At 48.4% G+C, this 144,179-nt stretch overlaps 1 protein-coding gene across 3 annotated transcripts; it reads left to right on the top strand.

Annotated features, from left to right (window-relative positions):
- Positions 1 to 37,473: 37,473 nt before the first annotated feature.
- LRRN2 (leucine rich repeat neuronal 2) lies at positions 37,474 to 126,015 on the top strand. Of its 3 annotated transcripts, none has more exons than XR_007513854.1 (2): positions 37,474 to 37,768; positions 94,238 to 94,270. XR_007513854.1 is itself a non-coding variant. In XM_049858260.1 (2 exons), the coding sequence occupies exon 2, from the start codon at positions 123,310 to 123,312 to the stop codon at positions 125,446 to 125,448; it is 2,139 nt and encodes a 712-aa protein (XP_049714217.1). In that variant the 5' UTR covers positions 37,474 to 37,768; positions 123,078 to 123,309; the 3' UTR covers positions 125,449 to 126,015. The 3 variants fall into 3 exon arrangements, 2 of the variants coding, with proteins under 2 accessions (XP_049714217.1, XP_049714218.1); XM_049858260.1 differs by lacking the exon at positions 94,238 to 94,270 and adding an exon at positions 123,078 to 126,015; XM_049858261.1 differs by lacking the exons at positions 37,474 to 37,768; positions 94,238 to 94,270 and adding exons at positions 120,033 to 120,081; positions 123,078 to 126,015.
- Positions 126,016 to 144,179: the final 18,164 nt, after the last annotated feature.

Genomic DNA, 144,179 nt, shown 5'->3' with positions numbered 1-144,179 from the left:
GCTCTGCTCCTGGCTCTGCTTTCTTGGTGGTATGTGAACTATTCCACAGCATTTTCAAGGCTGTCACCGTTTAGAAGCAGATTGCCAGGCCTGTCTTCCAAGACACCTCTGGGCGGGTCTGAACAGTTCTACCCTGCACACATGGGGTCGCCATGAGTCAGAATTGGCTCGGCAGCAACTGACAACAACTTGATAATTAACTGAAATATTCTAAGTGTCTGGTGGATGAGCACATGGGCAAAATGCTCATTTGAAGACACCTTCCCCACCTCCCTTCACAGTGCAGGTCTTCCAGCCCCTGTGTTGCTTCCAGTTGGGCTCTAGGGCACAAAGGTGACTTTTAGGTTGAGAGGGCCATTAACCCTGGGGGAGGGAAAGAGAGTGGCTGCCCTGTGGCTGGGGCATGGCGCTGCAGAGGTGGGGTGATAGAAGCTGGAGGAGCTGCAAGGCCTTCTAGCTCCACGCTGAAGAAATAAATGTGGCCTATAAATCAGGCAGGAGTGTTAGGAAACATATCCTTAGACCAGGCTCTCATCCTTTCTCTCCTCCAGCTCCAAGTTTCACTTTCTACCTTCAAGAAAGTATGGCATTGTATGGGTCACCTTGAGCGCAGTATTTGTGCATATGTAGATATCGCTCACAAACGTGGTTCCCTTATCATCAGTAACAGGTCATTTGTGTCAGACCTCCCACCACCTGGGTTAGGAGCCCCTTGATGGCAGGGACCAAATGTTTATTGTTTTTATTATCACTTTGAATTCCTGCCAGTTGGAATATAGTGGGTGATCAGGAAATGTTTCATGAGTGACTGACCCTTTCTGACACTTCTTTCTTCCTCAGTGCTGAGAGGTTGTCTTATATGCAGGGCGATCTTTCAAACCAGACATCTTAACTTAGGTCTATGGCCGCCATGACTCAGCAAAAGATTAAGGTGCTTTGGGAATGTAATCCTCCATTCGTGACATCTGGGCAATGTTAGGATGTTGGAACCATCCTACATTTCCAAGAAGAGAATAAATTGCAAGGGGCATCTTTAAAGAGGACAGGTTCTTCTTATCCTCACCCCTCACTGGGGCTCCGACATTAGAACCTAATTGCCATGGTTAGAGAAGGATGAGTCAAGAACTGTTATTCTTTAAAGGGAGTGTGTGTATGTGTGCGTGTGTGCGTGTGCATGGGTGTGCGTGCGTGTGCATGCATGTACATGCATGAAGGGCTGTAGTGGCACAGTGGATAAGAGCTATGGCTGCTAACGAAGAGATTGACAGTTTGGATCCACCAGCCGCTCCTGGGAAATCCTACCCTATAGGGTCACTGTGAGTTGGAATTAACTGGACAGCAATGGGTTTGTGTGTGTGTGTTCATTTAAGTTGTGGTTATGGAAGATATTTTGTGTTTTTTATTTTGTTGTTGAGAATATACACAGCAGAACATACGCCAATTCAACAGTTTCTACATGTTTAATTCATTGACATTGATTACATTCTTCAAGTTATGCAAATATTCTCACCCTCTTTTTCTGAATTGTTCCTCTCCTATTAACATAAACTCCTCGCTGCCCCCTAAGTTTCCTACCTAATCTTTCAAGTTACTGTTGTCAATTTGATCCGTTATGGAAGAAGCACTGGCTGAAGCTAGGAGTCAGTGCTTAGCTGGTATCCATGGTAACCCATCAGCTTCCTTTGCTTCCCCCCTCCCCCTCCCCTGGTAAGGGGCTACTCCTTTTCTAAATAGGAAGGCCAAGCCGGGGACAGGGGACATTGTTCACACTGGCCTCTCCTGCTCCCGGACTCTGCCTTCAAGGAGGCGCTGCTGTGAACCCAGTGTGTCTGTCAGCATGCTCCAGGCTCAGAGCTGGCGGACACAGGCTCCCCTCCCCGAGATCACCTCCTAGGCTCCTGTTTGCCCCCGCCCCACCCTTACAGCCAGGCTGGTGCTGTAGGCACAGCTGTGCCCAGGACTTAATTACACACTGGGGATTCTGTGCTCTCCAAGGCCAGGTATTAGTTTTTAAAATAGAAGGATGATGGGGGTTGGAAGGAAGACGGGCTGGGGAGAGGCGAAGAGAGGATCGCAGACAGACAGAGTCAGAAGAAGAGGACAGTGACTTTCTGACCTTTTCTGCTTCGAGTAGAAACAGCCCCCAGAGATTACAGGTGGAGGAACATGAGGGAAAACCAGGATTCGGGCTCAGAACTCAGAACAAATGTAGGCTGAGCCCCAAATTTCCCATTTGATGGAGAAAAACAAAGTTGCTGTAGAGTCGATTCCAACTCGTGGCAACCCCACGTGTGCAGGGTAGAACAGTGCTCTACAGGGTTTTCAGGGCTGTGACCTCTCGAGAGCGGATCACCAGGCCTTTCTTCCAAGGCACCTCTGGTTGGGTTCAAACCACCAACCTTGCAGTTAGTAGTCAAGCTCTTAACCATTTACGCCACCCAGGGGCTCCTTGAGGAATACACCAGGCCAAACTCATCGACATGGAGTCGATTCTGACTCCTGGCGACCTCATGTGTTACAGAAAGAACTGCTCCATAGGATTTTCTTGGCTATAATCTGTATGGAAGCAGATCTCCAGGCCTTTCTTTGGCGGAGCCCCTGCGTGGTTCAAACCACCAAACTTTAGGTTAGCAGTCAATCACAAACCGCTGGCACCACCCAGCCTCCTAGTTGAAGCATGCTGTTACTGTTGTTGCTTAGTGCCATCGAGTCAATTTCAACTCATAGTGACCCCACATGACAGAGTAAAACTGCCCCACAGGGTTTTCTAGGCTGTAATCTTTATGGGAGCAGATTGACAAGTGTTTCTCCCATGAGGTTGCTGAGTGGGTTTGAATCACCCCATATAGTCTCCCTTTTTCTCCAGTGTTCTATCAGGTTCCCACTCATTTATCGTAATGTTTCCCAGTACAGCCTTCTACCTTCTCAGAGTGGGAGGGCATGTCCAGAGAACCATGGACTTGACGTTCTGATTAGACTAGCCTATGTCTGAGTTGGAATCCACTTGATGGCAACTAACAACAACATTGATGGCCTACCACGTACCAGGCACTGCTCGAGTCCCATCACATGTATTAGCTCATTTCATCCCCACAAGAAAGCCATCCATGTAGGTGCCATTAAGAGTCTCCATTTTACAGACAGGGAAACCGAAGCACAGACAGGTTAAGTAAATTGCCCAAGTCACACAGCAAGCAAGTGGTAGAGCCAGGATTCAAAGACGCCAGGGTTTGGTAACCTCTAGCCTAATGAGGCTGGAAGAGAACTTAGCATCTCGTCCAGCCATATCGCTTTACACACAAGGAACCTGAAGCCCAGAGCTAGGAAGTGACTTGCCCAAGGTCATATGGGTTGTGATCGGCAGATATTTATTACACAGGTAATAAAGTCGCAGCACTTCATGCTTTTCCAGAAAAGGTCAACTGGGGCAAAGTTCTTGCCTCCCCATCTCAAGGTCCGTAGCCCTTGCTCCTTTCCTTTGGAGGCACCCCTTCCTAGATGCCAGCTCTCAGCCCCGTCTTGGTACCACCTCACTGGGTGAAGGGGAGGCAGCTCTGCCCAGCAGTCCTGGGAAGAGTGACACCCTCGCCCACCACCCTGTCATCTCTCCCTCGCTCAACCCTGTCAGAAGCCTCCCAGCTCCCAGCTGTCTGTCAGCAGCTGCTCAGGGATATAAATAACCAGCCGTTGGCAGAGGCGCCCTGGCAGCGAGGGGTGGGGGAAGGAGGAGACAGGGTGGGGGTGGTGAGAGGCAGGGAAGAAACTCGAGGGTCTTTCTCTGGGCTCAGATACTCTGAGCCACTCCCCAGAGGAGCTAGTTGAGGCTTTAGGGGGAAAGGGAATGTGAGCTTAGCAGGAAGTAGCTGAACAGAGGGATGGAAGGACAGCAGGCCCAGCTCTGTTGGATGCTGAGGCCTTCCATTCTCTGGGCGCCTGGTGCAGACTGTGGCGACTCTGGTTCTCCCCTCTATCACCTGCTTACTTAGGGGACTCTTCTCCCCTCAATGTTTGTGGGGTGTAAGAGTGCTAATGCTGTAAAAAGGAGTCAATACTGAGGAGGAGAGGGCCCCGAGGCCTGATGTAAGCACAGAATAGGGGCAGAAATAGAAGGTACAAGGCAGGTTTGGGCAAAACTGGAAGGATAACCAAATAATTTAAAATTCAACTAACATTTATCAAGCCTCCACCATATGCTGGGTGCTCTATACGTCATTTCATTGTCTCTATCATCCCAAGGGTGGGCACTATCTCCATTTTACAGATAAGGATGCTGAGGAATGATAAGGAGAATGGAGAAGAGGTGGGACTGGAAGAAATGTTAGAGAGCATCAGGTTCAGTCCCCACGTTTTGCTGAGGGGCCCCAAAGAAGTTAGTGACATGCCCAGAGACAAATAGCCGGGGACGGGCAGCGCAGTCAGGCTCGCTCTTCCTCAGGGTGTGCCCTGCCAGCTGTGGTTGACAACTGCTAGGTGGATACTGCAAGTCACCTTGGAGCAGGTTTCTCAGGAAAGTCACACGAGTGGCCCCTCTGTAGGTCAAGTCAGGCAAAGGGACTCTGCATGGGTCCCCTAGAGCTGCTGTAACAAAGTACCACAGCTGGGTGGCTTGTAAGATGGGGAATTTATTGTCTCACTGGTCTGGAGTCTGTTAGTACGAATTCAGGGTGTAGGCAGGGCCATGCTTCCCCCGAAGGCTCCAGGGGAAGATCCTTTTCATCACTCCATGGTCACACGGCTGTTTTCACTCTGTCTCCGTGTCTCCTCTCCTGTTATAAGGGCACCACTCAGACTGGATTAGGACCCACCCTACTCTAGTAGGACCTCATGATGACTTTACTAATAGCATCTTCAAGGTCAAGTTCACAGGTACAAGGATTAGGACTTCAGCATATCCTTTTGGGGGACAAAATTCCATCCATGACAGATTCCCTAGTGCAAACACTGTTGTTGTTGTTGTTATGAGTGGCTGAGTTGGAATCGACTCAGTGACCCACGTCCCGTTAAACACTATTTTTGTGGCTTGATAGTCTGCCCTTCGAATAGCTCTTGGCCTAGAGCAGTGGTTCTCACACTTTAGGATGCCTTAGAATCAACTAGAGAGCTCGTTAACGCACAGATTGCTGGGGCCACCCCGAGAGTTTCTGGGTGATCTGGGATGGAGCCTGAAAATTGGCATTGCTAACAATTCCCAGGTGATGCTGATGCTGCTGGCCAAGGACCCCACTTGGAGAGCTATCTGTGGAGATGACTCAAATGTGGCTGGGGAAGGAACAGCCAAGTTTGCAGAGGGTCCTAAGAGCATCTTGAAAGGAAAAGGACCAAGATGCTGATGTCCTGTTTACTTGGGTTCAGTAAGTCCTGATGGACCGAGATGTTGATGGCCTCAGATACGTTGCTGGTGAAAACGGACCCAGAGGGAAAAGCCACCCTGAGGAAGGAGGGGTCTATACCGGGCTACTCCAGGTGTGGTCCATGGGCCAGCACCACCAGCATCACCTGGGAGCTTGTTATAAATGCAAATTCTCAGGCCCCACCCCAGGCCTACTGAGTCAGAAATTCTGCAGGTGTAGCCTATGAATCTGCCTTTTAGCAAGCCCTCCAGTTGATTCTAGTTCACAATAAGTTTTGGGAAGCACTGGTCTGGACCGGACAACTGGCCTTAATGCTGGCATGTGGATCATCTTGGTGGCAGAGAGAGCAGCTGGTTCTGGCCCAGAGTGTGGCTGTGGCTCGAAGCTCTCCCAGGCTCAGCTACTTAGCTGAATGACCTTTGGGAACAGCAGCTGAGCGAGTGAGTATAAATTCATCTGCAGTACCTCAGAATCCCAAGGGTGGAAAATCCTTGGGTCCATGTGGTAATGTGATCAGCACAGGCATCAGGGCAGCCCTGGAATCCCCCACTGGCCTGTGTGAGACCAGGTTGAACCGTCATTTCATGAGGCAGTGACGGAAGTCGGGGCTGGTCAGGCCCTCCAATCATCTATTCACTGACCCCTTCACATTACCCAAGACCTAGGAATTTTCTACCAACAAGGGCAAGAGTTGGGGAAGGCTAGATAGTGCCGGGATACCATACGGACCATTCTTATCAGGGCCACAATAGAATCGGAGAAAAACGTGGAACAGAACTCAAATTATTAAAAATCTGGACTTACTGGACTGGTTGAGACTGGTGACTCTCCGAGACTATTGCCTTGAGATACTCTTTAGCCCCTGAGGTCACCTTTTAGCAAAATAACACACTGGCACACAAAATAAAGAATATCACCTGTGAGAACTGTGCTCCTTTAAAAAATCACCTTTAAAAAATATGAGACCAAACGGTCAGCAATTACTTTAAAACAAGGATGAAAAGGTAAGGGGGTGTAGGGAAACTAGATTAATGTAAATGGAACAACCAGAACAGAAATAAGGAGACTGTTCACACAGGGTGAAAAATGTAACCAATGACGCTGTACAATTCGTATAGAAATTGTTGAATGGGAACCTAAACTGCTGTTTAGGTTTCACTGAAAACACAATAAAATATGATTAAAAAAAAAATGTTAGGGAGGAAGACGGGTGTCAAGAGACACTGGACTTCCTGCTAAATTGGGCAGACGCTTGCTGCATTAGTTTCCTAGAGCTGCTGGAGAGCAAAGCACCAAAAGCTGGGTGGCTTATAAAAGAAATTTAAAAAATAAGGAACTTACTGTCTTGCAGTTCTGGAGGCTGGGAGTCTGCAATCAGGATGTTGACCATGTTGATTTCTTCTGAGGGCTGGGAGGGAGAATCTGTTCCATGCCTCTCTCCCAGCTTCTAGTGCTGACTGACAATCCTTGATGTTTCTTGGCTTGTAGCTGCGTTGGCCTTGGCCATCACATGGCTGTCTTCCCTCTGTCTCTGTGTCTTTTCTCCTCTTTTATAAGGACACCACTCATATTGGATTAGGACCCGTCCACCAGTGTGGCTCCATGTTAACTTAACCAATAGCATCTTCAAAGGCCCTGTATTCAAACAAGATCATATTCACAGGGACAGGGGTTAGGACTTCAACAAAGCTTTTGAAGGATGCAACTCAATCCATAATAGTTGCTTAAAGGATTAATTTAGAAGTTAAAAAAGACCCTTGACCTTATTTGTACCCTAACTGTTGAAGCCCATCACACTGGGTATCTTTTGATATATTTCATATTTTGTTTATTCCTCTAACAGAGAGAGTTGGTTGCTGGTACTTGCGACTGAGCGTCCCGACTAATGGTAGCCCGAGGAGGAGGGCTAAGGAAGGAGGTCATTTTGAGCATGGAGCATGGCCCAGCATCTTTTACCCTGCCCTGAAATAGACTGTGGATTCCAAACAGCTGAAGATGATTCCACCAAGACCTGCTGGGAGGGAGGATCCAGGAGAGGAGTGAAAGAGAAGATGCCCCTGAGTGCTTACGGGTGACTCCAGTCTCATCCCTCCCTGCCACCAGGTCCCTGAGCTCACAGGCTGGTCCCTACCTGATGCCTCTGCTGAGGCTGCCCCGTCAGTCTGAAATACCTCTCCCCGCCCTACCCTGATGACGAACACCTATGCATCTTCATGGCCTAGGGTCGGGGACCTTCTCTCTTTAGGTGGCATTACCATTTCTTCCCATGCCCTGCCCTGGGCCATGTATGTCCTTCTGTCTTAGCACATACATATTCTTCTGCTAGTCCGTAAATTCTCCAAAGGCAAAGGCCGTCTAGGCTTTCTTATTATACTCAGCACCTCGCACGCACGGTGAATAAGACAGACACGCCCAGGTGGAACTTACAATCAGGTGGAATTTTTATAAAGTTATCCAAAGAAGGAAATGAACCCTGGGTGATCAGCTTTAAATGTCTGCTGTTTTACCAAAACTATGCAGACCCTAGCGACCAGGCTGCTTAAGGGCCACACTCCTACCCTGGATGGGGCTCCAACTGGACGAGGGAAACCCAGCTCCCACCCAGGGAGCTCCAGTCTGAAAGGGGTGACACATCCCTTGCCTTCAGGGAGTTTCCAGAGTAATGGGTAAATACACTACTCAGGACACTGTTTCCTGCCATTTACTCATTTTTTTTTTTTTATGCAACGGGAAAGACAGCCCCTGAAAGCCCCAGCCTAAATGGTCATCCAGTTCACAGTTCAGAGGCAGAGCTCCACAGTCGTTAAGCACTCAGCTGCTAACCAGAAGGTCAGCAATTCAAACCCACTAGCCACTCCACGGGAGAAAAGACTGAAGGTCTGCTCCCATAAAGATTTCAGCCTAGGAAACCCAAGGGCGGGGGGGTTCTACTCTGTCCTATAAGGGTTGCTGTGAGTTGGAATAGACTCGATGGCACACAGCAACAACACTGCTGTGGGCATGTAAGAAGAGTGAAGGTAGGGAGGGCCAGTCAGTCCTACTAATCTACCCAGAATGGGTTTGCTATAGGAAGAGTTCCTTGTACGGGGCGGAGGGGATGGCCAGTTGCGCCGGACAGTCAAAATCACTGGCGGCAGAGGCTGGACACAGAAATCCAGCCCAGAATGTCAACATGGGAGCATGCACGACAGAACCAGTGCAGATCAATACTCCAGAATGCTCCTCAATGCTGAGAGGGATCCTGATGTTTGAGGTCAGGCAGAGTTAAACAGGGGAAGCCTGTAGGGAAGATGAATCTTGACTGGAAATTGGAAGAAAGCCAGCAACGGGTCTTTGGGCAAGAGGAGGCTGAGGGGTCCTTCCAGATGCCTGGGACCAGAGGTGGGCATGATGGGGGAATACTCTGAAGACCCACCCACTGCTATCAAGTCAATTCCGACTCATAGCAACCCCGTAGGATTTCCAAGGCTGTAATTTTTTTTTTTTTTTGGCCCAGACCCTGATTTTGACTTTTTTTTTTTTGTAATTTAAATGAAGGTTTACAGAGCTAACTAGCTTGTCATTAAACGATTAATACACATATCGTCTGTGACATTGGTTGCCAGCCCCACGGCATGTCAACAGTCTCCCCTTCTCCACCTTAAGCTCCCTGTTACCAGCTTTCCTGTCCCCTTCTGCCTTCTCGTCCTTGCCCCTGGGCTGCGGTGCCCCTTCAGGCTTGTTTTGTTTTATGGTCTTGTCTAATCTTTGGCTGAAGGGTAAACCTCAGGAATGACTTCATTACTGAGCTATAAGGATGTCCATGGGCCATACTCTCGGGGTTTCTCCAGTCTCTGTCAGACCAGTAGGTCTGGTCCTTTTTTGTGTGTGTATCAGTTATAATTTTGTTCCACATTTTTCTCCAACTCCGTCCGGGACCCTCTATCATGATCCTGTCAGAGCAGTCCTGGTGGTAACCAAGCACCGGTTTTGCTGGACTCAGTCCGGTGGGGGCTGTGGTACTTGTGGTCCATTAGTCCTTTAGACCAAGGCTGTAATCTTTATGGAAGCAGACTGCCACATCTTTCTCCAGTGGAGCCGCTGGGGGTTTCAAACCACTGACCTTTAGCAGTCCGGCACATTAACTACTCTGCCACCAGGACTCCTTTACTCCGAGGAAAAAACTCCGAGGAAAGGGAGGGCAATTCTCAGAGGACACTGGGGACCTGAGGCCCTACCATTCCCACAAACCTAGCCCGGGGTCCCTCACTCCCCTGCTTCCAGGTGCAACATAGGACACTCCTCCACCAGCTCTGGGGAACCTGCAGTCTTATGAGTGGAGAGAAATACACACGGCTTTACCCATGGGAGGAAACCCTGGTGGCATAGCGGTTAAGTGCTAGGGCTGCTAACTCAAAAGTCGCCAGTTCAAATCCGCCAGGCGCTCCTTGGAAACTCTATGGTGCAGTTCTACTCTGTCCTGTAGGGTCACTATGAGTCGGACTCCGCGGCAAGGGTTTGGTTTTTTTCTTGGTTTTACTCATGGGGGCGGGGCGGGGAGGGGAGGTAGGGGAGGAGCCTTGAAGTACCAGGATATTAGGAAGAATGAGGGGGGAGGGGGGCTGAGAGAGAGCCAGAGAAAGGTTTTTAGCCTGTGAAAGGGGCAGAGCTTGGGGTGGGAGAGAGAACACCAGCAGGCCTCGCGGTTGTCATGGCAACGCAGACAAATCCAACTGTGCCCGTAAACACCCCTGCACTCCAGTTCTTTCTGAAACCAAAGCCCAGGATAGAAAGGACTAGGACAGCAGAGCCTGTTAGCACAGCCCGGGTGTGAGGATCTCCCCAAAGAGCCTTCCCCCATCATGGGTGGGCGCTGCACTGGCGTCCAGGACCCCCTGCCAGGGGCAAGAATGGGGGTTCTTTTCAGAGGTCACCTTTCCTCTTGGAGCAGAGGAAAGCGGCGCATGCAGAGTGCCTTTGTCGACAGAAAGGGATATAGTGGGTTTGCACGAGGTTTGTACACCGGGCTGGTTGGGCAGAGGTAAGATGGTGAGCAGGGGAAAGGCCTCCGACCAGGTGGGCAGAAGGTGGCACAGCGCGGCTCACACGTATCCCGCAAGCCCCGGGGGCTCATCGCCTCCATGGGACCCTGTGGGGTGACAGCCCTACTTCATTCTCCCTGGGATGGATCCCAGGAAAGCAGATTGGGAGGGCTGGCTGCCTGGGAAGGAATCTGTGCCAATCGCCCGGTAGCCGCGTCTCCCCCCTCCCCTCTCGTGTCTCCCTCCCTTTTCATTTTCCCGCTCCCATTGCCTCTGCTTATCTTCTTTCAGCTCTCGCTTTCCTTTCTACTCGCGTCTCCTCTCCCACCCACCAGCCCACCACGTCCCTCTTTCCTCTTCCTCGTCCCCTCTCGCTTTAGTCTCTCTCTTGTTCCCTTGGTCGCTCGCTTCTCTCCCCCACCTGCCTTCTCTCCATTTAAATCGATACGGAAGCCAGAGGAGTAGGTGGAAAAACACCGCGCTGGGGACAGTAGGGAGGAAGGAACACTTTGGCATGAGGCCTTTTTTCCTCCTGCCACCGTAAAGCCAGAGCAGAGATTCTGAGTCATTTTACAGGTCACCTACACACCCCCAGCACTCATAGACTGCGCCCCAATCCAACGCCAACCCCTCGGGGCAACAGGACAGAGGAAGTCAGGGGAGAAGAGAGGGACCCATCCCAACCCCCTCTTGAGTACCACCCTGCAGCTAATTGTGATCCCAGACCCACAAAGAGACTTGAATTTGTGTGTTTCATCTTGCGTCAAGCCCCAGGGACAGCCTAGGTATTCTGTCATTTGTCCTTATATTTGTCCTTTGAACAAAGCCAAAACGGAGTCATCAGCCCCCCCCCCCCCCGCCCCGCACCCCGGACCGAAAGCCCCTGTGTACAGAATCCTGTACTGATTAACATGGGAAGGGGGAGGAGGCCGGAGTCTCAGCTTTTGAGATGCTCCGGGGTTGCTGGAAGCCCTGCTCCAGGCCTGTGTGGTGGATCCGCCCCAGGCTGGGGCTCAGTGAAGGACACTGTTGGCCTGAACTTCTGGCGCTGGACAGGTTGGTGGGAAGACTTTCTTCAGAACTGAGAGTCAAATCCAGTAATGAGGGAGGGCAGTTCACTCCCATTCTGCCAAAATAGGAATCCTTCTTAAGTAGTAAATCCACTCAGAGGGCTGGAAGCTGTTCCTAGCAGCCCATAAACATATTTCCCGAAGCTCACTGACCCTTCTCTTGGGGGGCAACTACCCACCAAGAAGGCTCATCTCTCTGGGAACAGCTATGTGAGGCATGAGCTAGCCCAAAAGTGTCCCCAAGATGTCATCCTGCCCCCCAAAGGGCATCTGCTGGCCCAGGTGACCCCCCCCAATGGATTTTCGTCCAGAGTCACCTTAAAGTCTTCTAGGTGTCAGAGTGTGGGCTGAGGGTGGTGAGGAATGAGGCTGCTACCCCAAAAGCCTCTACTCCTGGTCCAAGGGCCCACATTGTAGAAAATTTGGATCCCTGGGTTCCCTGGGCTTTCAGGGGAATGGTCAACCAGCAATCAATAGCATCTTGTTGCACACATGTATGTGTGCATCGGTGTGTGTGTGTGTGCGTGCGCACGCATGCATGTGCCTTTGTGTGTACACACACATACCCTCATGGCTTGCAACAGATTAAGGGGCTCTTTGTTTATGTGTGTGTGCATATCTGTGGGTGTTTTTATCAATGTGGAGAGGTGTAGCTGTGTGTACATTTTGCGTATCTCTGTTTGGGGAATCTATGTGGGTACAGATGGATCTGGACGACTGTATTGGTGTGTGTGTATAAAATGACTGAAACAGGGAGAGGCAGAGGGAGTTGGGCCAGAAAACACAGGCGGTAAGAGCATATACTCGGTAAGGTCTTACGGAGTACTGAGCTTCCTTCTGGTGTTCACCAAGGTCTATACCTGCTAACCATAATGACTCTTATTGTTACAAAATTCTAGACACTGTAGAGCACTTGGACTTTTCAGAGCTGTTTCTCCCCTGTTATCTCGTTTGATCCTCACAACAATTTCATAGGAGATGGCAGGAATCACCTTCCTGATTTTAAAGATAAACATTCCGAACTCAGAGAGGTTAAGTGACTTGTCTGAGGTCACACAGCTCATTAAATCTGATCAGCTACTCCCCAAATGTACTCGTGTTTCCAGTGGGTCAGAAAGGCCTTCTTTATCACAGAGAGATGGTCCGTGCAGCTTACTGGTCTGATACACACCAGGTCTAACATTGAACTAATACAGCCCTGGAACTGCCACCTCCAAGACCTCATGGGCTCAGACTAGGGCAAGATATGTGGACTGCTGCCCTGTAGGGTAGACGGGTAAGTAAAAAGCTAAAACACCTAGAAAAAGCAGCTCCCATAAGACTTGTAAGTGCACCTTGATGTCCAATGTATTTGTGCACACGTGGATACGTGCACACACACTGCCCATGGCCTGGGTGCTCTCCCTGGGTGCCCTAGGTGTTCTCATTCTGCCTACGCAATGTCCTCATGGCCAGGCCTGATCCCAGAGCAGAACCCCAGATTGAGAAGAGGAACCAGCCCCATTCCTGCTCTCCAAGCTCCCCCTGTGGGGGCAGGATGCACACACAAAATGACATGACAGTCACAGAAAACAGAAACAAATGCAAAGCAATATCCGAGCTGGAGGCGCTTTACACAGCTGCCCCAGGGGGTGGATGAAATGAGCAGAGAAGCTGAACCGGGCGTGCTGAGTCAAAGCAGCTGTGTTCTGGATTCAGGAACTGAACTCCAAGGCTGAGCTCTAAACCAATCGCCGTGGAGTCAATTCCGACTCATAGGACAGAGTAGAACTGCCCCATAGGGTGCCCAAGGAGCAGCTGGTAGATTTGAACTGCTGACCTTTTGGTTCGCAGCTGAACTCTTAACCACTGTGTCCCAAGAGCCCCAGGCTGAGCTCTAGGTGGTGCATATGGCCTGAGACTCTCTGCATGGAGTCTGGCACTGAGCACTATCCGGTGGATGCCTTTACCCCACAGGCTCTGACCCAGATCCTGAGGGGTCTGAAGCAGGAAAGTAAAGGGGCAGGAGACCAGACAGATTATCCCTGCCAAGGGGTAGGGAGCAGGTGCTTCCACATAGGGCTTGGGCCAGCCACCTCCTGTGGCCAAAGAAGCCAGCCAGTGGCTGCCAGAGGCTAGGGCTGCCCTGGCAATGTCTTGAAGGCACACCCAGACCCCATCCAGACCCCACCTCAGTCCTGTAGAGCTCCTTCTCCATTATGGTAAGCCTCCTCCTGAGCAGGCTGGGGGAGAGGGCCTTGTATGCAGGAGATGGAGGCCAGGGCCCAGGGAATGTGTTTGGGTCACACTGAACTCCTGCAACCTGGCTCCCCCGCCTGGCTCTTATACCTCGTTCTCCCCACTGGCCTCATTCGAGGTCTTCTGGAGGTTGATTTAAATCAAGCTCTAAAAAAAGTCCCTACCTTGTATCCCTTAGTTTATTTTCCCCAGGCTCCAGTTTCCTGCTTGTAATTTGAACCGCACTGAAAAGATATAACCATCTCTCTATTTGAAGAGCCTCTGAGGATCCAAGAGTGGCTCGCTGGCCCTTCTGTGATCTGGGGAAGCACTGGGGGCCCAGACCCAGCTCTCCCACCCTGCCTCTGCATCTGCAGGTCGGGAAGGGGCCTGGGGGTGCTGGGAGGGAAAGGGGTGCTGACTCGCCTGGGGAGCTCACCAGGGGACCGAGAGGTGAGTTCCTCTGCTCCCTGCACCACAGGGCATCTGCAGCTTACTGCCGGGCACCTAATTTATAAGCTGTTTTTACTGTTGTTGTCAAAGAGCCACAAACCAAAGACATAAAGTAGCTGGAAGAACAGTGTCTCCCCTCTGCCTGGGCCCCCCCAGCCTGTGTGCTGTGTCGGGGCTTCGGCCTAAGGAGCTGGGGAGCCCAGTCCTCTGGGACAGACCCTCCAAAGTGACACCCTCCAGGCCACACGAGGTGGGGGGGCACATTCACGGAGGGTGGTGGGGAAGCCAAAGGGGACTCCCTGCATCGGAACAAAGCCCCCCAGGCCCGCCCCGGAGAAACGAGGGCATGCCCCTGTAACCAAACCTATTGCCATAGAGTCGATTCCGACTCATAGCGACACTGTAGCACAGAGTAGCTCAGGCCTCACTGCCTCTAGGCTTTTTACATGACTACCTCACCAGCTTCTCCCCGGAGCTGAAGAGAGAAGGGACAAGGAGATGTTTGGCAGAGGGACCAAAAAAAGAGCCCCTTGCTGGCAGGTAGATTCCAGCTCATAGCGACCCTATAGGACAGAGTAGAACTGCCCCAAAGAGTTTCCAAGGAGCTCCTGGTGGATTTGAACTGCTGATCTTTTGGTTAGCAGCCATAGCTCTTAACCACTGTGCTATCAGGGTTTCCACTATGCCACCAGGGTTGGCAGAGGGAAGGCATTAGTAACTAGCCACCCTGGGGCTCCATCCTGCCCAGGGGCAGCCTGCCCAGAGCCCCCATGATCCTCTCCAGTGTTAGCACCTGACAGCGTCCGCTTACCACTCGACTGTGTAGTGCTATTCCCTCGGGGTTGGGTGTGTGTGTCATGTCTTCCACAAAATGATACCTCAGGCTGTTTTGGTGCCCCCTTCTCATCACTTCTGGGCTGGGCCCATAGTGGGCAGGTGGTCAATAAATTCATGAGGCATTGAAGTGAGGGATTCTGGGAAGGGAAGGGGGCAAAGGCACAGGAGGGAGGCAGAGGCAGGTGTGAGGATGCCGAGTGTGAGGGAGCCACCTAGCGAGGAGCTGGTCACCACTCTGGGTCCTCCCACTGATGTCTATGGACACCGGGGAAGGGAGGTGGCCATTGCTGACACTTCCGCACTTCTACTTCCATGGTGTGGGTTTTGAACACATCAAGAGTTTGGTCAGGCGTTGAGGCCCCAACAGTCTCCTCTGAGGCAGAAACGTCAAGGCACAAGCCTCTCATTAATCACGGGAGAGGAGCACAGGACAGCCTCTCCTAGGACGCCCAAGAACACGTCACAGTGCTGAGTACTGAGGGCTGTGTTGCCTGTGTGGAGAAGAGGAGATAGCTTTTTCCAGCTGGGAGAGCTGGGTGTGTCATGGTTACTCAGTTACTGAATCCTGTTTGCTCTGCCTCAGCACAGGTAGCCAGCTCCCGCCACAGCTCCGCATCAAGGTTGACCTCTCTCCACAGCCACCCCAACAGCAAGCTCACCAGACCCATTGGAAATCCCTCTCCTTAGGACTGAGCAACTCTCCGCTTTCCATTTACCTCAGACACGGACAGGTGACAGAGCCCTTCCTCCTTCTCCCTCTGGCCCAGGCCCAGGCCTCCCTCTGCTGACAGCTGCTACTCGGCCCCACCCATCGCCGTCCATCACAGTCCTTCGCTCTTAACCAGCACCTCCCCACCATCTCCTAACAACACACCACAGTACCAGTTAATCTAATAGCCATTCAACAACCATTTAGGGGATCTGCAATATGTAATTAGTCTCTGGGTCATGTAAATAGTTAATGAGCTCCGCTGCTGACTTAAAGGTTGGAAGTTCGAGTCCACACAGAGGTGCCTCAGAAGAAAGACCTGGAGACATATTTCTGAAAAATCAGTGATTGAAAACCCTATGGAGCACAGTTCTGTGACACATGTGGGATCTCCATGAGTCAGAGTCGACCTCAGGGCAACTTTTTTTTTTTTAATGCTATATAAGGAGAATCAGAGAGCTGGAGAAGCAGCTTTGACCCTTGACCGAAATTCAGTCTGTGCCCTTTAGGAGCTCACAGTCAGATGGAAAACCACGGCATGAGAGCCAGAAGGAATACCAAAGACCACCTATCCAAACCACTTCATTGAGGAAACCGGGACAGGGTTAGCGGCTTGCTCAACATCACAGAGCAAGTCAGTAGCAGGGCAAGAGCTAGGCCTTTGCACTTTTTCCAGAATTATGTAGCAATATGCATGGATTTGGCATCAGACAGACCTGGGCTTGACTTTGTGAGGCTGCCGTTTTCTAGCTGCGTAACCTTTGGCAAGTTACCCAACATGTGTGAGGCTTAGTTTGTTCACACTTAAAAAACGGGGACCAATGTCTTGCTCCTAAGGATCAGAGTGAGATGTGTTTACCCAGCAGTAGAAGGAATTCCATAGATGGTAGCACATAGGAGCGAAGGTGTTAGTAGGAAAAGGAAGAACAATAGTAGCTAGCATACTAGTATGTGTCATGGACTCTGCATGTGCTTTCTCACATCAGCCTGGGAAGCAGGCACTTTTAGTTTTTAGTACATTGAGAAAAATGAGACTCAGAGAAAGTGAGTAACTTGTCCAAGGTCACCCAGTAGTAGGTGGCAAGAAGCAGCACCTGCACTGTGTGTCCCACCTGCCTGTGGCCATCCTGGCCCACTCTGCCTAGATGCGGTTCCTCTGACTCCATGACAAACATCCATGGAGTCTCTTGGGATACAGAGCAGACTAAGCGGAGGCCTTTGCCTTCTTTGGGAAGTGTTATGGATTGAATTGGATCCCCCCAAAATATGTGCTAGAACCCTGGGTGGTACAAGTGATTATTGCACTCTGCAGTTAACAGAAAGATCGAAGGTTCAAGTCCAGCCAGAGGCTCCTCGGAAGAAAGGCCTGGTAATTTACCTCTGAAAAATCAGCCACTGAAAACTCTATGGAGCACAGTTCGACTCAGACACACACGGGGTCACCATGAGACGGAATGGACTTGACTGCAACTTTTTTTTTTTTTTTTTTTTAATACCTGTGGATGTGATCCCATTTGGGAATGGGGTTTTCTTTGCTATGTTAATGGGGCCATGTCAACAGGGTGTGTCCTAAACCTAATTACCTCTTAGTTGTAAAAACAGCAGATTAGACACAAAATCAAGTACAAACTGTGAAGATCACCAAGGAACCAAGGAGTGCTGGGCCTACAGAAGCTGAAAGAACTGACAGAGAGAGCCTTCCCCTACAGCCAGTGCCCTGAATTTGGATATCCGGCTTCCTGAACTGTGAGAAAATACATTTCTATTCTTTAAAGCCACCCACGGTGGTGTTTCTGTGACAGCAGCATGGACACTAAGTCGGGGTAAGGACATAAATAGACAACTGACAGTCCAAGTCAACACCCAGCAAGTCCCAGGAGGCATCACTGGAGTTGGGGGTGGTAATCGGGGAAGGCTTCACAAAGGAGGCAGGGACTCCAGGTGGACTTTGAAGAATGGGAATGTTCGAGAAAAATGGCAAGGTAGGAGTAGACATTCCAGAAGGCAGAAATGGAATAAGCGAAGGCCCAGCAGCAGAATTAGTCTTAATATGGAGAGAGGATATTGAGTCTTGTATTCACATATCTGTTTATCCACCTCATTCATCTCTTTACTCATTCGTCCTTCCATTCAATAAACATCTGTGGAGCACCTACCACTTAGCAGCAACTGTGCTAAGCCCTGGGGGTAGAGAGAAGAACAAGCCGTCGACACTGTTCTCAAATAACTCCAGTTCATTGGCAAGACCGAAAGTGCGATGTGAAAATACGAAGGTATGTTTAAGGTATAGGGTGCTAGGGGACCCAGGGGAGGAATGCTTTATTCTCTCTTGGGAGGTCAGGCAAGGTCTTCTGGAGAAAGTGGTGTCTCAGCTGAAACATAAGAGACACAAATACGGAATGATTTAAAAACATCCATACTCATCCTCATCATCAACATTGTCAAAATAACTTACATTTACTGAACACTCACTAACGCCAGGGCCTGGATTAGGCACTTTACATGTATTCTCTTTTAATACTCATAACGGCCTAGGGGTTAGATGCTATTCATTACCCCATTTAGAGGCGAAGAAGCAGAAGCTACGAGTGTTTACCAGACTTCTCCAGAGTTACATGGCCAGGGGTGGCAGAGTCAGAATTCAACCCAGCTCTGACTGCAGAAACTTAACTTCTGTGCTCTTAAGCACTCACGGTATTATACATGCAAGTTTGTGTGTGTGTGTGTGTTGTTGTGTGCCGTAGAGTCAATTCCAACTCATAGCGACTCTATATGGCAGAGTGAAAAATCACAGGGTTTCCTAGGCTGAAATCTTTGTGAAGCAGATCACCAGGTCTTTCTCCCGTGGAGCCACTAGATGGATTCAAACAGTTAACCATTCAGTCAGCGGCTAAGAGCTTAACCATTGTGCCACCAAGTCTCCGTGTGTGTGTGTGTGTTTAGGGTGTTGGGGTGTGTGTGTGTGCAGTGTGTTGGTTTAACCCATTAAAGGGTGTTTTCCAGGCTGTCTACAGTACTCCCCAGTGTTACTCCAACACTCCAATTCCCCATGGCTCCAGGTGCTCAGCCCTCCTGCCCTGGAAGGGGCTAATTCTTCAGAGTATAAACTTAAAACAAAAAAAACCAAATCCATGTCGTAGAACTGCCCCTTAGGGTTTCAAGGAGTGTCTGGTGAATTCCAACTGCTGGCCTTTTGGTTAGCAGCCGCACTCAACCATTGCACCACTAGGGCTCCAGTATAAACCTGGTGCTCCAAAATTCTAGCCCTGAAAGGCAAAGGAGTCCCTGCAAGAGCCAGAGGCATCTCCTCCTCCCCACCTTTCCCCAGCCCCTCAGCCCCTCCTGAAGAACTGGCCCAGTGGAAGTGAGGGAGGGGACACAGAGCCGCAGGGTCTGGCCCTGAGTTATTGCCTGGCAGTTCAGGTAAAGTCTCCCAGTTAATACACCAACACTATCAACCAGAAATACATTTACAGGGCTAGTTAAGACAGGCGCATAAAGTACCATGCTGGCTGGTAGACCAGCTGTCTGTCATTAACCACTGCGAGGTCTCAATGTCCTCCCTTATAAAATGGGTAGCTTTGTCCAGGCAGTCTAGACGGTGTAAGAAGATGCAGAAAAGAAAGAGACATACTCCCGGGTGACTGTTGACCTTTCTGAGAGCTCCACAAGATCAGGATGCAACAGACAGGGCTGAAGAGCGGGCCGATACTGCAGAATCTCAAGTCAGGAAGCTTCAGGCTAAGACGCGAGACTTCGCTTCCAGCAGGATGGCAGGCCATGAGAGTGATGCCCTTCTGGAACAGGACAGAAAATACGCAAAATGTACATTTTCATGGTTCTTGACTATTATACATTATTTCCATGTGACTGCTTTTCACACGCAATAACTTTGCTATGTTTTCGAAACAACAACAAAAAAGATGGTGGAAAGCCTAGATGATCCTGGGTAGACAATTGAACAGGACAAAACCTGTGTCCTCTTCTCCCAGAGATTCAGGTGGAGGAGAGAGAGCAGATCCCCTGGGTTATTCACATAGAGTGGGTGTAGGGTGGCTAAGCAGTCAAGTCTTAGAATGGCTCTCTCAGGGCCCCCTCTCCAGAAGGCCCCTTAACTGAGGAAAAATATAGAATAAAATTCTAACTACAAAACAAAGGCCAGACTTGACTGGAGACAGACTGGCCTGACAGAGACTGGAGAAACCCTGAGAGTGTGGCCCCCCACACCCTTTCAACTCCGTAGTGAGGTCGCTCTTGAGGTTCACCCCTCAGCCAAAGATTGAACAGGCCCACGGAACAAAATAAGACTAAAGGGGCATACCAACCCTGGGGCAGCAACGGAGAGGTAGGAGGGAACAGGAAAGCTGGTAATAGGGAACCCAGGGTTAAGAAGGGAGAGTGTTGACATGTACTGAGGTTGTTAACCAACGCCATACAACAATGTGTACTGATGAGAAACTGGTTTGTTCTGTAAACTTTCACTTAAAGTAAAAAAAAAAAAAAAAAAAGGCCCCCAGCTCAGGCAGCACTGTGAACTCCATGCCAACCACAGGGCCCCTCCTGCAGTCACCACGGGTGCACCACGGGCCCAGGGATTGAAGACGGGCCCCAAATGAGGCATCCTCATAATGCAAGCTGTGTGGTAATTGAATTCAGGATCCTCCTTAAACCTGAAGGTGAAGCTGATTAAGCTTAGGATAAACAATAAACAAAATAAGTTTATAGTCCTACTTCACAGGGTAGATAATCCACTTAGAATACAATACCCCAAGAGAAGGACTAGCTGGAAGTACAGAGAGCTCCCAAATGAGATTATATGATTTGGGGAAAATGGGTTCATTGTAGGTTAGAAGGAGAATTACAGTATCTTTAGCTATATTCCTAATATTTGAGGATGCCAGGAGAATCTGGCTCCCCCGAGCCACCCTGAACATCAGGCCAGAGATCAAGACAGACCAGGGGCTGACGAATAGTGGTGAGATTAGCATCCTGTAAGATTCACTTGGCATGTATCTATTGAATTCCTACTATGTGCCAGAATGGACACAAAAAAGATGCCGTGATAACATAAAAGCTAAAAATTGGATTGTTTGTTTTTTTTAACTTAAGAAAAAAAATCGTTATAGATTCATAAGGGTTTCAAAACAGTATAGAGAAGTTCCACATACCCTTCATTCAATTTCCCCCAATAGTAACTGTAGTGCAATATCAAAACCAGAAAATTGATATTGGTACAATCCACAGACCCTATTCAGATTTCACCAGCTTAATATTCATTCATTTGTATGTGTGAGTGTATACATGGAGCCCTGGTGGCTCAGTGGTTAACAGCTACCACTGCTAATCAAAAAGGTCAGCAGTTCAAATGCACTAGCTGCTTCTTGGAAACCCTACAGAGCAGTTCTACTCTGTCCTACAAGGTCCCTATGAGTCGGAATTGATTCGATGGCAATGTTTTTTTTTTTTTTTTTTCGGTTTATGTGTATGTATATAACCCCACACTTCTGTCAGTTTGCCATACTGAGGTGGCTGGTGTACTGCTGTGATGCTGGAAGCTATGCCACTGGTATTTCAATGTCACCAGTGGTGGACAGGTTTTGGAGGAGCTTACAGACTAAGACAAACTAGCAAGAAGGACCTCGTGGTCTACTACTGAAAAAAATTGGTCAGAGAAAACCTTATGAATGGCAGCAGAACATTGTCTGATATAGTATAGGAAGATGAGCCCCTCAGGTTGGAAGGGACTCAAAATGCAACTGGGGAAGAGCTGCCTCCCCAAATTAGAGTCAACTTTAGTGATGTGGATGGAGTCAAGCTTTTGGGACCTTCATCTGCTGAGGTGACACCACTCAAAATGAGAAGAAACAGCTGCAAACATCCATTAATAATCAGAGCATGGAATGTATGAAGTATGAATCTAGGAAAATTGGAAGTTGTCAAAAATGAAATGGACCACATAAAGATCAATATCTTAGGCATTAGTAAGCCAAAATGGACTGGTATTGGCCATTTTGAATTGGACAGTCATATGGTCTACTATACCAGGAATGACAAATTGAAGAGGAATGGCGTAGAATTCATCGTCAAAAAGAACACTTTAAGATCTACACTGAAGCACAAAACTGTCAGTGGTAGGATAATATCCATACCCCTGCAAGGAAGATCAGTTAATAAGACTATTATTCAAATTAACCCACCAACCACTAGGGCCAAAGATGAGGAAGTTGAAGATTTTTACCAACTTCTGCAGCCTGAAATTGACCAAACATGTAATCAAGATGCATTGATAATTACTGGTGACTGGAAACAAAGGAGGATTGGTAGTTGGAAAATATGGCCTTGGTGACAGAAACAGCACCAGAAATCACATGATAGAATTTTGCAAGACTAATGAGTTCTTCACTACAAATACCTTTTTTCAACAACATAAATGGCAACTATACACATGAGCTCTGGTGGTGCAGTGGTTAAGAGCTTGGCTGCTAACCCAAAGATGGACAGTTTGAATTCACCAGCTGCTTCTTGGAAACCCTGTGGGGGAGTTCTACTCTGTCCCATTGGGTCGCTATGAGTAGGAATCGACTCGACTGTTGTTTTTTTCTTCTTAATACACATGGACCTCACTGGATGGAATACACAGGAATCAAATTAACTACATCTGTGGAAAGAGACAATGGAGAAGCTCAATATCATCAGTGAGAACAAGGCCAGGAGCTGACTTTGGGACAGACCATCAATTGCTCATATGCAAGCTCAAGTTGAAGCTGAAGAAAATTGGAGCAAGTCCACAAGAGCCAAAATAACCACCTTGAGTATATCCCACTTGAATTTAGAGACCATTTCAAGAATAGATTTGACTCATTGAACACTAATGACTGAAGACTAGGCAAGTTGTGGAATGACATCAAGGAGATCATACGTGGTCATTAAAGACAGGATATCAGGAGAAGCTCTGAAACTTGCTCGTGAACGTAGAGTAGCTAAAGCAAACGGATAAAAGGATGAAGTTAAAGAGATCAACAGAAGATTTCCAAGGGCAGCTCAAGAAGACAAAGCAAACTATTATAATGAAATGTGCAAAGACCTAGAGTAGAAGACCAAAAGGGAAGAATATGCTCAGCATTTTTCGAGCTGAAAGCACTGAAGAAAAACTCAAGCCTTGAGTTGTAATACTGAAGGATTCTACAGGGAAAATGTTAAAAGAGGCAGGAAGCATCAAAAGAAGATAGAGGAATACACAGAATCACTGTACCGAAAAGAACTGTTCGATGTTCAACCATTTCAGGAGGTAGCGTATGATCAAGAACTGATGGTACTGAAGGAAGAGGTCCAAACTGCACTGAAGGCACTGGCAAAAAAGAAGACTCCGGGAACTGACAGAATATTAATTGAGATGTTTCTACAAACAAATTCAGCACTGGAGGTGCTTACTTGTCTATGCCAAGAAATTTGAAAGATGGCTTCCTGGCCAACTGACTGGAAAGGGTCCTTATTTGTGCCTATTCCAAAGGAAGGTGATCCAACAGAATGCAGAAATTATGGAACAATATCATTAATATCACACACAAGTAAAATTTTGCCAAAGATCATTCAAAAGCAGTTGCAGCAGTACATGACAAGGAACTGCCAGAAGTTCAAGCCAGATTCAGAAGAGGATTGGAATGAGGGATATCGTCGCTGGTGTCAGATGGATCCTGGCTGAAAACAGAGAATACCAGAAGGATATTTACCTGTGTTTTATTGAGTATGCAAAGGCATTAAACTGTGTGGATCATAACAAATTATGGATAACTTTGCAAAGAATGAGAATTTCAGAATACTTAACTGTAACCTGTACAGAGACCACAAGGCAGTTGTTCAAACAGAACAAGGTAATACTGCGTGGTTTAAAGTCAGGAAAGGTGTGCGCCAGGGTTTTAGCCTTACACCATAATTATTCAATCTGTATGCAGAGCAAATAATCCGAAAAGCTGAGCTACATGAAGAAAAACAGGGCATCAGGATTGGAGGAAGGCTCATAAATAACCTGCAATATGTAGCTGACACAACCTTGCTTGCTGAAAGTGAAAAGGATTTGAAGCACTTACTGGTAAAGATCAAAGGCTACAGCCTTCGGTATGGATGACACCTCAACATAAAGAAAACAAAAATCCTCACAACTGGGCCAATGAGCAACATCATGGTAAATGGAGAAAAGATTGAAGTTGTCAAGGATTTCATTTTACTTGGATTCACAATCAACGCCCATGGAAGCAGCAGTCAAGACATCAAATGACTTATTGCACTGGGCGCATCTGCTGCAAAAGGCCTTTTTAAAAAGTGTTAAAAAGCAAAGATGTCACTTTGGGGACCAAGGTATGCCTGAACCGAGCCATGGTATTTTCAATCGCCTCATATGCATGTGAAAACTATACAAGGAAGACCAAAGGAGAATTGATGCCTTTGAATTATGGTGTTGGCAAAGAACACTGAATATACCAGGGACTGCCAGAACAAAGAACAAATCTGTCTTGACAGAAGTACAACCAGAATGTTCCTTGGAGGCAAGTATGGCACTACTTCATGTCACGTACTTTGCACAGAGTAGAACTACTCAATAGTGTTTCCAAGGAGCTGCTAGTGGATTTCAATTGCCAACCTTTTTGAACATATTATCAGGAGGGATCCATCCCTGGAGAAGGACATCATGCTTGGTAAACTAGAGGGTTAGCAAAAAAAAAGGAAGACCCTCAAGGAGATAGATTGACACAGTGGCTGCAACAATGGGCTCAAGCATAACAACAATTGTGAGGATGATGCAGGACTGGGCACTGTTTCATTCTGTCATACATAGGGTGGGTGAGCCAGAATTGACTCAAAGGCACCTAACAACAACATGTATGTTGTAGTTAGGTACTGTCGTGCCAATTTTTGACTTATAGCAACCCTGTGTGACAGAGTAGAACTGCTCCACGGGGTTTTCTAAGCTGTAATCTTTACAGAGGAGTCCTGGTGGCACAGAGGTTAAGTGTTCAGCTGCTAATGGAAAGGTTGGCAATTTGAATCCACCAGCAGCTCTTTGGAAGCCCTGTGGGGTAGTTCTACTCTGTCCTACAGGGTCGCTGTGAGTCGAAATTGACTAGAAGTAGATCACCTGGTCTTTCTCCTCCAGAGTCATTGGGTGGATTTGAACAATCAACATTTTTTAGCAGCTGAGCACTTAACTGTTGTGCCACCAGGGCTCCTATATATATATATATATATATATATATATATATATATATATATATATATATATATATATATATACCAACTGCCATCAACTCCTACTCACAGTGACCCCATGCATATTCGAATAGAACCCTGCTCCATAGGGTTTCAATGGCTGATTTTTTCAGAAGTAGATCACCAGGCCTTTCTTCCAAGGCACCTCTATGTGGGTTTGAACCTCCAATCCTTTGGTTAACAGCCAAGCTCGTGAACTTTTTGCACCACCCAGGGACTCCCAAATAGTTCTTTGCCATTTTATCACTTGTGTAGATTTGTGTAACTGGCACCATGGTCAAGACACAGAACTGTTCATTCAGATACCCCTCCTGCTATCCCTTACAGCCATGCCCACGCTCCTCTTCTCCTTAACCATCTCCCTCGCCGAGCCCTGGCAACCACTAATCTGTTCTCCATCTCTATAATTTTGTCATTTCGAGAAAGCTGTATAAATGAAACTATGCAGTACATGACCTTTTGAAATTGGCTTTTTTCACTCAACATAATGCCCTTGAGATCCATCTAAATTGTCGCACATGCCAATAGTTCCTTCGTTTTTGTTGCTGAGTAGTGTTCCATGGTATGGGTGTACCACAGGTTGTTCAACCATCCACCCAATGAAGGGCACTTCAGTTGTTTCCAATCTGGGGCTATTACAAATAAAGCTGCTATGAACATCTGTGTTCAGGTTTTGTGTGGACGTAAACTTTCACTTCTCTGGGAAAAACGTCCAAAAAGGCGATTGCTGAATCATATGATAAGCGTATGTTTCATTTTTAAGAAACAAGAGTTGGGGCAAATGGACAGATAGGCACATATGAGAACTGTTAGGGTCTCCTCTGCAGGATTGGGGGTGTATACCAGGTCTAGGCCGGGGTCAGGCTGGGTCAGGAGCTGATAGTTATTGTCCTACAGAGACCGAGACTGCAGCCAACACAGCTGGGATATGACCAAAGGCAATTGGAAGGAAGAGCTACCGAACTCCAAAGCTATTCAGAGCAATCTAAGGAGAACTCAGAAACAAATTTTAATCAGCAGAGGGATGCTGGCCTCCAGTAAACCCCTAACCACGCTAGAAACTTGGGCCGCCCAGAGTGATTTTCAAGCCATAATAATGTGCCATCGAATCAGAGCCCTGTATAGAAAGAGCACCATCAGGGAGGTTTAATTGTTCGCTAAGGAGTCTTGTGGTCCACGCCCAGCTCCCCCAGGCTCTGCCTCGCCTGACTAGTGGGGCTGCCAAGCAGACAGCACCAGACTGATGACTCACTCCCTCAATAAACACTTGTCGAGGTCCTACTGTGCACACAGGGCTGTGCTAGGTTTCTGATCAGACCCAAAGGAGCCAATATCTGGGCAGGGGTCACCAGCTGAAGGTGAAACATAAGCTCTGCAGAGCAAGAGGGTGTTGAGGGCTGAGGGCTTATCAAGCCCCAGGGTACCTCAAAGAGAATTAGCATCTCCACCAGCTGGGGCTTCCTAGCAGTGGAGAGACTACAGGCCATGTGGACCAGGCAAAGGTGTCAGAGAACTTGGAACAATGGGTAACTTTTACTGAGCACCTTGCAAGGTGCCAGTGCCAGCACTGTGCCAAGCACAAGATTCATGCAACATAGACTTACTGAATCCCTACTATGTGCGAGAATGACTGAAAAAGACACTAACTTCATGGGATGGGGAGTGCTACTGGACAAGAGATAAAGGGTCCTTGACTAGTCCCAGTGGCCAATGCTTTCTTGACTTCTTGTGCTAGATATTAGGGCAGCGATTCAGTGATTCTCCAAACTGGGGGTTGGGGAACCTAATCTACAAGATAGGACATTAGTAGAGTTTGAAAAAGCATATTCAAAATAATACTATAATTCTATATTTGGAAAATAATAATTATTGTTTTTGTAATAAAAATTAGAGTAAGTCAGGCTTCATAAAACGGTCTTAGCTAGTGCAGATACACAGAACACCAGAAACTCAATACAGGGCAAAGTTCTATGCAAGATGCAGCAGCATCTCCAAAGGGGTGTTTGTGGAATTTTTATGCTTATTACAAAAAGAGTTTGAGTGAGGAGAAAAATATTTTCAAAACACTGTGTTAGGCAATTATCATATTAACTCTGTCCCTCCCCACATTCTCAAACGACAGATCCTCTCCCAACCAAAGTCAGAAAGTAAAAGCTTCAGAACGCCAGCCCCGGGGGCCTTAGTGCTTCCCATCTCCATCTTTCTTTGTTTGCACCATCCCATCCTCCAAGAGCCCTTTGTGGATGTCAATTCTTCCTCTTTTCTCTGCAGGTTGTGTGAGGAAGAAAACACCTCCTGTCTTGGAAACAGATTGGAGTTCACATGGCTGAAAAAATCCCCTCTGGTGGTGACTTTGTCAGAGGGCCTGCCTGGGTGGTAGGGGTCCGTTGGCAAACTTGGCAGGAGGAGGAGGGCAGGGAGACAGGCAGTGGGGCACCATGGGATCTCCACCCTGAAGTGCCCGCTAAAGAGCGTCTGGCAGCCCCTGAAATGTTCTAAACCTCAATCAGTGGAAAAGGAGCAAGATCAGCTTCTTCTCTTTGTCCTTAAGAAAAAAAAAAAGAAAAGATACATTCCAGATAATTTCACCATGATGAAAGAGGGAGAACTGCTGAAGTAGCAAAGGAAATAAATTAACGCCATCTCAGCTAAAATCATACACAATTAAAACCTGGATCTGAATGTACTTTCCTGTGCACAGAGAGCATCTTGAAAATGACATGCATTAGTCATCCGCTCCAGCCACCGTGCTGAACATGGGGGGAGATCATCTTTGAAATGGGAGGCTCTGGAGAGCAGAGAAAGAGGGGCGGGGTTCCTGACCCTGCTTCTCTTCAGCTTTTTCTTCTCACATCTGGAGTCCAAAAACTCCATTCCTCTGTGACTAAGGCATCCAGGTGAGCCAGGCTGAAAGAGACCTCTCTCCAGAGGCCAATTCACCCATCTCCCTTTTGAGGGTGGGACCAGCCCAGGCAGAGGTAGGACCTGGGGGCTGTGATGAGATTTGGACCATTGGCCATTCATACAGAAGCACACAGCTGTGGTCCTTGCTTCTGTGAGGACACTGCCCACTGTGGTCAGGTCACTCCATCATGCTCCCACCTTCAGGCAGGCCAGTCTTACTCAGCTCAGAGGATAGCAATTTCTCCTTCTCTTTTTCCTCTTTCATTCCTTTTAATTTTTCTTCTTCCAGAAAAGGAGGAGGAGGAGGAAAAAAGGACAAAAACCAGCAAAGGAGATAGGTTTATTGCGCCTGAAGAAAAAAAGACAGAAAAGACTTTGTGACCCAGAAGATTCCCAGCTGCTCACACATAGAGGCTGATGACCGTTGCCACGCTGTTCTTCATCTCCCTTGAGGTTAAAATAGGAGGAAATGTGATTTATGGCAGGAGAAGCAATAAGGATAAAATGTAAGGATGAGCTTTCTGGCAGTGAAGATTTTAATCCCTTTGACAAGTAGCTCTTAGGGATTGTGGGATCTCTTTTCCAATAGAGGCAGCAGGAGCTGTGAGAAAAGGAAAAAGGAGAAAACAAAGCAAAAAGCAGCAGACTCAGCATCAGAGTCTTGGTTTGGCCTCGTCCTTGTTAGGTGAGCAACTGCTGAGAGCCACTAAATGAGGCAGGACATTGAATGCTCCCGACACAGGGGCTGCCACAGAATCGGGGCTCTGTGTTGATTTTACCCAAGTTGCTTATCATGTAGGCCAGCTCCAACGGACAGGAGAATGGACCAAGCTGACCTGTGCCCGAAGAACCACATAACCTAGAAACAGGCCACCCTTCCCTCAGCCCTCTCTCCCTTTGACCATTTTAAGGCTTAAGTGTCAGGACTTAGGAACCAGGATGCTTGTCTTAGGGTGCTCCACAGGGAGGGTGACACAAGGGAGGCACCTAGGGCCAAAGTTTAAGGGGGCGCTTACTTTTGGGGTTGGGCAAGTACAGGCTTGGCACCTGAGAATGAGTGCCTCCTTAAATTTTGTGCCCTAAGTGCCTAGCTTGCCTCATTCTTGTTCTGACCCTACTGCTCAGCCTCCTGCCTTTGCTGTTTGATGTGTTTCTGGACAGAAGGAGTAGCCCTTGATGAAGCTACAGTCCCATAGGGGTCATTTGGACTCAATCACTTTTACCAATTCATTTCTCCCTAAACCTATGGAGAAATGTGATATAGAAGACAAAGTCAGACAGAGCCTAAGTCACCCAGTCAATAATGCTGTTTGATTCAGGAAGCAACCCAGACACTTCCCCCTCTGTCCTGAGACTCCTGGGTGGGGGCTCCCACACAGGGGCTAGGGTCTGGGTGAAGCAGGGGGATATATGCGAGGATTCTGCCCTAGGTACCAGGAGCTTATGGAAAGTCTGTCATGAGCAAGGTCCTCTGCGGGGCACTCTAGGGAAATAGTAATGAGTAATACAATCCCTTGGGGAAGTTTATAATGTAAGTAGGAAGGCAGTGTCTTAGGCTGGGTTCTCTAGAGACACAAAACCAGTAAAGCATATAAATATATATACATAGAGAGAGAGATTTATATTAAGGAAATGGCTCATGCAGTTGTAGAGGCTGGAAAGTCCCAAGTCCGTGGGTCAGGCTGGAGGCTTCTTCTGATTTATGTAGTCATAGGGGCCAGAGAACCCAAGATTGGCAGGTCAAACAGCAGGGCTCTGGTTTATAGGCTGCTAAGACCAACAACTCCCAAGTTTGGCAGGCAAGGTAGCAGGTAAGCTGCTAGCCCAAGATCCAAGAACCAGAGGTCGGATGAACAGGAGCCAGCTGCAGGATCCAGAGCAAGCAAAAGCCCAGGAGCCTTGCCAGAAAGTCCACCTATATTGAATGTAGGCCACATCCCTCAAGGAAACTCCCTTTCAATTGATTTGCTACTCTGAGCAGATTGGGCCACGGAGGTGATCACATCATATCAAATTTCATCATGGAGGTGATCACATCGTAACTGCCAAACTACGTCATAACTGTCAAACCACTGAGAATCATGGCCCAGCGAAGCTGACACACAACCTTAACAATCACAGGTAAGATAGACCCATATTAAATAACTTTTGAGACAAAGTGCAAATGATTGCAAATAAACACAAAGTGGAGTAAACCAAGGCTATTCATGCAGAAGGAAGGAAGTGATCAAATTCAAAAGGGAATAGGGGGATGTTCCCTAGAAGGAAATGAATTTTCTGCATGGTTTATAAACTGTTGTCATTAGGTGCTGTTGCGTCAGTTCTGACTCATAGCCACCCCATGTACAACAGAATGAAACACTGCCTGGTCCTGCACCATCCTGAGAATCGTTATTATGCTTGAGCCCATTGTTGCAGCCACTGCGTCAATCCATCTCACTGAGGGTCTTCCTCTTTTTCGGTGACACTCTACTTTACCAAGCATGATGTCCTTCTCCAGGGACTGATGCCTCCTGGTAACATGTCCAAGTTATGAGAGACATAGCCTCGCCATCCTTGCTTCTAAGGAGCATTCTGACTGTACTTCTTACGAGACAGATTTGTTTGTTCTTTTGGTAGTCCGTGGTATATTCAACATTCTTTTTTTTTTTTGGCTATACCATAATTCAAAGGCGTCAGTTCTCTTCAGTCTTCTTCTGGTCTTCGGTTTATAAATAGTGTCCTCAAACTGGGTCCTTGGATCACTTGCATCAGTATCACTTCAGAAGCTGGTTAAAAACACAGGTTTGTGAGCTCCATTTCTGACAGACTGAAATAGAATCTCTGGGGGTGGGACCCAGGACTCTGCATTTGAACCAGCTCCCAGATGGTTTTTCTGCACACACAGTTTCAGAAGTACCAGTTTACAAAGCAAAAATAGACCCCGGTGGTGACTGCTGGGAGAGACCTTAGGGATGATCTTTGGAGATCCCTGAGAGCCCTAAGATCTATGTTGGAATTAATTCAAATGTTGGAAGACCATAAAGACTTCCTGTTCTCTGAGAGAAAATAAGAAGGAAAATACAGAGGTCAGAGACCGTGTAAAGAGAAAAGAACAGGATTAGGGTACATGCAGTCCCAGCTTCTTGGCCCTGTAAACCGTTTCTGAGTGAGATGTTCGGAGATGAATAGAATCTGATTGCAAAAGAAGACAATCAACAGCAGTAACGCAAAGTGAAAAGGCTGGGTTTGGGCAAACACTTTATTCTTAAAGTGTGAGGTACCCCTTGTGTATCTTAGTTTCAAGCTTTGAAAATAGTCAACATTTGATAGTGACCAGTGGTAAGAAATTTATTGGACATTATAAGTTAGTACATACGCATGTGTTCACAAAAAACGTATTAGTGAAATACTTTTTACCTTATTCTATTTCATTTTTTAAAGAAGTGTTTGCTGCAACTCACTAATGGGTCTCCACCTGCAGTTTGAAGAACATTGAATTTGGTGGGAGGTGTTTGATGAGCACTTATGGACAAAGTCCTCATGACAGTCTGTGATGTGGGTCAAAAGTCAAATGGAAAGGTCCTGTAGGGCACCTGGATTGGCCTCTCAGGAAGCCTGACCATTCTCCTCTCCTGCCTTCATGTGTCTTCTCAGGAATTTCCTCCTCCAGAAAGCCTTTCTCAAAGCCCTTCGCAAATGTCCCCTATTCCTAGCGCATGCATAGACAGCCTTGGCTTCAGATATATACACTCCAGAGTCTGCCAGTTTTACCCACAAATGATGCTGCCTGGCTGTCTGTATCCAGATGTGCCATGGGGCACGAAACCTTCGGCCCCCAGCTTCAGACCTCTGAGAGCTTCCTTCCTGCCTATATATGTTCTATGTGTGCATGCATGTGTGTTCATGTATGTGTGCACAAGCGAGCGCGTGTACACATGCAGTCCCTCCAGCTCATACAGGTTCTGTGTGTGTTCATGTATGTGTGTGTGCGTGAGCGTGTATGCGCATGCAGTCTCTCCCGTCTTCTCCAAGGCTTCCTCCCCACAAATGATCATTTCTCCCAAGAATGTTTTGAATACATTAAACCAAACCACATGGGATTGGTTTGGTTACCATATTGCCCAGTTTTTTACTATTCAACTTCAATTAAGAAATACAGGATGCAGGTGTGTCATTTACAGTTGATCAGATATGGTGTTTTGGGTGTTTATGCCTATTCCTATAAAAAGTTGGGCATCAGTACCTTGGTGAGGAATGTAATTTCTATTACCACATTGTTTCTGGGCAAGACCAAATTCATCCTACATCATTTTTACCTGCAGTGCCTCTTCCAGGAATATAACCCAAGATAAATACTTTGAGGACTCCCCAAGTTCCAACAGCTCTGCCATCTGCAATGTACTCCCACCTTTCTGGTTCTAAGTGTCCCATGGGTGTCCGAGGATCCGGGAGCTCCCTGAGGGCTGGGGCCAGGGCAGATCCAGGTTTTCTGGGCCCCTCTTTAAAAACTAGGAGCCCTGGTGGTGCAGTGGTTAAGAGTTCGGCTGCTAACCAAAAGATAGGCAGTTCAAATCCACTCACTGCCCCTTGGAAACCCTATGGGGCAGTTCTACCGTGCCCTATAGGGTCACTATCAGTCAGAATCACCTTGATGGCAACAGCTTTCTTTAAAAACTCAGCCAATGAAAATGCCATGAATCACAATGGTCTGATCCACAACTGATCACAGGGATGGTACAGGACAGAGTAGTGTTTCCTTCCCTTTCGCATGAGATTTCCATGAGTCGGGTACTGACTCAACTAACAACAACAGCTTTAAAAAAAAAAGAACATAAAATTACAAATACAAAATTAGGTATAACGGTGAATATTTATTTAGAACTAGAAAGAAGTTCACAACAATTTACACAAGCCTTGGGACCTCAGGTCCCTTTCTTCTGGGATCTCTTCATTCAGCTTACCAGAAATACCTACATAAAAATGCCTCCTGTTTGCCGACTGTCCTACCATCCCCACCTAGAACAGTTCACACTCCCAGCTCTCAGAGCCACTTGCAAACGAGAAAACCTAAAGCTTAAGTTTCCTTAGCTTCTGGCTGAGACCTTGTGTTCTCCTTTTCACTATTGTTTCCCCAAAAGCTCTAAACATGGTGAGCCTAGGCAGGGAGAGCTTAGAGAAAATGGACATCCCCAGGCCAGTATGTCTCAACAAGGTCCATCCAACCAATTGAAAGAGAATCCCCTGGAAAGTCTGTAAAAAGTGCAGATTCCAAGAACTACTTACTGACTCTGACTCTGGGGTAGGACCTGTGAGCCTGCAGTGGTCCACACGCTCTAGATGATTCTTCAGCACATTAATGCTGGAGGATTACTGTGCTCTAAGTCCACGCACACTACTTAGTGAGCTGCTAGTGGAACAACAGTCCTCAGTGATACCAAAGGTTCCACCCTGAGGTGGGAGTTGAGCAGAGCCTTCCTTTGTCCAGCAGTGGAGGATCCATGGAAGAAGGTCATATAACCTCCTCAACCTATCTTCTCTGACTTGGCTCATTCCTGAGGCTCCAGGGGGAGCCCTCCTCTCCTTCCCTCCCCACCACACGAACAGTATGCCTACCAATTCTACAGAGCACGGTGGAGTTGAGCCGTGGATCCTTTCTAGGGGTGTGTATCCCAGCATTCTTCTCCTGAGACCCACTCTGGTGTTGTAGAATTCCAGGCTTCCTGGCAGGAAACTGCAAGGTTAAACCCAGAGATTAAACTGTGAGGGAAAAGGTCAACAACAGGGCCATTAAATCCTCTGGGTGATTACCTGAGAGTGTCCAAAGGGCTGTGAATTGAGCTACATCTTTCCCAGGAAAGCATGTGGCTCATAATGGCAGCCATGCAAGTTGGAATCAACTCAATGGCAGCAAAGGGTTTGGTTTTTGGTTTTCTTTGGGAGCGGGGTTGAGAGAGTTCCATCCCTGGAGTATATACAATGTGCTCAGTGCTGGACCCATGTAATCCATTTTCCATTTCACACCATCCTCATCCTATGCTATCCTCACCCTTTGGCAGTGTCACAGGGTAGTGTGGTTCAATACTTGGACTCCGCCATCAGGTGGCCCTGGGTTCAGATCTCAATTCTATTATGTACTGGTTACAAGCATTGAACCTTGTTATTCTCCCATCTCCTAACCTGAGTCCTAGGGTTGGTGGAATTTTCAATGAAATGGTGCATAAATGTGCTCAGTACCATGCCTCCGTGTAGTAGGTGCTCAAAAAGCGTTGACTGTTGTCACTTGAATCAATACCTTCATGAAGGAAAGAGTTGGAGCTCAGAGAAGTTAAGAAACTTTCCTGAAGCTACACAAAGTGGATAAGCAGAGTTCCAAACCCAAATCCTTCTGGCTGTAAAACCTGCGCTCTTCCCTCACCCCATTGGGCTGGGACAAATTTAGAGACAGCTCAAGTGAAGGTCTTCTCTGTTCTCTCCCCACGGGCAATTCAATTCCCTATCCCTCATCCAGCTTGTGTCTTACAGGCTCTGCCATTCAGGGATCAGTCACTTGGTAAATGCTACTTGCTCTTACTTTGCTTATTCTTTCAATAATCAGTTGTAGACATCTACGGACTACGTCATGGTTCAGTGGTAGAATTCTCACCGTCCATCCAGGAGACCTGGGTTCCATTGCCAGCCAACGTACCTCATGTGCAACCACCACCCGTCTGTCAGTGGAGGCTGTGTGTTCCTATAATGCTGAATAGGTTTCAGTGGAGCTTCCACGCTAAGGTAGACTAGGAAGAAAGAATGGAAATGTACTTGAGAAAATCAGCCCATGAAAACTCTGTGGACAAAGATGGTCCCATCCGTGACTGATCTTGCGGATGGCACAGGACCAGGCACCGTTTCATTTTGTTGGGCATGGGGTTGAGTCGAGGGCTGACTCAACACCAGCTAACAACAACATGGCCTACGAGGTACTATTCTCAATGGTGTGTGGGCAGTCTTGGCCCTCCAGGAGTTTACTTTCTGGTTGGGAGAGAAGACACACCTGGCAGTATCTATAGATGCTGGGAGACTAGGATACTGGAGTGAGCCCTTCAGGCCCTTGAGCTGGTAAAAGACAGGTAAAATCTTCTCTTTTTTTTTTATTATATGTACATATATATAATATGTACATATAATACATGGAAACCCTGGTGGCATAGTGGCTAAGTGCTACGGCTGCTAACCAAGAGGTCAGCAGTTCGAATCCACCAGGCGCTCCTTGGAAGCTCTATGGGGCGGTTCTACTCTGTCCTATAGGGTCGCTATGAGTCAGAATCGACTCGACAGCAGTGGGTTATATAATACTTACAGGCTAGAAAGGTGAGGTGGCTCCACTGAATTGACAAGGAATCCAAACGCTCAGGTTGAAAAGCTTGGAGTCAAGTTTTGACCCTTTTCACCCAATTAGTCTGTCTCAAAGTTCTGCCAAGTCTCCCTTACAAAGGGCCATTGTATTTACTCTTCCCTCTCTCTTCCCACTGGTTCCCTGCCACTTGTTCCAGCAATAGCCTCCTCACTAGCCTCCCATCTTCCAGCCTCTTTCATCCCAATCACTTGTGTACTGGGTCACAGCTAAACTGCTGAGTCTGGCAACCCAGGCCCATCATCAGCCGTTCCCACTCTGCACACCCAGTGTGGTACTGTAGCAAGAGCACTGTGAAGATGAGGGCTCATATTCTGCCTCTAGATCTTAGGCTACTTTCTTAAACTCTCTGAGCCTCCATTCACCTGTTTTTTAAATGGGTATACTAGTCAACTTAGAGCATGACATGAAAGAGATACGTGAAAGGGCCTGATATCTAATAGACCAAACCTGTTGTTGACAAGTCGATTCTGACTCATAGAGACTCCATGTATTACAGAGTACAGCTGCTCCACAGGATTTCTTTGCTGTAATCTTTACTGAAGCTGATTGCCAGGTCTTTCTTCCACCATGCTGCTGGGTGGGTTCAAACTGCCTACCTTTCAGTTAGTAGTCAAGCACAAACCTCTTGTCATTTAATAAAAAAAAAAAAAAAAAACGCGTCTAATAGTAGCTCTATGAACTCCCTCCCTTCCCAGCCACACCACAGACAGGCCATTCTACTAGGCTTTTCCCCACTTTCGTGCCTTTACGGGTTCCTGTTTTTTCTACTAGTACAAACCCTATTCCTCCACCTGGGCTCAGCTTGAAGCTCAGCTCCTCCATAAAATCTTCCATGAATAACCTTAGCCAAAAAAAAAATTTTTTTTTTTTATAATGGCTCACTCTTTCTGTATTTCGATGACACTTCTCTTGCCTTGACATGTTAAAATTTGGTTCATATAGTTCCACCTTGTCTCTCTAAGCTCCTTGGGGCCATCATGTCCCACAGCAGGTGGGAAGGGAGGGGTAGTAGGGGAGGTTCAGGAGGTACAGTGGGAATTTAATATGTGTTTATTGAATACATGAAGGCAAGCACCCCCTCCGTGCCCAGAGAATGCCAAAGACCTTCAAGCCGACTCTACATAAGCCTTCAGACATGGCAGTTACCGTTGGCTCTGCCCTTGGAAAAGACGCTGCCAGAAAGCTGTGTTCTGTCCAGAGCTCAGCTCTCCTGGGGCACTGAGCTCAAGCCCTGGATGAAGGAAGCCAGCCCAGGAATGCCCATTCAACAGGACTGCCCACACTTTGGGCTCCGCCTCAGCCACTCAGTTATTCCTGGTTCTGCAGGCTCTAGTCAAAACCCATCAAAGGGGTGTGGCCTGTCATGGAGCTGAGCTTGCTATGTCCACTCTGAATGGCCCTGGAAGGCATGGGCTTTAGGCTTTCACTCCAGAGATCCACTCTCCTAAGGCCCCACCAGTGGCAGTCACCCAGCCTTTCTAAGCACCAGGCAGCAACCTAGCACCCGCCTTTTGCATAGATCAGTTCCAGCTCTTCTTCCCTAGTCCTCACGATACCCAGTCTGCAGAGTGGGGATCCCCCAAAGCCAAGCCTTACACTTATATTGAAGTCCTTTGCTGAGGACTGGAGTGAGACCTTCCAGAATGCCAGCTCATGGGGCATGTTGAAGGGCACCAGAACTCAGGGGGATATTTCCACCCCGTTCTTTAGGGTGAGATGTGCCTATGCCCAGGGACAAATTCTGAGCTGTCCCCCGCATTCCTCAGTCCAGACTTTAACTTTCAGGAGGGTAGCAAAATGTGGTCTCAGATGCCCGCTGGGCCTATCAGCTGCACCTGTCCTTTAACAGCTGCTAAATTCCCCATCTGTCCTCACCTTGCAAGAGGGCCAGAGGCATTATCAGGAAAGGGACTCCCGGACCCAGGCGCTGTGCCCCTTCCTCCGTCAAGCACAGGAACAGCGCTGGCCCCTGACACTCAAGCTCGAGCAACTGGCCCCACCCAACTCCTCCCTCTGGTGTGCGGATGTGTTAGGGGGAGGGGGCCTCCGGCCAGTCAGGAGTTAAAATGGCATCCGGACTAGAACGAGGTGGAGTGGCCTGCAGACGACGGGGAGGCGACAGGAGTAGGCTGGGGAGGTTGGGAGCGCGGCGGGGCAGCAAGTGAGGAGGGCGAGCGAGCGGCGGGAGGAGGGCCGCGTGCGGAGGGGGCGCCGGGCGCCGCGAGGGCCTGCTCTGTGCACTTGCAAACGAGCGAGCGGCGCGCACAGGGAGCGCCCGGCTGTCTCCCTCCAGCCCCGGCCCCGACTCGCGGAGGGCGGCGCTCAGGGCGCGGAGAGGGGCGGGGGAGAGATTGTTATTCTGCCATCGCCTTGCCCGGCAGGGCCCCCGGAACCACTCCCAGGGAAACTCCTCGGCGGGGAAGGCGCCGAGCGACCCTCCCCGGCCTGTGCTGGCGGCGCGCGCCGAGCGAGGGCGCGGACCGCCTCTCCTAGCCGGGCCCGGCTTGGAGCCGAGGCGGCGCGCGGCGGACGGCGGCCCTGGGAGCCCGGACGGCGCCCGTGGGGTGAGTGTGCGGCTCCCGGGCTGACACCGGGCAGGGGCGGGGGGCTGCAGCAGCTGCCGGCGCTCTGTGGACACCGAGACCGTTCGGGTGAATGCGGGGTACGAGGCGGGAGTGGCCGGAGCATCCGCCCCGGAGCGTCCAGCTCCTGCCCCACCGGCACCGCCGCTCCGCCTGACCCGGGCAGGGGGTTGGGGGAGGGGCAGGCCGCGGGCTTCCCCCGAGATGCCTGCTGGAGGGATGGTGACCTGGGAGAAGGAGGTGGCGGAGGGGGGAGAGGGACGGAGAGCCGGAGAATGTAAAGAGGGTTGCCGGCTGCACAGGCTGGACCGGAGGCGGCGGGGGAGGGGGCATCTCGGGCCTCGGTCGACCTCGAGGGCCCGAACCTGCCCAAACTGTAGCTGGTTAGAGCGGGGCCCTGGAGATGTCGAGGAGCCAAGAGGTGTCAAAGGGATTAGGGAGGGCGTGACGGGCGAACTAGCAGGGTGGGAGCGCCCCAGAGCCTCGGGAACGTTCCTTTACTTGGGGCTCGGGTGTCCGTGGGGAGGGACAAGGTGGCCTTGGTGTCTCTCCGAAGTGTCTGGAGCCAGAAGCCAGGCTCCCCCAGGGCCTACCGGGGTCTCACCGCAACCTGGGATGGGACATTGGGGTGGGGGATGGGCCGACCTTAGGTTCAGCTTGGGGCCGCTGAGGGTGGGAAGCGGGAACCGAAAGGTGGCTCTGCGCCCACTGCAGCACCCAGGAGACAGGATGGGCAGGCCAGCCACAGGTGGGCCGTCTGTCCTACCGGCGAAGGGCGGCACTGGCTCTGGCTAACCAGCCAGCGAGGAGCCACTGGGTGAAGGGGAACTGAGCTCCGTTTGGGGCTGAGCTGAGAAGCTAAAGAGACCTGGACCCCGGGGATGAGTCCTAGGAGTGTTGCTGTGCTGCACGCTGTCCCTGTACTTCCTCCCCCGCCAAACGAACAGGAAAGAAAAGGAAAATGTCAGCTGGGCTTTGTGCTCTGTTCCTCAGGATGCCGCAGCTCCCATCTGTTGAAGCCAACGCAGCTTCTAATTGGGCGACTGGCAGGGTCGGGAGGGGGTGGGCTGGGCACAGCGCTCAGTTGTTAGAGATGGACAGGCAGACCCCCTGCTTGAAGACCCCAGGAGGTGGGGGTAGTAGAGTGAACAGCCTCTCCTGGCGGGGGACTAAGGGTGGTTCCCAGCCAGCCTGGTCACAGTCATGGGGGAGATCTGGGTCTCTCCATGCACCCAGGCAGCTGGCAGGCTCCGTGCCCCGCACCCCCAACAGCTTGGGGAGGGCGCTCTGGCCCAGTGTGGGCTCCCTAAGTGAGAAGGCCAATATCTCCACCCTTTGCTCCTTAAAAAAAGGTCCCTCCAAAAAAGAGCACTGACCCTGGGGGTGGGCAGGGCTGTGTACAGGGCACTGAGGCCCCCTTGCCTATGGGCCTTGTTGCTGTCAGAAAAAAGTCACATGTGGGCGGCCTGACCCACTTTCCTCACTAAATGCTGTTGTGGGGGAAGAGAAGGGCACAGTGAGGGGTCTAAGCCCTCTAGCCCCTTCTGTTCCCTGGGTTGGCTCAGACTAAATCTCTTTACTCCCCAGGGGTCCCTCTGGACCACAGAAGGATCTCATTGTTTGGAAAGGTTGGAACTAAAGGCCTCAGTGCTTCAGGGACTGAGACCTGCTTAGGGTCTGGCCACCTAGGAGCACCCTCAAACCCACCCCTCCCCTGGCCCAGCCTACCCCCAGGGAGACACCAAGGGGCAGTGGCAACCCAGAGGTCTGCTAAGATGAATTCCACCCAAGCTAGGATGGCAGGCTTCCTCTCTAACTCCGCAGTCCCTCCCCCACTCCCCATTCCCTTTTCCCTCTGCCTCATTCCTCCACTTTTTCCCTCTCTCCTTCCCTCTTCCCTGTCTTCCCTCCCCAAGCTCTCTTCATCTCCCTTTTCCCTCACACCTCTCTTCTCCTTTCACCCGCCTCTTTCTCTCCCAGACTTCTCCCTCCTTCCCAGGTCTCTGTCCCCGCCTTTGCCCCCTTCTCTTCTGTAAACTGCAGCTCTAACCACAGGCCAGGCGTGTGAGCACGGCTCCGAGCATCCTGGGTGGGAGAACACGCAGGCACCGTTGTTTTTGCTGCATCCCCTTTGCAGAGCGGCTGGGGCTGGAGGCCCTGACAGCTTCATACCCTGGTCCCACCTCCTGTATCCTGTCATGAACTCACTTTGCCCCTCCCAGCCCCACACCCCTATTTTTCTATTTGAGAGGAAGAAGAAAATCCAGTGCTTTCGCTTTTTTTTTTAATTCATTCATTCAACAACTGTTTGTTTATTTTTATAATTTATTTTATTTTTGTTGTTGATGAGAATATACAGAGCGAAACATACACCAATTCAACAGTTTCTACATGTACATTTTTTTGAGTCGTGCAACCATTCTTACCCTCCTTTTCTGAGTTGTTCCTCACCCATTAACATAAACTCACTGCCCCCTAAGTTTCCTGTCCAATCTTTTGAGTTGCTGTTGTCACTTTGATCCCATACAGATAGATTCTAAAAGACTACAATGTCAGGGTAGACATTCTTTACTAGTTAAGCTAAACAGTTGTTTGGTTTCAAGAAGGCTTCAAGGGATATTTTTGGTTTAAGGTTTAAAGATTATCTCAGGGCAGTAGTTTTAGGGGTTCATCCAGCCTCCATGGCTCTAGAAAATCTGGATTCCATAGGAATTTTAAGTTCTGTTCCGCATTTCCCCCCTTTTGATCAGGATTCTTTTATAGAATCTGATCAAAATATTTAGTAGTGGTAGTCAGGCACCATTCAGTTCTACTGGTCTCATGGCAAAGGCGTCAACAACGTTATGCAAATAATGTGCACCTTCTGTGTTTGCTGGCTGTCCCCTCTCCCTGTAAGACACCCTCACAAGCACCACCATGCCATCCTCTTCCACATGTGGCTGTAAAAAAATTAGCATAACATGCTTACAAAAATACCTCTGGGGGGGGAGGGCGTGGCCAGCAAACAAATGCAGAAGGTGTTTTCATAAAAATGTGGTATTTATTAAGCACCTACTATGTGCCTGGCAATATTCTAGAAGCTGGGGATGCAGCAATAAATAAACATCCATCTCTCAGCAGAACCATACTTGTATCTGGGCTTGCCACCAGGATCTTTCAAGACCCACAGCTTGGGGAGTGGGCGGAGGAGAAGTATAACAATCCGGTCATTATCCTTATCTTATCATTATCACAGATGTAACATGCCAGGCTCATCTCCTTACAATATATCAGGCATTGCAAAGCTTACAGACCCAGGGTCATCCTGTCCCAAAGACACTTCTGACCAGAAAACATGGACCAGTTCATACCTCACCGTTTATTTGGCAGGGCTAAAGAGAAGGCTGTGGCTTCAAATAGAGAAAGGGGAAAGAAAGGAATTTATTGAGCACCTACTAAGTGCCAGACTCTGTTAGGAGTCTTATTCAGTCAGTTCTCATGGTAGCTTTCCAAGGTCTGCATTATTATTCCTGCTTTATTGCAGAGGAAACAGAGTCCCCGAGAGGATAAACCACTTGCCCAAGGTCACAGAGGTCTCCATTTTGATATCATTGCCTGCAGTTCATTTGACCCCTGTGACGTCTGTGACATTGGGTAACTTGTACAGATATCTGAGGCTTACATTTTACCCTAACTTTTTGTGCATGTGCCTTGTTTCCCACCTAGAGTATCAGCCTTCCAAGGGCAGGGACAGTAATACAAGCTCTCACCTGGGGCCAAGCTGGCAGTGATGAGGTCCTCTGTAGGATTTGCATAGCTATTGCATGAATTATGAATGATTGTATGAATATGCTTTCCCAGGTAATCAGGGAAGGCTTCCTGGGGGGGGTTGGGAGCCTGGGAGAGGAGGTAGGGAGGTCAGGGAATCTTTCTGATCCTGCACAGATTTGTGACAATTTGTAGGCAGCAGCAGCTGCCACCCTGACTATCCCCCACCCCACATCACCTGCATCCAGGTGGAGTTGATGGGAAATCACTATCTTTGTTCAGAGCCTGGGTGTGGGAGATTGGTCCTTGGCCAGTCTAAAGAGAATGTCGCTTGTGTCCTCGGCCTCCTCCTTCTTGGCAAGCCTGGACTTCTTAAAAAAGCTCAAAGCAAGGGGTGGGGGCTTTAGAATCTGCAAGAACTGTCAGGGAAAGACAAGGACAATGGATGGAGGCTGGATGGGGCAGCCTAGGGGGAGAGTGACCAAGGAACAAAAGAGAAGGAAGACAAGAGTAGAAAACTGAAAAACTAACAGCAGAAAATGAGATACAAAAAAAGCCACAGCCAGACAGGCTGGGCAGCAGGGTGTGGGGGAATGATAAGAGGGCAGGTTAGAAGGGTGCCTCTATCTTACACTTTCCTGGCTGCTCTGTCTCTCTGGCCTACAGCTCAGAGGCTGAAATAGTCCACACGTTAGCCATTCCTTCAGACATTTGTTTATTCAATCAGCCAGTCGTTTCTAGGCACCTGCTATGTGCTCAGCCCTCTGCTAGGGGCTAAGGACAAAGATAAACCAGATGTCCCTGACTTCAGGGGGTTCACAGTAAGAGTATAAATTCTGAAGCCACATTGCTGGGGGTCAAGTGCAGGCTCTACCGCTTCTAGCTGAGTGACATTGGGCAGGTCATCCAACCTCTCTGTGACTTGGTTTTCTCAACTATAAATGGGAGAAAATGAGTGTTCAAAGAGTTAGCACATGTAACAAGCTTGGAACAGTGCCTGATATAGTAAGTGCTGTGTAAAGTATTTGTCATCATTGTTATCATCATCATTGTTATGATATGGGGGAGTCAGTCCTGTGGACAATAAGGAAACAAGTGCTAAAATACAGGGAAGAGCAGGTCAGGCGTGACTATGTCTGTCTGCGGACTAGGAGAGGGTTCCAAAACGATGTGATATTTGGGCCAAGGCAAGGAATCAACCAGGCAGAGCTGGTGGGTCTGGGAGCACTGGTGCTAAGGGTATTTGGGGCACAGGGACTGTGTGTATGAAAGGTGCCGTGTTGTGTATGTGTTTTTCTTTATGGGTATCAGTACCACCGTTGACACGTCCCTCTTCAGCCTCTCAATCTCCAGTGCTCAGAGCTGAGCTTCCGGTGGGGCTGGCAGGTCGCCCAGAACCATCCCACACTCCCTGGCCTTAAACAGTTAGCCTCCGGACAGGGACCTGGTGCGTCCCTGCTGGGTTTGTTCTCACAACCTTGACCTCCTAAATGTTCTGAGCCATCATCAAGCAGGCTTCTGCGCCAGGCCCAGCACTGCCGCGGCCTTTGTCTTCTGGCTTCTACCTGGGACCAGGAGATTACCTGGCCTGAGGGAGCTGCCTTTTAGGAGGTGAGTTTAACTGGGCTTGGTTTGGAATTCAGTTTTTCTCTGTACATTTCTTCTACCCACACCTTCCGTGCTGTTCGGCATTTGATGGGCTTGCAGTGAGTTTCAAGATGAAGAGCAGGCAGAGGATTCCTGGGGCAGGAGCTGTTTCTCAGCTTCCACCCCTCCACATGGTAATGACACTAATTATAGCAGCCTGCCTTTACTGAGTACTTACTAGGTGCCGGGCACTTTGCCAAGTGCTTTACCTGCATTATCCTATTAAATCCTCAAAAACACCCCTGTTAGCTAGGTGCTATTATTATCCTTAATTTAAACATGAGGAAACTGAGACTCAGAGAGGTTAAGTAACTTGCTCAAGGACATACAGCTGAAAAAAATTGGGGGGTGGGATTTAAGCCTTCTGTCTGATTCTTAACCAGGCCCCCAGAATCCCACATTCCTTGGGCTTAGAGGGTACTCTGGAGGTCATCTAGCCCATTCCCCTCACTCCCTACGGTAAGAAGCTCCCCAACCCCAGCCCAAGCCAGTGGCAGCCTGTCCCCTCTTTCTGCTGGTCCTGCAGGTCACAGCTCCTCAAGATCCAGTGTGGTTTCCTTCTGTCCCAACTAGTGCCTTGAGACCACGCGGAGCCAGCTGGGCCCTAAGAGTCAGCCCTCAGGGCCATGGTGGGAGGCAGTGCAGGCGCAACTCACTGGGAAACGTGAGCATGGGACATAGACCCCAGATAAGGTGTGGGAACTGGCGAAGGCTGGGCTCAGTGCTGCCGCTCACAAGGCAGACTCACCTGTCTTGGGAAGAACAAGTACAATCGTTCCTATTTACAAACTTCTCACAAGGCAGATCCTTCAGGAAAAAAATATGGAAGAAGGGGCAGCAATTGTTAGGCAACAAACTTGGGTCCCCCAGGAAAAGTAGGTTTGTCTTATCTGATTCCTTCAGAAAAAGGAGGAAGACTGAAGAAAAGTACCTGGCAGGAAAGGTTACATTGCTCTATAAAGTGTTCTCAAAAGGATCATTCAAAGGCGGGTGAAGAAACTCTTTGCCCTGGGAGGGTAGAAGCAGTGATGCCCAGGAGATGGAGTGACCACAGAAGGGCAGCTGTGGGCAAGCCGGAAATCTAAAACATGCGCAGGAGGAAGGAGAGGGCTTTACTACTTCACCTTGCCTGGCAGTAGCCCCTCACTCCACTCACCCCAAATTCTTCTTCTGAACACACCTCCCAGTGGGATGAAGGCAGCTGGCCTCAGACAGCTCCACGCTTCTGAGCTGCAGAAGGTGCTTCCTCAGAGTTGGGTCCAGGGGTAGAATGGTAAATCCCACATCTATAGGGGACCTACTGAATTATCCTGTCCGTTTCCCATCTCAGCACAGCTCTGCCTCAGCTGTCTCAGACACAGGGTGGGGGTGCACTCTCCCTTCATTCAGCAAGGATTTGTTAAGCGCCTGTACCAGGCAGGGGAGTATAGACAGCAGTGAACATTCGGACAGAAATCTGTGCCCTGCAGGAGCTTTTATTTTATTCCCTGGGGATGCAGGAAAATAAATTTGTAAAACAAAACAGTATATTAGAAAGCGGTGAGTATGAAGAGGAGACCCTGGGTGGGGCAAGCGGTTAACACACTTGGCTGCTAACCAAAAGGTTCAAGGTTCCAGTCCACCCAGAGGTGCCTTGGAAGAAAGGCCTGGCTTTCTAATCCAAAAAATCAGCCATTGAAAAGCCTATGGAGCACAGTTCTACTCTGACGCACATGGGGTTGCCATGAGTTGAGCTGACTCTGGCAACTAGTGGGTTTTAAGGGCTAAGAAGAAAAATACAACAAGGAAAGGGCTAGAAGAATGTGTGTAGGGAGGAGGGGAGTTTGTAGTTTTGCCCAGAGTGACTGGAGAGGCCTCACTGAGAAGGTGACCTTCGAGTAACGTGAGGTAGTGGCGGGGTGGTAAGGGCCCCCCAGGCAGAGGGAACAGCTGGGACGAGGACTGTGAGGGGGGATGCGCCTGGTGGGCGTGAGGAGCCCTGAGAAGGCCAGCGAGGCTGGAGTGTAGAGAGTGAGGGGAACAGCAGGAGGTGAGGCTGGAGTGTAGAGAGTGAGGGGAACAGCAGGAGGTGAGGCTGGAGTGTAGAGAGTGAGGGGAACAGCAGGAGGTGAGGCTGGAGTGTAGAGAGTGAGGGGAACAGCAGGAGGTGAGGTGGAGAGGCAAGATCTTGGGGAGCTCCGTCGGAGCCAGGGTGAGGAGTTCGGTTTTCCCTCTGGGTAAGACGGGGAGCCTTTGGAGGATTGGAGCAGAGGTGACATGATCTGACTTTTTAAAACCCCGGAGTTCTGGCTCCCCATTTCAGCATTTCACTCCGTGGCTGGGCAGGAAGTTCTCAGGTCTGACTGGACTCTGCAGCCGCTGATACCGTTTTAGTCCGTCAGAACTTAAGTTCACACCACGTAGTTTTTGAGCACTGTCCTAGGCAGTGTGGGTGGGAGGTGGGGGAGAATATAAAGAACCCTGAGACACAGTCTTTGACCAGTGGCCATTGTGTTGGTTCCGATTCATGACGACCCCATGTATGTCAGAGTAGAGCTGTGCTCCATAGAGTTTTCAATGGCTGATTTTGGGGGAAGTAGATCACCCGGCCTTCTTTTTAGATCACCCGGCCTTTCTTCTGAGGCACCTCGGGGTGGACTGGAACCTCCAGCCTTTCAGTTAGCAGCTGAGCAAGTTGAGTTTGCATCACCCAGGGACTCCGCTGGTAAGGAAACATACAGATGAGTTGGGGAGGCAGAACTTACACTCACGAGAAATAATGAGGGAATAATACCAGACAGTATTTAGAACCAAGTGCTAAACTGTGTGATTTAGACTATAAATGTTATCAGAACTGTGAGCTCCGTGTGGGAGTATATACAGAACGCTTCCTCCAGGAGATGTGGTTGACTGGGCCTAGATGACGGGGTGGGGTTTGGATTTGCCGAGGAGGGGATTCTCAGGCAAGGGGAGCTTGTCGCTTGTCGGGGGAGGGGTGCGGGCAGGGTGGGAAGAAGGGTGGCCTTGCAGGAGCGGAGGGTGCCCGGGTGGACTCAGGCAACAGCGTGTGAGCTCCCAAGGACCGGATGTCAGTCTCTGGGGTAGTCCGTCTCTGGGGTAGTCCCTGCCCACCATGCGCGTTTCTGGTTTCCTCTTTATTCTCTCAGAGGGCGAGGAGGACAGCTGCTCAGAGAATGAAGATCCTCTGCTCAGCCTCTTGCCCTCTCTTTCCCAGGCCGGCTGATCTCTGTTCCTTGAAGCTCTCCTCCTTGAGAAGACCCTGTTTCTGGCTCCCTGGTTGTTTTTATAGATCTGAGCCCTGCGGTGCAGTAGTTAAGAGCAACAGGTGCTAATCAAAAGGTCGGCAGTTTGAATCCACCAGCAGCTCCTTGGAAACCCTATGGGGCAGTTCTACTCTGTTCTATAGTCTGTATGAGTCGGAGTTAACTTCACGGCAGTCTTTTTTTTTTTTTTTTTTTTGGTGCACTCTCCTTTATTTTATTGTGGTAAGATAGAACATTTGGTGTTCCAACCATGTTTATGTGTACGGTTTGGTGGCCTTAATTACAGTTACCATGTTGGATCTGCACTTTCTTAATCTGAGATGCTCCCCCACCCGCCTCGGCCTGCTGCTGTCTGGGGCCCAAGCAAAAAAAAAACACTCAAACCCCTTGCTGTAGAGCCTATTCCAAGTCACAATGACCCCCCTGTGTTACAGACTAGAGCCAGGCTCCATAGGGTTTTTCTGACTCTATGGCACAAGTGGTTAGAGCACCTGACTCTAACCGAAAGGTCAGCAGTTTGACCACACCCAGAGGCTCCTTGTGAGAAAGACCTGGAGGTCTGCTTCCGTGAAAACTATAGCCATGAAAATCCTGTGGGGCAGCTCTACTCTGTCACATGGGGTCACTATAGTCTGAACTGACTCTATGGCATCCAACAACAGGCTTTGCAGAAGCAGATTGCCAGGTAGCTCTACCAACATTTAATAGAAGAGTGCAAACTGTTTGCGCCACCCAGGAAGTCTGGGACCCAGTCCACTGAATTCCCTTGGGCTCCATTTGTCCACTCAGTCTGCAGCCCGCGGCACTCGTTGCTGGGGCTCCTGTTTGATAGGTTACTCATGTAACATTTTATCTGGTTTCATGTATAGTAGACTGGAAATAAAGTCATTCCAGAATGAGCAAACCTCTTCTCGTTCCCATCTGTCCTCCCACCCCATGAGGGGTGGGTCAGTTCTCTCCGGAGAGAGTCTGACTTGATCTTAGGGGTTTGAGCTAACCTCAGCCGTGTGGAGAGAGACTGCCCTGAGTCAAGTGGGATCCAGTGGTTGTTCCTCACCCCCCAGAGACAGAGGTTGTTGTAAGCTGCCGTCAAGCCAGTCTCCAACTCATGGCAACCCCGTGTATGAGACTGGACTGTTGTGATTCGTAGGGTTTTCATTGGCTGATTTTCAGAAGTAGGTTGCCAGGCCTTTCTTCCCAGTCCATCTTAATCTGGAAGCTCTGCTGAAACCTTTTCAGCATCGTAGCAACACTCAAGCCTCCACTGACGGACAAGTAGTGGCAGCGCTGAGGTGCATTGGCTGGGAATCAAACTCCGATCTATTGCATGGAAGGTGAGAATTCTACCACTGAACCACCACTGCCTCCAAAGACAGGAGGACCTTCCAGTCCCCACCACCAGCAGCCGAAGAGCAGGAGCCAAGAGTCACACAGGCAAAGTCTAAGGGTTCTGTAGACAGGGAGCCTTCTCCCCATCCTCTGGGCCCTTGGGAGCCTGGGAAAGGAGGGCCTACCTGCGGTAACCCAGAGGCACCCTGGCACGATATCCTCAAAGACGCAGGAGCTGAGGACTGCCTGAAGCGTCTATCCTCATGGCTTATAAGCCACAGGAGAGAACAGGAGCTTTGCAGTCAGTCCAAGCTGGGTTACAGTCCACATCCCTAACCACGTGCCCTTGGGCATTTTATTAACTTCTCTTAGCCTCAGTTTCTTCATCTGCGTATCTGGGTTAATAACATGCACGTCGTCATGTTGTTAATGAGAGCCTAGCATTATCGCGTGCTTACGATGTGCCAAAAAAGAGCCCTGCTGCCTCCTCCCATTTAATCCACAGACTGCTGTGAAGTAGATATTATTTTCCCCATTTTACAGTCAAGGAAACTGCAGCTGGGAGCATGAAGTAACCTGGCCAAGGCCACCCATGGTCAGCACGTGGCCAAACCAGAGTTCATTCAGCCCCACAGCTTTCGGACTCTGGAACCCCCGTTCTCAACCAGCACATTAAACCGACTAATCTGTGTAAAGTGCTTGCTACAGAGTAGAAGCTCAGTAAATGTTCACTTCTTTTCTACTGCATTTCCCCAGGGCCACTCTCCAAAGAAGAGCTTCCCCTATTGCACGTTTCTTTTCCCTGCTCCACCGGGACATTTGGCAGATGCAGGAATGGGACTGAGCTGCTGCTTTACACTGAGGGGAGAAAGTAAGACTTGGGGGGGGGGTGATTTGCATAAAATCGTAAAACACCAGGGCTTCAATGAATATACCTGGGGAAGCTTTCTCCTAAAAGTTTTGTTCTTCAGCTCTACTGGCAGAGGGTATCCTGCAGAGGTATAAACAGAGGTGAGGCTGAATGGGAGAAGGGTGAGAGGCCCCCACCTCCCCCAGGGACAGGTAAGAGCTCTCCTCACCTACAAGTAATAGGGTGATTGCTATGGGCCTGGAAGGGTACTAACCAGAAGATTCTAAACCAAACCTATTGCCGTCAAGTCCATTCCAACTCACAGCGACCCTAAAGGACAGATTAGAACTGCCCCATAGAGTTTCCAAGGAGCTCCTGGTGGATTTGAACTGCTGACCTTTTGGTTAGCAGCTATAGCTCTTAACCACTATGCCAACCAGGGCTTCCAGAAGATTCTAAGATCTTTATTTTCCTAAAATAGCCTTGGTGGCACAGTGGTTAAGTGCTTGGCTGCTAACTGAAAGATCGGCAGTTTGAACCCACCAGCAGCTCCATGGGAGAAAAGACCTGGTGATCTGCTCCAGTAAAGATTGCAGGTTAGGAAATGCTATGGGGCAGTTCTACTCTGTTCTGTAGGGCAGCTCAACAGCATACAACAGCATCCTTTCTGAACTTGGGTACTGTTTTTTAGTGTTTGTAATTAACAACCTGGGGGGTTCCTCTTGATGGCTGTAGGAAGACAACAGTGAAGGCCAAGGTTTGGGAGGAAAGGAGAGTATCTGAACTTGATGGCTATTAAATCAGTATGCCTTCTGTGCAGTGTGCAAAGCTAAGATGATGGGGATGGAATGGGTAATGGGGAGCCAAGAAAGCCAGGTCATGGCCTCAGGGACCATCTGGCTGATGGGAAAGATCACTCACATGTGTGCCTGGACACAACACACATGCACACCCAGAAAGCTCGGTCAGACCTTACCTGGAAATAAAAACAAGAGCAGATGACTGCAGGGTAGTTTGAATATATAGGTGGATATGAAATGGAGAGAAGGAGCTAAGATAGGCTGTAGTCATTAGGTGCCACTGAGTCAGTTCAGACTCAGCGACCCTACATGCAGCGGAACACTGTTGCAGCTGCTGTACCAGTCCATCTCGTTGAGGGTCTTCCTCTTTTTCACTGACCCTCTACCAAGCATGATGTCCTTCTCCAGGGGACTGGTCCCTTCTGGTAACATGTCCAAAGTATGTGAGGTGAAGTCTCGCCATCTTTGCTCCTAAGGAGCTTTCTAGCTGTACTTCTTCCAAGACAGATTTGTTTGTTTTTCTGGCAGTCCAGGGTATGGTCAAGAATCTTCACCAACACCGTAATTCAGACATATCAGTTCTTCCTTGGTCTGCCTTATTCGTCATCCAGCTCTCGCATCCATGTGAGGTGATTGAAAATACCACAGTTTGGGTCAGGCACATCTTAGTGCTCAAGGTAACATCTTTGCTTTTTAACACTTTAAAGAGGTCTTTTACCCCAAATTTGCCCAATGCAATATGTTGTTTGATTTTTTTGACTGCTCCTTCCATGGGCATTGATTGTGGATCCAAGTAAAATGAAATCCTTGACAACTTCAGTCTTTTCTCCACTTGTCATGATGTTGCTTATTGGTCCAGTTGTGAGAATTTTTGATCTGTGTTGAGGTGCAATCCATACTGAAGGCTGTGATCTTTGATCTTCACCAGTAAGTGCTTCAAGTCTTCACTTTCAGCAAGCGAGTTTGTGTCATCTGCATATTGCAGGTTGCTAATGTGTCTTTCTCCAATCCTGATGCCACGTTTTTTCATATAGTCCAGTTTCTTGGATTATTTGCTCAGCATACAGATTGAATAAGTGTGGTGAAAGGATACAACCCTGATGCACAACTTTCCTGAGTTTAAACCACGCAGTATCCCCTTGTTCTGTTTGAATGACTGCCTCTTAGTCTTGGTCTATGTACATGTTCCTCATGAGCATAGTTAAGTGTTCTGGAATTCCCATTCTTTGCAGTGTTGTCCATAATTTGTTATGATCCACACAGTCGAATGCCTTTGCATATTCAATAAAACACAGGTAAACACCTTTCTGGTATTCTCTGCTTTCAGCCAGGATCCATCTGACATCAGCAGTGATATCCCTCGTTCCACATCCTCTTCTGAATCCTGCTTGAATTTCTGGCAGTTCCCTGTCGATGTACTGCAGCAACCGTTTTTGCAAAACAGTTTTTACAAATGGTCCTCATACTTTCCTCCCTGGAGACCCCCTCTTCCACCCCATGTCTCTTGCCACCCCGCCAGCACAGCCTAAACCTGCCAGCATTCACACCGGACGGACAGCCCCCAAAGTTCCTCCAAGTTTCCTGCTAAGGGTCCTCTAGGGGGAAAAGGAGGCAGGTCACAGCGCGTTAGAACTGATGGCAACCTGAGAGCCCTCTGGTCAAGTGGCTTTTATAGATGTTGATCCATTTGTCAAAACAAAACCATGTACGTGTGACAGGCAGAGTGACAGCCCCCCAGTGACATCCGTGTCCTAATCCTGCCAATCTGAATATGTTGTGTTATATGGCAAGGAGGAACCAAGGCCGTAGATGGAATTAATGTTGCCCATCAGCTGCCCTTAAGGAGGTTATCCTGGATTACCGGGTGGGCTCCATGTAATCAGGAGGGTCTTTGAATGGGGAAGAGAGAGGCAGAAGTCAGTGTCAGGGTGATGCTGTGTTAAGGACATGGCCAGCCACTGCTGGCTTGCAAGATGGAAGGAGGCCACAAGCTGAGGAATGCAGGCAGCCTCTAGGAACTGGGGGAGGGAAGGAACTGGGTTCTTCTCTAGAGCCTCCACAAAGTAGTAAGGCCCTGCCAACACCTTGATTTTGACCCCATTTCAGATTTCTGACCTCCAGAACTGTAAGATGATGAAGTTGTATAGTCTTAAGCCACTAAGTTAGTGGTAATTTGTCACAGCAGTTATAGGAAACCAATACAACTTGGAACCTTTTAAGATATAAAACAGCAGACTTGAGGCTGCTGTAGCTAGAGCAAAGTGGGTAGACTAGAAGTCCACTGACCGGGCCTCCTCCCAGCCTCCCTAGTGACTTCCCAGTGACCAGGCCGAGGAACACTGGGGGTGAAATATCAGAACCACTTGCTGTCAAGTCGACTCTGACCCATGCCAGTCCCACCCCATGTGTGTCAAGGAGAACTGTGCTCCGCAGAGTTGTCGATGGCTGATTTTTCAAAAGTGGATCGCCAGGCTTTTTGTCAAGGTGCCTCTGGGTGGATGCAAACATCCAGCTTTTCAGTTAGCAGCAAGTTGGGTACTCCGTGTTTGAATCCAACCCCCTCATCTTACGGGTTACACCGAGGGCCAGAGAGAAGTGGCTTTACCCGAGGCCACGCTGTGCGTTAGTGGGAGAGCCAGGACTCCAGTCCAGGCCTGCTCCTGTGTTGCCTGAAATCCTGGATGCTTGAGCGCATTCTTTCATCGGGCATCCATTTTCCACTGATATAGGCCGGTATTTTTTACCCGCCAAGGCCCAGGCACTGTGCTAAGGACTGGGCAGGAGCAAAAACATGTTCCAGCTCAGGAAGGTGGGAAGACCACTGCTTGAGTTCTGGTCTTGCCCTCAGTCTCTCACCGTGCCTCGGTTTCCTCCAGATGTAGACTTTCGGCCCAGGTGGCTTAGAGCTGTCAGCTCTCCTTGGCCATGGGGCAGGTCCCCAGGTGAGCTTCATCACAGCTGCTCTGTGAAGGGAGGGAACTCCGCGGGTCCTGTGGCCCAGGCTGCACACAGCCTGTGCTGCACTTACCACGTCAAACAAGCTGCAGGTGGGCAGGACACAGGCTGGGGGACGAGCGGGAGAGGAGGAGGCAGAGCCGGTGCCCCGCCTGGAATCAGTGCCCCGATAGCACATTATCTCCCCTCCGCCAGGCACTTTGGCCTTCCCAGCTCTCCCCACACCACACCTGAGCCACTGGCTGGCCCCCGGGGCTGCCAGGTCCTGGTGTCGGTCTCCATGGCAACCCCACATTTGTTGTTCTTGTTTCTAATGACTTATTGGCATGTGTGGTAATTTGCAGAGCTTGGCAGGCAGAGCTAGGAGAGCTAGTGAGGAGGGGCGGGAGGGAGTGAGCGGGAGTCCGCAGTGGGGAGGGGGTTTAGGTTTTGGCTGGAGACAGAGGCACCCTTTTCTTCCTGCCCCATCCTTCCTATCCCCTGCTAATTGCTATCCCAAGTGAGGGAGCTGCTTCAGGTCCAGAGCCTTCCCTCTCTAAGGAGCATATCAGCTCCCTCCAGGCCCCTGGGAGGCAGACAGATGGACAGACAGATGTAGAGCACAGCTGCTCACCTGTCAGGCAGAGGCAGCCGGCAGGATGGGCAGGGGAGGGGGCTGACAGCCGCGTTCCTCCTTGGCAGGTCAGACCAGTCCATGTTTCCCGCCACTTTTCCTTCCTGCTCCTTGGGCCCTGAGAACAAAGGGCACCTCCTGGGCCCAGGAGTCACCACCCCACCTTGTAGGGAAAGGGCTTGGAGCTCATGTACTCATAGGACAGGCCCTTGCAGCTTCTTGGCGTCTGGTATAGTCAGACAGCCAAGCAGGGCAGCAGCGAATGAAATGCCAGGTTGTGGGCATGGTGGGGGACAGCAGGGAGGGGCAAGCCAGCTGAGCAATCAAACGGGGAGAGATGTGAGCGAGGCCCTGACCCCCTCCACTTTCTTCAGCAAAGCTTACCCAACCTCAAAACTGCTTCCTCAGGGCAAGGCAGTGGGGAGCCTCAGACTGTCTATGTTGCTGCAGTCTTCCTGCACACAGCTTCCCTGCCTCCCCACTTTGCTTCTGTCTCTTTCCATTCCGCTCCATTTATGCAGTCGTAGGAGGCAGCCTGGGATCCTGGAAAGAGCATGGTCTTTAAAGTTGGCTACACCTGGGTTAGAATCATGTGGCCACTGCTTACCAGCTCTGTGGCCTCGGACAAGTCTCAACCTCTCTTGGAGCCTCAGTGCCCTGCCTGAAATCAATGCCCCGAAAGCATGTTATCAGTTTGCTTCTCTGTAGAATGGGGTTATCATACCCATCTCACAGGGTTGTGAAAAAGCCAGCTCACAGTTATCAAATGCCTGGCACATTTGAAAAACACAAACAGCTGCCTGCCAAGTGGATCCCAACTCATGACGGCACCTCTGGGTAGGTTCCAACCAGCAACCCTTCGGTTAGTAGTTGAGCACTTAACCATTTGTACTACCCAGGGACTCCTCCTGGCACATAGTAGGTACCAATAAATAATAAAGAATTTTAAAAGGGACCTCTTAATTATCTACTCAAATAAACAGGAGCAATGTCATTGATAATTTTTAAAAAATTCTGGTGGACTTGGTAGATTTTTTTTTAATATATTTGAAACTATTTATTCAGTAAATAATTTATTAAACATCTACTGTGTGCAAAGTACAGAGCCAAGTGCTGGGTCTTTCCTGAGTTTTATAATTAGAGTGAAAATAGGTTGGTTGTACATTCTCTGAGCATATAGCATCTGAAAGGGGTGGGGAAAAGAGGTCCCAAGAAGGGCTAATAGCAGAGAGAGGGTGGTCCAAGTTCAACCCTATAAGTAGGTCTTACATGGATTTCTGAGAAGTGGCTGGCCCCGAGAGGAAAGTCTGCTTGGGAAGGCTCTGTCTGAGGCTTGTGCAGCGAGACACGTGGCCATCTTGGAAATGGTGAGTCTGCTTTTAGAACTGGAAAGAGGATGGAAGAGCCAGTGGATAGCCACTCCTCCATGTCCACAAGCTGCTGAGGCTTGAGGGGATGACCAGCACCCACCCAGCTACCAGCCACAGTAGGAGCAGAAACACCTGCTCTTGCCCTGGGCTTCTGAGCAGATCCCAGCTCCCTTGGTGGTGCTGGGGGTAGGGGGTGGAGAGGCCAGGGGGAGCTGGGAAACTTGGCTTCCATCTCTGCCAGCAGATGGGCTTCTGCCTGCAGCAGGAGTGCCTGTTCTCTCAGCCTCCTCCAAGACAGTGTGACAGAAAAGGTGAGAGGGCTGTGCCCTGAAGAGCATCTGGCCCCCTGCTTTCCCACCCATTTCATTCCCATCAGAGCACACAGAGCCCTGATAATGAATGGCTTAGGGTCACCGATGGACCCAAGGGCTGAGGGGAGCAACATCACAGCACACCTGTAACCCATCCATGCCTACCCAGTATCAGCTGGAAAGCTTTAACTTAGCCAGTCCCCCCAGCCTATCTCATCGTTGAGAAACCTGAGGTCGAGAGAGGGGAAAGGACTTGCCCAAGGTCACGTAGTTTGTTGGTGCAGTCGGGCTAGATGTGAAGCTCCTAACTGCTGCTCATGTGCTATATCACTCCCTCTTCTCAAGGCTACTTCTTTCACTTTCTTTGTGGACCTTTCACCCTAGAGAGCATACTTCAGGTGCAAAGATATATATTTCTGTAACAGATCATTATTCCCAGAGTCTGGTAAAATCACGCTGAATATCACCATCCCCCTTATCATCACCAGCCACCCTTTTCATTCAGTGAAGGCTTTAGCATCTGCCCATAGACATCCTCCCCTCTCCAAGTCCATCCATCGTCCTGGGTGGACAGTGACTCCAGAGATGACGTGGATAATTCATCCTACTCCCTGGCCTGTCTCTTCACTTGCTCCCCCACCTCAGCCACTCACTCCCAAGATCACACCCTAGATCTTGGCATCACCTGAAAGCCATCTAATAGAGCACCCTGCTTTGTGGTCACCACCTCCTGTTCCCCCAGCTTGCTTGTCCAACAACTCTCCCACAACCATTCTTTAACCTCACTGGGTCCTCTGGTCCATTGGCACCTCTATGTTCCTGCCATCTACCATCTTCCTGTCTTCCCTTCTCTCTGAGTCCAGATAGATTCCATGGCTCATCATTTTAAGAACTCTCCTGACAATATCCAATATCTCTTGACTCTCTGTGTTTTTATTGCCCCATATCCACTGGCAAAGTCCCAGTTCTGGATTAATCACTCTATATACTTCTCTCTGCCTGCCTGCATCCAGGTAGTTGAACCTGCTGGAAAACATACAAAATGAGGCAGATTGGTGTCTACAAATTCACCACCACCAACCTCAACTTAGACTTCAAAAGGGCCTGATGTTTCTACCACATCCTCCTGGTTCTCTCTCTCCTGACTCTCCACAAGGACTGTTTCACACCTTCCCCCCCAAACCTCAGTCCCCTCCACCTACACTCTGGCTCTCAGATGAGGGCCTCACCTCCTACTTCAAAGAGAAATAGAAGTCATCAGGCGGAACTCCCTCAGCTTGTCCACACCAAGCCCTCAAACACACCTGCCTCTGCACCAGTCCTCTCCTTCTCTCCTGCTTCAGCTGAAGAGGCAACACTTCCCTTTCAGGCCAGTTCTTCCACCACCTATGTTCTAGACTCTATCTTCTGGCCTTCTTAGGAACATCCTTCCCACCATCACAAGTTTCTGCCTATTAAAAAAAAAACACCTCTCTCAACCCAACTCTACTTCCTGCTACCGCCCAGTCTCTTTTCTCCTTCCCAGCCAAATTTCTTGAAAGAGTTGGCTACAACTAGTTCTCTCCATTTCTGCACCTCCCACTTGATCCACCGTCCCACTTCAGTCTGGCTTCCTCCTCCATTCTACTGGAACTGCTCTCCATGTTGCTAAATCCAGAGAACATTTTTTAGTTCTCAAAAGCATCTTTCACTCCTTTCACACTTTTTTTTCCTTCTGCTTCTCTGACCCTGTATTCCTGGCGGTTCTCGTCACTCCCAAGTTGTCTTTGCTGACTCATCCTCTACTTTTCAGTCTTTAAATGTTGGCATTCCTTATGGTCCAGTTTAAGGTCTTCTCTTCTGAGCAGACACTTTCTCTGTGGGTCATCTCAACCACGGGAATGGATTCCCTTACCATCCACACACAGATGACCCTCACATTTGTGTGTCTAGCCTACATCTTTTCACCTGAGCTCCATAAACAAGTTGACATAACAAGTTGGATGTCTCAAGAAATCTCAGACTTTGTTTATCTAAAGCCAGAGTCCTAATTCTTCTTCCATATTTTCCTGCTGCCACCCCTGCGGAAACCCTGGTGACATAGTGGTTAAGAGCTAGAGCTGCTAACCAAAAGGTCAGCAGTTTGGATCTACCAGGTGCTCCCTGGAAACTTTGTGGAGCAGCTCTACTCTGTCCTATAGGGTTGCTATGAGTTGGAATCGACTCAATGGCAATGGGTTTGATTTTTTTTGTTTTGTTTTTTAGGTTTTTACCTCTGCCTCTAGCGGTGTTGTCTGTCTTTGTGATTGGTACCACCTCAAACCAGTTCTGCATGCCATTAACTGGGAGTCCTTGTTGACTCTTCTCTTTCCCTTACTCTCTTGTATCTAGTTCATCACCTGGTCTTGTTTAATCTGCCTCTTAAATAGCCCTCGGATCCATCCACCACTGCCCTCTTCACAGCCTCCACTTTAGTCCAGGCTGCTCTCGTCTCCCTGCTGGACCACTGGAATCATCTGCTCATCGGTATGCCCACATCCACCCTTGCACCACCAATCCAGTCTCTGAATTGCTGCTAGAATGACTCTTCTGAGGGTAGAAATCTGACCCTGTGGTTTCCAGTGTTCCGTAGGATGACCAGCAGCTGACAGCCCTGTAGGACCTGGCCCATGTTTGCCTCTGCAGCCTCCCACCCCCTGCCCTCTGCCACATGCTCTACACTGCACATTGGCTTCTTCTAATTCCTTGACTGCTTCTCTCCTTTTGGCCTTCACATGTGCTGTTCCCTGTGCCCGATTACTCATCCCACCCCATACTCCCTTCTCTTCCCTAAATCCTAGTTATCTTCAGATCTCAGCTCAAATAGCCTTTCCTTCAAAAAAACTTCCTGTTACCTCCAGAATTTCCTCAGGTCCCTGTTAAACTCTCAATGCCCTTTTTGCTTCCTCTAAATGTTTTTCATCGTATCCTTATTATATAATTGGATGCTTATTAATAAATGTCTCTACCACTAGGCTGTGGCCCCCTGGATGGCAGAGACCCTATCTGTTTAGCTCACCATTGTATGAATGGTGTCTGACACACAACAGGAATTCAGGAAATATCAGGGGAGTAAATTTCATTAATGAAAGATATTTAGGTACAAAAAGGACCTCATGGAATAAGCTGGAGGGAAAAGCCACCCTCTTGAATGTGGTCAACCAGATGACCACTGCCTTGCCAGTGATCTGCTGTAAAGATGCAGGATTCCTACTTTTGTTTCCTTTCCCTTCACTGTTGTCCTTTCCCAGCTGAAGACTTTGGCCAGATTCACAAGGCAGTTGCTCTGATTTTGCAGTGTAAGCTCCCCCCACCAATAGTTTTTTCAGGACTAGTGACAGTAACCTTTCACATCTCAACAGTTCTTTACAACCTACAAAGCTCTTCTACATACAATATGATGTTTTGATTTTTTTTTTTTTTTTAATCCTCTGAGCCACTCCTATGTGGAAGCTGGATTGTGTGTTATGATCATCTATTTTACAATAGGGGGAACTGACCTGTTCTCCATCTCTGTAATTATGGTATTTCATGAATGTCGCAAAAGTGGAATCATACAGTCTGTCATCTTTTGATATTGGCTTTTTTCTCCACTTGGTGTAATTTCCTTGAGGGTCGTCCAAGCTGTTGCCTGTATCAATAGTTTGCTCCTTTTTGTTGCTGAGTAGTATTCCATGGGGGCACCGCGCCATAGTCTGTTTAACTGTTCACCCACCGAAGGACATTTTCATTACCCCACTTTTACAAGTGAGAAAACTAACTTGCCCAAGGTCGCACGGCCAAGTTGCACTCAGTAACCGTTTAGTGATAGGTAGCTAAGGAGCCCTGGTGGCGCAGAGGTTAACCGAAAGATCAGCAGTTCGAACCTACCACCCGCTCCTCAGGAGAAAGATGTGGCAGTCTGCTCCCATAAAGATTACAGCCTTGGAAACTCTGTGGGGCAGTTCTACTCTGTCCTATAGGCTCACTATGAGTCAGAATCTAATTGAGTCAACGGCAACAGAATAGGCATCTAATAGATGTTTATTGTACTGAACTCAACTGAATGAGGACGTAGTGTTCGCTTTATGTTCTTCTCTTAGCACCCAGCATGGTGTTTTATACCTACTAGGTACTCAGTGGAAACCCTGGTGGTGTAGTGGTTAACTGCTACGGCTGCTAACCAAAAGGTCAGCAGTTCAAATCCACCAGGTGCTCCTTGGAAACTCTACGGGGCAGTTCTCCTCTGTCCCATAGGGTCTCTGTGAGGCGGAATCAACTAAATGGCAACAGGTTTGGTTTTCGGGTTTAGGTACTCAATAAGGAGCCCTGACGGTGCAATGATTAAGTGCTCAGCTGCCAACCAACCAAAAGGTTGGCGGTTTGAACCCACTCAGCAGCTCCACAAGAGAAAAACTTGATCTGTTCCTGTAAATATTACAGCCGGGGCAGTTCTACCCTGTGACATGGGGTCACTGTGAGTTGGAACCGACTCAGCAACACCCAGCAACAACAGGTACTCAATAAATGTTTGTCAGATAAGATGCAGATGAAATGGGATTATCTTTGTGTAAGCAGCAGTAACCTCCGAGTTACTGCTGGGTCCTGGCATTCAGAAGAGAAGAATGTCCCCCTCCCGGTATCTCATGTGCTAACTGCACTGTCAGGCTCACTTGAGTATCAGGAAAGGAAAATCAGGGCAGTAAAGATGATCACATACAAGGCTGGCATTTTATTGCCTAAAATGCCCAGAACGATTAGTTTCAAATTAATATGTGCCATATTTGCATGGTATTTTGCATCTAATTTGCAGGTTGCTCATTTTATCAAAATGCGTAGAAACCTTCCCAGCTCCTGCTTCTTGTCACCACCACCTCTCAGCTGGTGCTGGGTCAGACGTTGCAGGTACAGAAACGTGGGCCAGGTCCTGAAAGCACCCACCCGAAGCTGAAAAGTCTGTTGGGGTGTTTTTGCCTGTGGAAGAGGAGACAGGCTATTGCCACTCGGCAGGGGCCTCAGGAGATTTAATTAAGGAGGATTTGTGAAGCTGTTGGACGTCCTCAACCTCAGGTGTGGAGAGCCAAATGCCATTAAGTGATTGGAAAGGAACCACAGTTGGGCTAGCCTGGGGCCTGGGCATAGCGCCCAAGAGATCGGCTTGCTGAAGCTCCTCCTGACATCCCTCTCTTTGTAGAGGTGAGGTGGCAAGAGGGCCAGCCCCAGCCTCCGGGGACACAGTGAAGATAAGTGGGGTCTCCAGGGTGGGACTTTCCCAAAGGGTGTTGGGAAATGTGCCCCATGGCCTCAAAGGGAACAAGAAGCTTTACCAAGGGCCATTGTTACAGATTGAATTGTGTCCCTCCAAACATATGTTGGGATCCTAACCCCTATACCTGTGGATGTAATCCCATTTGTGAACAGGGTTTTCTTTGTCATGTTGATGATATAACAAAGTGTAGAGTGTGTCCTAAACCTAATCACTTCTGAGTTATAAGGAGCAGCAGAGACAGAGAGACAAACAAGCACAAACAGGGGAAGATGAATGCCACATGAAGGTAGCCAAGGAACAGACGGACACTCAGGCTACAGAAGTTGAAGGAGACAAGGATCTTGCCTTAGAGCCCACAGAGACAGAGCCTTCCCCTAGAGCTGGTGCCCTGAATTTGGACTTCTAGCCTCCTGATCTGTGAGAAATAAATTTCTGTTCTTGAAGGCCACCCACTTGTGGTATTTCTGTTACAGCGGCACTAGAAACTAAGACAGCCACCAATAGGAGGGACCAGAGATGGAGTACCCAATAAGCAAGGTACACAAGGGCTTACTTGTGCTTACTTACTAATCTGACCAAAGATGTGATGAAACCCGTGTGAAATTGTGCACTACCGATTAGTAAGCAAACACAATTAAGTCCATGCATACCTTCCTTACTGTAAGCCTGTGGCTACCTTGCTTACTGGTTAATCCATCCTTGGGAGGGCCAGATGAAAAGGATAAGGCTGTTGTGGTCTCTGCCCTCAAGGAACTGCTAATAGTGTTGACCCACCTGAAATCAATTAAGACTAACTAAATGCCAGGCTGAATAGTACTGGCCTGAAATCCAATGTAGTTCATGGAGGAGAGAACAGTCCAACCAAAACAACTAGAGGAAGTAAGGCTCACGCTGGATATTAGAGAGTAGGCTGAGGAACGTGCTTCTCAGCGTGGTGCCACACGGACTCTGAGGCTCCAGGAGGAAATGTTATAGCCGAGTAAAATACGGATCCAGTACGAAGCTCACCAAAACCTCTAACACTTCAAAGTAAAGTTGACCTCTGGCAGGCCATTTGGGACTGTGTCCTAAGGCCCATGGGAATGCATGATCACTCTCTGTCGTCAGGGGCACTTCAGAGAAGGAGTTTGAGAATCACCTTCCTAAAGAGAATGGAATGATAGCTGGGGAGACAGGATGGACTGTTGGGGAAAATGGCTAGTTAAGAAGTGAGGAGCCAATATTGGGGTAGAGGGTGTGCCGTGTATGATTTAGGACCCATGTTCTAAAGACTCCAGTGGAAGTTTGTTAGTTTAGGAGACAGAGGAGGAGGAAAGATGAGAGCTGGAGACTGAGGGTCCCTGGGCTAGAGCTGGCAGGGTGACCCACCATCAGCTCCATGGGAGAAAGACCTGCTTCCATAAAAATTGTTGTTAGGTGCAGTCCAGACTGTTCCGGACTCACAGCGACTATCCAGTCCTGTGCCATCTTCACAATCTTTGCCGTGTTTGAGCCCATTGTTGCAGCCACTGTGTCAGTCCATCCTGTTGAGGGTCTTCCTCTTTTTTGCTAACCCTCTACTTTACCAAGCATGATGTCCTTCTCCAGGGACTGGTCCCTCCTGTTAGCATATCCAAAGTACGTGAGATGAAGTCTCGCCATCCTCGCTTCTAGGAAACCCCATGGGGTAGTTGTACTCTGTCATATGGGGTCTCTACGGGTTGGAATCGGCTTGATAGCACCCAAAAACAACAACACCCGAGTTCAGGAAGAGACTGTAAGGGAAGCGGAGGATGCACTGCACACAGCTGAGAACTGGCCCCAGCGGTTGATGAGCACAGGCAAGCACAGCAGACAGGGAGCACCCTCCCGAAGCCAGGGTGTTTAGTCCTGCTGGAGGGTTCCATCAAAAGCTAAGAAAATGCTGTTGGACTGAGAACAGCTTTGAGATTGAAAATCAGCTCACAGTGGCTTAAGCAAGAAAAGTCTGTACTGGAAGTAACAGACAAATGTTTTTGGTGGTGGCGGTGGTTGTTTTTAAAGGTGGAGAAAGTTAAGCAAAGGCCTGAGTTCCCTGGGTGGTAGGAGGGTTGAAGTTAGTTTTTAGGAGGCATCAGAGGGAAAGAAGAGAGATGGGGCAGGCCTGGCAGAGGTGTGGGGACAGTGATGGAGGGCAAGGGAGGCCACCCTGACCTTGCCATTGGCCCCAGAGGGTCAGGAAGGACCTCTGTTCAGAGGAAGGGCGCAGATTAGAAGCCAGTGGACAGCAGATCCGGAAAAGGGCTGTGTGGATGGAGCAGAGCAGCAGCGAAGGATTGCAGCAGAGAGGGCCGATGAAGCTGGGCTCAAGACTATCACAGAGCTGGGCTGTCAGCCTTGGTATTCTCTTACTGCAGTGCTCTGAGAGGAGAGGACCTGGGGTGAGGTGGGGTAGGGGTTCTTATTTTGCAAATTGAGGCAAAGGCGACAATGACCTCAGGAACCTTTGCCTCACTTCCCAGGGCCCTGGACTCCTAGGATGCCCAGCCTTCTGCAGAGAGACCCTCCTGGCCTGGCCTCTTCCAGAGCACAACCAGCCCGGAAGTCCATTCGGTGCCATGCCATATGGAGAGCTCTCCTCTCTCCAAAGCCAAGGCCACTCCTCTGTGGTCTGCCTTATCAGTGGAGCCCGTTCTGAGTCCCGTTTGCCCTCCACTGTTCCCCACACGCTGTTTCCATTTGTCTCCCCTCCTTGATCTTGCGACAGCAGCTTAATAGCCTCTGAGAGGGTCAGGCTGGGAAGATGGATGCTGGCCTGTGGGCTCTGTGTCCCACCTCTCCATTAGGGAGGTGACGGAAGGCAGTGAGCAGAGAATAGATGATCCAGAGAAACACAGACACAACAGGCAGCTCGCGGGGTAACCGAACAGCACTCCCACTTGTGCTTAGAGTGTGCTGTGATGATTTCCGTGCCACAGATTCGCTGGTCTAATTAGGTCTGACTGCAGAATGCGGGTTACCTTTGCCAGAGGAGATGGGGCAATGGAGAGAAACCAGGATAGACTACCTGTTTGCTGGGAGAAGCCACCAAATGAATAACCCCCAAATGTATGTACAAGCCGACTGGAAGGTCCACTGTGGCTGTCACCTTTTGAAGACATGCCACATGATATGAGCCCAGCAGGTCACTAGAACACAGCTTCCTACCCTGCACATGCCTCATATGTTGTGTGCTGATCCTTAACGGCCAGTTCAGCCAGGAAGAATGCTTAAGAATATTCCTTATGGGTAGTATCAGGGCAGCAATCCAATATGACTTGTCCCAGTCCCCAGCTGTACCCTCGCTGACATGTCCCAGGTCCATGGGCTGATGTCTCCTGATGTTCTTTGCCAGAGGAGCCATGACGACTCCCAGGGGTGCTACCTGCTTCCACCCCACGTCTGCATTGGTTGGTGCTTCCTTTGCAGCTTTGGCATCAGCTCATGGTCCAAATGAAGGGTAGGAGGGAGGGCCCCCAAGGCAGAGAACATGAGATTAAAAGAATGTCCTAAAAGATTCTGAAAAAGAACCACTTCAGGCAGCTTGATTTCTAGTCTCAGCTCTGGTCTCAGTGTCCTCTGTAACCTTGGGCTACTCACTAAAGCTTTCTGGGCCTCCATTTTCCTGCTGAGGCCATTTTTCCAGCTTAATCCTTCTAGCCTTTCTGAGAACAGAAAGGGGTTTAGTAAAACCAGTTTCCAGTCATCATGGGACCAAGCTGAACTCTTAAGTACCGGCATCCCTGGGCTTATGACATAGCTGAACTGTCCAGGGAAGGGATTGTGGCAAATTGAAAGCCTTCTGACTTGAATTTAGGTCCCAGTTCCCAGCTACTTACCAGCTGTTTGACCTTGGGGCTTGAGTCATACAGGCCTGAGTTCAAATTCCAACGGTTTGTGAGTTTATGGCCTTGGACAAGTTGGTGAACCTCACTTAGTGCTGGTTTCATCATCTGTAAAATGGACATAAACTGTGTCAGAGAGCTGTTGTGCAGATTAGAGGACATGGTGTTTGTGAAGGGACTGACACACGGTAGGTGCTTCCCAAACGGTGGTCCCTTCTCTTTCCCCACACCTATGCTGAGCTCCCCACTCCCCGTGTCTTCCACCACACATCTATCTGTCCGTTTGTCCTACTGTGCTGGCTTACGTATTCCTATGATGCTGGAAGCTGTGCCACCAGTTTTTCAAATACAATAAAACCTGTGAAAACTGGAACTTGTGTAAGGCAGAAACATGTCAGAGAAGGAAAACTCAAATATTTTCCACTAAAATGAGCAATAGAAAAGTGGTAAGACTGTACCCTGTCAAAGGCGGAAAACTTGAGAGACCCAGAAAAACAAGGCAGTCCCATCGAATTCCAGATCTCACAGATTTCACTGTACCAGCCGGGTCGCCCATGGTGAACAGGTTTCAGCAGAGCTTCCAGACTAAGACAGACTAGAAAGAAAGGCCTGGCTATCTACTTCCCAAAATTAGCCAATAAAAATCCTATGGATCACAACAGAATATTGTCCAGTATAGTGCTGGAAGATGAGCCCCATGGGTTTACACTCAAAATACACAATCGCCGCAACAATGGACTCAAACATAATCAACGATCCTGAAGATGGCATAGGACCTGGCGATATTTTGTCCTGTCACATGTAAGGTCTCCATGAGCTGGAGCCAACTCAACAGCAGCTAACAGCAACAACCGTTTATCTTAGCCTTCCCAAGCCTTCAAGCCAGAATGGCTCAGAAGACATAATTTGCACACATCTCCAGACACTCAGCCTGTCCTGGCGTTTGTCTGAGGAAAGCGCCACACTGTCTGTATCCTCCCCAGGGCTTATCTGTAGACGGATGGCTTCAGTCTCGGGCCCCCACCCCTTTGCCGAATGGCAGGTGCTTGCTGAGAAGTACACAGCTGATCAAACCCAGCCCTCCGTCCGTGTGGAGTCCTGAGGGGCAGCTTTCCTCAGCTTCAGCCATCTCCTGAGCAGCAGGCAGCTCTGGATGTTTCCTGAGTCTTGTTTTGAGCCCAGCCATCCTGGGGCAGGGTGCCCAGGGGGACAGGAATGCTAGCAAGTTCTCTTCCCCGATGAGAGGACCTGGTCCTCATTGCTGCCTGTCAGTTCCCACTATCGCATCTGCTGTCTGGACCGTGCTTCCTCCAGGCCGTGGTGTGGCCAGCCTCTAACTCTCCCTGCCAAGGGCATCTGGGAGCTCTTAACCACCCCAGCTGCCCCTCAAGACTCCCAGCAGGATGCCACTTTAGCCCACTCAGCTGGACAGATGTCCAAGCCCTTGTTTCCAGGTGTGTTCTGTGGACGACTTGCTCAACATCGCCTGGAGAGAGGAGAACTGAAAGGCAAATTCCCAGACGCCACTTCTGACCAGCTAAGTGGATTTTAGGGTGCCCAGAAATCTGCATTTTAGTTGAGTGCCTGTGTGTTTCTGTGCATAGTAAAGCCTGAAAGCTATTGATATGAGTGGGGCCAGCAGGGAGCGACTTCACCAATCCAGCAGCTGGGGCAAGGGAATCCAGTAAACAAGGTATTTGAGGTGGTAGCTACCCCCCATTTTTATTGAGGTATGGCACTGGGGCTCATACAGTGAAGCACACAAATCCTAAGTGCACAGCTTGGATGAATCTGTATATGGTGTGTACAACACCCCACTACCCGCCACCATGTTACCACAACCCGGATCAAGACATAGAACGTTTCCAGCAACCTCCTCCCCAAAGGCTCTGTCATATCCCCTTATACTCAACATACCCCTGAAGAGGGAACCACTACTGGGAGTTCTGTCAAAGTAGATTAATTTTCCTGTTTTTGAATTTTATGTAACTGGAGTATCTGGCTTCATTCACTCACCATTATGTATCGCCTACTCTTAAAAGCCCAAACAAGCTTTCTTCTATTTCCTGCATTTTACCCCTTCCCGCAAGATAGGTAGAAAGTGAGGGAAGGAGGGAGAGACAGACATAGAGACATTGGGAGGGAGAGAGGAAAGATGGAGGGAAGGAAGGAAGGAAACAGAATTTTCCAGAGCCTAACCTTAAATTCCTCCCTGTCCTCCTGTCCTCAGGCCTTGCAGAGATTATGTCCAGTCACTGCCCTTAAGCACTAGGGCTTCCAGAGACTCGGGAGCCATTACTAATGCTGTTGGAGGACCTGGGCCCATTCCCCTCAATTTCTCTCTGTAGACAGCTACTGGGGACACTCATTTGCTGTGCAAGGGTTGCCAGTGAGTCCAGGCACATTCCACATGAAATTGGCCAATTTCAACTACAAATGAAAAGACAAATGAGATGGAAATTGCACAGAACAAGCCTATTCCTCATCAGTAGGTATCAGTCCTGACACGCTGAGCGCTGCAGCTTATTTAGACCTTTCTCTCTGCAGCTGAGGTCAGAAGGGCTTTCCCAGCGATGGGAGACACCATCTTCTTCACACCCAGCCAGAGGAGTGGCCCAAGAGGCTTTGAGGGGAAGCTAAAGAGGGGTAGGTGGGTGGGTGGGTGTGTGTGTGTATGTGTAACGGGGAGGAGAGGACAGACAGAGAATACAGGGCAGGAATGAGAGAAAGAGAGCAACACAAAAAGGATTCCATCATTCCAAAAAAGAAAACATGTATTTTGAACATCTCCTTTGTGTCAGGCCCCATGCTAAGCTCTAGGCTGTAAAGATGAGTAAGTTCTGCCCTAGAAGGACCTCCTAGCCTAGGGGAGGGAAAGAAATAGGTAGTGGTGAGGGTGACAGAGAAGGCAAGGAGAGAGGGAGATACATCCTTAAAAGGGAGAAAGAGCAGCTGGAAGGGAGAAGTGATGGCACCAGGAGGGCTGGAGATCAGCACATACAACTGGATGGGAGAAGCAAGAGCCCACTGGACCAGCGGAGGGCATTCCAAGATGTACTGGAGCAATAGGCCCAGAGCAGGGAAGGAGGAACTGGAAGAAGGAGGAGCTGGGCCTGCCCTTCCCCCCGGGGCAGCCTTGAAGACAGCCTAGAAAGAGGGCTCACAAATGGCTTTATAGACATCAACTAATTGGTTCTTGGGAAAATGTCAAGCAGTGGGGCAGCAAGCAGTGTGTTCACCAATCCAGTGGCCGGGGCAGGGGGAATCAGTGAACAAATTATTTGGAGTACTGGCTTATTTCCCATCATGTAAAGAGGGTCCAAAGAACCAGGAGTTACCAATCTCTAGCCCGTCCATTTTGTTGCGTACAGGGAGTTGCATGGAGGCAGGGAATGCAAATTTGTTTTCAGGTGGACCCAAGCTGAATACAAAGTTAGTAATAGTAATAATAGCAAGCACTTACAAAGCACTTACCATGAGCCAGGCTGTTCTCAGTACTTTACACATACTAACTCATTTGCATAGTAAATATACCAGGGAAAAAAAATCCTGCAATGCATTCCAAAGCCAAACACAAGGACTTTTGAATTATCCAGCTCCAACATACACACCGGAAAGTTGATTACAAACTGCTGACCATTGTAAGAGCTCTGAGCCAATCCTTCCTCATGAGGTGAAGCCCTGGGGGGCTGGGCTTGGAAGCCACTCCAGGAGCAGGATCTCAGTGGGCCAGACAGGCTCACCTTCTCTTTCCTCCTTGCACTCAGCTGATGCACGGTAAGCCAGACCCATGCTAGGTGCTTAGGGAGGAAATAGACCCAGGAGACATCCTGAAGGGTATGGCCAGGCATTAGGGTAAGTGTGGTCTTCTCTCCACGGACTGCTCCCTGTCCATGACCAGAGCCAGAATCCACATGCATCTCACCATTGTAGCTAATGCTGAGCCTGATTGCCACCAGGGAGCCAGTTTCTATGGCAACAGAGGTACAGTAGACCCTTCACATTCTCAAGGGATACATCATAGTCCTTCATGAATCCATGCATTAGAGACTATCACATAATTTCCCCTATAAAATGCAGTAAAGTATGACTGAGAAATGTAGGAAGGATGGCTAGCATAGGACAAAGTCACCTAGCTCTCAGCTTGCCAGGAGTAAAAATTGCACAAGCCCACAAGGGCAAGGAAGAGGAGACCAAAGCACGTAAGTGATGCCAATATAATTTTGGAAGTTGAGAAATGAACTGATTTGGCTTGATAGGGAAAATAAACCTAGGAACCCCCAGAAGGGGCAACTGATGAGAAATTGGGGGATTGCTATCACAGAAGCACAGAAAGGCTCAGAAATGGGTGGCATCTGAAGATAGAGTGTGGAGTAGAGCTGAACAGGAAGAGTTAGATCATTCCCCATTTCACCACTTTCCCTGCTTCGCCCCAACAGCATCCTAGGGAGACCCTTACTCTCTTGAGAGACTGAACCCTAAAAGTGCTGACTTGGGAACATAGATACAAATATGGGTAGAGATGAAGTATTGTATTGAAAAATGGGGATTTGCTAAAAGCTTGTAAGCCGAATGGGGGAGCCTCTTGCCCTTTTCCTTTAGTTGGCTATAGGAATGCTGGGCAAATGGTGACGTTTGGGGGACTCCCACTGAAACCTCCCATGGTAAAACCCACGTTCACAAGCTCCCCGTGTACAGGGCTTCCAATCAGCATTTAAACGCCTCACTCAGATATGAACCATCAACCAAGGATTACTGTATTTCCAAGGAAAGCATCTAATATAAAAACACATAAACCAAAATAAACAGAAAACAATAACTTGAAGAAAGCAAATTCCATGCAGGGAGCAAAAGAAAACATTAAAGCCACAACCACCACCACCAGAATTGATATCCTCAGAGAGATAAGAGAGGATGTTACGTCCACAAAACAAGAACAAGGGGCCTTTATTAAAAATCAAGATATAATTCACATACCATAAAATACACCCTTTTAAAGTGTTTAATTCAGTAGTTTTTAGTGTAGTCACAAGATTGTGCAACCATCCACCTCTGTCTAATTCTAGAACATTCTCATTATCCCAAAAAGAAACCCCATACCCACAAGCAGTCACTCCCCTTCCACCAGCCCCTAGAAACCACTAATCTGCTTTCTAGCTCTATGGATTTTTCTGTTCTGGACATTCAATATAAAAGGAATCATACAATATGTGACATTTTATGGTTGGCTTCTTTGACTCAGCATGTTTTCAGGTTCATCCATGTTGTAGCATATGTTGTTGTTGTTAGGTGCCATCCAGTCGGTTCCGACTCATAGCGACCCTATGCACAACAGAATGAAACACTGCCCGGACCTGCGCCATCCTTATAATCTTTGTTATGCTTGAGCTCATTGTTGCAGCCACTGTGTCAATCCACCTTGTTGAGGGTCTTCCTCTTTTCTGCTGACCCTGTACTCTGCCAAGCATGATGTCCTTCTCCAGGGACTGATCCCTCCTGACAACATGTCCAAAGTATGTAAGACACAGTCTCGCCATCCTTGCTTCTAAGGAGCATTCTGGTTGTACTTCTTCCAAGACAGATTCGTTCTTTTGGCAGTCCATGGTATATTCAATATTCTTTGCCAACACCACAATTCAAAGGCATCAATTCTTCTTCAGTCTTTCTTATTCATTGTCTGTCTAGCTTTCACATGCGTATGATGCAATTGAAAATACCATGGCTTGGGTCAGGTGCACCTTAGTCTTCAAGGTGACATCTTTGCTCTTCAACACTTTGAAGAGGTCCTTTGCAGCAGATTTACCCAATGCAATGCGTCTTTTAATTTCTTGACTGCTGCTTCCATGGCTGTTAATTGTGGACCCAAGTAAGGTAAAATCCTTGACGACTTCGATCTTTTCTCCATTTATCATGATGTTGCTCATTGGTCCAGTTGCAAGGATTTTTGTTTTCTTTATGTTGAGGTACAATCCACACTGAAGGCTGTGATATATGTTGTAGCACATATCAGTACTTAATTCCTTTTTTTGGCCAAATAACATTCCATTGTAAGGATATAGCATATTTTGTTATCCATTCCTCATTTGATGGACGTTTTGGAACAAGAATGAGTTCTTGGAAATTTAAATTATGTTCTGTTTCCTAAAATGAAGATGATTACTTTCCAGATTGAAAGGGTCCACTAGATCTCCAGCACAAGTAATAAAAAGATACCCACACAAAGAAACAACATTTTGGAATCTCAGAATGTCAAGGATAAAGTGAAGATTCTACAAGTATTCATAAAGAAAGACAGATTTTTGGATAGCAGCAGACTTCTCAACAGCAACACTAGAAGCAAGTAGATAATGGAACGCTGCCTTTAACCTTGTGAGGAAACATTTTCAATCTGAAATTATATTCCCAAATTATCAGTTTATAGTAGATGTAGAATAAAAGACATTTTAAACACAGAGTTCAAGAAATTTGCTTTTTTCAAAAATAACTTGAGGGTATACCCTACCAAAACAAGGTAGAAACCAAGAAAGATAACACGAAATCCAGAGAGATGCATAGTAAGAATATTTACTACCATAGGAAAAAACCTAAAAGGATAAACATCAAAATGTTAACATTGGTTAGCACTGGGAGGTGTAAAAAGGAGATTTTTTAAATTTTCTTTATTACATTTTTCTATATTTTCTAATTTTCATGTAATAATTTTGTATCATATCTGTTATTTACTATATATTTGTCACATGCAAATACAGAGATTCAGAGGCAAGAGAGGAAACAACAAAGAAAGAATAGAGCCTGAAGGAAAGATGTGGGACACTGAGGATCACAGAGCTACTCTATATACTTTTATCTGGCATTGCTAGGGCCCCTTGTCTGACACGTTTTATAATCCCTGGGGCTACAGTCATATCTGTGAGTGTCTGTCTGCCCTACTAGACTAAGAGCTTCCTCAAGACAGAAGCCGTGTCGTGTTCGTCTTGTATATCCCCATTACCTGGCAAAGTACATACGATGTATTCTCTGTACATTAAATAAATGTATAGAGAGAAAGAGAAAAGGAGGAGGGAACAAAGAAATAGAGAGGAGAAAACCTTCACCAATAAAGAAGAAAACTACTGGAACTAATAGAAAGATTCAGCAGAGTAGCAGGATACAAGATCAACATACAAAAATCAGTTGGATCCCTGTACAGACTGGGAAAAAAAATTTGGCTATGACACACCTGACAAAGGTCTAATCTCTAAAATCTATAGGAAAATCTAACACCTCTACAGTAAGAAGACATAATCCAATTTAAAAATGGGCAAGGGATATGAACAGACACTTCACTGAAGAAGACATTCAGGTAGCAATCACAGCCATTAAGAGAAGTGCAAATCAAAACTACAATGAGATAGCATCTCACCCCAAACACCACTGGTACACATCAAAAAAAAAAAAAAAAAACAGAAAATAACAAATGTTGGAGAGATTGGAGGTTACTGGTGTAAGTGCAAAATGGTACAACCACTTTGGAAAATGATATGGCACTTCCTCAAAAAGCTAGAAATAGAAATACCATACGATCCAGCAGTCCCACTCCTGGGAATATAAGAGAAATAAGAGTCATCACAGAAATAGACATGTGCACACCCATGTTCACTGCAGCATTATTCACCATAGCAAAAAGATGTAAACAACCTACATGTGCATCAACAAATGAATGGATAAACAAAGCATGCTACATATGCACAATGAAATACTACGCAACAATAAAGAACAATGATGAATCTGTGAAACATCTCACGACATGGATGAATCTGAAGGCATATGCTGAGTGAAATCCTCAAGTCAATGACAAAAGGACAAATACTCTATGAGATCACTATTATAAAAACACAGGAAAATGTTTCCACACGTAAAGAAACAATCTTTCATGGTTATGGGGGTGGGGGGGGACAATAACTAGGTAGTAGATAAGTGGTAACTTTGGCGAAGGGTAAGACAGTATGCAATACTGGGGAAGACAGCACTTGACCAAGGCAAAGTCATAGAAGCTTCACAGACACATCGAAATGCCCTGAGAGACTGATCTACTGGGCTGAGGGGCTAGGGACCATGGTCTTGGGGGACATCTAGCTCATTTGGCATAACACAGCCTAGAAATAAGTTGTTCTACATCCAACTGTGGTGAGTAGCATTCGGAGTCTTAAAAGCTTGTGAACAGCCATCTAAGACACATCTACTGGTCCCATCCCAGCTAGAACAAAGGAGAATGAATAAGACCAAAGACACAAGGGAAAGATTAGTCCAAAGGATTAATGGACCACAACTACCATAACCTCCACCAGACTGAGCCCAGAACAACTAGATGGTTCCTGGTTATCACCACCGACTGCTCTGTCAGGGATCACAATAGGGGCTCCCAGCAGAGCAGGAGAAAAATGTAGAACAAAATTCAAATTAGAAAAAAAAAAAATGACCAGGCTTGCTGGTCTGACAGAGACTGGAGAAACCCCAAGAGTATGGCCCCCAGACACCCTTTAACTCAGTACTGTAGTCGCTCCCAAGGTTCACCCTTCAACCAAAGATTAGACAGGTCTACAGGGCCAACAATAACACACATGAGGAATGGACCTCATAGTTCAGTTCATGCATAGGAGACTACTGGGCATACCAGCTCAAAAGCAAAGACAAGAAGGCATGAAGGGACAGGAAAACTGATGAATGGAAACAGGGAAACCAGAGCAGAGAAGGGGAGAGTATTGACACATCGTGGGGTTGGCAACCAATGTTACAAAACAATTTATGTATTAACTGTTCGATGAGAAACTAATTTTCTCTGTAAATTTTCACCTAACAAAAAAACCAAACCCATTCCCACCGAGTCAATTCCAGCTCACAGCAACCCTATAGGACAGAGTAGCACTGCCCCATAGGGCTTCCAAGGAGCAACTGGTGGATCCAAACTGCTGACCTTTTGGTTAGCAGCCTGAGCTCTTAACCACTGCCACCACGGCTTCACTTTCACCTAAAGCACACACACACACAACCTTCACCGAACTTCACCTAAACCAACTGAGATTAGGAATAGGGAGGAGTTAAGGATTTTACAACCACTTGCTGGGGCTGGTCAGTTGTACCATCAGAGAGCTTGTCTCAGCAGGGCCCAGCCACAAAACCTGTATCACACTCCCACACAGCTGCATCTCCAGGCAAGGGCTGGGGGAGCTGGGAATGTCTGCAGGGACTAAAGAATGCAGAATGCCTCTTACATTAAAGTTTCAGAATAACTATACCTAGACCTTGGTGCCTATGTATGGTTAGAGGGAGCACAGTCCACAAAGACTGCACTCACTTCTAAAACCACTTGCAAGTTTGGGGATTCACAAATCCTCAGATTCGATAATTTGCTGGAAGGACTGTGACCAGGCATGAAACAGTAACATGAAATTCGGTCCAAAAAATTTGCTAAGAGACCAAAGACAGAGGTGGGCGACTCCCTGGTGGCAACAAAGGAGTTTATTACGGAGACTAACATATGAAGTGAGTCCTGGGTGGCTGCAGGACCAAAGCAGATCTCTGCACTCAACAGTGGGAGGGCAGAGGTTTTATAGTGGTGGTGGATAATAATGGCTGTAAGCCAGGGGCTTACGTAAGAATGACTCAGCAACAGGTAGCGAACTAGCAGAATGCACGAGGGTGCTTGTTTGGCCTCGCAAAGCCTGTTTCCCCTCAGTCCACCTCTGGAGGGCGGCTCTTCCAAGCTGGCACTTTCCCCTTCTTGTGCGGTAGTACAAGAGACCCCATTCCCTCCCTGCCAGGAAAAGATACAAAAGTGGGATTGGCCATGTGCCATATGGTGCCTGCACATGTGCAAGAGACAGAAATTACTGTGTGCCCAGAACAGGGGGAAGGCTTCTCTAATAAGGCGAAGGAACTGGGAGAGAGAAGGTGACCCAGCTCCCAGCCTCTTTATCAGAGAATTTCTGGGCCTAAGGCCTTTATTAAGGCAGCCTGGATGGGAGGTGTAGAAGCAGACCAATCCCTCAACAGTCCACTCCCTGACTCCCATCAGGGTGCCAGAAAAAGGAACAAAGCCATACCCAGTCCTGGTATGCCAATCACCCTTTTTGGAAGTTGAGCTCCGTGTCCATGCTTTGGTGCGTAACTCTGATGGATGTTATGTCTGTGTATCGTTTGAGACAGCATTTAAAGAGGGCTGCTAGTAGGACTGTCCCCAGCAGACTGATCAGGCCTGCTTGGAGGAGAGATCCCAACCAGCCACCCTAGTTGTGGCTCAATCTCAGCCAACTGAATTGATCAAAGGGCTGCATTTGTCCAACCTTATGTATGTATAGCAGGTCCTGATTCATTTATGTAAAAACAGCATATTTCTCCCAACATGACACATTATATGAACAATACATATTTCGGTACAGGTAATACAAAAACTCTCTTTCTCAGCACAATTAGCCAGACCAGGCTAATTGAGACTTGACATAGTTAATGTACATTGGACCACCTGGCCATATTCTACAAGTTCTCTGTGTCCAGAGTAACGTCAAACTCAGTCTTAAAAGTACTGCTGTCAGAGTTAAACATCCAGTCCCGTGCCATTTACATTTTTAACACACAGAGAGACATTTCCTTCTCCACAGTTAGCTTTCATACTTCAAAAGATGTTTTCTATGAATAGTGGAGCCGACTGTATTCATTTACATTATCTCCTTAGTACACCAGGTTACACATTCAGTAGGTCCATGAGGTGTCCTCCTTGTTGACAGATCAGCTGGAACAAGGTGGGCGATGACTCGTTGTCTTGGTTCAAATGTTGACAGAGCCAACAGTTGGTCCGACTGGTAGCTCTAGCAAAAGCCTGTATCATTGGGGCCCATGGATGAGGGGCCTGTCCATCATTGTGAGGTAATCTGGGAAGAAAAAGAGACAACATTAACAATTCCCCCTTCCCCTCCCCTATCTCCCGTCAGACTTTTGAGGTGAGAGTTGCCTGGGGAGGAGGCCGAGGGAGACCGAGGCTGTCTTTCCCAGTCTTGAGGCGTGACCCCTGTGGGAACCGAGATCTTTTGTCAGAAACAGTTTTATACAAAAGAAACACATTTTATAGGATAGTTTGATCAAACATATGGAGGAAATGAGAAATGCCCTTGCAGGGAACTGCTGCATTGAGACCCCAGACTGCTTGCCTGAGATGGATAGTTCAGGCTGGGGTGGGGTTGTCTTGTCCCCTCCCATCAGCCATTTAAGCCTGTCCATTGAAGTGCCCAATCACCCCTATGACTTAGGGGTGTTATAGAACGTGAAGAGTTCATTCAAGATCCAGTGGAAGCTTCTGTATAGTTTAAGGAGTCCCGATATGTTTACCTGCTGGCTTGGGAATCTGTCCCTGGGCAGGTTTTGGCCTTAACCAGGGTCTTGTAGGCAAGTCAGCTTTTCTTTGCTGTCTAGAGTCTTCCGATGACACTGACACCCATGTGTGGGGGCTCAGTCTGGGATGGTGTGTGAATCATCATGAACCATGCTCTCTTAAATTGAGGGGGTGGGTGGCCGCACATCTGTTTGCTCTGGAGCAGAGGATGCGTCCGCCTCTGCAGTCAGTTGGCAAGAGTGGTCTGCTCATCGGTTATTTTCCCCTCTCAGTCTAGGGGGCTTTCTGGTAAGCAGCCACACGAGTAACAAAAGCTCATCAGGAGCAGAGCTAATTTTTTTTTCCTGTCCAGATGTCTCATCCCCATAGGGGCTTGATTGATAGTCAGCATGGGGGTTGTCAGTGGCCAGATAGAATGTCCAGGCTATTAGCTACAGCCCACATCACAGTTTCCGTGTGCTCCACTAAAAGTGGCCCTAATGGCAGCGATTCCCATTAGGGCTTGGGGGCAAAGGTTTTCTAAGGTGTACATTAATACATCAACATCACCAATAGGTATAATAGGGCTTGTTTGTAGGGGACCAAAGGAACTTATCCACAGTCAGACTTGGTCAAGTGTCTCAATGATGGTGACTTCAGACCCCAAAATTTTCCTCATTTTAGTACCAGGTGCTATACAGATCAGTCACCTGTGCAATGGTATCTAAACACCCAAGACATACAATTCTTTTCATTTCTTCATTGAACTTTAATTGTTACATAAGGCCTGTCTCAACTAGTGCGGCTATAACAAATACCACAACTGGACGGTTTTAACAAAGAGAAATTTATTCTCTCACAGTTTAGGAGGCTAGAAGTCCAAATTCACGGTGCCAGCTCCAGGGGAAGGCTTTCCTTTTCTGTTTGCTCTGGGGGAAGGTCCTTGTCATCAGTCTTCCCCTGGTCTAGAAGCTTCTCAGCACAAGGGCCCCAGGTCCAAAGGACACACTCCATTTCTGGCTCTTGTTTCTTGGTGGTAGGAGTTCCCTCTCCTCTCTGCTCAATTCTCTCTTTTATATCTCAAAAGATATTGACTCAAGATACACCCTAATCTTGTAGATTGTGTCCTGCCTCATTAACATAACTGCCTCTAATCCTGCCTCATTAACATCATAGCAGTTAGAATTTACAACACATACAATAATCACATCAGATCACAAAATGGTAGACAACCACACAATACTGGGAGTCATGGCCTAGATAAGTTGACACACATTTTGGGGGGACACAATTCAATCCATGACAAGGCCTTTTGTCCTCTCTGGTAACAGAGGAGCCTAGGCTTAATTCTCAGTCTTCGTTATTTCTGAAAGTCCGAAAATCCGGGCAAAGCTGACAGAGGCTTCAGTCATTTGTGGAGCCACGCCTCCACCATACCAAGTGCAAGCATGGGTTCAGCCCGGTTGCCTGGTGACGTGGATGCGGTCCCTCCTCTTTTAGTTTTCCCCTTACTTTGGCAGCTGCAGCTATGTTGCTGCTGAGTTATCTTGGTGGGGGCAGTTATCGGAGAATTCCAGAGAGGGCCTCTAAGGTCTCTTCAAGACCTCTCAGCACAAGCTATCTTGAAGGGCTTTTTAATCCTTTTTTTCCCCCCCCTTGCTGTTTTAACTCTTGCTTTGTGCTGTGTTACAGGGTGTTCTCAGTGCCAAGGACCTGCTTAGCGCCCCCCTACTATCTTCGGTCCCATTGTTGGAGGGCTTTGAGCAATGGCTAGGGGATTGTTCCCCAGTCCCTTGAATCCCCCATCTTTACAAACCTGCAGGGGAGTGTTTCTAGTTGCTCATTCTGTTCGCGGACGTGGCTGTTCAGTATGTCGGTCATGGCCCCACACGCAGCCACATGTCTTTTTTTTTTTTTTCAACTGTAACTCTTCCTGAAAAGCTCGTATGCACGCCTCAGTAGCTAGCTGGGCTTCTGTAGCCAGCCAACAACCCAGAGCACCGGCCATCCCACAGCCACTACTGCTCTCCTAGCTTCTTTTCCACACCTATGAAGGTGCGTATCTGCCTACAACCGGCCTGTGCCACTTGGCATTTCGGGGCATCCCCATACTCATGCAGCAGTCCACATGCGGAAGAGCATACAGCCAGACCTTCCCACGTGGAGGCTGCTGGCCAACCCAGCATTTCCCCCACAGAGGCCTCACTCCCACTTGCCATTTCCTTGGTCTGCTGGCTGGCTGACCAATTGTCCAGGCAAGGACTAGTAATGTGAAATTCGTCTCCAAAAATGGAGGGCACAGAGAGACTAAAGAAAGAGGTGGGCAACTCCCGTGTGGCAACAAAGGAGTGCATTAGGGAGACTTACCTATGAGGCAGGTCCTGGGTGGCCACAGGACCAAATCAGATCTCCGTACTCCACAGTGGGAGGGCAGAGGTTTTATAGTGGTGGTGGACAATAGTGGCTACAAGCGAGGGCTTACATAAGAATGACTCAGCAACTGGTAGTGAACTCATAGAATGCATGAGGGTGCTCACGTTCAGCCTGGCAAAACCTGTTTCCCCTTCAGACTCAGAAAATGTATTGAAAGCTGTTATCTCAGGGTTATGGTTTATGAAAAGAAAAGGATACAGATTAAAATTAGCCATGGAAAGAAGTCCAGGAAGAGTTCCATATGCAGAGCTTCCATTGTCCTCTCCCAGCAGAGTCATGGGCAACGTTACTTTCACCAAATCAGTGTGTGATAGCATGTATACAGGGAAGCTCATCGGAGCCTCAGTGCTCAGGGTTTTTTATTGGGGCTCCATCACATAGGCATGATTGATTGCTGACATGGCTGACCGATACTGTGTGACCCAAAGTCCTCACCCTAAATCACAGTGTTACTATCTTGTATGGCCAGTGCCCACCTGAGATTATCCACTGTTCCCAGCTTCCACCCTAAATCGCTTTATTAGACTCTCCAGTGTAATCCAAGCTCCCGAGGCAAACAAAGATGCTTCTATCAGGTATGACATTCGGTGGGTTTAGAGACCACCTCCCAGAAGTGAAGACAAATGCCAGACTTGTTTGAGGGAAAGGTTAAATTCCTTACTGTACGACTCCCCAGCCACGCATAGACCTGAAGCTCTTGTAAGCTGCCTGGGGCCCAAAGAGGAGAACTTTGGGTTAATGGCAGTGGTGTACTGGTGGGGTGGGGTGGAGTGAGGGGAGACCCTAATTTCCAGCATTTGCTGAATTTCATGGTATATTTCCACCATGGCCAATTTCGAGCTACCTGCATAATGTCACTGAGCATGGGTTTGGGAGGAGGTAAGCCCAGTTGGCTCTCATGAACTGGTGCAAGCTGGTTAATGGCAATGGTGGGTGTGACTACCAAGAGCCACCTCTGCATGAGCACAAAGCTGGATGGATGGTTGTGTGGAATGAAAGAGCTCCAAGCCAGGGAAGGAGATGGCATGGATACAAGTGGCCACGCATGACATGAGCACTGCTGGGGCAGTTGAAACGAATGGGGCTTTGGTGATGGATGGAGATTTTTAGATTTGGGAATGCAAAAAGAATGAAAACAGTTGGATGGGACTTGCTTTACAAAGAACAAACTTTTGCACTTATTATCAAGCAAGGAGGCAGGCTTTCCTTGTTTTTATTTTGTATTTGCTAAGTCTTTATGTTTTTCTTGCTTTTATTTTGATCGGTAGGATTGTTGGTTTCCTTTGTGGTAACCTTAATATTTACCCCTTTTTTTTTCTAAGTTTAAACGAATCTTTTATTTCTTTATATCACCCTGACTTCCTCTCCATATGAAAGATCTATGACTACATTTTTTAGTCCCTCTAATTTTTTTAAGGTTGTCATCTTTTACATATTGACGTCTCTGTTTTTCTATTTTCAGCGTTTTAGCTTTGATTTTTATGGCTTTTCTATCTAGGTTTATAGGTTGTTCTGTCCTGTGTTCTAGTCTTGGGTTGTTATCTGATGTTACTGATTTTCTAACTGAAAGACTCCTTTTAGTATTTCTTGTAATTTTGGTTTGGTTTTTGCAAATTCCCTAAACTTCTGTTTATCTAGAAATGTCCTATTTTTGCCTTCATATTTGAGAGACAGTTTTGCTGGATATATAATTCTTGGCTGGCAATTTTTTTTTTTTCCTTCAAGGCTTTATATATGTCCTCCCATTGCCTTCTTGCCTGCATGGTTTCTGCTGAGCATTCGGAGCTTAGTCTTATCGACTCCCCTTTGTAGATGACTTTTCATTTATCCCTAGCCACACTTAAAAATTCTGTTTATCTTTGTTTTTGGCAAGTTTGATTACATGTCTTGGTGACTTTCTTTTGGGATCTACCTTGTGTGAGGTTCGATGAGCATCTTGGATAGATATCTTCTCATCTTTCATGCTATCAGAGAAGTTTTCCACCAACAAATCTTCAATAATTCTCTTTGTATTTTCTGTTACACCCCCACCCCTGCCCCGCCCCATTCCAGTCACTCACAGGTTATTCCTATAATTCTTAGGGTTTCTTCATTTTTTTTTTAATTCTTTTATCTGATTTTTCCTCAAATATGTCAGTGTTAAGTGATTTGTCTTCAATCTCACTAATTCTAACTTCTATTTCCTCAATTCTGCTCCTATGACTTTCTGTTGAGCTGTCTAATTCTAAAATTTTATAATCATCTGGATTTCTGTTTCCTGTCTGTCTTCGGATTCTTGCAGCCCGTTAAATGTCATTGTGCTCTTCTATAATCTTAAGTTCCTCTGTTGCTTTGTCTGTGTGTTCCTTGGGTGGTTCTGCATCTTGCCTGATCTCTTGAAAAGAGCCCATTGCTATCAAGTCGATTCCAACTTATAGCCACCCTATAGGACAGAGTAGAGCTGCGCCATAGAGTTTCCAAGGAACACTTGGTGGATTCGAACTGCTGACCTTTTAGTTAGCAGCTGTAGCACTTAGCCACTGCGCCACTAGGGTTTCTGATCTCTTGAAGAGTTCTGTATATTAATCTTTTGTATTCTACCTCTGGTGATTCCAGGAAGTTCTCTTCCTCTGGAAGACTTCTCCTTTGTTTTGGGAGCTTGCTGAAGCCATCACAGTCTGCCTCTTTGTGTGATTTGATATTGACTGTTGTTTCCAAGCCATCAATAACTTATTATATTTATTTACTTTATGTTTGCTTACTGTGTCCTAGCTTATTTTGTTTTGTTTTGATATGCCCAAATAGGCTGCTCATGTGAGCTAGATTGATTTTTGGTGCCATTGAAGCTCTAATGTCCTGTTGCCAGGTGGTTAGATTTGTTACTAGGTATGTGACACTTTTCTTGTATGGATTCAGCTCAGGTGTCCGGGTAGTTGGTCACCAAGTGATGGTGCAGTCTCTCACCTACAGTCCTAGATGGGCAGGGGTAATTGGTGTAGGCACAGGTATCTGGCTGCAGTAGGGGGTCACATGTTGTGCAAGGCAGGGGGCTGACGGCTGCCCCTGAGTGTCTGGGAGGAAAGTGTGTCCCTGTTCCCTAGAGTGCCTAGGTGGGTGGGTTTGCAGCCAGACTATGGGCACCCAATGCAGTTGGCTGTAAGGACTGGGAGGCACCACTTATTCTTGGATCCCTGTTGGAAGTGGCTAGGTGGTATGGGTAAAGCCACCAGTCCTCAGGCCCCTGACGTGGGTGAGGACCCTGCTTAATGGGCAGAGCAGTGTCAAATGTCACAAACCTGCCACTTCACCATAGAGCTGGTAGTGAATTTAGACTTCAGGTATATACCCTGTTGTACTGTGCTAATGAGGGCCTACACTGTTGAAATGGGCCCACACAGGTCTATGCAGGGGTGAAAGACATTCAAAGTCTGTGGACCCCTTATGCCTGTCCCTAAGCAAAGGAGCTGTACTTGCCCTGAGTTCCCAGCTTAGGGGAGCTGGCACATTATTTTTTCCTGTTTGTTAATTTGTTCCCTCTCCTACGCCAGAAGAATGGCTCAGAGCGTGCAACAGACCCTACTTCCGCCCCAGAGGAGGCGGCAGTAGTCAATTACTGAAGCCAGCCTGGGACCCGGTGCAGAGTGGGGAGAGAGCAGGAAGAGAGGTTCTTCCCCAACTGGGTGTTTTTTGACCCACATAGTAGGTTAGACACATGTACTTATCTTTTGCCAATCGAGGGCTGCTTCATGCTCATTCTGGAGGGTTGAACAGACCCTCTGCTGCTCGGTCTCCCCCGATGTGGAAAACATGTCCCAAATGCCACTGCTTGCCTCTCTGCACTCCTCAGCCAATCCAGCCTGCAGGGTGCCAGTTCCCGCCAGGTCAGGTCTGGCAACTCCTCACTGCTTCTAAACTGTCTCTCCCACCCCATGCCACTCAGTCCGATTCCTCAACTTTGCCTTTGATGTTCAGGGCTCCTAGATTGTCATATATAATCAATTCGCTTGTTTTTTCAGGTCTTTGTTGTAAGAGGGACCACTGGAAGCGTCTGACTACTTCGCCATCTTGGCCCCACTTCCTCATTGTTTTTAGGTGTCCTGTTTTACAGGTGAAGAAACTGAGGCCTAGTAAGTTGACAATAGTCAGACAGCTCATAAATATGCTTCACCTGGGACAAACCCAAGCCTTCTGATTTTTTTTTTTTTAGATTTAATTTATCTAAAGTGTACACATCCACAAATCTCAAGTGAACAGCTTGATATAGTTTACATGGCTGCGTGTGTACACACATAGCCACTATGCAGATCAAGATACAGAATATTCCCAGCAACCAGAAAGTGCCCAGTGCCCCTTCCCAGGCAATCGGGTCCTCTAATTCTTAATCCAGTCCTCATTCCCTAGTCCCTGCTGACTTCTGTTTGGCAGTATAAAGTGTGTTTGCAAGCATGGCATGAGGTATGATAGTGTTGTTTATTGATTAAGCACACAGGCTTTAGGGCTAGACTGCCAAGGTTCAAATCCCAGCTTTAGCTGTGTGATACTTGGCAAATTACTTAATTTCTTTGTATCTTAGTATCCCATTTATGTTGTTGTTGTCAGTTGCTGTCCAGTTGATTCCAACTCATGGTGACCTGTGTGTGGAGAGTAGAACTCCTCCACAGGGTTTTTAAGGCTGTGACCTTTCGGAAGAAGATCACCAGGCCAGGCCTGTCTTCTGAGGCACCTCTGGTTGGGTTTGAACCGCCAACCGTTCAGTTAGGTTAGTAGTTGAATGCTTAACTGTTTGTGCCATCCAGGTTCCTTTCCTCCCCTCCCCAGTGCATAAATGAGGATAAGAGCCCCACAGGGTTGTTGTGAGAACTACATGGCTAATACATGTAAAATGCTTAGAACAGCACCTGGTACACACTAAGTGCTCAATAAAGGTCAGCTAGGATTTGACAAGGGGAGGAGGAACCTCCTGGCGGGGCATCTGAGAGGCCTGACGAGAGGAAGTTGATTAGAGACCAAGGAAGGCAGTCAGCCTTGGGCTTCCCTCAGGATTCCCGAACCTGGGGCCTTGGAGCCAGTTCCTGGAGCAAAATAATCCCCAAAATAAAACTTTGAACTTGAGAGGGACTAGTGATCGGATCATGTAGCCATGCACGTTCATCTTGCAGCTAAGAATCAGAAGTTCAGAGTTCCAGCGTGTGCCCTTGATTGAGCAAGTCACTTCCCCACTCTTCCATTGTGAAAGAATGAGGTGGGTGGTGAGGCCCCTTCCAGCTCTGGCCTTCTGAGGGCCTGAGTATCCCAAGGGACTAAGGACCAATTCACTATGCTTCAGTGTGGACGCTGCCCAAGGGCCAGACTCCCAGGTAAGGGTAGAAGGTGGGGGCAGGCCTCCTTCCCACCCAGCTCTCTCTGCCATCTGTGGATGCAGTGCCGAAATGGACATAGGTCCCGGGACTGCCGTGGGCTGGCCCCCTTTCCCCAGGAGGCAGTCACTGACCCAGGACAGTGAGTGTGGACCCAGCCACCTACATCAGAATCACTGGCTTGAGAGCTAGTTCAATCTGTCGGTTTGGGGCTTCAGTCCCAGATCTGTTGAATCAGGAAGAGAGAGACATGGGATGGCCATTTGCATGGTAACGAGTGCTCCCATTGATTCTTGGGCATGCCCTGATTTTAAGAAGTGTTGGATTGGGGGTCTGGAATTCAGGATAGGGGGTGCAGCTCTCATAATTTTTTTTTTTTTCATCAAGTTGATTCTGACTCACAGCAATCCCACATGTCACAGTAGAACTGTGCTCCATAGGTCTTTCAGTGTCTGATCTTTCTAAAGTAGATCGTCAGGCCTTTCTTCTGAGGGGCCGCTGGGTGGACGCAAACCCCCAACGTTTCTATTAGCAGCTGAGTGCATTAACTGTTTATACCGCTCAGGGACTCCATCATGGAAATAGCTACTGTTTATCCAGTACCTACTCCACGTGGAAGAGCCCTGGTGGCGCAGTGGTTGAGAGCTCAGGCTGCTGACCTAAAGGTCGGCAGTTCAAATTCACCAGCCATTCCTTGGAAACCCTATGGGGCAGTTCTACTCTGTCCTACAGGGTTGCCATGAGTTGGAATCAAGGCAATGGTGACAGGTTTGGTTTTTGGTTTTTATTCCATGTGGGGTACTTTTTGACATTTCGTATCTACAGCCCGCAAAGTAGGTATTATCGCTCTAATTGTACAGAAGAGAAAACTGAGGCCCAGAGCAATTAACTTGGCAGACATCACACAGCTAACAAGACAAAGAGCCAAAATTTTAACTCAGGTCCTCCTTTGCTCTTCCCGCTACACAGCTCTGCCTCCTTGCTTAGGGTCTCAACAGCTGTGTTTTACCTGCCTGGGCTGAAACCCAACTGTTTGTGGAAGCAACCCGTTGAACTGGGAGGGGGTGGGTTACTGTGAAGGCAGCGCTGGCTGCAGTGGACAGGAGGGGAGGCCAGGAGGTTCCCCCTGCCTCTCAGGCATCTTTGTGCCCAGTGCTGCTGTTTTGACAGGCCAAGAAGATGTCCACAACTTCTGCCTTCCCTCCCTCCCAGCCTCCTATTGTCTCACTAATTAAAGATGTCTTGAAAAATTCCCCCTGCTGTGTCTTGCTTGGCGGTGCGCCCACATCCCTCTGGCAGGCACCTGGTACCCTGGCACGGGTGAGACACACCTGGGCACTGCAGAGGACAGCTGGGGAAGGGAGGCAGAGGAGGAAGGAGGTGGGGTAGCTGGGGATGGGGCAGGAAAGTCCTGCAGCTGGGAGGAGCCCTAAGAGTTGTCTCCTATCCCCCACCCCTGGGCAGGCCCACAACTTACCTAGGATTTCGCAGGCCGCCTTCTAAAGAATTCTCTGAGACATTTCACAGCACCACCACCTCCCCCACCTGCTTCTGTGTCTGACATCACTTCTCTCAGGGTGACACACATGAAAGCTCCCCCCTCAGAGCCTTTGTGCTGGCTGGCACCTCTGTCTTAGGGCAACCAACCATCCCAGTTTGACCGGGACTGAGGATTTGGGGGATGTGGGACTTCAGTGCTAAAATCGTGAAAGCAGGGATGAACTGGTCCCCCTACTCAGCCTCCTCATCATTCAGGTCTCAGTTCACATGTCCCCTCCTCAAAGGGGGCCTCATCCCTGGCTGCCCAGGTTAGAACAGCACCACGTCTCTCTCTAGCTCATAACCTGGTGTTATTTCCTCAGTTAACTTTCTGTTGCTGACGTGTAACAGATGACCACAAATCTAGCAGCTTGAAACAGCACAACTTTATGATCTCCCAGTCCTGGGGTCCGAAGTCTGTCAGGGTTGGCTCCACTGGTTTTCCCACTCCAGGTTTCAAGAGGCGGAAATCAAGGTGTTGGCCAGGCTGGACTCTTACCTGGAGGCTCTGGAAAGAATCCACTTCTAAGCTCATTCAGGTTGTTGGTGGGATCCAGTTCCTTGTGCTCGTCGGACTGAGGTCCCTATTTCCTGGCTGGCTGGTTGTTACTCAGCGGCCATCCTTAGCTCCTAGAGGCCTCTCTCCAGAGCTTACACATCTCAGATCCAGCAACGGTGCGGCGAATCCTTCTCCCACTTGGATCTCTCTTCTGCTACTGCCATGTTTGTGCCCCAGCTGGAGAGAGTTCTCTACCTTTAAGTACTCGTGTGACTAGATTTGGCCCACCCAGGTAATCCAGGATAAAAACCAAACCGAACCCATTGCTGTCGAGTTGATTCCAGTTCATAGTGACCTATAGGACAGAGTAGAACTGCTCCATAGGGTTTCCGAGGCTGTAATCTTTACGGGAGCAGACGGCCACACTTCTTTCCTGAGGAGTGGTTGGTGGATTCGAACCACTGACCTTTTGGTTAGCAGCAGAGCACTTTAACCAGTGTGCCACCTGTTTTAAGGGTAGCTTAATCTGCATTTGCAAAGTCCCCTTTTCCATGTAATGTAACATATTGATTAGTGCGTGGACATTTTTGGAGGGCCATTCTCTGATGTTTACACATCTACCGTACATTCAGAAACCCTGGCGCATAGTGGTTAAGAGCTGTATCTGCTAATCAAAAGGTCTGCAGTTCAGATCCACCAGGTGCTCCTTGGAAACTCTATGGGGCAGTTCTACTCTGTCCTATAGGGCGGCTATGAGTCAGAATCAACTCGATGACAATGGGTTTGGTTTTGGTTTTTCAGTTATTGTCCATTCCTCCTCCACTTCCCTGGAATAAGCTCCTTGAGAAAAGGGATCATGTCTGTATTATCCACTGCAGTGTCCCCAGCCTCCCTGTGCTTAGCTCACAGTAGGCCTGTAATGTTTGTTGAACGAGGTGCTCGGTGGAAAGGGGAACTTCTGGCGAGTATGAGGAGGCTTCCCAGAGCCCACCCCTCAGCTGTGCTTCTGGCAGGTGGGGGACAGGTAAGGACACGCCTGCAGGGTAGAGTGCCCCCTCCTGGATATTCACCTGGAAGTCCCCAGCACTGCTGGCCTCTGAACAGCTGCCTCTTGTGACCAGCTGTTTCCCCAGCCTGTCTCTTTGCCAGTGCTCTCCCACCCCGGGAAGGCTCCCAGGTCCTCAGTCTCTCCCTGCCTGAGGGTCCACAGGGCTGAAGCCTGATGCTTGGTGCTGCCCTGGGGGGTGGTGAAGAGGTGGAGGAACCAGTCCAGGAGGGGGCAGGGACTGCCTTGCCTCAGCTGGGTTCAATGCCAATCCACCTGGGACTTTGAACAATTAATTTCCCCAATCTGCAAAACAATCAGCTTCTGAGAGAAAACAATTAGCCCACTGCAAATTGTAATTGTCATCTCACTCCTGATTTTAATTTGGACTAATGAGGGCTAAGTGATTCTGGCTCCCTCCCCCTCCTGCTGCCCTGCACCCTGGTCCCTCACCTGCCAGTGGAGTTTAACCCTCGGCTGCCCCTGTCCGTCTTGTGCCAGAGGCCGAGAAATATTTCCAGGCGGGCTGGCCAGGTTCTGGCAGGAGGGAGGGAGGAAGAGAGCGCCTCCGGCCCACAGGGGAGCCGCCTGTTTACAAGGCTCATAGGCAATTAAAGTTTTATTGAACAGAATTGACTACTGGCTCACTCCTCCGTCACAGCCAGTTACCTCGGGCTGTGCAGTCTCTGGGGATCCAGCTTCCTGGAGTGTCTGTCTCCCTCAGGCCAAGATGCCTCTGCCTGGCCTTGCCCTTTCCCACCCACCCCACTGCCATCTTGTGATGGGGCCATGAGTCTTTGCAGCTGGGCAAGGACTTGAGCTTCTGCTTGGAGTCATCTGGGGTCAGGGCGGGGTGACCTTGGACCACTCAGTCTAACCCCAACTCCCACTAAGCAAACGAGGCAGTTAAGGCCTAGAGAGGGAAGGGACTTGCTCAAGATCACACAGGGGTGAAGGCTCAGCGGGAACCTAAAGCCTTTCACACTTTATTACTGCTTGCTTCTCTATCCTCTCCCCTGACCTTGGTGATTCCTTTCATAAGGCGCTGCCTCTCTTGCTTATAGTTTGCACCCAGCGCAATGCCTGGCATAGTCACGGATGCAGGAAAGAAGGAAGAATGCAAGGTTCTGAGTCCCAGCCTGAGTTCTTCCATCATACGCTGCCCCCAGCCTCATTTCTAGTTGGGTTGGTCTGATTCATTTATTCATGTTTTTCATTCATTCATTCATAGACCACGGCTGTGTGCTGGGAACCAACATATAGATAGGTAGATGGATGGGTGGGTGGGGGGGGGTGGATGGATGTGTGGATGGATGGATCGATGCATGGATGGATAGTTCCGTCCAGTCGACTCTGACCTTACGTACAACAGAACAAAACATTGCTTGGTCCTGTATCATCCTCACAATCGCCAGCATGTTCGAGTCCATCGTTGCAGCTATTGTACCAATCTGTATCACCACCTGAATTGGTGCTCCTGACCGTCTAGAGTGACGTAATGTGTTTGTACCTGTGGCAAAGGCACCACTGTCCTCTGGGCTGGAGTCCGATACCAGCAAGGGGCTGTGCTGACCACCCACACCCGCAGCATCTGAAGCCTGGCGCTGTAGCCATCTGAGTTAGCTGTCCCAAGGCAGGAACGTGAAAGTGCTTTGATCATAAAATGTGACTAGTGGAGGCCTTACAGTCTTTAGCCAGGGGTATCACAGCATTGTGTCATCCCTGGAGGAATAAATCTCCTTCCTACAGAGCTTGTCGCTGCTCCCAACCGCCGCCCCCAACCAGCTTCTCTCCCCTCCTGAGCCCCACAGGTCATTTAGATTAAAGGTTGCGTAGCTCTCAGGAGGAACTCGAAGTCATCTGCCCCAGCCTCCTCATTTTATACTTGAGAAAACTGAGGTCTAGGAAGGGAAACTGTTTCTCCAAATTCTCACAGAGGGCCAGTAGCATGCAGTTAAGCATGCGGCTAGTTAGTGATGGGGCGAGGAGAACATTCAGTCCTGGCTCCTGGGGATGAGTGTTTAGAGGGCAAGGGGCCTGACATCGATCATCCGTGTGGCTGGGTGTTTACAGGTACCATTTTATTTAATTCTCACAACAACTGCATGAGGAACATACTACCGTATTTTCACATTTTGCAAGATGAGGAAATTGGGACTTGTCCAAGAGTCCCCGAGTAAGTGGTAGAGGTGGGATTTGAACCTCAGTCTTTATGATCCACAGTCTGCACTAGGAATACAATGTAAGCCACATACATGATTTTAACACTCAGGCCAAACCAGTTGCTGTCGAGCTGATTCCCGCTCACGTTGCCCCCATGTGTGACAGAGTAGAACTGTGCTCCGTAGGGTTTTCAGTGGTTGGTTTTTCAGATGTAGATTGCCAGGCCTTTCTTTTGAGTCACCTGTTGGTACATTCAAACTACCAACCTTTCAGCAGAACACGTTAACCTTTGCACCACCCAGGGACTCCAATATTTGAGTAGCCACATTAAAAAAGTGAAAAGAAACACGTGAAATTAATTTTAATGATAGCCATGACTTAACCCAACATATCCAAAATATTATCACTTCAACATGTAATTAATGTAACAGATTTATTAATGAGATATTTACATTCTGTTTTCATAAAAAAAAAAAAAAATCTGGTGTCCGTTTACACATACAGCGTCCCTCATTTTGCACTAGCCACATTTCAGTGCTCAGTGGCCAGACGTGGGGCTGCCGTACTGGACAGGGCAGGTCTGTTCTCTTTCTCCCGTTCCATTCAGCTGAGTCAGAGTGACTCAGCATAAAAACCAGAGCCATCTCACCTGGGCTCTGCTTCCATTTCACTTCCTGCTGTTTCCAGAGCCCATCCACTTCCCTTCCTTTGGGTTCTTTTGGGATCGGGATCGGTGCTCTGCCATCCCTCACACCTGCTCATCTTCCAGTCCACCTCCTCTCTCTCCCTCGCTCCCTCTCTCCCTCCTTAGCTCTCTCCTTAAGAAGGCCTTGTTGTCAGACAAGAAATCTTTAAATAGGCGAGACAAAGGTGACAAATATTCCTCATTTACATTCAGGTTCTATCTGGTTTTTTTGGCCCTGTTGAGTGGCACCTCTATCAAAACATCTCATTTGGAAATGTCAGCGTGGCTTTTGATAAGTCATCAATCACTCTGATGGCGGCTGACAGACGCTGGGAACGGTGTGGTGGTATCTAATATGCTGTGGAGTGTGTCTTTTGCAATTGCGTAGTATTTTATTTATTTATTTAAGGAAGGAAACTATTACCCCTGCCAGACCAGGCTCTTCAAGGCCTCCTTTCCCTCTTAACTCTCCAGCCACTTTTTTGCCTCCTCCTCCTTTCTTGCCTGGAGTCAGAATTTCCCTGTCTTTGCAGGCCACACTCTCAGGTACATCTTCTCCCTCCTCAGCCACCCTCATGGAGGCGCTGCCACCTCTACAGGAAGTGTGTAGAAGCTGCCTGGCCGAGGCAGGGCCTTGGCTCTGCATCAGGGGGCTCAGGCTTGCCTGTGAATCTTGCCTGGGTCCTGGCTCCCGGGTTCCTCAAACATCTTGCCCTCCCAGGAGGAAATCCAGCCTTCTTCACAGCCTTTCTTCCCTGGATGTCATTGCTCCCCCTCACTCCTTCTCCTTCCTCCTTGCCCTCTCCCCTCCCCCCAGCGCCTCCATCTCTTCCAGATTCTGCCCCTGTAGCCTCTATCCCCTAGGGACTCCCCGGCAGCACTAACCCAGATACCTACCATCACTATTTCTTTCCATTTCAACTGGAACAAGTGTAGGTTTTTTGAAAGGAACATAAAAAGCATAGAACCGAGTCCAAGATTTTTCAGGTCACATATTACTGATCCAGACTAAAGGCAGTCAGGTCCGTGATGAGATGGTCAGTCCACGTAGCCTGACCCCCCAGCACTTTCCCTCCTCTCACCCCTGTATCTGGACCCCCCTTCTTTTCTCATCATGGGGAGCTCCCTCCTTACTTCTTCCTCTAGTCTCCGCCCTACTCTTGAGGTTGAGGCTTCGGCCAGGTAATGCAAGTAACCAAACATGGTGCGATGGCTAAAGGCTCCTGGGTTGTTACCTGAGTTAGAGAAAGAAATCATTGTGTTTAAAGAGCCATCCCTAAGTTTCCTCATCAGTAAATGAAGGTGATAATACCTGCCCCAGAGGATTGCCATGCTGGTCACGTGAGATGACCCATGTGGAAAGGAGCCTTGTCAACTTACACCCCAATGCGATATCATTCTTTAAGCCACATCCAGACATGTTGGAGTAAAGGCTGGCCAGTGTGTACCACTTGGGCAACTCGTTTACCCATTCTCCATCCAGTCTCCTTGTTGTTGATAAGAAATACCACACACACAATTCTTCAGTGTGAGCCTTTCCCCATCCCCATTTCCTCCATGTGCTGGATTGTGATTTCTGCAGAAAGCAGCATCTTGTAAGGGAATGAATTTTTGCCCTAGACGTGGACCAGTCTGGTTCTAGTTTTAGTTCTATGCAGCTTCCTGGGTTCCTGGCCAAGTAAGTTAGCTCCGAGCCTCAGTTCCCTCATTTGTAAAATGGTTTAAAGATAGATAGCTGTCTCACAGGGTTTGACCTAACACTGTCAGTGCTCATGACTAATTCCCTTCCTCAGCTCCTCCACATCCTCTCCCTGTCCCTGTGCAGGACGAGGTGGAGAAGGCACTGGGGGTAACCGGCAGAGCCCTCTGGCCTGCCCTGTGTTTTGGAGTATACAAGTCCAGAATCCAGACGGGATGAGCACATCATCCCTCTAACCATCACCCCACCTGTCATCTAGACGCAGGACCCAAGCTAGCCATCCCTGAAGATAGACTGCCATCTTTGCAGGAACCCTTCTATTAAAGAGGACCCACTGCCAACATTGGGAATCACACTGTTTGTTCTTTTCCCCCAACCCACATTTATTGAACACTGGCCATATGTCGGACCCTGTGCAGGGCAAAGGGGGTGCCAGAGTGGATGAGGCACAGCCCTGCTCTTGAGAGGCTCAGCCTTGGGAGGCAGACACTCCACGGCTGCTGATAAACTGGGGTAAATGCCAGGAGAGCAAGAGGAGAGATGGTATCACGAAGGAGATGACAACTGAGCTGGCATCTGGAGGATAATTAGGAGTCCCCCAAGCAGAGAATGGAAGGACATTCCAGAACAACAGGTACAAAGACCTGAAAGTACAAAAGAGAACAGCCAATGCAGGAAAAGGAAAAGGAGGAGGAGAGCAGCTGGGGAGGTGGGCAGGCACGGGATGGGGAGGGGAGCTGCTCCCAGGACGCCAAGGGTCTTCTGCCATTTGGTAAAGGGAGTTGCCAGGGACCTCGCTTATCTACGAGAAGAGAGATGGCACAAAAGGACAAACATATGATCCCATGGATCATATGAAATAGGCAGATTTATAGAGACCAAAGTTTACTGTGGTTACCAGGGGTGGGAAGGAGCCCTCTTGGCACAATGATTAAGCGCTTGGCTGCAGACTCAGAGGTTGGTAGTTCAAACCCACCCAGAAGCTCTGTGGGAGAAAGACCTAGCCGTCTGCTCCGATAAAGATTACAGCCTAGACAGCCTTGTGGATCAGTTCTACTCTGTCACATGGGGTCACTATGAATCAAAAATTGACTTGATGGCACCTAACAAGAACCACGGGGGTGGGAAGGAGGGGGAAAGGAGGAGTCCTAGCTTAGGGGGCACTGAGTTTCTGTTGATGGTGGTGGAATCCTTTGGAAAAGGTTGCTTGCTGGTGATGGTTGCCCAACATGATGGATGTAATCAATGTCACTTAATTGTACATATAAAAATTGTTGAGTTGGCAAATGTTTTGTTATATACATATATTTTTACCACACCACCAAAAAAAAAAAAAAAAGATTTATAGAACCCGGGGAAAAAGAAGAAGAAGAAGAGGTAAAGCAGACACTTCACCATACAGATGGAAGGCCCATAGGGTACCAGTGGCAACTGCGGAATGTCGGGAAAGATACTGTAAGGGAAGCTTCATGAAGGAAAAGGGACCCCAGGCAAGCCATGAGGGATGGTAAAGTCTAGTCAACAGTGTAGGGAAAATGGCTCTGACTGCTATTCGTTTCTTACCAAGCAGTAATTCCCCTAGGGTTCCTTTTTCTCTGGTGTTAGAGGGGTGCAGCCGATGGATAGAGGGGTACATGTCCCCTCCCATGCCTACTGGGAAAGGGAACTCGTTTATTGAGCGTGTACTGTTTGACAGGCACTGTGCCAGATTCTTTGTCAGTATTCCCTTATTTAATCCTCCAGATAACCCTGTGAGCTAGTGTTCCCATTTTACAGCCACAGAAACTGACACTCAGAGAGCTAAGTAATTCGTTCAAGGTCACACAGCTAGCAAGAGGCAGAGGCAGGATTTGAATTCGGGCCTTTCATATTCTAGAGGCTTTGTTCATTCTGCTCTGCTGGGCAGAACATTGCCTTCCCAGTTTCCTGAGCCTGATCTCCTTCTAGCCCTTAAGTTTCTGGAGGAATTAATGCGACAGCGATGCTGCCTTCGTCATTAGAAGGCTGTCACTGGGGTGACAGGGAAGAGTAGATACAGAGCTATCACAATGGGAAAAATGAGGTGATGAAGAAGGCACTTCATCACTGTCTCTGGATTAGAGGCAGCTACGGTTCTGCCTGGCACAAGACTCCCTGTCATAGCTCAGCTTCAGCTGCATGCTCCGAACTCGTCCTAGCCCGCCTTCTTCAAGCAGGTGAATCCAGGCTCAACATTTACCCCTGAGCTTGGAAAGAAAAAGTCATCTTTATGGAAAGGTGCCAACTCATCTTCAGAACCAGTCAAGGAATAGAGCAGTGCTTAACATTGATGGGATTGTAGACCCTGCTGAGAATCTGATAAAAGTTATGGACCTCCTTTCTAGAAAAATGCACACATGCACACGCATGTGCTCACGCACACACACTCTAACATTTTTGCGTACAGTTACAGGTAGTGCCTAGACTCTAAGGATTCCCTGGGTGGTGAAATGGTTAATGTGCTCGGCAACTCACTGAAAGGTTGGAGATTCGAGTCCACCCATAACTGCCTTGGAAGAAAGCCTGGTGACCTACTTCTGAAAAACCAGTCACTGGAAACCCTGTGGAACACAGTTCTCCTCTGACACACAGGGGGCTGCCACGTGTCGAAACTGACTTGACACAGACTGGTTCCCAGACTCTGAAATCCATCTGTGAACTCATCAAGAGTTTGAGGGCTTTCTCTTTGGAGATGCTGGGGACTAAGCTTATGAATAACATAGTTCCTAACTGTGTCTCCCATTCTGATCCTTTCCCTGTCCTGCAGCTCCTGGAGAAAGCAAAGGAAATGTCACTGGGATCCAGTCATTGTTGCTTAAGTGTGTTGACAACAGCCTGCGGGGGTGGCTAAAGCCACTGGCCAAAATGAGAGCTTTGAGTTAATGTGTTTAAACTGGTAGGGTCTTCATGTCCACAGGGCGCCGGCGGGCTCCCGGACAGTTAGGATTGGGCTCAGGCTCTGCAAATCCTCTAGCTCTGAGGGCCCTCAGGACGCTGGCAGCAAGTCCTCCCTGCACCCACTGGGAGAGCCTGTTGCTGCCAAGCCCTGAGGCCGGCCTCAGGAGGTCCCTCCTCCTTCTCCCCCTCAGCCACCTGGAGAAGTTCCTGACCCTTCCTGGCGCGAAGCACGTGCACTCTTAATCGAGCTGCTTAATCACTTGTTTAAACTAGACATTTGGTGCATAATGACTCCTGGCTGGGATCAGGGAAGCCGTCAGCCATCCTCTGCAGGGGCCAGACCTGCGGACGTGGTCCCCACGGGCCTCCCTGAGGCTGAGCTGGCTGTGTGGGGGAGCCCAGAGGAGAGATGGGGGTGTTTGGAGGTTGGAAAAAAGAGCTGACCCCTCCCTTCCTCCCTCCCTCATGCACTGTGCTCTCCAGTGGCAGGGTGAACCCAGGATGTGAGGGGATGAGGTATGGAGGCCGGGAGGTGAGGCGCCTGGGGCCGTTTCCCAGCTCTGGCAGTGGCACTAGAGGACAGCTCCTGGGACAGGTTGGTCCCATGCACACCTGCACCTGCCTCCAGCTGGAGGAGAGAGAGACTCTGGCACTACCCAAGGCTTCCCAGTCCTGGGGGGGTAGCTATAAAGGCAGCAGATAGGCTGTTTGCTCAGAGTTTTGAGGTCTGGGGAGAGCGGCACTGGAGAAATATAAGCTGCAGCCATGTTAATTATTATTATTTTTATCATTATTACAGAGGAGAATGTTCCCCACGCTAATTCTCTGGGAAAATGGCTGTGAATACGAGCTGGCATCATCCAGGCCTTGTGCCCAGGAGAGCAAGCACTGGCCAAACACAGCCTCCAAATCCTCACCCTCCAAGTAGGTTCACCTGCTTGGCACTGGGCCCCTCGCCTACGCCCCTCCCTCACGTGCACTTGTGGGCACACTCACAAACATGGTCACACATTCACACACATGGTCACACACTCACAGGGTCACACGCACAGGGTCACATGCACACACATAGTCACACACGCACGGTCACACACACGGTTACACACGCATGGTCACACACACAGCTGTGCACTTACATGGCTGCGCACTCACACACGTGGCCATGCACTCACACACACACTTACACAGTCACACACATGATTACACACACAGTCACACACACATGGTCACATACTCACACAGATGGTCACACACTCACACACGGCTACACATTCACACACATGGCCGTGCACTCACACACATGGCCGTGCACTCACGCACATGGCTGTGTACTCACACATGTGGCTGTGCACTCACACACACAGTTACACATTCACACACATGATCACACACTCACACACATGGTCACACACACAGCTGTGCACTCACACAGTTACACATTCATACACATAATCACACACTCACACACGGTCACACACATGATCACACGCTCACACACCTGGTCACACACACAGGGTCACACGCTCACACACACGGCCACACATTCACATACAGCCATGCACTCACACACAGGGTCACACACGCACTCACGTGGTCACACATTCATACTCACACGCACGTGCAGCCCAAGTTGCTCCCAGCAGAGAGGAGGGCGCGCAGTCCCCGGAGCTGGCTTGAGAGCAGTTTCGCCCTTTTTCTTACCTCACTGGAAGAAAACTGAGCAAACTGTAGCTGAGCCAGCAAGTTGGGGGCAAGGGGGAGAAGACCCCTGTCTTAGCTGTTCTGGATCCTTTCTGCTTACTAAGCAGGTTCTCACTCCCCATTCCACAGGTCCCACAGCCAGGCCGCTGGTGGTAGCTGAGAGTGAGGGTCTCCGCGGGGAGTCGCTGTGTAATGAGCACAGAGTTTCTGTCTGGAGTGTAATAAATAGTGGTGATTGTTGCACAGCATTCTGAATGTAATTAATGCCACTGAATTGTACACTTAAAAGGGTTAAACTGACAAATTTATATATATATATATATTCTGTTGTTGTTGTTAGGTGCCGTCAAGTCGGTTCCAACTCATAGCGACCCCATGCACGACAGAACGAAACACTGCCCGGTCCTGCGCCATCCTCACAGTCATTGTTATGCTTGAGCTCATTGTTGCAGCCACTGTGTCAATCCACTTTATTGAGGGTCTTCCTCTTTTCCGCTGACCCTGTACTCTGCCAGGCATGATGTCCTTCTCCAGGGACTCATCCCTCCTGACAACATGTCCAAAGTATGTAAGACGCAGTCTCGCCATCCTTGCCTCTAAGGAGCGTTCTGGCTGCACTTCTTCCAAGACAGATTTGTTCATTCTTTTTGCAGTCCATGGTATATTCAATATTCTTTGCCAACGCCACAATTCAAAGGAGTCAATTCTTCTTCCGTCTTCCTTATTCACTGTCCAGCTTTCACGTGCATATGATGTGACTGAAAATACCATGGCTTGGGTCAGGCACACCGTAGTCTTCAGGGCGACATCTTTGCTCTTCAACACTTTGAAGAGGTCCTTTGCAGCAGATTTGCCCAAGGCAATGCGTCTTTTGATATCTTGACTGCTGCTTCCATGGCTGTTGATTGTGGATCCAAGTAAAATGAAATCCTGGACAACTTCGATCTTTTCTCCATTTATCATGATGTTGCTCATTGTTCCAGTTGTGAGGATTTTTGTTTTCTTTATGTTGAGGTGTAATCCATACTGAAGGCTGTGGTCTTTGATCTTCATCAGTAAGTGCTTCAAGTCCTCTTCACTTTCAGCAAGCAAGGTTGTATCATCTGCGTAATGCAGGTTGTTAATGAGTCTTCCTCCAATCCTGATGCCCCGTTCTTCTTTATACAGTCCAGCTTCTCGTATTATTTGTTCAGCATACAGATTAAATATGTATGGTGAAAGAATACAACCCTGATGCACACCTTTCCTTACTTTAAACCAATCAGTATCCCCTTGTTCAGTCCAAACAACTGCCTCTTGATCTATGTAAAGATTCCTCATGAGCACAATTAAATGTTCTGGAATTCCCATTCTTCTCAGTGTTATCCATAGTTTGTTATGATCCACACAGTCCAATGCCTTCGCATAGCAATAAAACACAGGGAAATATCCTTCTGGTATTCTCTGCTTTCAGCCAGGATCCATCTGACATCAGCAATGATATCCCTGGTTCCACGTCCTCTTCTGAAACCGGCCTGAATTCCTGGCAGTTCCCTGTCGATATACTGCTGCAGCCATTTTTGAATGATCTTCAGCAAAATTTTGCTTGCGTGTGATATTAATGATATTGTTCTATAATTTCCACATTCGGTTGGATCACCTTTCTTGGGAATAGGCATAAATATGGGTCTCTTCCAATCAGTTGGCCAGGAAGCTGTCTTCCATATTTCTTGCATAGACAAGTGAGCACCTCCAGCGCTGCATCTGTTTGTTGAAACATCTCAATTGATATTCCATCAATTCCTGGAGCCTTGTTTTTCGCCAATGCCTTCAGAGCAGCTTGGACTTCTTCCTTCAGTACCATTGGTTCCTGATCACATGCCACCTCTTGAAATGGTTGAATATCGACTAATTCTTTTTGGTATAATGACTGTGTGTATTCCATCTTCTTTTGATGCTTCCTGTGTCGTTTAATATTTTCCCCATGGAATCTTGCACTATTGCAACTCAAGGCTTGAATTTTTTTCTTCAGTTCTTTCAGCTTGAGAAACGCCAAACGTGTTCTTCCCTTTTGGTTTTCCATCTCCAGCTCTTTGCACATGTCATTATAATACTTTATTTTGTCTTCTCGAGAGGCCCTTTGAAATTGTCTGTTCAGTTCTTTTACTTCATCAATTCTTCCTTTTGCTTTAGGTGCTCAATGCTCAAGAGCAAGTTTCATAGTCTCCTCTGACATCCACCTGGGTCTTTTCTTTCTTTCCTTTCTTTTCAGTGACCTCTTGCTTTCTTCATGGATGATGTCCTTGATGTCATTCCACAACTCGTCTGGCCTTCAGTCACTAGTGTTCAATGTGTCTAATCTATTCTTGAGATGGTCTCTAAATTCAGGTGGGATATACTCAAGGTCATATTTTGGCTCTCATGGACTTGCTCTGATTTTCTTCGGTTTCACCTTGAACTTGCATATGAGCAATTGATGGTCTGTTCCCCAGTTGGCCCCTGGCCTTGTTCTGACTAATGATATTGAGCTTTTCCATCGTCTCTTTCCACAGGTGTAGTCAATTTGATTTCTGTGTGTTCCATCTGGTGAGGTCCATGTGTATAGTCACTGTTTATGTTGGTGAAAGAAGGTATTTGCAATGAAGAAGTCGTTGGTCTTGCAAAATTCTATCATTCGCTCTCCGGCATTGTTTCTATCACCAAGGCCATATTTTCCAACTACTGATCTGTCTTCTTTGTTTCCAACTTTCACATTCCAATCGCCAGTAATTATCAATGCATCTTGATTGCATGTTCAATCAATTTCAGACTGTAGCAGCTGATAAAAATCTTCTATTTCTTCATCTTTGGCCCTAGTGGTTGATGCATAAATTTGAATAATAGTCGTATTAACTGGTCCTCCTTGTAGGCGTATGGATATTATCCTATCACTGACAGTGCTGTACGTCAGGATAGATCTTGAAACATTCTTTTTGACGATGAATGCAACACCATTCGTCTTCAAGTTGTCATTCCCAGCGTAGTAGACTATATGATTGTCCAATTCAAAATGGCCAATAACAGTCCATTTCAACTCACTAATGCCTAGGATATCGATGTTTATGCATTGCATTTCATTTTTTATTATTTCCAATTTTCCTAGATTCATACTTCGTACATTCCAGGTTCCGATTATTAATGGATGTTTGCAGCTGTTTCTTCTTATTTCGAGTCATGCCACATCAGCAAATGAAGGTCCCGAAAACTTTACTCCATCCACGTCATTAAGGTCAACTCTACTTTGAGGAGGCAGCCCTTCCCCAGTCATCTTTTGAGGGCTCATCTTCCAGCACTGTATCAGACAGCGTTCCGCTGCTATTCATAAGGTTTTCACTGGCTAACGCTTTTCAGAAGTAGACAGCCGGTCCTTCTTTCTAGTCTGGAAGCTCACCTGAAACCTGTCCTCCATGGGTGACCCTGCTGGTATCTGAATACCGGTGGCATAGCTTCCAGCATCACAGCAACACACAAGCCCCCACAGTACGACAAACTGACAGACACGCAGGGGATATATATTTTACCACGGTAAAAAAAAAAGAGTGAGGGTTTCCACCTCAGACAGCACTAGACTTGAATCCTGGCTTCCACGTATACTAGCTATGTGCCCTTGAGCAAGTTGCTTAACTTCTCTGAGCCTTCATTTCTCCTTCAATGAATATACTACTACTACTCTCATACTCTCATCAGGTTGTTAAATAAGAAAAGAGTTTTTTTATTTTTATTTTTCCGAAAAAGAGAAAAATCCTCAGTGAGATGGATTGAGAAAATAGCCTCAACCGTGGACTTAAACATATTAAAGTCATGGAGATGGCACAGGTCCAGGCAACATTTCTTTCTGTTACACATAAGGTTGCAGTGACTCAGACCCAAATCATTGGCAACTAACAACAACTCTCATAGTTGTACAGGTTAAATAAGAAAACACCTTTGTGAAAGGCCAGAGGAAGTTCTCAGCATATAGTCAGCATTCAGTAAATGGTACCTATTAAAATTCAAGGCAGATACTCTTGTCCCCATTTTACTGATTAGAAGAAACCAGGGCTCAGTGAGATTGTCCCATAGCTGATAAGCGGTGGAGCTGGGATTAGGACCTCTGGATTCCACCCAGACCAGATCTCTTCCTGCCAAACTCTTCAAAAGCTCTTTCCCTGGGAGACTTGTGTAGTGAGGGTGGAATTGGGGGTCCCTCAGGGTGCCCTTTGGCCTCTCCCCTGCAGCCAGCTCTGTCCTCCCTGAGCTGCTCTGCACACATGACATGACCATCCCTCTGGGGACTTCTTCTCAAAGGGTTACCTGGAGGGCATTGCAGCTGTGGCTCAGTCTCCCCTGAGATGGGACAAGGAGTAGGGATGGGTAGAGGAGACTCTGGAGCCAGGAGGGCATCTCATGGTCTCCTGGGGGTGGGAGAGTATGATGATGGATGAAGACCAAAGATGGGGCAGGAAACAAAGAGTCATGAAAAGAGACAGAGATGGGGCGAGATGACGCATGCCTCCCAGCCTCCTCACAAGGAGCTGCTTGACCAGGCATTGCCATGTCCACTAGCTACATTTACTACAGCTCCTCAGTGCCCGTCCCAAGAGGAGAAGACGCCACATTCAGGAAACCTGTTTCTTCCTATCAGATGGTAATAACACACCCTTCAGTTTGGTGGCAAACATAAAATTACTTTTCAAATATAATGTGATTGTGTGGTCATAAAGCAAGCCTTAACAGAATCTAAAACATCAAAATATTACAAAGCATATTCTCTTACCGTAAAGCCATAAAAGTAGAAATCGACAGAAAAAGCAGGGAAAAGAAATCAAACACATGGAAACTGAACAACACCTTGCTCAAAAACTCATGGGTTATAGAAGAAATTAAGGGTGGAATAAAACAGTTCAGATAATCCAATGAGAATTAAAACACTTCCTATCAGAACCTTTGGGACACAGCTAAAGCAGTCCTCAGAGGTCAATTTATAGCAATAAGTGCACACATCCCAAAAGAAAGGGCCAAAATCAAGAATTATCACTACAACTTGAAAGAGAGTAACAAAAGAAACCCTTAGGCACCAGAAGAAGGCAAAAAATAAAAATTATAGCAGAATTAAATGAAATAGAGAACAGAAAAAAATTGAAAGAGTTAACAAGACCAAAAGCTGGTTCTTTGAAAAGATGAACAAAATCTATAAACCACTGGCCAAACTGACAAAAGAAAAACAGGAGAGGAAGCAAATAACTTGAATAAGAAATGAAATGGGCAGTATCACAACAGACCCAACTGAAATTAAAAGAATCATATCAGATTACTATGAAAAATTGTACTCTAACAAATTTGAAAACCTAGAAGAAATGGACAAATTTCTAGAATCATACTACTTACTTAAACTAACACAGAGGTAGAACAACTAAATAAACCCACAACAAAAGCAGAGATTGAAAAGATAATTAAAAAACTCCCAACAAATATAATGTGATTATGTGAATTTTATGGTATGTGAATTATATCTCAATAAAGCTGTTATATGTGGTGATTGTGTTATATATAATGATTTTGTTATTTATAATCATTATGTGATTGTTAAGAGCACTGCTTCTTGCCCCTTACTAGCTGTATGACCTTGAGCAACTTCTTTTAGCCTCAGTTTCTCATCTGCATAATGGGGATAATAGAGAAATTATGAGGATGAAATGAGATCATGAATGGCAGAGAGTAAGCACTTAATGAGATTAGCTATTATTTTGAATATCTGTTTTAGCTATAAAAACCAAAAAACCAAACCCGTTAACATCCAGTTGGTTCCAACTCATGGCAGCTCATTCCAACTCTGTAACACATGGTGTTACAGACTAAAACTGCTCCATAGGGTTTTTTTGGCTGTAATCTTTGCCAAAGCAGATTGCCAGGTCTTTCTTCTGCAGCACTGCTGGGTGGGTTTGAACTTCTAACCTTTCAGTTAGTAGTCAAGCACAAACCTATACAAAGTTTGTCCCTATTTTAAGATTGAGGAAATTGAGCCCAAGAGGTAAGTCCCCATCGTACAGGCCTGGAGGGCAGGCACCGTGCCTTGCTCACCTCCCTGTATTGCAGTCACAGGATAAGGTTCAGTGAATGTTTGCAGGTGAAAGGTGTTTCACCCTTGTTCAGTGGGGCCCTGGCTAGTTAATATTGGCGCACTGGCACTAGAACACAGAGCTTTGGGCTCCTAAGCCTAGGCTCTCCCTGTCAGGCCAGGCTGACCTCCTGGAGCCACCGTAAGCTGGGGAGGCTGAAGAGGCTCTTATGGCCCAGGAGCCCTAGAGGACGGTGGGTCTCTCCAGCCCAGAGCCACCCAGGGGACCGTGCCAGACTCCCCATCCACCCACTTACACAGGAGGGACTTCCTGAGGCAAGGGCTGAGAGCCCTCACAGGCTCATGGAGGGCAGGCTCCTGGAGCCCTGAAGACCACCCACCCTGGGAGCAGGTGCCTACAGGTGGGCTCTCCCTACACAGGCAGATGGACAGCTTCTGTGCTCTGGGGTTTTGTCTAAAGCCCTGCTTCAACTAGCGCAGATGAGGTGTCATTGGTCCTAAAAGTCTCTACAGGTCTCTTGGCAAGAAGCACTTCTTTGGTTTCAACATCCCTCTTAGCTGGGAAGTCCCTCCCGGCGTCTAGCCACATCCATCCTGTGGTCATTTCATCCGGTCTCCTGACCTTTGGTGCTCAGAGGAGAATGGCAGCATCAGAGTTGCCTTAACATCCCAGCCAGGCAGGGAGCAGGTATGACCCCTGCAATTAGCCTGTCTGGGTTTGCTTCTGAGCCCCATTATTACTTACAGACCACAGGCAGCTTACTTCATGGCCATAAACCTCGGTTTCCTTATCTGTAAAATGGGAATGCCAGTAGTCCCTGCTGAGGGTGGGCAAGGCCTCAGTGAGATAACGCATGTGAAGCACTGAGTCTAATGATGGCACATTGTGAACCCTAAGCCTGGGTAGGAGGCCTGGCTCCGAGCTAACACGCATGAGAGCGCTGGGGAAACGGTAGACGTGGGATCAGTGCCGGTGATTATATTCCCAAGATTGTTGCCTGGAGGCCTTATGCTGAGACCTAATGCTGGCTGTGGCTAGGGGGAGCAGGGATTCACAGTTGGGGTCCCGCCTCACTCTCAGCGAATGCTTTCGTAAAGCAGGAGGAAGACCAGAAAAAGCAAAGAAGGGAAAAGAAAACCCCAGCACATTCTCCTCTGTCCTCCCGCAGCTGGCAGCTCCTGGGGGAACTGAGCTCTGTAATACAATGGGATTTAATAAAACGCCTTTAACTCACAAAGTTTGTCTGCTGCCAGCTCTTTAATTAAATTGCCTAATGCTGCCTTGCTATGGCGGCACAAACTCCTGTGTTTAGAGAGCACGGGCTTGCCATGGCGCCCCCCGAAAGGGCGAGCGGGGGTGTGGACGAGCATACAGCTGAGCGCTGGGTCGGGCCTTCCCCAGTGTCCTCCCCACCCCTTCACTGACTGCACACCCCCTCCCCTCCCCCATACACAGGCTCACACGCGGGGCTGGGCAGACTCTGGTCTGCATTTCCCAGAAAGGATGTCATCACTGCTGAGACTATTGAGACAGGGCTTTAGAAATGGGAGGCTGGAGGGCATTTGAGGAACTCTGGTGGTGCAGTGGTTAAGTGCTCGGCTGTTAACCCATAGGTTGGTGGTTCCAACCCCCAGCAAACCTCGAGCTGCTCCGTGGGAGAAAGACGTGGCAGTCTGCTTCCATAAAGATTCACAGCCTTGGAAACCCTGTGGGGCCCTTCTATTCTAACCTATAGGGTCACAATGAGTCATCAAACGGACTTGTCGGCAATGGGTTTTTTTTCTTTTTTTTTTGGAAGAGTGCGTTGGAGTTGAGCTAGAGCTAGCCGACTGGTCTACTGCAATGAGTTCCTGGCACTGGGGGCAGCCCAGTAAGGCCTGGGACACCAAGTTCTCTCCCTAAGCTGCTCCTGCTACAAGCAGCTGCCTCCATTTACCCTGGTAAAAAAAAAAAAAGCCTGGTACACAGCACAAATATACTTTTTCATGTGTGCCAGGAATTCAGAAGGGTTGGGAAGCCCTGGACTGGACGTCTGATTGTTTCATGAGAAGGGGAGTATGTTCTCTAACAAATGGAGGATAAAGGATAAGGAAACACACTTCTTTCCTTCAGAGCAGTGGTTCTCAGCCCTGGCTTCACATTGAAACCTTCCGGGGGGGTTTCTCGCAATATTTTATTATGAAAAATTTCAAACATACAGCCAAGTTGAGAGAATCTCACTGTGAGCAACCATATACCCACCATCTAGCTTCCACAATTAACCTTTCACTAAACTTGCTTTATCACGTCTCCCCCATCTCTCCATTCCTCAATCCATCCATCTATCCTATTTTTGTTTTTTCCTTCTTTTTTTCTCTTTAATATAATTTCAATTGTCCTTCCCTTCGCTGAAGTTGATCATTTCCTACTATCTAGTTAGTGATTTTCCTTCCCTCTCCCTCCCCACCCTCATAACCATCTGTGTTTAAACCTTTTCTTGAGTTCTTATAATAATGGTCTCATACAATATTTGTCCTTTAGTGACTATTTTTACCTAGCATAATGCCCTCCGGATTCATCCATGTCGTGAGATGTTTCAAGGATTCATTGTTGTTCTTTATTGTTGCATAGTATTCCATTGTGTGAATATACCATAATTTGTCTATCCATTCATCTGTTGATGGGCATTTAGGTTGTTTCCATCTTTTTGCTATTGTGAATAATGCTGTAATGAACATGGGTGTGCATATGTCTATTCATGTGACAACTCTTATTTCTCTAGGATATATTCCTAGGAGTGGGATTGCTGGATCGTACGGTATTTCTATTTCTGGCTTTTTAAGGGGGTGCCGAATCATTTTCCACAGTAGTTGGTTGTTCCATTTTACATTCCCAGCACCAGTGCATAAGAGTTCCAATCTCTCCACAACCTCTTCAATATTTGTTATTTCGTGTTTTTTGGAGTAGTGCCAGCCTTGTTGGGGTGAGATGGTATCTCACTGTAGTTTTGATTTGTATTTCTCTAATGGTTAACGATCACGAGCATTTCCTCATGTGAATGGCTTCTTTGGTGAAGTGTTTGTGCACATCCTTTGGCCACTTTTTAATTGGATTATTTGTCTTTTTGTTGAGGTGTTGCAGCATCTTCTAGATTTTAGACATTAGACTCTCATCAAATATGTTGTAGCCAAAAAAAAAAAAAAAATTTTTTTTTTTCCAGTCTGTAGGTTCTCTTTTTACTCTTTCGGTGAAGTCTTTTAATGAGCATAAGTGTTTGATTTTCAGGAGCTCCCAGTTATCTAGTTTCTCTTCCGGTATTTGTGCGTTGTTAGTTATGGTTTGTATACTATTTATGCCATGTCTCAGGGCCCCCAGCATTTATTGTTTTGGATTTTATATTTAGGTCTTTGATCCATTTTGAGTTAGTTTTTGTGTATGGTGTGAGGTATGGGTCCTATTTCTTTTTTTTTTTCTAACAGATGCATATTCAGTTATGCCAGCACCATTTGTTAAAGAAACTGTCTTTTCCCCATTTAACAGACTTTGGGCCTTCGACAAATATTAGCTGTTCATAGGTGGATGGATTTACATCTGGGTTCTCCATTCTGTTCCATTGGTCTACGTGTGTGTTGTTGTACCGGTACCAGGCTGTTTTGACTACCGTGGCTGTATAATAGGTTCTAAAATCAGGTAGTGTGAAGCCCCCCACTTTGTTCTTCTTCAGTAATGCTTACTTCTCTGGGGCCTCTTCCCTTTCCCTATGAAGTTGGTGATTTGTTTCTCCACCTTGTTAAAAAAAGCTGTTGAAAATTGGATCGAGATTGCATTGTATCTGTAGGTCACTTTGTTTAGAATTGACTTGAGCGTGCTATGTTTTTCCACTTACGAAGGTCTCCTTTGGTTTCTTGCAGTAACGTCTTGTAGTTTTCTTTGTATAGGTCTTTTACATCTCTGGTTAGATTTATTCCTGAGTATTTTTATCTTCTTGGGGGCTATCGTAAATGGTATTGATTTGGTGATTTCCTCTTCCAAGTTCTCTTTGTTAATGTAGAGGAATCCAACTGATTTTTGTGTGTTTATCTTGTTTCCTGATACTTTGCTGAAATCTTCTATTAGTTCCAGTAGTTTTCTTGTGGATTCTTTGAGGTTTTCTGTGTATAAGATCTTATCATCTGTGACTAGGGATACTTTTACTTCTTCTTTACCATTTGGATGCACTTTATTTCTTTTTCTTGCTTGTTGCTCTGGCTAGGACCTCCAGCACAATGTTGAATAAGAGCAATGATAAAGGGCATCCTTGCCCGGTTCCTGTTTTCAAGGGGAATGCTTTCAATCTCTCTCCATTTAGAATGATGTTGCCTGTTGGCTTTGTATAAATGCCCTTTATTATGTCAAGGAATTTCCCTCTATTCCTATTTTGCTGAGAGTTTTTATCAAGAATGGGTGTTGCCTTGCTCATGGATAGGAAGACTTAACATAGTAAAAATGTCTATTCTACCAAAAGTCATCTATACATACAATGCACTTCTGATCCAAATTCCAATGACATTTTTTAATGTGTTGGAGAAACAAATCACCAACTTCATATGGAAGGGGAAGAAGCCTCGGATAAGTAAAGCATTACTGAAAAAGAAGAAGAAAGTGGGAGGCCTCACTCTACCGGATTTTAGAACCTATTATACAGCCACAGTAGTGAAAACAGCCTGGTACTGGTACAACAACAGGCACATAGACCAATGGAACAGAATTGAGAACCCAGATGTAAATCCATCCACATATGAGCAGCTGATATTTGACAAAGGCCCAGTGTCAGTTAATTGGGGAAAAGATAGTCTTTTTAACAAACGGTGCTGGCATAACTGGATATCCATTTGCAAAAAAATGAAATAGGACCCATACCTCACACCATGCACAAAAACTAACTCCAAGTGGATCAAAAACCTAAACATAAAGACTAAAACGATAAAGATCATGGAAGAAAAAATAGGGACAACGTTAGGAGCCCTAATACAAGGCATAAACAGAATACAAAACATTACCAAAAATGACGAAGAGAAACCAGATAACTGGGAGCTCCTAAAAATCAAACACCTATGCTCATCTAAAGACTTCACCAAAAGAGTAAAAAGACCACCTACAGATTAGGAAAGTATTTTCAGCTATGACATCTCCGACCAGCGCCTGATCTCTAAAATCTATATCATTCTGTTAAAACTCAACCACAAAAAGACAAACAACCCAATCAAGAAGTGGGCAAAGGATATGAACACTCACTTCACTAAAGAAGATATTCAGGCAGCTAACAGATACATGAGAAAATGCTCTCGATCATTAGCCATTAGAGAACTACAAATTAAAACTACAATGAGATTCCATCTCACTCCAACAAGGCTGGCATTACTCCAAAAAACACAAAATAATAAATGTTGGAGAGGCTGCGGAGAGATTGGAACTCCAATACATTGCTGGTGGGAATGTAAAATGGTACAACCACTTTGGAAATCTATCTGGCGTTTTCTTAAAAAGTTAGAAATAGAACTACCATACAACCCAGAAATCCCACTCCTCGGAATATACCCTAGAGAAATAAGAGCCTTCTCATGAACAGATATATGCACGCCCATGTTTATTGCAGCTCTGTTTACAATAGCAAAAAGCTGGAAGCAACCAAGGTGTCCATCAACGGATGAATGGTTCAATAAATTGTGGTATATTCACACAATGGAATACTACGCATCGATAAAGAACAGTGACAAATCTGTGAAACATTTCATAACATGGAGAAACCTGGAAGGCATTATGCTGAGCAAAATTTGTCAGAGGCAAAAGGACAAATATTGTATAAGACCACTATTATAAGATCTTGAGAAATAGTATGAACTGAGCAGAACACATACTTTTGTGGTTACAAGGTGGGGGGGAGGGAGGGAAGGGGGGAGAGGGTTATTTACTGATTAGTTAGTAGATAAGAACTACTTTAGGTGAAGGGAAGGACAATACTCAATACACGGAAGGTCAGCTCCACTGGACTGGACCAAAAGCAAAGAAGTTTCCGGGATAAACTGAATGCTTCAAAGGTCAGTGGAGCAAGAGCGGGGGTTTGGGGACTATGGCTTAAGGAAACTTCTAAGTCAATTGGCAAAATAATTCTATTATGAAAACATTCTGCATTCCACTTTGAAATGTGGCATCTGGGGTCTTAAATGCTAACAAGCGGCCATCTAAGATGCATCAATGGGTCTCAACCCACCTGGATCAAAGGAGAATGAAGAACACCAAGGTCACATGATAAGTATGAGCCCAAGAGACAGAAAGAGCCACATGAACCAGAGACCTACATCATCCTGAGACCAGAAGAACTAGTTGGTGCCCGGCCACAACCAATGACTGCCCTGACAGGGAGCACAGCAGAGAACCCCTGAGGGGGCAGGAGAGCAGAGGGATGCAGACCCCAAATTCTCATAAAAAGACCAGACTTAATGGTCTGACTGAGACTAGAGGAATCCCGGCGGTCATGGTCCCCAAACCTTCTGTTGGCCCAGGACAGGAACCATTCCCGAAGACAACTCATCAGACATGGAAGGGACTGGACAATGGGTAGGAGAGAGAAGCTGATGAAGAGTGAGCTACTTGTACCAGGTGGACACTTGAAACTGTGTTGGCATCTCCTGTCTGGAGGGGCGATAGGAGGGTAGAGAGGGTTAGAAACTGGCAAAATTGTCACGAAAGGAGAGACTAGAAGGGCTGACTCATTAGGGGGACAGTGAGTGGGAGTACGGAGTGAGGTGTATATAAGCTTATATGTGACAGACTGACTTGATCTGTAAACGTTCACTTAAAGCTCAATAAAAATTATTAAAAAAAAAAAGAATGGGTGTTGGGCTTTGCATCCATCTTATTTTTGGTGCACTTCAAAGTAAATTGCAGACATCAGTATGTTTCTCCCTAAATATGGAGTTCAATTTTTGTTTACAGGTTTTTTCTTTTGATGCAAAATTTACATACAAAAAAATCTTGGAGCATTTCCGTTGTTTTTTTTTTTTAATACCATGCTTGAATCCTACTTCTCAGAAATTAATTTAAGTGGTCTAGAATGAGACCAAGGCATCAGTATACTTTAAAAGATGCCCCCATATGATTTCAAACATCACAGAGAAAATGGGAGGCAAATGATTGCCATGTGTTTCACCCAAGCAGAGTGCAGAGAGCTCTCGCCCACACCTAGGAGTCTCCTAGTCACCCTCCCACCAATGCCACTCATCCTCCTCCAGTGCTCCTCCTGTCCCTGCTCAGAGTTTTTTTTTTTTTCTCCAGTGTTCATACCTTTTTTCTTTTTTTCATTTATTTTGTTGTTGAGAATACAGCAAAACATACACCAATTCAACCATTTCTACATGGACAATTCAGTGACGTTGATTGCATTCTTCGAGTTTTGTAGCCATCCTCACTCTCCCTTTCTGAGTTGTCCCCCCACCACCGCATTAACATAAGCTCACTGCTCCCTAAGGTTCCTGTCTAATCTTTCAAGTTGCTGCTGTCACCCTGATCCCATATAGTTCTTAACCTGCTCATAGTTCTTTTAGTGTGGTCCTCTGTGTCTATGTGCACCTATTTGCTATCATGTTACCAGTATAAGGGTCTCATCTGCTCCTGTGTCTCACCCAGTGGCAGAATCCTTTTCAGTTCCAGATTCTGCACCTGTCAGAGCAATGAGGCCATTTACGTTTTTAATGATGGTCAGAGTTCTTATGATAACCAGGATTGTGCAGAAGACAATGCTGCTGCCAGAAGGGTGTTCAAAGTAATGTGTGGTGATGGTCATCACCAGAGGGGGATAATGGTGATCACAGCTCAGGGCAATGAATGTGCCATCCATGCGGCTGGTGATATTGATAGAACAAATTGCTGTTGAGTCAGTTCCAACTCATGGCAACCCCATGTGTGTCAGAGTAGAACTGTGCTCCACAGAGTTTTCAATGGCTGATTTTCCTGAAGTATATTGCCAGGCCTTTCTTTGGAGGTGCCTCTGGGTGGACTCGAACCTCCAACCTTCCTGTTAATAGCCAAGTGCCTTAACCCTTTGCACCACCCAGGGCCTCTGATATCTGTAGCAATGATGGTAACTATCAGTGATGGGAGACAAGATGGTGGTGGCGATCGTGCCGATGCTGCTGAGGTTGCCCTTCCCTGTGAGAGTGATGTAGAAACAGGTGTTCATCAGCCACATTGACACCCACCTGGGAAGAATGTCAGTTGTCACAGGGCAGGAAGTTTGGTCCCCAATTGGGAACCCCACTGCCGTGGGATGCAGCTCTTTCTGAGTTTCTGAGAGGCCACATGAGAACCTTCTCCCTGCCTGGTGCCCCTGAGGAGGCTCCATAGAGCAGCAGGAGCTCTGTGTACAGCTGCCCTGCTCCACTGCAGTGCAACGAGACAGAGCTCCAGTAATAGGTACCAGTGGGTCATTAGTGGGTTGCGTTTACTTAAGATGAACAGTCCTGGAAGCCAGCTGCACTTGGGATGCCAGCCATCTCATGGTCGATATTTTATTTGCTGTGTGCATGGTTTCCTGTTGCCTTCATGCCTGGTAAGCTCAAGGGAAGGCAGGGGAAAACTGCTCTGGGCGCCCCCTTAGCCCCAGCCAGTAGGGGCAGAGGGGAGCAAAGCCCCAGAGCACTCCTGATCTCTTCAAGGTGCTTAACTGGCAGCCCTCTGAATTGTACTGGGCTTCAGAGAGAGGTTTAAGGATGAGACCCAGTTATATACAGCTGCCATAACCAGAGCTTCATACTGGTTCATTACGATTCAGACCCCTGCTGAGAATTTGCATTTCCACTCTAAACCAGGTGGATTCTGACTCATAGCGGTCCCGTAGGACAGAGTAGAACTGCCCCATAGGGTTTCCAAGTAGGGGCTGGTGGATTCGAACTGCCAACCTTTTGGTTAGCAGCCGAACGCCTTACACAGCGCCACCAGGGCTCCATTTCCACCCCAATATACTAAATCAGAATCTACAGTTTAACAAGATCCCCAGGTGACTCTTATGAACAATAAATTTTGAAAACCACTGCTCTACCAGTGGTTCTCAGAATAGGTCCCTACCCAAAAGCATGTCATCACCTGGGAACCAGTTAGAAATGCAAATTCTCAGCAGAGGTTGGTACAGGAACAAACTACTTTTTCTCTTATAAGATGAACCTGGAGGATAGTGCTAAAAAATACGTTTCAAATCACATCACCTAACCCTTTCATTTTACAGATGAGGAAACTAGGGCGACAAATAAAATCCTCCACTGATAACCATAAAAAAAAAAATCCTTCATGTATGTATCTCTAGTGAGACAAAATGATCTCAAACCTGTGGTCTGATTGGGTCTTTAGGACAGCCCAGTGGGCAGGTAAGGACCTACCTGCCCATCTGACAGATGGCTTCTGAGTCCCTTCCCAGATTCTTTCCCCGAACAACAAGGCTAGCTGAAATTTATGTAGCATTTACAGCTCATAGTGCATATGTCATGCTCACCACAGCTCTGTAAAAAAGCAGAAGGCGCTTGTCTTACCCTTATTTTTCAGGGAAGAAAACTGAGGCTTCAGAGGTTAAGCATCTTGCCCAAGCTTGCACAGTTCCTAAGTGTCAGAGCAGGGACTAGAGGAGTCCCTGGGGGGCACAAACAGTTAGGCACTCGAGCACTAGACAAAAGGTTGGCAGTTCTAATGCACCCAGAAGTGCCTCGGAAGAAAGGCCTGTTGGTCCCCATCTGAAAGATCACAGCCTTGAAAACCCTATGGAGCAGTTCTGCTCTGCACACATGGGGTCGCCGTGAGTCAGAATAGACGCAACAGCAACTAACAACAACAGGGACCAGCCTTCCATAATATATTATGCTCCACTGCATCCATTTTCCCCTCCCAGTTTCCCACCCCCAAGGCCAAGGGCCTCCCTGTCTTGCACTGCAGATATTGGGGCCAGCTGGGAGCACTTTTCCTTTTTTGCTCTTCCGAAATTATTACAAGCTATATTTTTTTTTTTAGACTCATCAAATATAGGTGGGCTTTTTGTCTTTTTTATTTCCAGACAGTAAAAATCATTAAGGTTTGCTCTTAATTAGTTTAATTTTGAAGCTTCTAAATATTGATTTAACCTGCACTCCTTTGTACTGGCTGCAGTCACTGAATTATGCCTGTTATTGATCACAGAGGGAAGAGTTACCATCTCCTGGGCCCTGGGAGCCGCCAGTCCTCCAGCGGTGGAGCTGGGCTGGGGAGGCTGGATGGGCTTGGAGGAGAGGGGGCCTCTGCCTGATGGGAAAGGACTTTCCTTTGACAAAGGGCTCTCAGCTTAGGCCAGGGGCCAGTTTCTTTCATTGGGGTTAGCCCAGACCCAAGGGAGCTTGACAAAGGAGTCCGCTGGCAGCCTCCCCATTCCATCCCAGGGCGGAGGATGAGGAGAGCTGGAGAGTGGAGGCTGGAGGAAGGTGGGGTGGGGGTTTAGAGCACAGGCTGTAGTGCCAGCCAGAACCAAGTTTGAGTCTGAAAGTTCTTGAGTAAGATACCTAACCTCACATCTGTGAAATGGAGTTAAGAATTCCAGTATCATAGCTTTACTGGGAGAGTTAAATGCGACCACTCACATCAGTCAGTCATGTAGCCCAAGGCCTGACTCATGATCCTGCTCAATCAGTGGCTACCGTGATTACCATTGCTGAGTGGTGCAAATGCTTAATGTGCTCAGCTGCTAACCAGAAGGTTGGAGGTTCAAGTCCACCCAGAGGCACCTCAGAAGAAAGGCCTGGTGATCTACTTCCAAAAACTCAGCCACTGAAACCCTCTAGAGCACAGTTCTACTCCGACACAGATGGGATCCCCGTGAGTCGGAGTTGGCTCCACAGCAGCTGGTGGTGGCGATAGATGGTCCCATTGCTCTCCGTGTTTAAGCCGCAAGGTGCATCCAGTCCTAACAGATTACAGCTCTTGACAGCTGGCCTCCGGGGCAGAGCGGTCACTGCCTTATGCGCCCTCTGGTTGCCCTCTGACTGCAGCATCGCCTCCAGACTGTTCTGGCTCGGGCCTTCTCTCCTCGTCACCCACCCTCTCCATAGCTCAGGAGAACCACTCCTTGGAATTCACTCCATACTTTCTCATCCAAGGACCGTTTTTCCAGTGTCCCTTAAACGTGCAGAATGCCTTCCACCATCTGGGCATCTACCGGCCAACTGATTCAGGCAACACTTCCCTCGTGAATTTTTAAAAAAAAAAAAAAAAAACGGTATTGAAGAATAATTTGGACACTGTAACATTCACCCATTGTAAATGTCTGATCCAATGATTTTTAGCCAGTTTACCGAGTTTCGCAACCATCACCATTTCCTCTGTGGATCTTGTGCTAAGTCTCTCTCACATGGGGCAGAATCATGTTCTCTGTGCTAGGTTGTGCCCCCCTTACCCTTGGCAAATCCTCTGTAGCAACTTTTATTATACTGTAGTAGAGGGTTACTTTTACCTGTGACTGCCCAGCCACCTGCCCTCCCGTGACTTTTACTCCTGGCCCCACACAGTGCCTCGTATACAGTCGGAGTGCTATTAATGCATGTTGAGTAAAGAGCTTCCTCCAGGTTGGGGCAGAGAAGGTGAGGGAGTAGATAGGGGTCTGGAATTGTTAGGGTAACCATAAACCAGTCGCCATCGAGTTGACTCCATGGCGACCGACCCCACGTGTATCAGAGTAGAACTGCGCTACATAGGGTTTTCATGGCTGGTTTTTCAGAAGTAGATCACTAGGCATTTCTTCCAAGGTACCTCTGGGTGTATTCGAACCACCAACCTTTCAGTTAGTAGCACACTGCTTAACCATGTGCACCACCCAGGGACACCTAAGGTAAGCACAAGAAACTACATATAGTTTTAATTGAGCATTTCTAGGGGCACTGTTCTTGGTTTAGAGAATTCTAATCTCAGCTGGAGGGGACTTTAAAGATTATCTAGCGCAGTGGTTCTCAAACCTGCACGTGGGTCAGAGGCACCTGCAGAGCTTGTTGACACACAGATTACTGGGTCTTGCCCCCAGAGTTTCTGGTCTTGAAGTTCTGAGATGGGCCCAAGGATCTGCATTTCCAACGTTACCAGGCGATGCTAATGCCGCTGGTCCAGGGACCACCCTGAGAACCATTGCTCTAGCTCAGCCTCCTCACTTTACAGATGAGGAAACCAAGGCCCAGAGAAGTAAGGTCTGTCCCAAAGCCAGGATCAGAACCCAGCCCTGCCCTGCTCTGTGTCCTACCACAGTTCCCAGCCTTGATGTCTCCTTCCCCGGAGAAGCTGGCTGAGGGGTGGAGAAGGTAGGCTAGAGCTCATGAGAGGTGCTCTCCACAGGCCTGGCCTGGAGGTGGGGAGGGCTCTGGGGAGAGAGGGCTGATGGTAGGAGGTGCAGGTGAGGAATGGCTGCCACAGGCCTGGAGGAGGCTGTGAGGCTGTTCTCACTGCAGATAAAATGGGGGGCGGGGGGGGAACCACCACCAGGGCCTCAGCTGCAGCCATTTATCTCGCGGCCCGCCTGAGACAGCTGACAGAGGGAGAAGGCAGCACGCACCCCCGCGCGAAACCAGGCTCCTTCCGCCGCGTGATTTATCTCTGAGCTTCATCCGGCAAACCTGCTGATGAAACGAGTCTCCCTTTCTCTCCGCCTCATCAATTTTCATTCTGATTTCGTTTTCCTTTTCCTTTAGAAGAGGTTTGGCCATTTTCCTTGCGTGCCTGGCCTGCACCCCATTCTCTCTGCCTCCCTTTCTCCTCAGCCGCCCAGGCCCCAGCCTCCTCCCCTACCCTCTCCCCACGTCCACATCTCTACATGCCCTGAGGGTCCCTCCTTCTGCACCACAAACCTTCCCATCTAAGCCCCTACTCACCCCCAAACAATACTGAAATCCCTGTGTCTGCCTCCTTCTCTCTCAGTTCTGGGGCCGCGAAGCCCTCAAACAGCTCACAGTCTAGGAGAGAAGAGCACCATAATGGATGTGGTTCCTTAGAGGACCCAGGAGGCAGCAAGGGAATGATTAATTGGGGGAAAGGAGTTGGTGGTCAGGGAAGACTTCATAGAGATGTGACGTGAACTGAGAGTCAGAGACGGGGAGGAATACCCCAGAGACACAGGAAGGGACCCTCTTTGTGCAAAGGCGGGGACGAGAAAGCATTTCTTGCATCTCTTATGGCTTCCTTCTCCTTCCCTCTGCCCTTAAGCCTAGCCCCCGAGGATTCACCGCATCTGAAAGGAGGTCCTGGCACCTTGGCCGCAGGAGGCAGCCTTAAAATAATGCTGCAGGGTCTGCCCAGCACCTCCACCCAATTCCCTGGGAAGAAGACCCTTGCCATCAAGTTGATTCCGACTTATAGTGACTCTATGAGACAGGGTAGAACTGCCCACAGAGCTTCCAAGGAGCAGCTGGTAGATTCGAACTGCTGACTTTTGGTTAATATCCGAGCTCTTAACCAGTGCCTCAGCAGGGCACCACATTTGACACCAGCATCATAAAAAGCAAGGACTGGCAGGTGAACACATCTGGTATCAAATCCTGGTTCTTCCACTCACTGGCTATTCGACCTTGGTCTGTCCCTTACCTTCACTGAGCTTCAGGTTTCTCATTCTGCAGGGTTGTTGGGAGGACTGAATGAGGTATATAAAGTGGGAAGCAAATAGAAATCCTGGCAAAGAAAAGGCTGTCAGGAATGTCACCTCTTTCCTCTGAAATTTGCTTTGACGTCATCTTCCCAATGTCATTAGCTGAAGTCCAAGGCACTCACCTTTCCGACAGAGCTTTTGGCTACAAGTTTTTATGGCTACAAGCCATGGCAAAAAAAAAAAAAAAAAAAATGCATTTCGTATTGTGTCCCTATACACTAGTATGTGGATGTGGGTGTGTATAAAACGCAGAAAAATACTTCTGAAAACAATGCTCAGTCTAACGACATACAATGCACTCTGATGTTTTCTATTTCATTTTTTTTAGAATGCTGATATTGACCCACTTTATGTTGTTTTCATAACCTACTCATAGGTTGCAATTCACAGTTAAACATTACAGTGGAACGTCCCCCACCCCTACTCCTGAACCACTCTGCACCCCAACAGGAAAGTTTTCACACTGTGCTCGGCTCTAGGGATCCACCACCCCTCTGTCAGTCTGTCATACTGTGGTGGCTTGCAGGGTCAACGACGGTGGACAGGTTTCAGCAGAGCTTGAAGACTAAGACAGGCTAGAAAGAAAGGCCTGGGGATCTACTTCTGAAAATTAGCCAATGAAAACCCTGTGGAGCACAACACTATATTGTCCAATATCGTGCTGGAAGATGAGCCCCCTGGGTTGGAAGGCACTCAAAATACACAGTGGCCGCAACAGTGAACACGAGCGTACCATGACCATGAAGACCCTCCAGGATCAGGCAGTGTTTCATTTTATTGTACGTTAACACAGGCTCTGGAGCTATAAAAGTCAATAATACACCGCCCCTTCCTCGAGGGGCTGAGTCTAGTTAGGAAGACAGACACATAGCATAACAATACTTACCAAACAATGAGGAAGGTGCTACAGTTGAGATCTGTTGAGAACTGGTGGGAGACAGTGGTGGGAGTAACCACCCTTCCCTGAGGGGCTTAGGGAAAGCTTCGTAGAAGAGGTGGCATTTGGAATGGGGTTCTTATGGCTGAGGAACCTTGGTGGCACAGTGGTTAAAATGCTCAGCTGCTAACCAAAAGGTCAGCAGTTCAAATCCACCAGTCACTCTTTGGAAACCCTCTGGGGCAGTTCTGCTCTGTCCTATAGGGTCACTAGGAGTCAGAATTGACTCGACAGCGTCGGGTTTTGGGTTTGTGCCTGAAGAGGGGTTTGATAGTTGGAGGAGCTGGGAAAGGGTATTGCAGGCGGAGTGAGAGGCTTTTTGGTGCTCTGCAGTCATACAGAAGGGACTCTGTGTGCTACCTGCATGGCGTGGAAGGGCACGTGGTGTGTTTGGAAATAGCAGGTCTGGCTTAGTGGGAACTTGGAGTGCCTGGGAATGAGAGCAATAAAAGGGGAAGGAAGAGGACCACACAGGGATGGAGGAGAAAGACCAATGGCAGCCAAGAGAGGAAGTAAATGTGAGAGCTGTGGAGCGTGCGATGTAGGAGAGGCACAGATCAAGATGGCCTCAATTTCCCGCCTTGGAGACTGGGTGGGTGGCAGTGCTAGCCCAGCAAGATGGGAAATAAAGAAGGAGGAACCGGTTTGGTGGGAGAAAATGTTGCATTTGGGACCAGCGAGTCTGAAGGGTGGTCCAGGGGGCAGTGAGAGTCTGGCCTGGGCTCCTCCTTCCCAGCCATTCTCCTGACGAGTCCTCTTGCCTAGTGCCTGGAACTAGGTGACTAAGGGTCCTGGCAGTGGAAGAGAGCATCAGGGCTGCTCCAGAATCTGGCCAAGACCGGGGGGACATTGGGGAAGAGGGCTGGATGAGAGTCACAGGGCTGCGAGTGGTGCGAGGGGCCTGGAGGTCATCCCAGCCCTCTTCCTGCCTCCAAGCATCACGTAAGTTCCAGCATCATAGCAAGCCATCACAGTATGACAAACTGACAGACAGGTGGTGGATCCCTAGAGCCTAGCACAGTGTGAAAGCTTTCCTGTTGGGCTGCATGGTGGTTCAGTAGTAGGGGTGGGGGGTGTTCCACTGTAATGTTTTTTTTTTAACTGAATCGTAATCCATGAGTGGGTCACAAAAACAATGTAAAGTGGGTCACAACCAGCATTCCATTCCACCTGGAATAAGGATTTGGAGGCGGGGTAGGGGGGGGAGGGCAGCTAAAGCATGACCTGAGAGCACTTTCTAAATTTGGGGATTCTGGAACAAGAGAGAGGAGCCCGTCTACTTTCCCAGAGATCACAGATAATGAGTGAGGCCTGAGAAGCTACAGCCCATTTTGAAGGAGGAGGATGAATTAAGTGGGTTTAAAACCCTCTAAAGTCTGAGGTTCTGGAGTCCCTTAATGCCAGAATCAACAACTTCCAAAGATCCGGGCCCCAAGGTGGGATGGAAAAGGGATAAAAAGGAGAAGGAATTTGGGGTTTAAATGATGAGAGAAACTGATTGAAGGTGAGAGAAATCAGGATAGTGGTTAACTCTGGGTGGGGGTTGGATATTGACTGGAAAGGGGTCCACAGTCGCTTTCTGGGGTGCTGGAAATACTTACATCCTGGCCTGGGTGGTAGTTGCCCTGGCGTATACATACATAGAAATTCATGGAGCTGTAGACTTGGGATTAATGCCCTCTATGGACCCTACTGTATGTATGTCATACCTCAGTGATATTTTTGAAGTTTATTACCAAAGGTGAGAGATGAGAGGAAGGTAGTGAGATGAATGGGAGGGAAATGAGGGAGACCAACAGGAACCGGATAAGCCTTACACCCCACGCTCCTGACAGCAATTCCCTGAGGAATGTGTTATTATCCCCATGTCCCAGCTAAGCAGTCCCTGGGTGGTGGAAACAGTTAACACTCAACTGCTAACCAAAAGGCTGGAGGTTCGAGTCTGCCCAAAGGTGCCTTGGGAGAAAGGCCTGGTGATTTACTTCCCAAAAAATCAGCCATTGAAAACCCTATGGAGTGCAGTTCTTCTCTGAAAACATGGAGCTGCCCTGAGTCAGAAATGACTCCTGAGCAAGCAACTGGTTTCCTCGGTCCCAGCTAAAGCTTTTGAGGTTCAGAAGGTTAAGTACATTCCCCAAGGTCACACAGCCACTGGCAGAGCCAGGCTCAAACTCGGAGCGCAAACCCAGGGCTCCTGCCATTCCACCATTCCTCCTGCATGTAAAGTATGTATGGAATTCAGACTCTGGAAGGCTAGATAAACTCTAAGGTCTCCTCCAGCTCTGTGACTCTGGTTGTGTGTGATTAAACGGGAGTGAGGGACACACTCACCTCCCAGGAGGAGCTGGGGCCCAGCTGGCAGGGCCGCAGAGTGCTGCGCAGGTGGAAGGCTGGGCTTCCCTCTGCCCCCCTAGTCTGCCCCCTCTGCTCCCTCCCACCTAGAGCTTATCTGCTAGTAAGGAGGCAGGAGTTTATCAGCGCTACACTCGATTATGCTGCCCATCTGTCTCCGCAGCTCAGGGGGAAGGCCAGGCAATCGATCACTGCCCGCTGCTCCTCCCCCGGACCCCTGGCTCCTGGGGGCTGGGTGGAGGCCGTCAGGGAGGGGAGGAGGCCACCAGGGAGGGGAGGAAAGAGAAGGGAGGGGAGACTGGATCCACTAACCGCTTAGAGGAGCAGTAATACAGAGACTATGCTGGGGGTGGGGGTCGGGGCTGGAGAAGGAGGGCAGAGAGAAAGCAGCTCCAGCTCCTGACAACAGCTTCTCCAAAACTCTGCATTTAGAGTGTTGCTAGGGGTCTTGGTTTAATAAGGGCACAGGGAATTGCTTCCAAACTTTCCACTAAATCCAGAGAGGCTGCCTGGAGGAAGTAAGTCAGACTACTTCCAAGAGAAAAGCTTGCCCACAGAATGGGCACCGTTTCCCTGGCTGTGGGCCCAGGGCCGGCCAGCGTTCTGCACCGACAGCAGCCCCTTCCCGCCATCAGGAGGCAGGCTGAGAGTTGGGTGCTGCCTGCTGGCTGTGTTTGTACCTGGGGCTCCAGGCCCAGCCACGCTCATGCAGGAACAACGTCTGTGGGGTGCTCAGTGTGCTGGTGATCCCAAGCGGGGACACTCTAGCCAGGGTTCCTGGAACTGTCTGAGGGGCGCAGCAGATGGTGGGCGAGAGGAGCTGAGGACCCAGATCGAGCTCTGGAGAGATTTGACCGAGGCAGGCATTCTGGGCTAGCCCTCTGCTCTGCTCTGCTCTGCTCTGCTCTGCTCTGCTCTGCTCTGCTCTGCTCTGCTCTGCTCATGTAAAGCCGCCATTGACCCAACAGGTAGCAAGTGTTGGCTGAGCTGGTAGGGCAGGTTTTGGAGTCAAAGACCTGGGTTTGAATCCTGGCCCTGCCACTCAGAAGCTGTGCAACCTATGACAAGTCATTTAACCTCTCTGAGCCTCAGTTGCCTCCCCTGAAATACGAGAATACATAATTCCTTTTCTGCTTATATACAATGTACACATGCGGTACACATTTTACTGTTTTCATTTCCTGTAAAAACCAGCCGCTGTCCAGTTACTGCTGCTGATGGCGACCCCAGGTGTGTGAGAGTAGAGCTGTGCTCTGCTGGGTTTCTAATGGCTAATTTTTGGGAAGTAGCTCACCAGGCCTTTCTTCTGAGGCACCTTGGGGTGAACTTGAACCTCCAGCATTTCAGCTAGCTCAGTACTACACTTGGTGCTGTAAGGGCTACAAAAAACATGTAAGGCATAGCCCCTGTCACAAGAAGCTTGAAATTTAGTTCAGGAAAAGGTACACTCAATAGGCTGAAGTCTTGATCACCCCGGGAGATTATGGGTAAAACACAGTTAGCTTTCTCTGCATCTCTGCAGCAGAAATTGCTAATCGGCCCCCATGAGTGGGCCATGTGCAAGACAGCCTTAAATGGTGATGGCAAGTGAGTGGGCAGCTCCAAGTTCCACCCCAGAAGGAGCTGCATGCTCAGCAGCGAGGGTGGGGGGACTTGCCTGGGCCTTTGTGAAGCCTCGGGATCAGAGCTGCAGTGTGAACATGAGTCACCAAGCTGCTGCCTCTCTCTGCAGGCTAACCCAGCCCTGGACTGCTGGCCGAGGAGTGAGCCCGGCCTCGTCCACCCAGCCCAGCCACAGGAGGCTAGAAGGAGTGTGCTTCCTGGGGTGCATTTTAGATGGTTCTTTGATGCCCTCGGTGCAGACGAATGCCTGACTCAGCACACGGAACGGAAGTTTTGGAGGAAGACAGAAGTGTGGGGTTCAGGTCAGATCTAAAGGCCAGGGAGCTGTTTGGGGCCCCGGGGTGATGACTCCTTGCCCTACGCCGGCCCTCACCCTCATCCCCTGCCGCTTGAGGAGCTCGCCCCTCTCTGCTTTGAGCTGCCCTGGGCTCTCCTAATCGTTTGGCATTTTTGGTCCTGCCTTCAACTTAGACGAGCCCTGGTGGCACAATGGTTAAGCACTTGGCTGCTAACTGAAGGGCTGGCAGTTCAACCCCATCCAGCAGCTCCACCGGAGAAAGACCTGGCAATCTGCTCCCATAAAGATTACAACCTAGAAAACCCTATGGGGGCAGTTCTACTAAGTCACATGGGGTCGTTCTGAGTCAAAAATCAACTCAGCGGCGCCCGATAACAACCCCAGCCATAGTGACACTCTTAAAAGGTGTGACCACGTTACCTGTTTTTGTTCACAATTTCCCACCCCACCTTGACCCAATGCTGTGCCCATGGTCGGGTAAGCTTGATAGAGGCTTGTTGAGTGCTAGCATCCAGCTTCGGTTTTCCCACAAGAAGTCCTAGAGCTGGAGAGCCTCCCAACCCCAAGAGATAACTGGAGCTGTTCTTTATTAAGCTCCTTCTGTATGCAACATACTCAGCTAATGACAACCTTACTTTATACACACCGACACTGACACTCAGAGAAGTTAAGCAACTTTTCTCAACTTTTCTCTGATACTGAGTGGTAAAGCCAAGATTTTGGGTGCTGATCCATATTCTGCTCTCTCCCCAGGTCTAGGCAGCAGTCAGGAGCCTTGTACATAAGTGTGGCAGGACCACTGGCCTTAGATCCAGTTCCATGACAGTCCCTCCTGGGAACTCAGCTTCCCCTGCCTCCTCTCCACCCAGGCAGAACACCCTGGAATTCCAGAACAAGAAGAGATCTTTGAGACCAAGTCCTCCCTCCTTTGCACCTTCCTGACTGCCCATCTCTGGCTGGGCCGGCCAGCTCCCCCACACCCTTTACATGTATGCAGGCATGCATGCGTGTGTGTGCACGTGTGTTTGTTTGCCCTGAGTTTTCCGTGTCAGTGCACACAGCATCCCACGCAAAACCTCTGTTCATTTTAAGTCACGGTTGTTTTCCCACCTTCAGAAATAGCTGCAGGAGAAGGTGGGAAGAAGTCAAATGTGAACAGGCATAATGCTCTCCTGCTCAGGGCAGGGCTCCATGCCTCCAGCTGCTCCCCACCTCCAGCCCCAGCATCTTGGGAGGGAGTACGGTAGGAAAAGAGCCCCTCTGGCCAGACAAAGGCCCAGCTCAGAGGTTACCAGCCTGGATGATGGTAGGAGACATACCTCTGAGCTTCCCACAGTTCCCTGATAAGGAGTCATCACCCCAGGGGACAAGAATGGCACCCAACCTGCTTGGCAGCAGCCAGTGCACCACAGACCCTCCAGGGGACCAGGGCGGGCTCAGGCCAGACTTGGGGGCAGAAACATGGTGGAGACAGGACAGTCTGGACTTGGGCTGATTCCCGTTTCCTGCCGCTTACCAGCTATGTGACTTAAGCCATCCAGGGGTTTGTTATTGTTAGCTGCCGTTGAGTGGACCCCCAACTCATGGCGACTCTGTGCACAATGGAACGAAACACGGCCCGGTTTTGCACCATCGCCATGATCAGTTCTGGGTTGGACCGTTGTGATCCACAGGGCTTTCATAGGTTGATTTTCAGAAGTAGACTGTCAGGCCTTTCATCCTAGTCCATCTTAGTCTAAAAGCTCTGCTGAAACCCGTTCAGCATCACTGCAGCATACACTCCTCCACTGGCAGATGGGTGGTGGCTGCGCGTGAGATGCATTGGCCGGGATTCGAACCCAGGTCTCCCGCATGAAAGGTGAGGATTCTACCGTTAACCACCAATGTCCTCAAAACTGGGAGTATTAATGCTTATCTCATAGACCTGTTATCAGGGTTAAGTGAAATAAGACATTCAGAGTCTTTGAAGGGTCCTGGCAAATGGTGGGTGCTTAATAATTGAGTGCGTGCTTCAGTGACACCTGCATCTGGAGAGCCACCCAGAATCAGACCACCACTCCTCTTAGTCAAACCAGGCTGGGGAAGAGGACACAGAGTCGGGCCTCCTTTGTTTCCAGGCAATACAGCCTAACCCTGGGATCTGAGCAAGAACCCGGATTGGTTACCCATACCTGGGAGGGCGGAAATAGCAGTAGCTTGGATTCTAAATTCCAGGGGACATCAGCCTCCAGGAGGAAGGGACCCTGGGGCCAGAGAGTGATTTATACTATAAATACTCGCTGGCACCTGCTCAGCCAGGTAATGTGCTCTGTGCTACGTGTAAAACTATAAGCAAGTTGGGGAGACCTTTTCCATGTGACATGGTCAGGGCTGTGACAGAAAGAAGTGTGGGACACTATAGGAACATGAAGCTGACCCCTCAGCCAGCCAGGGATGGAGGAGGCTTTGGAGAAGCTTTCTGTAGGAGATTGATGCTTAGGGAAGTTAAGCAACTTTTCCCAACTTCTCTCTGGTAGTAAGTGGTAGAGCCAAGATTCGGGTGCTGGTCTGTTTACCCAGTGAACCAGGGGAATCTACTTGAAGGCAGCTGGCTAGCGAGCTAGGGAGGGAGAGAGAAGAGTGGGGCGAAGGGCTGGAGAATCTACTCCACATCTCTCGGGATGCAGAAGAAAGGCCCTGAAGCTGACAGTGACCCCATCGCACCCTCTCTGCTTCCCTCCCAAACACACACACCCTTCCTCCCAGTTATCCTGGGAGCTTCAAAAGCTTAATCTCTCCCTCCTTCCCTGAAGACCTACGGTCACTTCCTCCCCACCAGATCATAGAAAAGGACATTAAGGCCTCCAGGACCATAGGACAGACCCCAAGAGCCCTGACCCAGGCCCTGCCCTTCCCCTCTCCCAGCTCCTTTCGTCTCTTGAGTCAAATAGGGGAGGCCCCAGAGAAGGTATAGATTCTGCTTCTCTACCACCTCCTTAACTCCGCCTCCTCTTCTTCCAGGGCTACCTCTGATGGGGCATGGTGATAAGTGAGCAGGCCCGCCCATTGGACAAGGATGAGGAGCCACGCCCGAGAAGGCAAGAAGCAATGCTCACCCACCCCCACATAGAATGACCGCCCTGGGAAGGTTGTTCCCCAGGCCCTGGCAGGGCTGCTGACCCTCAGCCTGCAAAACGCTACAAGCAGGACTCCAGACTCTTCCGTGGATGGTCCCCTGTCCTTCAGCTCCACCATGAGGATCCACGTGGCACCCCTCTTGCTAGCGTGGGTGGCTGGCGCTACTGCTGCTGTGCCTGTGGTCCCCTGGCGTGTGCCCTGCCCCCCTCAGTGTGCCTGCCAGATCCGGCCCTGGTACACACCCCGCTCGTCCTACCGGGAGGCCACCACCGTGGACTGTAACGACCTGTTCCTGACAACCGTGCCCCCGGCGCTGCCTGCAGGCACACAGACCCTGCTCCTGCAGAGCAACAGCATCGTCCGTGTGGACCAGAGTGAGCTCAGCTACCTGGCCAACCTGACCGAGCTGGACCTGTCCCAGAACAGCTTTTCAGATGCCCGCGACTGTGATTTCCTGGCCCTGCCCCAGCTGCTGAGCCTGCACCTGGAGGAGAACCAGCTGAGCCGGCTGGAGGACCACAGCTTTGCAGGGCTGAGCAGCCTACAGGAGCTCTATCTCAACCACAACCAGCTCTACCGCATCGCCCCCAGGGCCTTTGCCGGCCTCAGCAACCTTCTGCGGCTGCACCTCAACTCCAACCTGCTGAGGACCATCGACAGCCGCTGGTTCGAGATGCTGCCCAACCTGGAGATCCTCATGATCGGTGGCAACAAGGTGGACGCCATCCTGGACATGAACTTCCGGCCCCTGGCCAGCCTGCGCAGCCTGGTGCTAGCAGGCATGAACCTGAGAGAGATCTCTGACTATGCCCTGGAGGGGCTGCAGAGCCTGGAGAGCCTCTCCTTCTACGACAACCAGCTGGCCCGTGTGCCCAGGCGGGCACTGGAGCAGGTGCCCGGCCTCAAGTTCCTGGACCTGAACAAGAACCCACTGCAGCGTGTGGGGCCCGGGGACTTTGCCAACATGCTGCACCTCAAGGAGTTGGGGCTGAACAACATGGAGGAGCTGGTTTCCATCGACAAGTTTGCCCTGGTTAACCTGCCCGAGCTGACCAAGCTGGACATCACCAACAACCCCCGGCTGTCCTTTATCCACCCCCGCGCCTTCCACCACCTGCCCCAGATGGAGACCCTCATGCTCAACAACAATGCTCTCAGTGCCTTGCACCAGCAGACAGTGGAGTCCCTGCCCAACCTGCAGGAGGTGGGTCTCCACGGCAACCCCATCCGCTGTGACTGCGTCATCCGTTGGGCCAATGCCACGGGCACCCGGGTCCGCTTCATCGAGCCGCAGTCCACACTGTGTGCTGAGCCCCCAGACCTCCAGCGCCGCCCAGTCCGCGAGGTGCCCTTCCGGGAGATGACGGACCACTGCCTGCCCCTCATCTCCCCGCGCAGCTTCCCCCCCAGCCTCCAGGTGGCCAGTGGAGAGAGCCTGGCACTGCACTGCCGAGCGCTGGCTGAACCAGAGCCCGAGATCTACTGGGTCACTCCAGCCGGGGTTCGACTGACGGCTGCCCATGCAGGCAGGAGGTACCGGGTGTATCCTGAGGGGACCCTGGAGCTGCGGAGGGTGACGGCGGAAGAGGCAGGGCTGTACACTTGTGTGGCTGAGAACCTGGTGGGAGCTGATACTAAAACAGTCAGCGTGGTTGTTGGACGTGCTCCCCTCCAGCCAGGCAGGGATGAGGGATGGGAGCTGGAGCTCCAGGTGCAGGAGACCCACCCTTATCACATCCTGCTCTCCTGGGTCCCACCACCTAATGCAGTCTCCACCAACCTCACTTGGTCCAGCGCCTCTAGTCTCCGGGGCCAGGGAGCCACTGCTCTGGCCCGCTTGCCCCGGGGCACCCACAGCTACAACATCACCCGCCTCCTTCAGGCCACAGAGTACTGGGCCTGCCTGCAAGTGGCCTTTGCTGATGCCCGCACCCAGTTGGCCTGTGTATGGGCCAGGACTAAGGAGGCCACTCCTTGCCACAGAGCCTTAGGGGACCGGCCTGGGCTCATAGCCATCCTGGCTCTTGCCATCTTCCTGCTGGCAGCCGGGCTGGTGGCCCACCTTGGCACGGGCCCACCCAGGCAGGGGGTGGATGGGCAGCCTCTCCTTCCAGCCTGGGCTTTCTGGGGCTGGAGCAGCCCCTCTGTCCGGGTTGTGTCTGCACCCCTTGTCTTGCCCTGGAATCCGGGGAGGAAGCTGTGGAGATCCTCAGAAGGGGAGACACTGTTGGCACCATTGTGTGAAAATTCCTGAAGCTCAGCCTGTTCTCAGCAGTAGAGAAAGGACTAGAACTACTTTTTACCAAAAGAAAAGCAATCTGGGCCAGATGCCCCATCAGGAGAGAGACACAGACCACGTGCTTGGGGCCTGGCAGCTGAACCAGGAAAGCAGGCCTGCCCTTACTTTCTGGGGGCTTCTCTGCTGCCTTCTGAGGAACAGGAAGGACTCTGGGGAGCCTCCTGCCTCCTCATTATCTATGTGCCCAGAGGCTCCTGGCCTCAGCTTGGATGTCTCCACCTGTGTCCCAGGCCCTTGACACACAGGAGGTGCCCCTCCCCTTCTCTGTACAGTCTCCCTCACTTGCTCGCTCCCACCTGGGCAAGGTCTGAAGGAGGCCTCTTCTTCCCATTTGGGGGACCGCTCTCAAAATGGAAGTCATCCCCAGCTGGCTCTGAAGGACATCTGGGGAGAAGAATGCCCAGGCTTGGCACACGGAGGTTGACTTTCTACAGGCAATTTTGTACCTTTGTGGAGAAATGTGTCACCTCCCCCAACCCAATTCTCTCTTTTCTCCTGTTTTGTAAAAAATAAATAATAATAATAACAGTAGTAGGGGGAGGAAGAAATGAAAAGAGAATAATCTTTAAAAAATTGAGTCTAGCTAGAGAATCCTCTGGAATCCCTTCAAAACCCAGAGAGTGGCAGGGGGAGGGGTGGGATGGGATGAGAGGGAGGAGAGGAGATGGGGGAAATGGCAAGAGAGGGAACAGTTTTTCCTTTTAGTTTTGAGTTCTGGCGGGCCAGCTGCCTCTGGGCCTGCTCCTGGCCCTCAGGGTCCCTGTGGCTGAGCAGGAGAGCTAGGGCATGAGGGATGAAACAGGACAGGCTGCCAGTGGCCAGGACCGGGAGGGAGGGAGGAAGAGAGCGCAAGAGGCCAGGAGAGCGGTGGGAGAAAAAAGCAGAGATGCAGAGAGAGTGGAAATTTCCATCACCAAACGTTGTCACCCCTTCTCCTTCTCTGATAAGCAATTAAAATTGCAAATGCAACATGCCGGTGCATAGGAAGCACTTCCCAGCCTATTTCTAATTAAACAAACCCAAGAGGCAGAGTCATGCAGAGAATTGCAAATCAGCAAGACAGCCAGAACTTTGGCTGGCTGGGGCAGGAGGGCTTGGTGTGGGTGATGGAGGGCTTGGGGAGCGGAGGGCTGTGGGATACAGAAATTGCTGCATTTATCTTTCCGTTCCATTTTGGTGTCATCTGCAATGAGCCTGGTTTGCTTTTTTCAGTTTTTTGTTTTTTATGGATTGACTTCCTAGGACCACATGTGAACAGAAACATCTATTGAAAATCCAGTAAAGCCAGGGGCTGCTGTGGGCCAGCCGAGGAGGTGGCAGAGGTGGCACCAGAGCTCAAGGCCGGAGGGCAACAGTTCTCACTGAGATAGGCTGGAGAAAGCTATATGTTTCCTAAAATGGAAAACAAAGCAATCCCTTGAACCTGAGGATCCCCCTCTTTTACAGGACACATTTGGCAGGCTTGATGGAAGCAGACCCAGAACTACCATGAGTGCTGCAAATACGCATACAGGGGGAAGCCAGGCCAGTGGACAGGCGCTACCCATGGGACCTGGGAACAGAGCACTCACCCACAACAGCCAGATGGTAATGCTCCTCTCTTAAGGAGCATAAAGAGCAGACTTCCCTGAAGACAGAGGCCTCTGGGAGAGGCTCCTTCTTCCTGTTGTTGTTGAGTCGATTCTGACTGATAGGGCTACAATTTACCGAAGCAGATCGCCAGGTCTTTTCTCCCGCAGAGCCACTGATGGGTCCAAACTGCCCACCTTTGGGTTAGCAGCCAAGCGCTTAACCATTGTGCCAGCAGGGCTTCTCGCTTCCTGCTAGGGCAAACCAAACCAATTGCCCTTGAATCAAAGTGCAACCCCACGTGTGTCAGATAGAACTGCACTCCATAGGGTTTTCGGTGGTTGATTTTTCAGAAGTAGATCACCAGGCCTTTCTTCTAAGGTGCCTCTGGGCGGACTCAAACTTCCAGCCTTTTGGTTAGCAGCCGAGCACATTAACAGTTTGTAGCACCCAGGGACTCCACCTCGAGGCCAGGGCTCCTCAAACTTCAGCCCATGTCAGAATCGCCTAGAGGGCTGCTTAGACAAGATTTCTGATCCCACTCCCAGAGTTTCTGAACTACTAAGTCTCGGTGGGGCCTAAGAATCTGCATTTCTAATAATATGTTTTCAGGTACTGCTGGCCTGGGAGAACCCTGAGAACTTGGACCTGCAGAAGCTAGAATTTTTCACTTCCTCCTTCTGCTCCAGGCTTTTTTTTTAAATAGGTGTGGTAAGGTTATGTCTCTGGCAGAGAGTTGAACGAGGAGCTGGGAGATGGGCCTTCTGCTCCCCTCTAGCCAGCTGGTGGGTCACACAGCCCCATTTTAAAATGATCACCCACTGCCCTGATATCCAAGGACAGCATGCTCCGCTGCCATGTGTTCTTCCCCAGGGCGTGTTAAGTGCTTTTAGGGGAAAGGGGTGGGAACAGCAAACAAGGGACCCATGTGCTCCCTGCCCCTCCCAGAGCCCATGGCAGGCACCCCTCAGACCCCAGAGTGCTCTTTCCTTGGGAGCTTTGGGATCAGCACAGCCATGTCTGGGCACCTCTGCCAGTCACGGGCACTGCCTGTGGACCTAGCCTGTTCGCTGTCCTTGAGGGGAGCACCCATCCCCCACTCTCCAGGTCTCGGTGGGGAAAAGGCAGGCCCGGGCCTGGACAGATCACGGAAAATGAGTCAGAAATCAGCGTCTCTCCTTCCCTCTAGGACCATCAGCAGGTGCTGCCTTTCTTGGCTGGCCCACACAGCACCAAGACTCAAAGTGCTGTTCCCTTCAGTAAGCACCCAGAGTCCGTGGAAGGACCGGTGGAGCCTCATATCACCACCCCTGCTGCCACCCCAGGACTGTCCTAAGAGCCCCTGGGTGGTCAGTAGCAACCAAAACTGGGATCCCTGTCGGCTCTTGTCTTAGTTCCCTAGAGCTGCTGTAACGGAAATACCACAAGTTGGTGCCTTTACGGAACAGAATGTATTTTCTCACAGTTCTGGAGGCTACAAGTCCAGATCAAAGTTTCAGCCCTGTCTATTCCTTCGTCATCAGTAGCTCTGAGCATTTCCGGTTCCTGGGCAATCCTCATATGTCTTCCCCTGTGTGTGCGTGTGGTCTGTGTCTAATCTGCTCTTTGTAACTCAAAAGTGATGAGGTTTAGGACACACCCTACACTGTTATGGTCTCATTAACATAACAAAGAAAACCCTATCCCAAACAGGCATACATCCACAAGTGTAGGGGTTAGGATTCCAACACATTTTGGGGGGCACACAATTTAATCTGTAACAGATCTGGACGGCCCAGGGTCTTAGATGCCTTGGGGTCAAAATACTTTTACCTGTGGCTGAGGTTGGAAGGCAGAAAGGGGAAGAGAGTCCCGACCCACAGTTTTGCCCCCACTGACCTCTGCCTACCCTCATTTCCCTCAGATGCCTGGATTACAGACAGGAAACCCCGAGACAGTGATGGGAAGCTGTGAGCCCTAGGAAACGGGGAAGATGCCCACGCATGAGAATGGGGTCCTGGCTCCCAGTTTCTAGCTACCCTGCTCTTTCCCAGCTTCCCTGGAGTTTCCAGCTGCTGAGCCCTTGCAAATGATCCACTCTCCTGGGGGTGGGGGAGGGGGAGTCAGTGACGGTGTTTTAATCTGGCTCTCAACCGAATCCCCAGGTCCTGAGCATCTCGGCTACCCCCAAGAAGCTAGGTAAGGTAGGGAGAGGAAGGGGCTATTGTTAGGTGCCATGGAGTCCAGCTTGACTCATAGTGACCCCGTGTGACAGAGTAGAACTGCTTCATGGGGTTTTCTAGGCTTTTAATCTTTATGGGAGCAGATCGCCAGGTCTTTATCCCAAAGCACTGCTTCATTTGAACCACCAATGTTTTGGATAGCAGCCGAACGCTTAACCGTTGCACCACCAGGACTCCTGAGGAAGGGAGCTGGGGGCCTGTTATCTCCTGGAAAGAGAGATGCCCCAGCAGGGACACAGGGGAGAGGGCAGAAAAGGCACTTTGTAGGTGGATGTTTCTCAGAATAGCTGGAAGCAGCAAAGGAGAGGGAGTGGCCTCTCCCTGGGTACAGAGCAGAACACACTGCTCAGGGGTGTTTGGACCAGGAGGGAGTGCAATGGGACCGTCCCCTGCCCACGTCCCAGCTCTGAATGCATGTTAACACAGCCTAAGGTGGAATCTGGAGTCTGCTTTCGCGCTAGACCGAGCGTGGGGCAACTGCACATGCTGGGTTTAAAGCAAAACAGCTACTAAGCTTGGCCTGTTCTTTACATTTAGGATCACTTTTTTTAACCCTAAATAAAAAACTATATTCTGTTTAAATTTTAAGCTCTTACTTTGAGCCTATCATTTCAATCTGTTGAGACAATTTCAAAACCCAGCCGAATTGTTGAGCACGTGAGTTTTCCCTCCCAAGTTCATGCCGCTGGCAGATTTCATCCTGCCACTGTGTCCCCACCATGGCACGCACAGACTGTGCAGCAGACCTGGGCCGGGACACAGCTTTGTGCTCACCATCGCAGCCGTCCTGGCAGCTTGACGCTGGTCGAGGGAACAGCAGGTCTGGTCTGGCCACTCAGCCAGCCATCTACCGCCTAAATACACTACCCTGCAGTTTTCATTTCTGCAGGTCATCTGGAAGGGTGTCACGGCAGACTGTGGGAGACTGAGCTAAAGTCCGGATACAGTGAGTTTGTGGCATTCCTGTGTCACAAAGTAAATGAGACTGGCTGGTCTAGTGGAGGATGACCCAGTTTACCTAGGCCTTTCCCAGTCTTAGCTTGGAAAGTCCCATGTTTCAGGAACCCTCTCAGTCCTGGGCAAGCAGGTGGTTGGTTACCCTGGTCTTGTGAACTCTTTCTAAGTGCACTAAGCCATCTTCTTCTCTCCCTTTCTCCTCCCTCCCTCCCTCCCAATCAACAAATAGTTAATGAACATGACTATGTGGTAGGCATCCTTCTAGGAACTGGGGAAATAGAAATCCCCAAACCAACGGACCTGCGTCTTAGTGAGGGTAGGAAGTAGATAAGCAGGACAAATAAGTAAAAACGCGTTGTATGTTTTATGGTAATGAGTTCTCTGGAGAAAACTTAAGTCAGGGAAGAAGAAAGGCCTGACTGAGAAGGTGCCGTTTGAGCAAAGACTTGAGAGAGTGAACCAAGCAGTTATCGACAAGGCAGAGAGAACTGCAAGGGCAAAGGCCGAGGGCCAGCCAAGAGGTGAGTGTGGCTGGAACAGGAGGAGCAGCAGGGAGATGTGAAGCCAGGGTGACCCTGTTGGGCCTTGTTGGCGACTGTAAGAGTTTGACTCTGCCTCTTCCTTTCAGTAAGAGGGGGAGCCACTGGGGCCTTCTGAGCAGAGAGCAGGCACATTTGACTGAAGTTTTAAGAAGACCCCTCTGGTTGCTAGAGTGGAACATGGGTAGTGGTGTAGAAGGGCAGCAGCCGAGAGACCAGTGAGGAAGCTGCTGCTCCAGTAACCTCAGTTCAATCGTCTCTTCTAGAACGTTGCCAGGAATGGACATTAAATGCACCCTAGTATTTTCTAAATCTCTCCTTTCCCCTAGTTTTGAAAAAACTGAAGTCACATTGACTCTTCTGCAGGCTTCTGAATGCCTTCCCTTTCCCCATGATCCTTCCAAGTAGCTCACGTAGATCAAAGCTCCACCATCACATCTGTAGATTCTGTCAGTGCCCTGCCTTGTAACAGAGACTGAAACTCATTTAGGATAATGAGGAATGATCTTAAGTGGCCTTCGATTCCATTTGAATCGTGTGTGTTGCCAGAGCACATCAGTCCAGGAAAGAGACACCAGGGACGTGAGCGACGCACCTTCCTGTCTTCCTCTGTCAACCTCTAACAACACATTGGCTGTGCCGAGCATGACGCCTACCTTCCTTCTTGATGAGTCTACCGAAGAGCTCTGTGTGTTCCTCACGGGTTTCACTAGTCTCAGATCAACCTGATCTTTAATCTTCCTGGTATGATTCCTACCTGTTTGCACCATTCTTTCTCAGCAGCACCTTGTTAAGAGCCTCTCCTTGAATTTTATATATAATGGTAACAATAGCTGAGCCCCCATTGGTGCAAATGTGTAACGTGCTGCTAACTAAAAGGTTGGAGGAAGAAAGGTCTATCGATCTACTTCTGGAAAAGCAGCCACTGAAAACCTCACGGAGCACGATTCTGTTCTCACACGTATGGGGTTGCCATGAGTGGGAGTCAACTTGATGGCAACTGGTGAAGCATGGCTAACATTGAACATTTACTACATACCAGCCACTACGGTAGGGCTTTCATATGCACCCATACACAATTTCATTTCACTCATGGCTACATTATAAAGTGAATACAATTATCCCCATTTACAAATCTAGATATTAGAGCTCAGAAAGGTTAAGTGACTTTTCCAAGGCCACACAGCTAGTAAGTGGCAGAATCAGGATCCAAATGCTGTCTGATTTCAAAGACTCAGTCTCAACCACTTTGCTCTACCGTATTCAAGTTCATACACTTTAAAAGTATGTCAATAGCTTCTGGAGAATTTTAGAATCTGGGTACATTAGAGAGCTCCCTGTGCAGCCACTGGTATTTTTAGATGCTGCCCTCTTTTCCTTTCTTTCTTTTTTTTTTTTTTTTTTAACTCAGTAGGGTAATTTGTGACTTCATTATCAAGGACTTCATTGTTAACCTCTTGAACTATATTCTCTTAAGAGTCACAGCTGTGATTCTCTTCTCTGAATTTTCGAAACATACTTTTTGGAAGTCTAGGCCTGGTGGCATAGTAGTTAAGAGCTATGGCTGCTAACCAAAAGGTCAGCAGTTCGAATCCAACAGGTGCTCCTTGGAAACTCTATGGGGCAGTTCTACTCTGTCCTATAGGGTTGCAGTGAGTTGGAATCAACTGGACAGCAATAGGTTATTAGATGATAATAACAGCGATAATTACATAAACTTCCCTAATACCTGTGTTCACAGAATGTGTGAGCTCTGAGTGCCTGTGGGGAGGGTGGCACTTCTGGATGGATCCCTTTCACCCCTCCTCTTCCCTGAACTATCGCTCTTCCCTTCGGAAGTTTCCCAGTTCAGGAACTTAACTTACTGTTCATCAACTGCAGGAAAAAGATTCAGGATGCTGTTGGGGAGATTTTTGTCTTGATAAGTCCAGAACAGCCTTTGTCTGTGGGCTTCCTTTGCTTCTGAGCACAGATGTCAGCTGGGCAAGCTAGTAGCTCATCAGAGGCTCGACATTGAGCCGAATGAGGCACCAAGTAAGTATCCAGGTGGCAGGAGTCCCCTGCACCGCTTCATCTGGACTTTATGCCCCTTTTATAGCTTCTATTAGCAAACATGGCCCCCGTGGCCTCCTTCTAGCCAAGTAGCCTGTACCATTCCCAAATCACAACGCCCCTCTGAGCCACTCCCCTCTTGTCCACATCCGAAGTCTGCTTCTGGTTGACCTTCCATTGCCCTGTTAAAGTCATGAATCAGCACCCCACCACTACCACCACATACCCCAAATCTTTGTGCTCCTCCAGATTCCCTTTTCTCCAGTCCTCAGCCAAGGAACTCTCAACATAGTCCCCCAACCCACCTTCCGCACCAGTGCACACCAAAAAGAGGCCTGGTTTGTCTTCCTTTTGGTTAAGCATTCAGCTGCTAACCAAAGGCTGGGGTTCAAGTCTACCCAGAGGTGCCTCAGAAAAAAGGCCTGGTGACCTACTTCCAAAAATCAGCCGTTGAAAGCCCTACGGAGCACGGTTCTGCCCTGACACACATGGGGTCACTGTGAGTCGGAACCGACAGTCAGGAACAGCCCCTAGAGCTGCTCTTCTCTGTCTCAGTGCCCGCCCTGGACATCTTAAATCTCTGACAGGGCCACTGTTTGAAAGTGGCAGCTTCTGTGGCAACAAGAGAGCATTGGTAAGTCGAGGGAGCACTAAGGAGCTATTCCTCGTCTCCCTGTTGCCACCCACAGGAACCAAAGAGGGCCAGGCCATCAGCCCGTGAGGGAGAGAAAAAGAACCTCGGCTAAACCTTCTTGATAGAAATAATGTGTGGTGAGTTGTGGCACGTTTCAAAGCTCATTGGCATCCACTTCATCATCTGCTCTTAGTAATGACTCAGTAAGGTAGGTAGAAGAGATATTACAATTATCCCATTATACAGGTAAAGAAACTGAAGCTTGAAAAATTTAGATCACTTCCCCAAAGTTCCATGACCGATAAGGGCAGATTTGGAATTTGAACTCTAGTCTGATTCTGAATCCCCACGCCCTATAACTTAACCACACTACGTCCTACGTAAAGTACAAGCCATGAATGGATGTGTAATGTAGACCGAGGCAATCAAGCTGTAACCACAGAGCACACAGAGAAGACAGTACCGCGTGTGTTGTTGTTAGGTGCCGTCGAGTCTGTTCTGACATATAGCGACCCTATGTACAACACGACAAAACACTGCCCGGTCCTGCTCCATCCTCACAGTTGTGGCAGCCACTGTCTCAACCCATCTCACTGAGAGTCTTCCTCTTTTTCGCTCACCCTCTACCAAGCGTGATGTCCTTCTCCAGGGACTGGTCCCTCCTGATAACATGTCCAAAGCAAGTGAGATGAAGTCTTGCCATCCTCTCTTCTAAGGAGCATTCTGGCTCTACGTCTTCCAAGACAGATTTGTTTGTTCTTCTGACAGTCCATAGCATGCTCAGTATTCTTTGCCAACGCCATAATTCAAACGCACCAATTCTTATTCCGTCTTTCTTATTCATTGTTCAGCTTTCACATGCATATGAGGCAACTGAAAATACCATGGCTTGGACCAGGTGCACCTTAGTCTTCAAAGTGACACTCTTGCTTTTTAACACTTTAAAGAGGTCTGTTGCAGCAGATTTGCCCAATGCAATACATCATTTGATTTCTTGACTGCTGCTTCCACGGGTGTTGATTGTGGATCCAAGTAAAATGAAAGTCTTGGTAACTTGGAGGTACCTCATGCATACTGACTAGGATTATAGGAGTTGGTCATGTCTCATAGGCAGGAGTAAGAGCCCACAGCCTGATCCCAGGATGCAGAATGAAGCCGACTGAGGCGTAGGAGCCGTGGCTGAGAAGGGTGAGCTGAAGCAAGCACACTGTCCCAGAGCACAAAGGCCTAGTAAAACCCCAACTTCCACAGCTGAAGCCAGCCTCAGAGAATCACGCCTTCAAATGGCCAAGATATCATTATCGCCATTGGTGCAAATGGTTAATGCACTCGCTGCTACCTGAAAGGTTGGAGGTTCAAGTCCACCCAAAGGCACATCAGAAGAAAGACTTGGGGATCCACTTTCGATACGTCAGCCACTGAAAACCCTGTGGAGCACAGTTCTCCTCTGACACACACGGGGTCACCGTGAGTCAGAACCAACACGACAGCGACTGGCGTTCACTTTACAGTGAGTGGTGGAGGGGGAACTAGAACCCACGTCTCCTGGCTCTGGGCAGGGCTGGGTTAATGGTCATAGAGAGACCGGAGAAGCCAACAGCTCCATCTCCTCAGGGGCCCTCCCGCTAAAGCCAGCAGCTCAGAGGGGAACTGAGAGACTTCAGGGACTCTATGAATTGCTGACAAAGTTTTCTGCATGTGTGCACGTCTGAAGTTTTCTGGAGAGAGGGCACCTCAGATTTAATGAGATTCTGAAACAAGGCCAAACACCCAGAAAGGTCAAGAACGACTGCATTAAAGGGTGCCAGTGACTTTCTGGCAGCTGGAGGATTTGAGGCTACAGTTGGGACTTGCCCAGGGAAACAGAGAGCTGCCCACAGCAACATGAGGGCCTGGCAGGGAGGACCAGATTGATGGCCATCCACTGTCTCTGCACCTAAATGGGATTCAGGTTCATTTATATAGACATTTCCTTTAAAATGAAGGAAATGTAATGAATTTCCAAAGTTTTCATCAGCAAAACAAGAATTCCTATTCTGCCCCTAATCCTCAATTAAAGCCTCGAACTTTCAGTCCACCGAAACCTACAAGCTTCCTGGACTTCCACTGGCACCCGCATGCCAGCTCCATGGGTCCCTTGGCCCTGAGAGCCACCTTAGAGCTAATTTAGCCTGTCAGCAACATCTGCATGACCAGTGTGTGCCCAAACAGGGCCCAGGATTCACTCCAGCACCATGGGAAGCCCAGTCTCAAGCCCTTCTCCCCTTTATCTTGGGTAGATTAGAGTCACCCATCCTGTTTTATTTCTTCTTTACGCCCCTTCCCTAATTCTCTCAAGCCCTCTGACCCCTTCCCATGCGTGCACACAAGGAGCTGTGGGCGGGCACACGTGCATGTTCATGTGCAGCACAAAACGCACACGACTTTGCAAATGGCATTTGCAGCTCTGCCCCAGCCCCCCTTCTGCACGCCATCTGCCAGGAGCTATTTTAAGCACCTAATAAAACTGTCGTAGAACGAATCCTGGGGTGTTCTGCCCTTTACTTCCCCAGGGCAAGAGCAAATGGGCTCCAGATGGAGCTACATTTTGGCACCAAGGGAGGAGAGGGAGAAAGAAAGAGTCAGCTCAGGGCTAGCAGGAGACCCCAGTCATCTCCCACAAACTGTGGTGTGTTCAGCTTTGGCCATGGAGGACTGTAGGTAAAAAGGAAGGACATAGAGGTGTGCCTAAGGGCCTAGCTCCTGATTTAAATCTCTGCTCTGATTCTTACTATCCCTGTGACTGTGGGCTAATGACTAAACCTCGCTGCCTTGTCGCAATGGGGGCTGATAGTACATACAGAGGCAGTGGCAGTTCAGTGGTAAAACTCTCGCTTTCCAGGTGGGAGACCCTGGTCTGACTCCTGGCCAGTGCACCTTATGCACAGCCACTACCCACTGTCAGTGGAGGCTTACGTGTTGCTGTGACGATGAACAGGTTTCAACAGAGCTTCCGGACTAAGATGGACTAGGAAGAAAGACCTGGCGATCTGCTTCCAGAAAAGCAGGCAATGAAAACCCTAAGGGGTTCAGTGCTTCTCGAGGAGGTGTGAAGGTTTGCACTTCTAATGCAAGTTCCCAGGTGGTGCTGCTGGTTCAGGGGCCACATTCTGAGATCCAGTGACTAACTCCTGAGCTTGCTGTAAGGATTCAATGAGAAAATATGTGTAATGAGCCTGGCACAGAGCAAAGTAGTGGTTCTCAGCCTTGGCCGTGCATTAGAGTCAACTGGGGAGCTTTAAAAAATCCTGATGCCCAGGAGGGCTGGGAACCATGGTCTTGGGGGATGTCTAGCTCAATTGGCATAACATAGTTTATAAAGAAAACGTTCTATGTTTTACTTTGGTGAGTAGCGTCTGGGGTCTTAAAAGCTTGTGAGTGGCCATCTAAGATACTCCTCTGGTCCCACCCTGTCTGGAGCAAGGGGGAATGAAGAAAATCAAAGACACAAGGGAAAGATTAGTCCAAAGGACTAACGGACCACAACTACCACAGCCTGAACCAAACTGAGTCCAGCACATCTGGATGGTGCCCAGTTACCACACTGACTGCTCTGATAGGGATCACAATAGAGGGTCCTGGACAGAGAGGGAGAGAAATGTAGAACAAAATTCTATCTCACAAAAACAGAACAGACTTACTGGTCTGGCAGAGACTGGAGAAACTCCCAGACTACGGCCCTCAGATACCCTTTTAGCTCAGTACTGAAGTCACTCCTGTGGCTCACCCTTCAGCCAAAGATTAGACAAGCCCATAAGGCAAAACGAGATTAGATGGGCACACCAGCCCAGAGGCAAGGACAAGAAGGCAGGAGGGGACAGGAAAGCTGGTAACCGGGAACCCAAAGTCAAGAAGGAGAGAGTATTGACATGCCATGGGGTTGGCAACCAATGTCACAAAACAATGTGTGTTAATTGTTTCATAAGAAACTAATTTGCTCTGTTAACCTTCATCTAAAGTACAATTAAAAAAAAAAAAAAGAAAGAAAGAAAATCTTGATGCCTAGCAAGGCAGGCCAATTAAATCTGAATATCTATGGGTGAGATATATTCGGGGCTTTGAACTGGTTAGAACCCCTGCTGAGAATTTGCATTTCTACCCCAGATATACTGAATCAGAATCTACAAGATCCCCAGGTGATTCTTATGTATAATACATTTTGAGAACCACTGCTCTACTAGTGGTCCTCAGAATTGGTCCCTAACTAGCAGCACTAGCATTGTCTGAGAACTTGTTAGAAATGCAAATTCTCAGCAAGAGTTGCAGCCTGAACCAGCAGGCTTTGGCCAAGGGTGCATCAGCGCATTCTTTTAAAGCTCCCCACCCAAAAAAACCCACTGTCCTTGAGTCGATTCCGACTCACAGCGTCCCTACAGGACAGAGTAGAACTGTCCCATAGAGTTTCCAAGGAGCATCTGGTGGATTCAAACTGCTGACTTCTTGGTTAGCAACTATGCCACCAGGGTTTCCTAAAGCTCCCCAGGTGACTTAAATGTGCAATTAAGGCTGAGAGCCACTGTAGCAAGAGTGCAATAAATTAACTAAAAAAAAACCCCCAAACTTGTTGCCGTCATTTGATTCCAACTCATATCGACCCTATAGGACAGAGTAGAACTGCCCCATAGGGTTTCCAAGGAGTGGCTGATGGATTCAAACTGCCAATCTTTTGGTTAGCAGTTAATCACTGCGCCACCAGGGCTCCCCTGATATGACTACTCAACCTCCGTTCAGGGATCCCCCCTCCTCTTCTTTTCCCAGGGTCCCATCTCCTACTCTGGCTCCCAAGGGAAAGACTGTGGCAAAACTTGACCTGGGCTTCGGTTTCTAAGTGGCCAGTTGCTGAGTACCACATGGAAGATGGGAGCCAGTTCATTCACTCAGTTGCTTATGCACTCAGTCAGATCCTTGTTTACTCTTTAATCATCAACCAAGTGTGTTCTCGCTGTATTTACTAGGTGCTTGGGGGACACAATGATGCATAAAACCTAGTCCTGTCCTGGGGAGTTTGTAACATGGTACAGAAGATGACAAGGCATTGGTTGCTCAGTGGTAGAATTCTTGTCTTCCGTGTGGAAGACGTGGGTTCAAGTCCTGCACCTATGCACAGCCACCACCCGTCTATCATTGGAGGGTTGCATGTTGCTATGATGTTGGACAGATTTCAGTACTGCTTCCAGACTAAGATAGACTAGGAAGAAAGGCCTGGTGATCTACTTCCAAAAATCAGCCAGTGAGAACCCTGTGGAGCACAACAGTCCAACCATGGGGATGACGCAGGACCAGGCAAAGTTTCGTTCATTCAGCTGTGCATGGTGTCACCACGAGCGGGGCGACTCTACAGCCGCCAACAACAGACGATGTAGAATGATAGCCTGTCAGATGTGGAAGGGTCCTCTAGCCCAGCCTCTCATTCAACCCAGAAATTCCCTTTATAACCTTCCTTTTATCATACCCCAGCTTTAATAATCTCAGTGGTAGAAAATTCATTACCTCGCAAGGCAGTGCACTCCAGTTTAACAAGTCTACTTGCTAAAAAGTTCTTCCTTAGGCTGCCTGGGCCCCACCGTCCTGTAACTCCCACTCCTTCGTTCCAGCTCTCGACCCTGAAAGCTAGGGCCCCTCCCACCTAATGGGACTGCAGCCACGTGGAGACTCTCACATGAAATTACTGCCTGTGAGTGGACAGTCCTTTCACAAGTACCATCAGTGTCATAAGGGCAGTCAGGGGTCCTCGTTATCTGAGTATTTACTCTCCACCTCTCACAAGCTTGTACGGGGGAAATGGGCCAACATAACACAAAAATATTCACTAATGAACCTACCACACTCTAACCTTAGCCCCTCACTCAAATGTTCTTTCCGGTTTAACCCCATCCTCAGACTGACAGTCTGTGCTGATTGCAAGTGGTTGTTGTTGTTAGGTGCCATCGAGCTGGTACCGACTTATAGCGATCCCACATACAAAAGAACAAAACACCGCCTGGTCCTGTGCCATCCTCACAATTGCTACTCTGTTTGAGCCCATTGTTGCGGCCACTGTGTCAGTCCATCTCATTGAGGGTCTTTCTGGTTTTTTGCTGACCCTCTACCTTCCCAAGCATGATGCCTTTCTCTAGGGACTGGTCCCTCCTGATAACATGTCCAAAGTATGTGAGACGAAGTCTCACCATCCTTGCTTCTAAGGAGTATTCTGGCTGTACTTCTTCCAAGACAGATTTGTTCATTCTTCTGGCAGTCTGTGGCATATTCAAGATTCTTCACCAACACCATAATTCAAAGGGATCAATTATTTGGTCTTCCTTATTCATTGTCCAGCTCTCACATGCATGTGAGATAATTGAAAATATGGCTTGGGTCAGGCACACCTTAGCCCTCAAAGTGACATCTTTGCTTTTCAACAATTTAAAGAGGTCTTTTGCAGCAGATTTGCCCAATGCAATGTGTCCACACAAAGCAAGTATAATGCAAACTGAGTACAAAGTGAGAATAGACGTCTTGCAAAGAAATACAGATTTTAATGCATCGATGGAATGAGTGTTAAAGAAGTGTTTAAATCACCCAGAAAGCCACTGGAAAAAAAATAAGGATCTGGGGGAGACCAATTAACAACTGAAGAAGAGAAAATCAACCTGGATCATGACACAATAAACAAACAAACAAACACAAAACCTTGCCATGAAGTCAATTCTGACTCATATGGTTTCCAAGGAGCAGCTAGTGGATTTGAACTGCTGACCATTTGGTTAGTAGCCTGAGCTCTTAACCACCAGGGCCCCATGACACAATAGTTGCCTCAAAAGTAAATGATTTGGGTATCAAAAATTAAGAGTGTTTCAGCAACACAGAACCCTGTTGGCATGGACTCGATTCCGACTCATAGTGTGACCTTATAGGACAGAGTAGAACTGCCCCATAGTTTCCAAGGAGCGCCTGGTGGATTCAAACCACTGATTTTTTGGTGAGCAGCCGTAGCACTTAACCACTATACCACCAGGGTTTCAGCAACATAGGCCTTTTAATTTCCCAGATGAAATCAACAAACAGAACTCCCTCCATTTAAATAAAGTGTGAGGCTCATGACTACCTTCTCCTCCAAAGGACAAACCCCAAAGATTCTACGGATTCAGAGGGTGCCAAGCATCACCACTGGAAACCCATTATTTCAGACCCGTTGTTCACCCTCCATTCACAAGGGTTCTGGCAGACCCAGAGTCATGGGTGCGTGTTCCTGAGCTTCTTGCTACGAAGCAGTTATTGTGGAAAGCTGCAGGGCTTATTTTTAAGAGGAGCCATGTTCATAATTGCACACATTAAGTGAACCATACCATCCTAGATGATCACAGAAGGTGGAGTTCAAGGGAGCCCAAGCCTGAATCATTTCCAAGGGAAAACGTTATTAGAACCCCTTGGTTAAAAGTGGCCTTTCTTTTATAAAACAACTGGACGTGTTCATTGCCTGATTTGAAGGAAGTCATGGAAGTTGTTGCATCGGTTTGTTATATGGCTTCTGGTGCTTTTAAGATGGGGATGAAAAGTATAAGGAAATTAAAAGAAGACAGTGTTTACTCCCTAGTATCCATTTTAAGCAACAGAATAAACTGTGAATTTCTTGAAAAAAACAAAACAAAATATCCAGGGCAGCAAAACGGTACTCTGCACACTTTCACCTTAGACCTTACAAACCAAGTGTGTAAAAAGCATGTTAAAAAATAATTGTGCTTCTGAGTAATCCAAGATCTGAAAAATCAAGCTATTTGGCAAGTTGAAGTTCAAGGAAAATACAACTCAGTCCATTCTGAGGAGACCTGAAAATAATTGATTTTATAAAAGGTTATACTCAAAATAAGGATTAAAACTATTATCAGGCAATTGAAGAACATTAAAGACTTCCATATTAACAAGATCTTGAGAAGGCATTCTGTTTATAAGCTTACAAAGTCTTACAGAATAGCTGAATTTTTGAACTATAACTATAACAGAAGTAGGTTTTACATAAACACTTGTATGGTATCAGGATTCTTATTCAATAAACTAGAACTGGCTCTAAGAAAAAACATTAAGAGTGGCCCATGGGAAATGAATGAAACACTGCAATGTTTTTGCAAAACAACAGCCCTCTTTACGATCCTGCTGTAAAAGCCGAACAAGAAATGGAGAGTGTTTCTTTCAAGGAGTCGACCTTTTGGTTAAGGGGTTGGCTTACCCAATGAAATAATTTATATATTATGCCAATAACACAACACAACAATGATGAAGAGTTAGATTGAGGAGAACAGATTAAAAGTACAGAAGAGAAGAATCAGTGAAGACTAGAGTGGTCTGTGAAGGCGTTGCCAAGAGGGACTGAGCCTGCTTTGGGGAAAGAATGTGCACATGCCATCACCACCATCCATCTTCCATTCTGCCTCCTCCATGGATACATTCTAGTCAAGAGAGGTCCAATAAGCTTAGGAATATCCAGTACATCTAAAGCAAGCATGTTGAGGAATTAAACTGCAGTTTTATGGTCAAGATCCCAGGAACATAAATATCCAGTGGCCCATGCTCTAAGGCAGAGGGAAGCCAAGGGCTTGAGGAACCCCCTGAAGTGAAGAGTAGGGCACATCAAGCCCCTTGGTGGCCTCAGTCCAGGACATCTAGGTGTGCTGCCAGCAGGCCCATCCTAGGGCCTCGAGTAGGTCTGGCTGCTTTATCATAGGAAGTGGGATAAGAGGAAGGACAACATTAACTTTTGAGCAAAAGGAAAACCAGTGGCAAGTGCAAAGTAATGGGAAAGGAGAAGCGGAGGAAAGGCCTCTTTGTCCACTCTGCATCAGTGCTGAAAGAAAAGCAAGTAGCCGCCTTCCCTTCCAGTCTGACTTTTCCCCACACGGGCGAGAGGCTCCCCACCTGTCATTCCATCCATCCCCTGCCTCCAGCTGCACCTCAGCTCAAGTTTGCTGGACAGACAGAGCAGGGAGGAGACATAGGAAGGCAGAGGCACCCCCAGGTGACTGTGGGACCCAAAGCAGCATCATGTTTCCCACCTCTCAGCCTCCCTACTATTGTTGCAGAGAAAAAACGAGACTTAGATTATTATCAAGGAGAAAGCTAAATTGAAAGTATGTGCACCTTCCAAGACTGCCTTCAATTCTGGGGCAGGGACCCCTTCTCAGTGCTACCATGGGGATTACCACAGGATTTATCACACTCTGTGTGTTCTCTGTTGACTTGCCTGTGTTTCATGAGAAGAGCAGAGTCTCTTGTTCATTTTTTATCTCTAGTAGCCGGAACACTGCCTAGTTCCATGTTGTTGAAGTTGTTATTTGCCATTGAGTCAATTCCAACTCATGGCGACTCCAGGTGTTACAGGATAGAACTATGCTCTATAGGGTTGTCTTGGCTGTAATCTTAATGGAAGCCGACCACCAGGCCTATCTTCTATGGTACCTCTAGGTGGGTTCAGACCACCAACAGGGTTAATTTTAACAGTCGAGCACAGATTGCGCCACCTAGGGACTCAGTGTAGTTGTTCATTAAAAGTTTTTTGATGAATGAATAAATGAAGGACTAAAAATGATGGGACTGATGAGACCACAGTACAGTACTTGGGGATGGGAGGAGAAGGCTCTAAGAAAAAAAGTTAAGAGTGGCCCATGGGAAATGAATGAAACACTACAATATTTTTGCAAAACAACAGTCTTCTTTATGATCATGCCCAGCACATATAAAACTCTCCAATATAAAACACCAAGGTCGAGTTCAAAATCAGCCAGACGTTTTGCTTCCTTTCTTGTCTTCTGGCCGTCAGCTTCTCTCCACAATTATGGACAAATGAGGATAGCCAAAAAAAAAAGCATTATGCACCATAAATGAAATACAAGACCTTTGGGAAACTGTCCCTAAACTTTGGATTATGGGTACATTTGAATTTCTCTGATTTTGTGTGCCCTGTGACACTGAATAATGGAGAGTTTATGGTTCATTCAGGCCCTCCCCTGACTTCGCACTTTCTGACCAGTGACCACGTCCTGCCCCTTTCAGCCCCTCCCACCCACCATCTCCTATTGCTAGGAGACCGTCTGTGATCTATGGGAAGTTCTCCCTGGAGCCGGCCTGGCCACGAGGCCAAGGAGCAGGTGTGATGATGAGGCATCTCTTGGAGCTGGGCTCTAATTGGCCATTCTCCACAGAGTGTGGACGCTTAGCAAGGCAAAAATCTCCCCAACAGCATCCTGAATCTTTTTCCTGAAGCTGATGAACAGCAAGTTCCTGAACTAGGAACCTTCCAAAGGGAAGAGCGATAGTTCAGGGGAGAGGAGGGGCTAAGGGATCCATCCAGGAGTACCAACCACAGGCACTCAGAGCTTGCACATTCTGCGAACACAGAGTATTAGGGACATTTACGTCATTACCACTGTTGTTATCATCTAATAACAGCATATGGAACCCCAAAGAACTTACACGTCTGTTAGCCCTTTCACTCTGAGGGGCCGGGAGGGGCGGGCAGGGTCTCCTTATGATAACAGCTACTGTAACTTACTAAGTGTCCCCTGTGAGCAAGCACTCATTAGCTTCAGTCCCCCCAACAATTCCAGGTGGCAGATAGTTTTAACCTCATTTTATAGACAAAGAAACCGAGGTCTAGAATTTATGTAACTTAACCCAATATCAGGTCTAGGATTCAAACCAGTC

Source organism: Elephas maximus, chromosome 18, assembly GCF_024166365.1.
Source record: "Elephas maximus indicus isolate mEleMax1 chromosome 18, mEleMax1 primary haplotype, whole genome shotgun sequence".
Taxonomy (NCBI): Eukaryota; Metazoa; Chordata; class Mammalia; order Proboscidea; family Elephantidae; genus Elephas; species Elephas maximus.
Note: the sequence above shows the minus strand (reverse complement) of the source record. Positions and strands in the feature narration are given on the sequence as shown.

What these genes read in the sequence shown, in the direction of transcription:
- LRRN2 (XM_049858260.1), top strand. Translation starts at nt 123,310, where the DNA reads ATGAGGATCCACGTGGCACCCCTCTTGCTAGCGTGGGTGGCTGGCGCT.